The sequence below is a fragment of the Tachyglossus aculeatus genome, chromosome 11 (genome assembly GCF_015852505.1).
Source record: "Tachyglossus aculeatus isolate mTacAcu1 chromosome 11, mTacAcu1.pri, whole genome shotgun sequence".
NCBI lineage: Eukaryota > Metazoa > Chordata > Mammalia > Monotremata > Tachyglossidae > Tachyglossus > Tachyglossus aculeatus.
This window is the reverse complement of record NC_052076.1, coordinates 9,356,031-9,499,570: the sequence shown is the minus strand read 5'-3', so window position 1 is coordinate 9,499,570 and position 143,540 is coordinate 9,356,031. Positions and strand designations below refer to the sequence as shown.

At 48.4% G+C, this 143,540-nt stretch overlaps 1 protein-coding gene, 1 long non-coding RNA gene and 1 other non-coding gene across 3 annotated transcripts; 1 reads left to right on the top strand and 2 right to left on the bottom strand.

Annotated features, from left to right (window-relative positions):
• The first annotated feature begins 27,293 nt into the window (after window positions 1-27,293).
• Window positions 27,294-136,714, top strand: NKD1 (NKD inhibitor of WNT signaling pathway 1). The gene is made up of 10 exons (XM_038754153.1): window positions 27,294-27,378; window positions 27,719-27,751; window positions 28,817-28,950; window positions 93,028-93,073; window positions 123,456-123,562; window positions 125,184-125,279; window positions 129,689-129,836; window positions 130,913-130,997; window positions 133,560-133,687; window positions 135,401-136,714. Exons 1-10 carry the CDS (start codon window positions 27,354-27,356, stop codon window positions 135,970-135,972), a joined length of 1,374 nt encoding a protein of 457 aa, XP_038610081.1. The 5' UTR covers window positions 27,294-27,353; the 3' UTR covers window positions 135,973-136,714.
• LOC119934608 lies at window positions 90,746-118,183 on the bottom strand. Its single transcript, XR_005452982.1, has 3 exons — window positions 118,102-118,183; window positions 116,912-117,113; window positions 90,746-90,870 (listed from the first exon to the last, which is right to left on the bottom strand). It is a non-coding gene; the product is annotated as an uncharacterized LOC119934608 (long non-coding RNA).
• On the bottom strand, window positions 99,231-99,301 carry TRNAK-CUU. Its single transcript has one exon. It is a non-coding gene; the product is annotated as a tRNA-Lys (tRNA).
• Window positions 136,715-143,540: the final 6,826 nt, after the last annotated feature.

Below are 143,540 nucleotides of genomic sequence, written 5' to 3'. Positions count from 1 at the left end.
CTGTGTGTTCCCTGACTCCGTGGGTGAAGGAACGTTGAGAAACAGTTTAGCCTAGTGGAGAGAACGCTGGCCTGGGAAGGCAGAAGGAGCTGGCTTCTCATCCCAGCTCCACCACATGTCCACTGTGTGGCCTTGAGTAAGTCATTTCACTTCTCAGTGCCTCCGTTACCTCATTTGCAAAATGGGGATTCAGTATCCGTTCTCCCTCCTATTTAGATTGCCTCAGTTCCCTCATCTGTACTAAAAGAAGCAGCATGGCCTAGTAGCATGATCATGGGCTTGGGAGTCAGAGGATGTGGGTTCTAATCCCGGTTCCTCTACTTGTCTGCTGGGTGATCTTGGGCAAGTCACTTAACTTCTCTGTGCCTCAGTTACCTCAACTGTAAAATGGGGATTAAGACTGTGAGCCCCATGTGGGGCAGGGACCGTGTCCAACCTGATTACTTGTGTCTACCCCAGCGCTTAGGGAAGTGCCTGGCACATAGTAAGCACTTAACAAATGCCACAAAAAGAAAAAAAAATGCAGGAAAGGTTTGTCAACTGTATCCCCTCCTCCCCCTCCAGCCTTTTCTTTGTTGGAACCAGTGCCGTGAGGTTCGGAAGGCTCATCTCAGGGAGGAACCAGGAGTATTTGAAGTCCTTTGTGGTGGCTGTCTAATCTGGGAAAGAGGATTACTTTCTTTCTGCCAGAAGCGTGTGACAGTTCGGTAATTAACGCACATCATCAAATACTCTTTTTCTATTAGTTCCCCATTAGGAACGGAGGGCGGTTGTCATTTTGGACAAAACCATGCAGATTCTCGTTTTGCCCCGACATCAAAGGGGATCTCCCACTGTCTCAGGCTGAGTGCTCGAACTGTGTGTATGTCCATGGCGGGCGGCGGCCACAGCAGACTTGGTGCGGGAGGGACACGATACTTGGGTGTTGGGCCCCGGGTCAGCGGGGTTGCCGCTGTGCCCAGAGCCATGGATGGACCCTGGCCGGGGCTTTCATTCATTCAGTTTATTCAATTGTATTTATTGAGCACTTACTGTGTGCAAAGCCCTGTACTAAGCACTTGGGAGAGTACAATACAACAATAAACAGACACATTCTCTGCCTACAACGAGTTTACAGCCTAGAGATTTTCGGTGGTGGCCGTCCATTCTGGCACCGAACCTGGGGACCAAGCCCTGAGACCAACTGGAGCTTGACCTCACCATAATATAATTATAATAATAATAATATTAATGATAATATTTGTTAAGCACTTACTATGTACCCAGCACTGTTCTAAGTACTGTGGTAGATATAAGATAATTGGGTTGGACACAGTCTCTGTCCCACAAGAGGCTCATAGACTTAATCCCCATTTTACAGATGAGGGAACTGAGGCACAGAGTAGTTAACTGACTTGCCCAAGGTCACACATCAGACCTTGCAGAGCTCATATTAGAACCCAAATCCTTTGATTTCCAGGCCCATGCTCTTTCCACTAGGCCACGCTGCTTCCCAGTAGCACAATAATGATAATTATGGTACTTGTTCAGCACTTACCAAGTGCCAAGCACTGTGCTAAGCACCGGGGTAGAGACAATACAAGCAGATTGGACACAGGGCTCACAGTCTAGGAGAAATCTGAAGCCAAGTCCACAGTCCCTAGTTCCTGAGGGCTTTCTTTGCCTAGAAGAGCATTATCTGTTGTTGGGTTCATGGGCAGGCTTTCATTTCTCAAGTGACCTTTGCTCTCTGACATCTGGGGTTTGCCAGACAGGAGGGAGAGGAGAGGGGATGAGGAGGGGTTGGAAGCCCCCCAGGAGCAGGGGGAGGGGATTTTTTTGTTCACTGGTTTAAGACCAAGACCCGGGTGGTCAGCGGACGGACCGTGAGCTTTGTGGGCTGGCTGGTCTTTGCTGCTCTGCAGCTTGTACTTCTTTACTATTTCTCTGCTGCTGCTTCATTCATTCATTCATATTTATTGAGTACTTACTGTGTGCAGAGCACTATATTAAGCACTTGGAAAGTACAATTCGGCAACAAATAGAGACAATTGCTACCCAACAATGGGTTCACAGTGCAAATTAGACTGTAAACTCTAGACTGTCAGCTCCTTCTGGATAGAAGATTCATCTACCAACTCTATTGTACTCTCCCAAGCTCACAATAAGTGGTCGATAAATACCACTGATTGATTGATTGATTGGTGGGTGTAGTGGGTCAGTATTCTGACTCTTCAAGGGCAGGGGTGGCAGTGCCCTAGCCCCTTGGCTCCTACCCATCTCACCACTGCCACCCACTGCTCCTGCCCCACTTACCCTCTGAGGTGCCCACTTGCTTTTCCAGTTCAAGGAGCTTTTCTGGAGTTACAGCTGTCAGCTGTATTACGATTTGGGGAACATTCAGCACTCTGCTCATGGCAGACACTCAGGATATGCTGTGGATGGCGGGGATGACCATTCATTCATTCAGTTGTATTTATTGAGCGCTTACTGTGTGCAGAGCACTGTACTAAGCGCTTGGGAAGTACAAGTTGGTGACATATAGAGACGGTCCCTACCCAACAACGGGCTCACAGTCTAGAAGGGGGAGACGGACAACAAAGCAAAACATATGGACAGGTGTCAAGTCGTCACAATAAATAGAATTAAAGCTAAATGCATATCATTAACAAAATAAATAGAATAGTAAATATGTACAAGTAAAATAAATAGCATAATAAATTGGTACAAACATATATACAGGTGCTGTGGAGAGGGGAAGGAGGTAGGGCGGGGGGTGATGGGGAGGAGGAGAGGAAAAGGGGGGCTCAGTCTGGGAAGGCCTCTTAGGCATCATCCTAAGATTCCCTCCCAGATATCGTCCTGGGAAGGTCAATGGTGATGACAGGACTCAAAAATGGTCTTAAAGTGCAGAAATCATAATAATGATGGTGTTTAGTAAACCCTTACTATGTACCGAGCACTCTGCTAAGCGCTGGGGAAGATTCAATACAATCAGATAGGACCCAGTCCCTGTCCCGCATGAGACTCCCAGTCTAAGAAGGAGGAAAAAGAGATATTTTCTTCCCATTTTACTGATGAAGAAACTGAAGCCCAGAGAAGTGAAGTGACTTTTTCGAGGTCACCCAGCAGGCAAGTGGCGGAGATAGGATTAGAACCTAGATCTCTTGAATCCCATTTCTGTGCTCTTTTCACTAGGTCATAAGTCTGTTTTCATGAGGCATTTTGGAGACATCACTGTCAGAGAATTAGGGAAAGTTCTTTAATCAATAAGTGGAGTCTACCTGGATGGAACGTGACGGGGTTTTGCCATAAGTAGTAAGAGGCATTGGTCAAGGTCTCTTGAGAAGCAGTGTAGCCTAATGGAAAGAGCACCAACCTGGGAGTCAGAGGATCTGGGATCTACCTAATCCTGGCCCTCCACTTGTCTGCTCTGTGACCTTGGGCAATTAACTTCTGTGTGCTTCAGTGACCTCAACTGAAAAATGGGGATTAAAACTGTGACCCTGGTGTGGGACAGAGATTGTGTCCAACCTGATTTTCTTGTGTCTATTTCAGCTCTCAGTAATATGCCTAGCACAAAGTAAATACTTAACAAATACCATTAAAAAAATTAAATGAATAAAGGCTCATGCTATGAGACTGTGGGATTTGTCAGGAATGTAACCCCTGGGTTAAGGGAGTATTTACTGAGCAGCTTTTCTCACCAGAGCCAGGGGAGAGACTGAATCAAAATGGCAGCAGGGTGGATTTGGGTTAGACCCTAGGAAGAACTTCTTGGCTCTGGGGGCTGATAGCGTGGGTTGCCAAGGGAGATGGTGGAATCTGTTTCCCTGGAGCCTGTAAAGAGTAGGGGAGGCAGCCATCATTGTGGAATGGATTAGGTCCAGTCCTGCTTGGGCTGGGCTGGGCGGGGAGGGGTCAGACTGGGTTCAGTGGTACCCTGCCCTGCCCTGCCCTAGACCCTACTCTCCACTCCCACTCCAGATCCTGCCCCTGCCCTGCCCCTGACCCTACCCCCTCACCTCCAGACCCTGCCCCTGCCCCATCTCTATCCCCCATGCCCTTCCTCTGGCCCCTCAAACCCTGCCCCCACCCCAGACCCCACCCCAGGAATACTGCACACAGTTCGGCACTTACATCCATTTCCTTATACTTGCCCGCTTCCCTGATCTATAATTGATTTTAACGTCTGTCTCCCCTTCTAATCTGTAAATTCCTGGTGGGCAGGAATTGTGTCTACCAACTCTTGTGTTGTACTCTCTCAAGTGCTTAATACAATGCTTAGTATACAGAAAGCACTCAACAAATAATAATAATAATGACATTTATTAAGTGCTTACTATATGCAAAGCACTGTTCTAAGCGCTGGGGAGGTTACAAGGTGATCAGGTTGTCCCACGGGGGGCTCACAGTCTTAATCCCCATTTTACAGATGAGGTAACTGAGGCACAGAGAAGTGAAGTGACTTGCCCAAAGTCACACAGCTGACACTTGGCAGAGCTGGGATTTGAACCCCTGACCCCTGACTCCGTGCTCCGTGCTCTTTCCACTGAGCCACGCTGCTTCCCCAAATGCCATTGATTGATGGATTGATTGATTCTGGTCATCTTCTTATAAGAAGCAGCATGGCCTATTAGATACAGCACGGTCCCATGAGTCAGAAGGACCTGGATTCATGTGTCTGCTGTGTGATCTTGGGCAAGTCATTTAACTCCTCTATGCCTCAGGTACCTCATCTGTAAAATGGGGATTAAGACTGTGAGCCCCAGGTGGAACAGGGACAGTGTCCAGCCTGATTAGCTCGACTCTACTCCAGTGCTCAGTGCCTGGTATATAGTAATAGCTACATGAATATCAAAAAAAGAGAGAGAAAAAGAACACAGCTGAGGCGAAGGAGGGGCAGGTGTGTTTGCAGTTGAGGCAATGGGGCATGGAGACATCTCTTTGCAAGCAGAGAAGAAAGAGTCAGGATTCTTCAGACAGGAAAGGCATCAGCTGAGAGAACACATGAGTGATGTCCACAAAGCCTTGAAGGATGAGGACCAAGCAAACACAGAAATGTTGTTCCCCAAATTACACAGCAGCTGGAAACAGAGCAACCAATGAAGTTTAAGGGGTGGAGCTTCAAAACGAAGCATTTCTTTACCCAGCAGGTAAAGCAGGTAGAATTTGTTACCAAATTATGAAGACCAAAACAATCAGTAGGTTCCAGGGCAGTTTTGTGGGGGTGGTCCCCTCATAATGTGCTGTGAGAGAATGCAGAGGGGGCAAGCAAGGGGTGTTAGATGGTCTGACCCTAGCCATGAGGATTAGTGCCCAAGAGGGCAACTGAGGCAGGTTCCCTTGAGCTCCTCAGTTGGCACCGCGGAAGCTGAAGTCCAGGCTGGCTGGACCATGGGTCTGTCCTAGTGAAGAGGGAGTCTTCCACCACAAATGGCAGAGGGATGCTTTAGGCCCGAGAACCTGCCCCAAGAAACTGATTTTAGTGCTGGTGGTTTGCCACTCTCCTCCTCATCAGTCGTGTTTCCACTAGAGCAGAGGATGCCACAAGTGAGGTGGCAGGCAGGGGTGCAGTATATTGTCAAGTGCAGACAACATTTGGGACCAAACTGATGGGCAGGATGGGACCGACCCTGCATCCTAGAGCCCCAGCCAGTAGGAGGTGGCCACCTTGGTAGCCATTACAGTCTTAATAATAATAGCTGTGGTATTTGTTAAGTGCTTACTATGTGTCAGGCACTGTGCTAAGTCCTGGGATGGATACAAACAAATCAGGTTGTACCACACAGAGCTCACAGTCTTAATCCCCATTTTACAGATGAGGTCACTAAGGGACAGAGAAATTAAGTGACTTGCCCGAGGTCACAGAAGAGCTGGAATTAGAACCCAGGTTCTCTGGCTCCCAGGCCTGTGCTTTACACACCAAGTGTGCTTTGTCGTCATTTATTTGGATTGTCTGAAAGCCGTTTTGTCCAGCCCCTAAAGAAGAAAATTCTAGGCTGTGTTTTTTGTGTGATTGTGTGAGTTTTCTGATTCTCTAGGGGGACGAGCTATCAAAAAATCCTGCTGGGGCTCTGTGTGCTTTCCTCCTCCCTCAGCCTCCCAAAATGTCCACAATTTCCAGAGGATGGTCAGGGCCCAGAAGGATGGAGGCTGGAACTGTCAGTCAGTTGGACAAGCTCACAGCAGGGTTCTGTGGATTTATGCTGGAAGTGTGAGTCCTCTGTGTGTCCAACACTCTCAATTGATCAATCAATTGTTGGTATGTATTGATTACCTATTGAGTGTGAAGCTCAGTGCTAAGTGCTTGGAGGAGTGCAATAGAAATGTCACACCTTCCCTACTCTCAAGGAGCTCACACCCACTGCCACATCAAGCAGAGAATCCCCACCATTAACTTTGTCAGTCAATCAGTTCTATCCCTCCTATCTCTCCTCACACCTCTTCCACAACCCAGCCTGTACTCTTTGCTCCCCTAACCCTCATCTCCTCACTGTGACCCTCTGTCATCCCTATCACTGTCGACTCCTTGCTTACACCCTCCCTCTCTCCTGCCTGGAACACTTTCATTCATACAGTCGTATTTATTTAGTACTTACTGTGTGCAGAGCACTGTACTAAGAGCTTGGAAAGTACAATTTAGCAATAAAGAGAGACAATCCCTGCCCACACCGGACTTACAGCCAAGAAGCGGGGAGACAAACATCAAAACAAACAGGCATCAATATAAATAAATAGAATCATAGATATATACACTTCAAAACAAGAAAACAGGCATCAATATAAATAGAATTATAGATATATACATATCAAAACAAGCAAACAGGCAGTAATTATAAATAAATAGAATTATAGATATGTACACTAGTGCTGTGGGGTGGGGAGAGGAGGGTAGAGCAAAGGGAGAGAGTTGGGGTGAAACGGAGGGGAGGGGGAGCTGAGGAAAAGGGGGGCTTAGTCTGGGAAGGCCTCCTGGAGGAGGTGAGCCTCCAGTAGGGCTTTGAAGGCAAGCGTGATTGTTTGGAGGATTTGAGGATGGAGGGCGTTCCAGGACAGAGGTAGGACATGGGGTCAGGGGTCAATGGCAGGCTTCACATCTGTCAGATCAGTGCTCTCCCGGTTTTCAATGCCCTACTAAAATCATACTTCTTCCAGGCAGCCTTCTCTGACTAACCTCTCATCTCCCCACCCCTTCTGTGTCTGTATTCCCTAAGCACTTTGGTACTCACCTCTCCCATCCCCTTATCTTTACACTCTGTTTCTTCCTCTACCTGAACTTATTTTAACATCTCTCCTGCTAGATCAGAAGCTCCTGAGGGCATGGATCATGGCCACTTGCTCTATCACATTCTCCCAAGAGCTTAGAGCAGTGCTCTGAACACAGTAAGTACTTAATCAATACCATTGATGGATTAATAGGTTGATTAAGTGGGAGGCAGATAGACCGAAATTATTTGCCAAGAGTGAGTACAGGAACATATAGCACGAAGTAGTGCACCTGTTTTAGGATGCAAGAGAAGAATCAGTCATTGACTTTACAAATGAGGATTAAAAAAAATCTACACCTATGTTAGCTTGGTTCTCAATGTTTGGTTTGCCCTGTGTAAATTCAGGGCAGAAATTAGTATTTCCCTTGGAAAAGCCCTTGGAAAAATTCAATTGCCCTGGACAGATTTGAGTCCTATTCTCTCAGTGCCCAGTTTGTTCTGGGAAGCAGACAGGCTTCTTGCTTTATTTCCATTTAGCCCCCACACTGAAATGGTTGGAAAGCAGTGGATGAACTGGCTTTTCCTTCCCCTTTTACAGATGGCATCTCTCACTCTGCAGACAAGTCAGTTTCTGAATGAAGCAGGTTTTTCTTTAACAGCGCCGTTTAATCTCCTTTGAGCTGAAGCCGACTGACCAGGCAGCCCAGCTCACATTTTAAAAATAAAGTTAAACTTTTTTTCCCTTCCTGAAGGTCAGCCATTCATCCTTGAAATCTCTGACTAAGAGAAGGAATTGTAAGCTGCTTTTCTCCAAGAGCGGCTGGAATCAGCAGGATCTGTGGTAATGGAAATCGGGTGGCTTCAAAGATATTTTACGCTCCAAAAGCCGGGATGGGAATACGCGGACTCAGCACTCATTCCTTACTCCACGACACGTGTGATCACGTGAACAGGTGAATCTGATGGGTAATTCTTTCTGCCAGAGGGTGGATGGGTGGGCTTTACACGAAGAGTTGTGTGAACGCCCATGGTCCCATGCCTGAGAAGCGGTGTCGTCTAAAGGAAAGAGCATGGGCCTGGGAGCCAGAGGACCTGTGTTCTAATACTGGTTCTGCCACTTTGCTGTGTGGCCTTGGATAAGTCACTTAACTACTCTGGGCCTCAGTTACCTCATCTGCTAAATGGTGATTCAATACCTGTTCTCTCTCCTACTTAGACTGTGAGCCCCATGTGGGACCTGATTATCTTGTAGCTACCCCAGGGCTTAGTTCAGTGTGTGTCATAGTATTATTATTATTATTATAATCATCATCATTATTCCTGCTTCACTTCATTTTTCTGGGTCTCAGTTTCCTCATCTGTAAAATGGGGATTAAACACCTGCCATCCCTCCTGTTTAGATAGGGAAGGGAGTGTGTTGCACCTGATTATTTTCTCCCTACCTCAGTGCGCAGTACAGTGCTTGGTACATGGTAAGCACTTAACAAATACCTCACCTATTATTAGAGAAGTGCTGTGGCCTTATGGAAAGAGCATGGGCCTGGGCATCAGAGGACCTGGGTTCTAATCCCTCCCTCCCTTCCTTTCTTTGTTCCTTCGTTCCTTCCTTCCTCATTCACACATCCCACTATTTAAAATAAGGACATTTAATAATTTCATTTTGGGCAGAGAATGTGTCTGCTAATGCTGTTGTACTGTATTCTCCTAAGCCCTTAGTATGGTAGGAAACGCAGCTTGGCTCAGTGGAAAGAGCACAGGCTGGGGAGCCAGCGGTCGTGGGTTCTAATCCCAGCTCTGCCACTTGTCAGCTGTGTGACCTTGGGCAATTCACTTAACTTCTCTGGGCCTCAGTTCCCTCATCTGTAAAATGGGAATGAAGACTGTGAGCCCCAAGTGAGACAACCTGATTACCTTGTATCTACCCCAGCACTTAGAACAGTGCTTGGCACATAGTAAATGCTTAACAAATACCAACATTATTATTAGTAGTAGTATTCTGCACTTAGTAAGCACTCAATAAATACGATTGATTGATTGACTGTAAATACTTCTGAAAAGAGTCTTCCCTTCACTTCAGAATGGGAACAGTTCAGAAGGACACTGCTAGTGACTGTAGTGGATGCCAGTGTGTATGTATGACCCTGTTTCTACTCTCTTGGGTTTCTCTCCACTTGCCCGCATGCCTTAGACTGCTCATTTGACGAGCACTTCAGAATGCCAGCCAGCAGGCACCGAGGCTTTTGTTTTTTTTTTAAACCCATACTGTTTATTTAAATTCTTAGCCAGGAGAAAGAGCCAGACCCCTCCTGGATGACTTTTAAGAGCAGAAATTTCAAAGGAGACCTATGGAGAGACTTAGCAAAACCTTGTTTAAGTAGCTGGAGAACTCATGGCTCTCACTTTTAAAACAGGATGGTATTGCAGCCCCTCCTTCCCGCCTGTCTCCCTCTAACATGATGCCAGGCAGACTGGCCACTTTAGCTCCTGGTTGTCCTGGTCATCTGTGAATGGGGAGAGTGGGAGATCCGGGAATCTGAGGTATTCCTGAGGTCTGCCCAGAGAGGAGGTTGAGCTTTGAACTCTCCCAGTCTTGTCGAGGCAAGATATACCCTTGTTGGATAATTTTGGATCCTGATCTAGCCACCTAAGAGTCCCTGGATCCATTCAGAGGAGGAAGGCTTTTTTTTTAATGGCACTTGTTAAGCCCTTACTATGTGCCAGACACTGGACTAAGAACTGGGGTAGATTCAAGCTAATCAGGTTGGACACTGTCCATGTCCCCATGGGGCTCATGGATGTAATCTCCATTTTACAGATGAGAGAACTGAAGCCCAGAGAAGTGAAGTGACTTCCCCAAGGTCACACATCAGACAAACGGTGGAGGTGGGATTAGAACACAAGTCCTTATGCCCCCAGGCCTGTGCTCTATCCACTAGGCCACATAGCTTCTGGTTCAGCCTCAAGAAGGCTCAAGAACAGTGATCACCGCAGGGTGTTCTCGGGCCTGATATTGGAGCCGCGGGAATCCCTTGAAGCCAATGTTTTCTGTTATGCTTGGAATTGTTACATGATCTATTTCAGGCCTGGGGCCTGGCTGGTTTGGTGCAGGCATCTTTAGGGAAGGACCCAAAGACCCTGTCCTGAGAAGCAGCGGGTCCTAGTGGGAAAAACATGGGAATAGGAAGCAGAAGACCTGTGTTCTAATCCTGGCTCCACCACCTGCCCACTGTGACTTTGGGCAAGTCACTTACCTTCTCTGGGCCTCAGTTTTCTCATCTGTAAAATGGGTATAAAACACCTCTTTCCCTCCTCCTCAGACTGGAGCTCCATGTGAGACAGGACTCAGTGTGGCTCAGTGGAAAGAGCATGGACTTTGGAGTCAGAAGTCATGGGTTCAAATCCCGGCTCCGCCACTTGTCAGCTGTGTGACTTTGGGCAAGTCACTTAACTTCTCTGTGCCTCAGTTCCCTCATCTGTAAAATGGGGATTAAGACTGTGAGCCCCCCGCAGGACAACCTGATCACCTTGTAATCTCCCCAGTGCTTAGAACAGTGCTTTGCACACAGTAAGTGCTAAATAAATGCCATTATTTTTATTATTATTATTGTATCTGATCTGATTATTTTACCTCAGCACTTGGCACATAGTAGGCACTTAAAGCATATCATTATTATTATGACTTTTCACTTTAGTATATTACTGTGAGACTGTTCCGGCTTGATTCTGAACCTGACCACACCAATGAGGTAGCCCAGATCTTGGAAGGATGTGACCTTTTTGGGTGGGTGAATGTGGGGGTGTTGGGGGTGAGGGGAAAGACGAGGGCTTGGAAACCTTCATCTTTGGACAGATGGGGCCATCGTGCTGATACTCTGGACTGGAGGGAAAGGGAGCTAAACTTGGGTGGGGCTGGAGGGTCTCTGGCCTGAGGGGTCAGCAGACAACTCCCTCCTATAGAGAAAGCAGAGTTCGCTGACATCGCAATTCCAATTTCAGCTCCAATTCCGGTAGTAGCTCCACCTGTCCAACGGAACTCTTTCTTTAGTTTTAGCCAGAGCTTTGGAATCAGCAGATTCTCATCCCAGTTCTGCCTCTGGCCTTCTGTGTGACCTTGGGCAAGTACTTGAGAATGTGGGACTGAGACTGTGTCCAATGTGATTATTTGCATCTACCTCAGTGCTCCGCCCAGTGCTTGGCACCTAGAAAGGTTTTAATAAAGTAGCACAATTCATCACACCTTCGGCCCCACAATATTCATTCATTCAATCATTTTTATCGAGCACTTACTGTGTATAGAGCACTTTACTAAGCTCTTGGGAGATTAGCATATAATGATAAACAGACACATTCCCTGCCCACAATGATCTTACAGTCCTGAGGAGGTGGTTGATGTATATGTCTGTAATTAATTTTAATGCCTCTCACCCCTTCTAGACTGTAAACTCCTTTGGGGCAGGGGACATGTCCCCTGAGAAGCAGTATGGCTCATTGGAAAGAGCATGGGCTTTGGAGTCAGAGGTCATGAGTTCGAATCCCGGCTCCGCCACATATCTGTTGTGTGACCTTGGGCAAGTCACTTAACTTCTCTGAGCCTCAGTTCCCTCATCTGTAAAATGGGGATTAAGACTGTGAGCCCCACGTGGGACAACTTGATCACCTTGTATCCCCCCCCAGTGCTTAGAACAGTGCTCTGCACATAGTAAGCGCTTAACAAATGCCATCATTATTATTATTATTATGTCTACCAACTCTATTCTATTTTAATCTTCCAATCATGATGTGAAGTACTCTGCATAGAGTAAGTACTCAATACATGTGATTGATTGAGTGATTGATTGATTGAATTGCTAATACCACAAAGAAGTCAACAGAGGGACAAACCTCTCAGGGCTGAATCCCCTCTGGGCCAGATGGGAATCAGAAAAGTATTGGCACACTGGAAAGAGCTCCGGAAAAGTAGGGAAAATGATGGAAAGAGAATTTGGACCTATGAAAAGAAAGGCAAAGGTAGATAAGTAAACCACCAAAGGAGGAATTTTGGTCTCATCTAATCTTGGTGTACAGAAAGTGAGACTTCCGAGCAGATGGTCTGCCTTCTCTATTTTAATCAATCAACCAATAATATTTGTTGACTGCTTACAGTGTTCAGAGTTCTGTACTAAGCCCTTGGGAGAGTGCAGTAGATAGACACAATCCCTCCTTCAAGGACCTGACAGTCAAGCAGGGGAGGCAGATACTAAATAAATGACAGGCAGGGGAAGCCGCAGGGTATAAAGATATGTACAGAAGAGCTGTGGTGGAGCTGGTGGGGTGATTATCTAAGTGCTTAGAGGTGACTGACTTGGGTGGAAGCCACACAGGCACAGAAGAGTTTCCCAGTGGAAGCTGGTGGACGTATTTAGCTTTTGGGCTTTGAAGGGGAGACAGGGAGAGACAGTGGATGGGGGGAGAGAGGAGAGTTGTAGGCCACTTTGAGAGGTGAGCTCTGAGGGAGTTTGACGGCCTCAGGCTAGTGTTTCCAGGTCCAGACTGGGTCTTCACTCTGCTGCCCAAATCATTTTTCTACAAAAACATTCAGGACATGTTTCCCCACTCCTCAAAAATCTGTTTATATCTTCAATATTTATTTTGGAATTTATTATTAATCCATCAGGCATCTATTTCTGACTGGTTATCTGTTTTTCCGGATGAGGTGCACCAACTTGTTCTTATTTTGTGTTTTGCATATTTGTCCTTATCACTTATGCTATTTTAAGGTTCTAGTGTTTCATTGCTCCCGATGTGTCTGTCTCCCATCCTGTCCCCAACCTATATTCACAGACTGTGAGTCCTTCGAGCGATGGGGTCCATGTCTGATTACCATTCATTCATTCATTCATTCATTCATTCATTCGTATTTATTGAGAGCTTACCGTGTGCAGAGTACTATACTAAGCGCTTGGAAAGTACAGTTCAGCAATAGAGACAATCCCTACCCACAGTGGGCTCACAGTCTAGAAGGGGGGAGACAGACATCAAATCAAATAAACAGGCATCAATGGCATCAATATAAGTGAATAGAATTATAAATATATAACAAGTAAACAGGCACTAATACAAAAAAAATAGAATTATAGATATGTTCATATATACACAAGTGCTGTGCGGTGGGGAGGGGGAGTAGAGAAAAGGGAGTGAGTCAGGGCAGTGAGGACGGGACAGGGAGCTGAGGAAAAGGGGGACTTAGTCTGGGAAGACCTCCTGAAGGAGGTGAGCATTCAGTAGGGCTTTGAAGGGGAAGAGTGTGATTGCTTGGCGGATTTGAGGAGGGAGGGCATTCCAGGCCAGAGGTAGGACGTGGTCCAGGGGTGAATGGTGGGACAGGTGAGAACGAAGCACAGTGTGAAGGTTAGCACCAGAGGAGCGGAGTGCATGGGCTGGGATGTAGAAGGAGAGAAGGGAGGTGAGGTAGGAGGGAGCAAGGTGATGTATACTCTGTATACCCTTTCCCTGCGTTAAGTACAGTGCACTTCACGTAGTAAGCACTTAATAATTATGATTACTACTACTACTACTACTACTACTACTACTATCAATCAGTGTTATTTTTTGAATGCTCACTAAATGCAGACCACCTGGGAGAGTACAATGCAATGCAGTACAACAGAGACGGTGAACACGTTCCCTGCCCTCAATGAGAAGCAGCATGGCTTAGTGCAAAGAGTTTGGGCCTGGGAATCAGAGGACCTGGGTTGTAATCCCAGCTCTGCAACTTGTCTGCTGTGTGTTCTCGGGCAAGTCATTTAACTTCTCTGAACCTCAGTTACCTCATCTGCAAAATGTGGATTTAATACCTGTTCTCCCTCCTACTTAGACTGTGAGTCCCATATGAGACCTGATTATCTTGTGTCCACCCCAAAGCTTAGTACAGTGTTTGGCAGAGAGTAAGCGCTTAACAAATACCACAGTTATTATTATCATTATTATTAATAATAATAACAGTGAGTTTAAAGTCTAGAGAAGGAGACAAACATTAATAGAAATAAATCATTTATAGATATGTACATAAGTGCTGTGGGACTGAGGATGGGGTGAATACTAAATTCATGAAGGACACAGATCCAAATGCATAGACACACAGAAGGAAAAATAAGCAAAAACTCCTCACTCTCGGCTTCAAGGCTCTCCATTACCCTGCCCCCTCCTATCTCACCTCCCTTCTCTCCTTCTCCAGCCCAGTCCGCACCCTCCACTACTCTGCCACTAACCTCCTCACTGTACCTTGTTCTCTCCTGTCCTGCTGTCGACCCCCGGCCCACATCCTCTCCCTGGCCTGGAATGCCCTCCCTCCACACGTGCCAGGCTAGCTCTCTTCCTCCCTTCAAAGCCCTACTGAGAGCTCACCTCCTCCATGAGGCCTTCCCAGACTGAGCCCCCTTTTTCCTCTCCTCCTCCCCAACCCCCCCACCCTACCTCCTTCCTCTCTCCACAGCACCTGTATATATGTTTGTACAGATTTATTACTCTATTTATTTTACTTGTACATATTTACTATTCTATTTATTTTGTTAATGATGTGCATCTAGCTTTATTTCTATTTATTCTGATGACTTGACACCTGTCCACATGTTTTGCTTTGTTGTCTGTCTCCCTCTTCTAGACTTTGAGCCCATTGTTGGGTAGGGACCGTCTCTATATGTTGCCAACTTGTACTTCCCAAGTGCTTAGTACAGTGCTCTGCACACAGTAAGCGCTCAATAAATACGATTGAATGAATTGAATGAATGAATGAAAAGGAAGAGGGAGCTAAGGAAAAGTGGGCTACTACTCCTATATTCATCAATTTATGTCTCTTTTCTCCCTCATTATTTTATCAGCTCCTTGAGACAGGGAACCAGGCCCTTCTACTTCTTTTGATTAGTGCCCAGGACACTGCCTGCTGATGCCACTGATATAGATTCTCTGCTAACCTCTTTTTGTCTCTGGTTGCTAAACAGAGTCTTCATAATAATACCAACGGCGACATTTGTTAAGACCACGCTAGGTGCCAATCAGTGTGTTAAGTGCTGGGGTACATTTAAGATAATCATATCTAAAACAGCCCCTGTCCAAAGGGGTCTCACAGTCCAAGGGAAAGGGAGAACAGGTAATGAATCCCTATTTTACAGATGAGGGAACTGAGACAGAGAGACGCAGCATGACTCAGTGGAAAGAGCACAGGCTTTGGAGTCAGAGATCAGGGGTTCAAATCCCGTCTCCGCCAATTGTCAGCTGTGTGACTTTGGGCAAGTCACTTCACTTCTCTGTGTCTCAGCTCCCTCATCTGTAAAATGGGGATTAAGACTGTGAGCCCCCCATGGGACAACCTGATCACCTTGTAACCTCCCCAGCGCTTAGAACAGTGCTTTGCACATAGTAAGTGCTTAATAAATGCCATTATAAAAAAAATAAACTGGGATTAGATTCTAGGTTTCCTGACAACCAGTCCTGTGTACTTTTTACTAAGCCACTTTGCTTTGGGATTTATGAAGCATTTATTCTGTACCACCACAGTGCTAAGTATGAAATAGCATGGCCTGGGGGACAAAGCATGGGTCTAGGAGTCATAGGACATGGGTTCTAATTCCACTTGTCTACCGTGTGAACTTGGGCAAGTCACTTCACTTCTCTGTGCCTCAGGTCCATCACCTGCAAAATGAGGATTCAATCCCTCCTACTTAGACTGTGAACCCCATGTGGGTCCTGATTATCTTGTATCTACCAGAGCATTTAGTACAGTGTTTGATACTCAGTAAGTGCTTAACAAATTCCATAGGTAGTATTATTATTATTATCATTATTATTATTACTGGGGTAGATACATAACAGATCAGACTAAGCTCCTGTCCCACACGGGGCTTCACAGTCCAGGAGAAATGACTATGTTATACAGATAAGGAAACTGAGGCCCAGAGAGGTTAAGTGACTTGCCAATAGCTACAGAACAGATGATGGCAGAGCTGAGATAACAGCTTAGATGTCTTGAGTTCCAGTCCCGGTCTTTCTCCGCTAGGCAGTGCTGCCAGATTTACCACGCCTTCATACCTACACTGTAAACTTGAGAACTACTGGTCTCTCTCTCTCCCTTTCCCCACATGCCCACCCACAAACAACTGTTCTGTCTTTCCATGCCTGGGTTTTCCTTGGCAAGGAGTTTAAGGAAAGAAAGACTGTTGAAAGCGAACACCCTTCTCAACAGCCCTCACCTCCTCTGCACACCGAAGGCCATTTCTTCCCATCCCAGTTTGGCCTCTCCCAAATCTGGGCTGGCTCAGACTGTAAGGGACCAGGCCCCCATTAAAGCATAGTGCCAAGCTGGGGGCCACGCTTTGGCTGGCTTTGGCTCCCTGGCCACCATCTGCAGCTCTGAGAGTGCCCACCGAGGCCACCTGTCCAAATTCCCTCCTCAGGTCCCCAACCCCCTCGGCTCCCCTACAATGCAGCCTCTCCTCCCAGACTGAAGGGAGGCTTTGCTTATTTTCCCGGCCCTGATCCACCTGCATAGTCCAGCATGGAGAAGCCAGGCTGAGTTAAGGAATGATTCTAAGGAGTATGGTGACTTGAAAAAGAACACAAATTCTTTCCGCATCTGGGGAAGGTGGGGAAAATGGACTCACCCACTGATGGAAAAGACGTCATAGCCAAGTGAAGGCCTGGCAGGGTTTTCGGTGGGTTTTTTTTATGGGTTTTTTTAAGTGCTTTCTATGTGTCAAACACTTTCTAAGCACTGGGGTAGATGTGAGTGAATTACGTTGAACACCATCCCTGACCTGCAAGGGGCTCACAGTCTAAGTAGGAAGGAGCACTGAGGTACAGAGAAGTGAAAAGACTTGCCCAGATAATATAGCAAGCATCTGACAGAGCCAGGATTAGAACCCAGGTCCTTTGACTCCCAGGCCCGTGCTCATTCCACTAGGCCATACTGCTTCTCCAACTCCAAAGTTTAGCAGGTCTTGGGGGCTCTGCCCAGACAGCCTGAGGAAAGTGAAATTCAGGACTAAAGCCCCTCCTCTGTTGGTGAAGAAATGTGAATCTGAAGCCCCACTGGACACTGGGCTGATGGGAGGAAAGGGGAAATCTACCTTATGCCACTCTCAGTACTCTTACCCCCCATTTTCTCTGGTATTTGAGGCATCTGAGCTCTACACTCTGTTCCTCCACGTATCCGGGGAGCCCAGTCTGTGTGTGAAAGGCCACAGACTGGGATCTTGGATTAAGATCAAAAGTACTTTAAACTGGGTTTTGGGGTGGTATCAGGAGAGTGAGAGAGGGTGAGTGTGTGTGTGTTTTGTGGCCTAGTGGAAAGAGCACAGGGTGGGAGTCAGAGGACCTGGGTTCTAATCCTGGCTCCGCCATTCACCTTCCATGTGACCTTGGGCAAGTCACTTAGCTTCTCTGTGCCCTAGTTTTCTCATTTGTAAAATAGGGATTGGTCATTCATTCATTCAATTGTATTTATTGAGGACTTACTATGTGCAGAGCACTGAACTCCCTTCTTCTTCTAGTGGGCATGTCATGTGGGACAGGGACTGACTCCTACCCAATGATCTTGTATCTACCCCAACCGTTATTACAGTGTTTAGTTCAAGGAAAGTGCTTAATAAATACCACAGTTATTAGGAGGGGCTAAAACTCTCCTTCATCTCTCATGCAGTCACAAAGTTTCTGAATAATTGAAGACTCAAAATTCACTTGGTCCTGAATTATCTGGATATTTTAGGGCAAGAATTCCCTCTGCCTGAAATATCCCAACATCTGAGCCTAAAATATATAGTTTTTTATTGTTATTATTATTATTGTGTGTGTCAGGGAGTGACTTCAAATGATCTGTATAACTTGCATGTGTGGGCACAGCGTGGATATGTGTGAGCGAGCCGTGGAAGGATCTGAAAAGCCGTGAGAGCCTCTCAGGACTTCACAATAGCCCTATCCTGTTTCTGTTTTGAGACAGACCTCTGCCAGAAGGGGAGGGAGAGAGGGCGAGGGCACATTTCTAGCTCTCTCAAAGCATTTAGCCGTGCTTACTGCCGGCTGTCCGTGGCCATCTCCCGGACTTTGTATTTCTGGATACACTGTAACGATTCCAGGGCTCCTCCGAGGAGTGTGTTCTTTTCATTTCAGCCGCAACAGCCCTCCACAGAGGAGCCTGGGAGCATTGTTTTTGGACACAAACATACACAAGTTATTAGAACCCGAGATCAAAGGAGGTGTCCTACTGTCTTCCTTTCAATGCTCCCATTGTGTTTGTATGCTGAAGCCTGCTAGTGTGGGGGGGAGGGGGGTGGAAAAAAAGCCCTTTGTACAAAGATACTTGTCACTGAGAGAAGCCCATAAAAGATGATGTGAGAAGAGACACCAGGTGGAGTATAAACCACCTTATTGTTAAGAAATGCAAATAAAAATTCTAGGCTATATTAAAACTTTCCTAACTTGTCATTTCTGAGGTGCTAAAGGGAAAGCTGCTCTGATTACCTTCTCATTTGCTTCTTTGCACAGGGAGAGGATCCGTTGTGGGCTGAAGTTTATTTTTCCACTTTTTCAGCAGATTATAATGGGGAAGAGTGACTCTCCTTTCAGGAAGGAAGAAAAAACAAGGAATGGGAAGATAAATTCTGTCTTCAAGGCCTCCCCCTCTCTTCCTCCCAGTCCCAACGCCCCCTGGTAGCAACAACAACAACAACAACAACAATAATAATAATAATAATGTGTTTACCATGTGCCTACCATGGTGGTAACTACAATCAGTTCAGATACAATCCTTGTGCCACTTGGGGCTCACAGTTTAAGGGGTAAGCAGAACAGGTATTTAATCCCCATTTTACATATGAAGAAACTGAAGCCCAGAGAAGTTAAGAGACTTGTCCAAGCGCACACAACCGGCAAATGGTGGAGCTGGGATTAGAACCCAGGTCTCCAGACCCTCAGTCTGGTACTCCATCTACCGGGACACACAGCTTCTTTTCCCAGGTGTTCATCTACCTAGAGGCAGGGAGCTGATCCAGTTGGTTTCTTGAGGTCCTTTCCAGGAGTATGGTTCTAAAGCTCCATCTTGGTCCGCTCCCTCGGAGCTGAAGGATGGTTCAGGGGAAGCGGTCCAGGCCAATCAATTGCAGAATTTTTGGTCTGGGACAGCTACAGTCAGCTACATCAGGTTTAGGAATCAAATATTGCATGCTGCAATCCCAGCCCCACAGCATTTATGTACAGATCTGTAATTTATTTATATTAATGTCTGTCTCCTGCCCTCTAGATGTAAGCTCGTTGTGGGCAGAGAATGTGTCTGTTATATTGTTATATTGTACTCCCCCAAATGCTTAGTACAGTGCCCTGCACACAGTAAGCACTCAATAAATACAATTGACTGACTGACTGACAGTGTAGAGCTTCTCATGGTGGGGACCACAGCAGGGCCAGTTGACCCCAAAACTGCAGACCAGAGCATGCTTCAAGCCTTAGTTTCCTTTCCTGCCCGCCATTCTTCCATTTTTTTGATTGTAGTCCCAAAGACAAGGACTGTTATAAGAGTTCCTGTAGTCTGGAAACTCCTTTTGGGCAGAGATTGTGTCTACTAACTAATGCTAATAGAATTGTATGCCCTACCAACTCTATTGCATTGTACTCTCCCAAGTACTTGCGGCTTCCCAGCTCTGCCAATTGCCTGCTGTGTGACCTTGGGCAAGTCACTTAACTTCTCTGGGCCTCAGTTTCCTCGACTGCCAAATGGGCATCCATTCCTTGCTCTTCTTCCTACTTAAACTATGCTAAAACAAATATATATTATACTTACTGTCTCCCTCTCTAGACTGTAAGCTCACTGTGGGCAGGGAACATGTTTGCTAACTCTGTTGAACTGTACTCTCCCAAGCACTTAGTATAGTTCTCTACACATAGTGAGCACTCAATAAATAACATTGATTGATTGATTGATTGATTAGACTGTAAGCTCCATATGGGAGAGGGACTATGCCCAGTGTGATTAACTTGTGTCCACCCCAACATTTAAAATGTTGCTTGACACATAATAAAGACTTAATAAATCCCATCATTATTTTTCTTGGCCCCAAAGGGCACGTGGCCAGAATCCCTTCAGCTCCTCTCTGAAAAGGTAGTCCGAGCCTACATGTCTGAGCTGTAACACTCATCCTCTCCTCACATCTTAGATGCTGACTGACTTCTCAAAGGGTTTGAAACAATGCCAGCCCCTACCTGCCACTCCCAGAAGGGTGGGATTATCAATTTGGAAAAGTGTTGGCCCCTGCCCTCTCAGGAGACAGGGAACCACTCAGATTTTTAGCTCACAGCTCTTCTTTGATGGATTGGGATAAGAGGAGAAAAGGAATGGAGAAAAACTGACCTGAGGCCTGGAAAAAGTTTGACTAGGCCCAAAAGGCATGGGCATTGGGAATGAAAAAATCCAGCAGCTGCCCCTCCTTGCTTTGGATAGGATGTTTCCTGAGTTCAGAGGCCTCTCAGAGAGCATGACGGGAAAATCAGGGCAGCAATTTGCCAAACCAAAAATCCAGGTGGTTTACTGGGCGTTTGAAGTCTCCCCACAAAGCCACTCTAAGCTGCACTTGGAGGGAATGGGGTCTGCCCCCAAAGAGTCTTCTCTGAGCCAGGTGCTGGCTCTGCCCCAGTTTGGGTCCGAAAACCCGTGCTTGCTCAGGGTTTAGGGAAAGCAAAAGTCTTCCAGGGCAGGGGAGTTGCTGACATCTCCCTCCAGATGCTTCCCAGAAACATTAGGACTTCAAAGGCCTGGACTCCCCTACAAGTATCTTAAATGAAGGTCAAAACCTCTCCTGGCCAAACTATTTATTTTCTCCCTCCTCCTGCCCCGTTCTCCCCCCAGCCCCACAAACCAGGAAAATGCCAACTCTATTATTAAAGCAGATGCAGGGAGAGGAAAGGCTTGTGGTACCTGCTGGGAAAAACCTGCACAAAAGTGGCCTGGGGGAAGACAGGGAGGGTGAATGTCACACGGCAGCTGGAGAAAGGAACCTTGTGCCCAGAGAGGGTTGGCATCTGAAGGAGCTAGAAGAAAAGACCCACGCGGTGTGAAAGGAGATTCAGGGGATGGAGGGAAAAACCCAGATATGTCAGATGGCCAAATGTTTGTCAGACACCCAGTTGACAATGATGAGAGCAAAATGGAATCATCATTTTCATTAGCCTAATTCTATATCCGGCAGTTTTCTCTGAAATTAACTTTGGGAAATCTCAAGCCTTAAGGGGTGAATGTGAACTCTTAAATCTTTCTATTTTTCTTCTCTCCCCCTTTAGTCTATTCCTTTCCAAAAGAAGAGGGAACCTTCAAAAGAATAAATATCACTTTAAATACACAGCCCAGAAATGAGCCAGATAAATGGTAAAAGTCTTTTAAAGCAAAGTGGTCAGAGAGGAGGGATGCCCAATGGTTGGCTACCTGACAAACCCAAGCAGAACAGCAAGTGAGAAGAAAGAAGACTTTTTCTGAGAGCCCAGGAACAAGTTGACATTTTATTAAAGTAAACACCTCGTCCATTAATTACCTCTGCTTTAGACAGCCACTAGCTTTCCAAAGTAAGGGGTTCCCCTGCCTGAAGGTCCCATTTGGGTTAGGCAAGGACAGACTTTGCTAACAGTTTGATCTCTGGCATCTTGTGATCTTTGCCACAGAACGATGAATAATCTGCAGAGCCATTTTTTTTTTTAATTCCCCTGTCTGTACTTTTCTGTTTCCCTTTCAGAACAAACTTGTAAGTGTTTGGCTTGCATTTTCTCTTTTATCTCTCTTATCTGAACTGCAAAAATTTCCCAAGGGAAAAATGATTTTTTTTTTATAAAATAAAAAAAAGACCAGTTCAAGGAAGTAAGCAACTTGGTAGTTACTGTGAGAACTCTCTAAAGTTTCATGTTTTTTGATGTTCTCCCTTCCCATTTATAAAAACAAAATACCCAACTCCCAGACACCACTTAAAAAAAAAATGAAAGAAAATATTTCCTCAGAACGTGACTTTTCCCCTTTCCTTTTAGGTGAAGAGTTGAGGAGGTGCAGTTTGTATCATCTCTCTGTCTCTCATCCTGAAATGACCAACGAGATTCTTGATGGTGGTGTCACTGAACCTTTTAATTCCAAGTTCCTCTGAGTTTCCTGCAAGGTGAAGATATTCAGTATATATGAAGGTAAACAGGGTACACATGTGCAACTTGGGCAGTCAGGGGTACAGGTGGAAGGGTGGGATTGTTTAGGGGCCACCCAAAGTGCAGATGGGGGTTGCCAGGCCATCCACGAAATCCTCATTTTCTCAGTTGGGCAGATGTTTCTGGAAGCCCAGACCAGGGAGCATGGTTCAGTGGAAAGAGCACGGTCTTTGGAGTCAGAAGTCATGGGTTCAAATCCCAGCTTTGCCAATTGCCAGCTGTGTGACTTTGTGCAAGTCACTTAACTTCTCTGGGCCTCAGTTACCTCATCTGTAAAATGGGGATTAAGACTGGAAGCCCCCCGTGGGACAACCTGATCACCTTGTAACTTCCCCAGCGCTTAGAACAGTGCTTTGCACATAGTAAGTGTTTAATAAATGCCATTATTATTATTATTAAGGTGGGTGGTGGTACCCTGGGGATGGAAGTGCTTAGACCCCCACCCGGCTCTGAGGCTCACCTCCCGACGAAAGCATAGCCCAGTGGAAAGAACACAGACATCCTCTAGACTGTCAGCTCGTTATGCGCAAGGAACATTTCTGTTAATTCTGTTATACTCTCCCAAGCGCTTAGAACAGTGCTGTGCACATAGCAAGCACTCAATAAATACCATTATTTATTGGTGAAAATCAAAATGCTCAGTGGTTTCAGACCTAAGTGCATTGGCAACACAGAAGGGAGGGAGAATGGGGCAGGGGGTGGTGGTGAAGGCATAGCCAGGGAAGGCTTCCTGGAGGAGGTAAGCTTTGAGTAGGACTTTGAAATGGGAGTGTTCGGGGGTAATGGACTGTCAGATATGAAGGGGGAGGAAGTTTCAGGCCAGAGGGAGGACACAGACAAAGGGTTGGTAGTGAGAAAGAAGAGATTGAGGTACAGAGAGTAATAATAATAGTAATAATAATAATAATGGTATTTGTTAAGTGCTTACTCTGTGCCAAGCACTATTCTAAGCTTTGCGGGAGATACAAGGTTAACTGGTTGTCCCATGTGGGGCTTACAGTCTTAATCCCCATTTTACAGATAAGGTAACTGAGGCCCAGAGAAGTTAAGTGTCTTGTCCAAAGTCACACAGCTGACAAGCTGAAGAGCTGGTATTAAAACCCACACCTTTGACCCCTAAGTCCATACTCTTTCCGGTTGGCATTAGAGGAGTGAAGAGGGTGGATTGGGTTGTACTAGATCAGTGAGAGAAGGAAGCATGGGTAGATCTGATTGAGTGACTTAATAATAATAATAATAATGATGGCATTTGTTAAGCACTTACTATGTGCAAAGCACTGTTCTAAGTGTTGGGCACTGTTCTAGGATTTAAGTCACTTCACTTCTCTGTGCTTCAGTTTCCTCCTCTGAAAAATGTTCTCTCTCCTATTTAGATTTTGGGCCCCATAAAGGACAGGAATTGAATCTGACCTGATTATCTTGTATTTATTTATTTTCTTTTGTATTTGTTAAGCCCTTTTTATATGCCAGGCACTGTACTAAGCACTGGGGTAGATACAAACCAATCAGGTTGGGCACAGTCAATGTGAGCCCCCATGGGGCTCACAGTTTGAATCCCCATTTTACTGATTAGGTAACTGAGGCCCAGAGAAACTAAGTGACTTGCATAAGGTCATACAGTGGATAAGAGGCAGAACTGGGATTAGAACACAGATCCTTCTACCTTCCAGGCCCGTGCTCTTTCCACTAGGCCAAGCTGCTTCTCAACCCCAGTGCTTAGTACCACTATTCACATATATTAAGTGCATAACATCCAATCTGTCACCTAAACCTGCCAGTCTCACCATCACAACATTGCCAAGATCTGCCCTTTCCTCTCTGTTCAAGCCGCTACCTTGTTGGTTTCAATCTCTCATCATATCCTGACTGGATCACTGCATCAGCCTCCTTTCTGATCTCCCACCCTCCTCTCTCCTTGGTTCAGTCTATACTTCACTCTGCTGCCCGGATTATCTTTCTCCAGAAATGCTCTGGGCATGTCATCCCCCTCCTCAAAAATCTACAGTGGTTGCCTATCAAACTTCGCATGAAGCAAAATCTCCTATTGACTTCAAAGCTCTCCATCACCTTGCCCCCTCCAACCTCACCTCCCTTCTCTCCTTCTACAGCCCAGCCTGCACCCTCCGCTCCTCTGCCATTAACCTCCTCACTGTGCCTCATTCTCGCCTGTCCCACCTTCGTCCCCTGGCCCACATCCTACCTCTGGCCTGGAATACCCTCCCTCCTAACATCCACCAAACTAGCTCTCTTCCCCACTTCAAAGCCCTATTCCAGAGCTCACCTCCTCCAGGAGGCCTTCCCAGACTAAGACCCCCCTTTCCTCTGCTCCTCCTCCCCTCCCCCTCACCCCTACTCCCTCCCTCTGCTCTACCCCCTTCCCTGCCCCACAGCACTTGTGTATATTTGTACATATTTATTATTCTATTTATTTTATTAATGATGTGTATATATCTATAATTCTGTTTATCTATTTTGATGCTATTGATGCCCATCTACTTGTTTTATTTTGTTGTCTGTCTCCCCCTTCTAGACAGTGAGCCCATTTTTGGATAGGGATTGTCTCTGTTGCTGAATTGTACTTTCCAAGCACTTAGTACAGTGCTCTGCACACAGTAAATGCTCAATAAATACAATTGAATGAATGAATGAATTACAAATTAGTATTCTAATTATTACCAGTCCATCAGGGATGATAGAGAAGCAGAGGCTAAAACTGTGCTTTCCAAATTTGCCACCGGCCACAAAGCCATGTAGTGGATAAAGCATTGGCCCGGGAGTCAGAAGGTCATGGGTTCAAATCCCGCCTCCACCACTTGTCTGCTGTGTGACCTTGGGCAATCACTTCACTTCTCTGGGCCTCAGTGACCTCATCTGTAAAATGGGGATTGAGAACTGTGAGCCTCAAGTGGGACAAGGGACTATTTTCAAACCCAATTTGCTTGTATCCACTCCAGCACTTAGAATAGTGCCTGACACATAGTAAGCATTTAACAAATACCATTATTATTATTGTTATTATTATTAGTGTTGTGATTAACTCTGTTTCCCAAGTTTATGTGTCGGGCACTGGGTTTCCCATCATTGGTGGGTTCAGAACCCTCCTGGAAATGAACCCGGAGCCTGCCAGAGAGAGGAACATACAGAGTCCTGGAGGTGACCAGAAGGCTCAGGGCCAGAACTGGTTTCTCCAGTAGGGTGGAATGGCTTATGGTTCCTGTCATGCCTCTATGCCTCCTCATCTCTGCAGGATGGGGGCATCAAAGTCAGGGTCAATAGGTGAAATGAGAATCCGTGACAAGGAGGCAGTGTAGCCTAGTGGGAAGAGCATGGGCCTGAGAGTCCGAGGACCTGGGTTTTAATTCCACCTCCACCGTTTACCTGCTGTTGGACCTTGGGCCAATCCCTTAATTTCTCTATGCCTCAGTTAACCTCATCTGCAAAATGGAGATTCAGTGCCTTTTCTCCCTCTCAGACTATGAACCTCATGTGGAATATGATTATCTTGATTCTACCCCAGAACTTAGTGCAGTGCTTGGCACATAGTAAAGCACTTAAGGAATAGCCCAAAGGCTATTATTACTATTAGGGAAGCTCAGCTGTAGTTCTCCCTCCATTTAGAAGGCTTCACCTGCTAAGGGTGTGGTGGGATTAGATGTCACACATTAGGTGAGTGGGGGCTTTTGAGTGCTCGGTGGGGATTGAAATTTGGGCTTCCCCAGAGTTGAATTCATACGAACTTCAAACTAAATTGTAATAATTAATGGAAGCAATTATAAGGATTGGGCTCAAATATCCTAGGAAGGTCAGAGGCCTCCCTTCCCTGGATCACTGGCAACTGTGGGTGGGGTTGGGGGGGGTGTCAAAGAGCTCCAGCTCCCATGATGGGAGGGGACAGAGAAGGGTCCCCACTCGGAAGTCCCCGCTTAAAAGCAGCATGGCTTAATGGAAAGAGCACGGGCTTGGGAGTCAGAGGACGGGGGTTCTAATCCCGCTCCACCACTTGTCTGCTGTGTGACCTTGGGCAAGCCACATAACTTCTCTGTGCCTCAGTTCCCTCATCTGTAAAATGGGGATTAAGACTGTGAGCCCCACGTGGGACAACCTGATCACCTTGTATCTACCCCAGTGTTTAGAACAGTGCTCGGCACATAGTAAGTGCTTAACGAATACCATTATTGTTGTTGTTGTTGTTAAGGCTTGGGGGCAGGGTGGAGAGGGGCTGTGGGGGCGAGGTGGCCGTGGGGGGCAGGGGTGGGGGGTCTTGGGGGCAGGGCTTCTCTCTCCGACCCCGGGGCCGAGCACACGTGGCAGGGGAGGTTTTCAGGAGCGGGGGCACCTTGCTGTAACACTGTTCCGTTTTTCCCTCTCTGGGGTCTCCGCCTCGCCCCCTTCATCTTCTCTTCTCCCCTTTCCCCCTCCACCCCTTTCAGGCGCCGCCGCGGCCAAATGAAAGGAGAACAAAAAAGGGGGAGGAGGAGGGAGAGAGGAAGAGGAGGAGGGAGAGAGGAGGAGGAGGAGGAGGAGGAGGGGAGGAGGAGGAGGGGGAAGGGAAAAGGAAGAGGGAGGAAGGGAAGAGGAGGAGAGGGAGGGAGGAGGAAGAGGAGGGAGGAGAAAGAGAAGAGGAGGAGGAGGAAGGGAGGAGGAAGAGAGGAGGAGGAGGGAATGGGGAAGGGATAGAGGGCGGAGGAGGCCGAGGGAAAGGAGAAGGAGAAGGAGAGGGCAGGGAGGGAGGGAGTGGAGAGGGGGAGTCCGGCGGCTTCGCGCAAAGAGGTGTCAATCCGGGAGCGCGTCCTAACACCAACTCCGCCTCCAGGAGAGGGGCCGGGCCGGGGCGGGACAGGGGGCGGGGGGCGGACAGTCGGACGGACAGACAGGCAGACGGGCAGACAGACGGACGGACGGACAGCCGGGGCGCACATGGGCTAGCGAGCCGCCCGGACCGGCCGATGTCCTGACTGCAGCGCCATGGGGAAACTTCACTCCAAGCACGGTCAGTGTCCGCCCCGACGACCCCGGGCCCGGACCCTGGACTCCGACCACTCACCGGGACCCTTCCCCAAACACAGACCCCTTTACAACTCCGCCAAGACCCGCGCCCACACCCGTCCCCTGCCCCGTCCCCCATCCAGCCAGTCTCCTTTCCAACCCCGCTGCCAGCCCGGCTCTCAGCCCAGGAAACCCCCTGTCCAACCCGCCTCCCGGTCCCGATCGCTGCCCCCGGCCCCGGTCCGTACTAACTCTCCTCTCCCTTTCTTTCTTTTTCTTTCTTTCGTTCTTTCTCCCGTCTTTCCTTCCTTTGCTGCTGTTCCGGGCCGCCGGGGGTCTGTCAGCCGCCGTGTGTAAGCGCAGGGAGAGTCCGGAAGGTAGGTAGGGGGTTTGTCCCTCCTTGGGCCGGGGGAACTAGCCCTCTCGCCCTCCTGGCCCCTCGCCCTCCTGACCCCTCGCCTCTGCTCTCCGCCTCCCCGGGACCCCCCTGCTCCTCTGATCCTCTCCTGCCCCCCCCCCCCCGCCCCCGACCCCTCTCCCTCTCCGCTTCCCGGACTGTCCGACCCCCGACCCCATCCTCCCACACAATCCCCCATCTTCCCCCATCCCATCCCACCTCCCCAACTTCCCCACCACCCCATTTTCCCCCACCCCATCCCACCTCCCCAACTTCCCACTTCCCCATTTCCCCCCCACCCCATCCCACCTCCTCATCTCCCCCCACCCCATCTCCTCACCTCCCCCCACCTCATCCCACCTCCCCAACTTCCCCACCATCCCATCCCACCTCCCCATCTTCCCACCATCCCATCCCACCTCCTCATCTTCCCCAAACCCCCATCGCACCTCTCCATCTTCCCCCCACCCCCATCGCACCTCTCCATCTTCCCCCCACCCCCATCGCACCTTTCCATCTTCCCCCATCCCACCTCATCTCCCCCCCAAACCCATCCCACTTCCCCCATCTCATGTCTGCTCGCCCATCTTCCCCGGCTCCCGCTCCTTGTCCCTTCTCCCTCTCTCTACCTCTTTCATTTCCTCTTTCCCCTCCTCTCTCCCTCTTTCCTTTCTTCCCTCCCTCCCTGTCTGCCCCGCGCCTTCCTCCTCCCTGTCTCCCTCTCTCGTTTCTCTATCTCTATTGCTCCGTTGCCCTCCCCGCCGGACTCGGGGCTGCCCTTTCTTTCTCCCTCCCGGGCTCTCTGGGCCTGCCCAATTCTCTGTCCTTTCTTCTTCCTCTCCGCTAGCTCACCCTCTCGTGTTTTCCCCTCCCCTCCTCCCGACCCCCTCTCCCTTTTTCCCCATTCCTCCTGTCCCTTCTCTCCCCCTCCCGCCCCCGTCCCTTCTTTCCCCGGCCCCGGGAACTTTTTTTTTTTGGCGGGGGGACTGTGGCATTTCGGGGGTCCGGGTCCGGGGGGTCTCAGGCCGGCCGTGCTGCGTCCTAGGTGACAGCTTCGCCGTAAACGCCTCCTGGGCTCGTAAAGGGATCGAAGACTGGATCGGGAAGCAGCGCTACCCCGTGGGGACCTCGGGACTTCGTCAGCCTCAGGGTGGGGACAGTTTTTCCTGCGGTACCCAGGTACGAACCCCCTTCTCTCCCCCCACCAACTCTCTGAATTTGGCCACCCTCCCTGGCCCTCCTCTGCCCATCCATCCTGACCCTCTCCAGCACCTCCTGAGGACCCGGAGGATTTCTCCCCCACCTCAGCCCAGGGGGCTCCTCCTTTCCTGAGGCCCACCTCTCCCTTGTCTTTGGGCCGGGTGAAGGGGAATTTTATCTACATCTCACCCTGTGAGAAAGTTCATTTGATTTCATGTTTCCGTTAGAGTGCTTGGGGAACGGGGCAGCCCGTTGGCTGTGGGGCCCATGTTGCAGAAGTGACATTGGGAAGAACTAGGGAGCCTTTAGGTCAACTCTTCTACCCATGCCCCAGTGTGCCCACATCCCCGAGGGCTCACACCCCAATGTATCCACACACCTAAGTACCCACATACCTGAGTGCCCGCATCTCAATATGTCTTCACACCAGAGTAAACACACCCTTCAGTGCCCAAGTCCTCTGTCCAGGGAAAACTACCCTAGCAGGGTCCCAGCAGAGGGGTTTGCCTCCTGTCACTGAGCAGAGGAGTTCCCAGCTTTCTGCTCTGCCTCACCTTGATGAGATGTGCCGGGAGAGCTGGTGGGACTCTGGCATTTCCCTGTGGCTGTGGGTATCCTTGGAAGGGACCAGGGTGAAAGGGTGAGAGGTTAGCTTGGGGCCCACTGCCTGGAGGGCAGACGTGGCCACTGAGGGGGCCGATGCCCAGCCGGATTGGTGGGCACCCCAGTGTAGGAGCTTTGCTGCTTCAGGAGACCTGTAAAGCAGGTAGGACACCCAAAGTAATTTTATCCTTCTTAACTGGACTGGATAGTCCCCTGTCTTAGAGGGGCGGGCTCACCTACCCTCCTCCCTGTGCCCTCTCTTTCGCTGCGAGTTAAAATTGGTGAAAAACTGGGGGACTCTCTGAGAGGCATGGAGGGGAGGGTTATTTGTGTACCTAAAAAAAAAAAGGTTAAGGAAGCAAGGCCCTCCGGCAGAAAGCTTTTGGTTTGCTGAAGTGTTTGGGAGACAGATTCCCTGGTTTCCTGTTAAACATGGTGCTGGATGCATCAGGAAGCAGGTGCTTGGTTGAAAAACAAAGCTCCTGTCACCAGAAAAACACCTGGACCTCTTTCTGGGAAATTTGGCTCTGTCCCAGGCTATTGGGATTTGCTTGTTGTGGGCAGGGTTGTGCCTGTTATAATGTTATGTCGTACTCTCCCGAATACTTAGCCCAGTGCTCTGCACACAGTAAACACCACTGATTGATGGATATATTGGAAGCTCTGACCCTGGAGATCTTCCTTGAGTGAAAGGTCGATTGGATGAGGGTTTGGCTTTGTGGACAGAGTTCTGAGCCTTTTTGGTGCCACTGAACTTGGGGTTGTACCTCAAGAGGGTTGCTTGGGGTTGCTTGGAGATTTTTTAGATGTTTGGTGAAGGGGCCACAGTAAGAATCATTGGGTAACTCTCCTAGTGTCTGGCACTAGCCTGGATATTCTGTGATCCAGAATGGCAGTGACAAAAATGTCCCAAGGGCCAAAGAACTCTGTGAAAGGACTTTTTTTTTTCTACAAAGAGGAAATATCAAACTTGTATGTAGGATCTGTCCGACTCGTTGATTGAAAGGGGAATGCTGACTTTGGGGACATGTTCAAGAAGGTCTGGAAGGGCTGGTTTGCAGGCAGGAGGATTTGGTCTAAAGTCAGGTCTGTTGTGGAAGTGCCTGAAGCAAGTGTCATTTGGGAGGGAGAGAAATAGGAGGTGAGCAGAGGCTGGGGGGAGAAGGACATTTCAAGTAGGTGCTCTGTATGTGTGTGTGTGTGTGTGTGTGTGTGTGTGTAAGAGAGATGGTGTGAGTGTGGGTGTGTCGGTGTGTGACAGAAGTGCTTAGTGCAGTTCTTGGCACACAGAAACCTCTCAGTAAATATGATTGTGTGTGTGTGAGATGGGTGCATGTGCGTGGGGGTGTGTGATTGTGTGTGTGAGTGGATTATGTGTATGTGATGGTGGGTGCAAATGTGTGGGTGAGGGATGTCGGGGGTGAGCATTTGTGTGAGACAGCAGGTGTGAATGTGTGTGTATGTGAGAGAGAGTGAGAGATGGTGTGTGTGGATGAGTGGATGTGTGGTGGGTGTGAGTGTGTGTGTATGTGTGAGATGATGATTGTGAGTGTGTGTGCCACTTTAAGGTCTAGGAGGAGGGCTCTGATCTGGTTAAACCACTGACACACCTGCCCAGCAGGGGCCTCTGGTCTGAATGTTTTCATTAATCTATAGAAAGAGATGGAATCACAGCTTCCCTCATGTATCAAAGGAATAAAAGAACTTGTGGTGGCAGGGGGAATGGGAGTCTCAGTCTTTAAGGACACAGAAATATAACTTTTTTTCTTCTCTTCTGGAGTAGATGTTTTAGAAACCAAAACCCCCAAAACCCTAAAGACTGGTTGAAAATAACCCTATGAATGAATTTAGTTGTGTCTGGAAGCAGAAAAATATACATCTTAAAAAGTGTGTGAGCTCATCATGTTTATTTTTCTTGTTTATGTTTTGAAGAATTCTTGCAGACCACTGCTTATTCACTTTTATTTTGGCGGATAAGTAGCTTTTAAATGTCATTATTGCTCAATTCAGTTGATACTCATGATCAGAAGTCTTAAATGTTTCCAGAGTCTTTTTCTAACAGCTCTTCCTGATCATAAAGATGCTTATTTGGAGGGGATGGGGCGAGAGGAAGGGGAAAAAGAAAAGCATAGGTAGTGTGTTATTGTTGAATTGCCAACAAAGTGAATGTGGAAAGGGTCCATTTGGGGAAGGGGTTCACAGAGCCTTCTTGGGGCTGTCTGGCATTAGCTCCAGACCTCTATTCCCCCTGTGGCATTTGGGAAAGACACTTAAACTTTCCGGCCTGGTTTTCCCCATCTGTGGAACAGGGGCTGATAATACTTACCTCTCCCTTGGGAGCGTTGTGAGGAGTAATTAATGTTTGTTCAAAGCACTTTTGAAGATGAAAAGCACTAAGATATCAGTGCTAAGTGTTATTATAGAGGCTGCCCTCTCTGCACAGCTCCTACAGACATCAAAGGAAAGACAACAGCCAGTGGATATGGAGGGAGGAGGGGTCCCTTCTGGTCCTGGCAGCCAGGCCTCTGATGGGGTGGGGGGGAGGAGGGCAAGATTGGGGATGATTATGCCCCAGTCCCCTTCGGCTGGCCTGGCCCTCTCTACCTACTGCCTTTCATCCGCATCGAGATTTTAAAATTGAAACAAGTTTTTCAATTCATCACTGCTATCCAGACAGCTGGACATTTTAAAGTCTAGCAGAGTATAGCTGATTCCCAATTAATGATACAATAATAATAGTGATAATGTTTGTTAAGCATGTACTGTGTGTGCCAAGCACTGTGCTAAGCGCTGGAGTAGAGACGAGATAAATGGGGTCGGATACAGTCCCTATCCCACATGGGTGCTCACAGTCCAGGCGGGAGGGGAGAACAAGTGTTTTATTCCCATTTTACAGAGGGGAAAACTGAGGCACATAGAAATGAAGTGGCTTGCCCAAGGTCATGCAGCAGGTTCGTGATGGAGCTGGTCCTCTGACTCCCAGATCCATGAGCCCACTGTTGGGTAGGGACTGTCTCTATATGTTTCCAACTTGTACTTCCCAAGCTCTTAGTACAGTGCTCTGCACACAGTAAAGCGGTCAATAAATACGATTGATTGATTGATTGATTGATTAGGACACACTGCTTCTCATTCGTAACTAGTCATTTGTAACCAGCTGCAATATGTTTGATTTCTGTAGCGACACACTTGTGTTAAAACTCAATTCTATGTTGGTGTGGAAGATGCCTGAGGAGATTTTCCTTCTGTACACATAATAGCACATTATTTTGACTCAACAAACCACTGCAGAAATGAAGAAATATTGGTCAATAAATGTGCCCAGTAACAGTTTCTTCTAAAACAAAGTAAAACCTACCAACGCAAACCTAAAGGATTCTCTCAGATTTGTGGTAGTATATATCACTTGGATGTCAGGATGCTGTGCTGGGCACTAGGCATAATTAAACAAAGAAAGCCCTAGTCCTGCCCACTAGGAACTTACAATTTAGAAGACAAAAAAGGCAAGATAGTTATAGTAGATGAACACCCACAATCACAGTCAAATTCATGAATGTCTCCCCATTCAGCCCTCTGACACACACTTGGGTTCTATTTATTTCTTTTTGTTAAGGTGTTAATGAACAGCTAAATCCCAGTCAGAGGTAGGGCCCAAAAGAGAAATGTGTGAAGGGTCTGTTTCTGCAATTTCTCTATAATAATTAATGGTAATTAACATATTTGTTAAGCGCTTACTCTGTCAAAAACTGTTCTAAATGCTGGGGCTCAATGCACAAGTCAGTCAGGTCAGACAGTTCATGTCCCACAAGATGCTCGCATTCTAAGTTGGAGGGAGAACAAGATGTACATCACTGGCTTCTCTACAAAAAACCTGAAATATATAAATGAATAAATTCACATCTGAGCTGCTGTGGTCCTACCATCTGCCCTCTTGTCACCTGATCCTTTCTTATGGCTCCTCTCCTAGCAATCATGATCACCAAACAGCCAGCTCCTTTTCTCTGAATCCCCCTTCTCTTTTCTATCCCCTCCCTCATCTTCTATATCCTCTTCTTCCCTCTCTCTTTCCCAGAGCATCTGCAGGACCAGTGATCTTCCCCCACCAGATACTGAATCATGACTTCACCTGAGGGCTCTCACCTCTTCTGGCTTCCCCCAGGCTGGCTCAATCTGGGCTTTGTTTCACAGGTTTTATCCCCATTCAACCAATGGTATTTATGGAGCACTTACTGTGTGCAGAGTATTGTACTAAACACTTGGGAGAATGCAATACAACAGAGTTGGTAGGCATTTTCCCTGCCCACAAGAAGCTTACGGTCCTCCATTCCCTCAGGCCTGTAATTGAATTATAATTAGAAGCAGGGTGGTCTAGGGCTAGAATACAAGGATGGGAGTTAGAAGGACCTGGGTTCTAGTCCCAGTTCAGCTGTGTGACCTTGGGCAAGTCACTTCTCTGTGCCTGATGCATCACTTGTAAAATGGGGATTAAGACTGTGAGCCCCATACGGGACACGGACTGTGTTCAACATGATTAGCTTGTATCTACCCTAGTGTTTAGTACAGTGCCTGGCACATAGTAGACGCTTGACCAATGCCATTCAAATCCAAAAAAGACTCTTCCCATTAGAAGGTTAACCAACTCCCACTCAGGGATTAGCCCACAAAGTATACAGAGTCACATGACACAGTACACACAAACACACACATACTTTATGCTAGATCATTTTGATTTCATCCTTGCAGAGGATGCTAAGAAATGCACACTAGCTGAAAGGGGAACCCTGACTCTTTTGAGCTTCTGATGCCAGGAAATTAGGAATGGTTTAATTAGTAATGTTCTTAACCCATCCTGATAGCTCTGGTTTGAGAAGATTACAATGTGGGCATTTATTCATTCAATCGTATTAGCTGAGTGCTTACTGTGTGCAGAGTGCTGTACTAAGTGCTTGGGAGAGTACAGTACAAAAAGAAACAGACACATTCCCTGCCCACATGAGCTCAAACTGTCTAGTGTTGTTAGTACTATAGTCATGAGGCTAGCAAATTCTTTTTCTTAATAATAGTAATAATAGTTCATTATTCTTTTGGGGACATTGGTTATATACATTTACTGTGTGCCAAGCACTGTAGTAAGTACAGGTGTAGATACAAGATAATCAGCCTGGGCCCAGTCCCTGTCCCACAGATGGCATATCATCTAAGTAGGAGCGAGAACAGATACTGAATCCCCTTTTTACAGATTGATCAATCATATTTATTGAGTGCTTACCTTTTGCAGTGCACTGTACTAAGAGCTTGGTAGAGTACAACATAACAGAGTTGGTAGACATTTTTCCAGCTCACAATGAGCTTACAATCTTGAGGACACTGAGGCCCAGAGAGGTTAAGTGACCTGTCCCAAGTCATTCAGCAGGCCAGTGGTGGAGTCAGGATTAAAACCTAGGTTTCCTGATTTCCAATCCTGGGCTCTTTCAAATAGACCATGTTACTTCCAAAACAGCTGCTGCAGACAGCAGGATACTGGGGGAAACAACCTTGAATGAAATTGTTGGAGACAAGTAAGAGCCGCTGTGTAGTCACCATATGGAAAGTGTTGAATGCTCCAGCAGGGTTCTGAATGTGCTGGACATGAAGTAGATATTCGAGGAAAAGCACCAGTTAAACCTGCAGCTCCTCCCTAATGCATGTCTTCACAATGCATTTTGACTAGAAGATTTGGGCTGGGGAACACTCCGATAACGCAAGTCTGTTTGGGTTCAGTAATGCCACACTGTCAGATTAAACCATTTGTGTTTATGTGTAACTTGCTAGGCATGGTGAGGACTTCAACACTGCTCTCATGGAACCTGGGGATTTGTGAGAGTGCGAGTCAGTCAACCAATCAATTGTATTTACTGAGGACTTACTGTGTGGGAGAGTACAATATAACAGACTCCTGTGGTAGAGAAGAACTGAAAGGATTTGGTGGCATGGAATTGAAGGTTAATGTGCTGTGTGGCCTTGGGAAGGGGTGTGAAAGGAGCAGGAGGTGGGATGTGTGGCTGAATTCAATCAATCAATCAAGGGTATTTACTGAGTGCTTACTGTATGCAGAGCACTGTAATAAGTGCTTGGGAGAGTACAAAACAACAGAGTTATGGATATGATCCCTGCACACAAGGATCTCACAGTCCAAGGGGAAACAGGCAATAAAATAAATTACAGATAGAAGAAATAGTAGAGTTCAAGGAAATAAGGAATTCCTAGGGTTCATTGCTTCTTAGCCTGGGGTGCTGTCCTCAACGTATGGAAGCTTTTGAGGGCCAAGCATTTCAAAATGAATTCTTGGGGGAGGAAGGAGAGATGTGATTTTTTAAATGGTATTTGTTAAGTGCTTATTATGGACCAGGCACTGTTCTAAGCACTGAAGTAGATACAAACAAATCAGGTTGGACACAGTCCCTGTCCCAGATGGGACTCCGTCTTAATCCCCATTTTACAGATGAGGGAACTGAGGTCCAGAGAACTGAAGTGACTTGCCCAAGGTCTCACACTAGACAAGTGGCAGAGCAACTGCCAGTAGACAAGTGGATTAGAACACAGGTCCTTCTGAGTCCCAGGCCTGTGCGCTATCCAGTAAGCCATGCTGCTTTCCAATCTTCATGTTCAGGGGGCAGGTACCCAAGCCAATTCATTCATTCAATCATATTTATTGAGCGCGTACTGTGTGCAGAGCACTGTACCAAGCACTTGGGAAGTACAAGTCGACAACATATAGAGATGGTCCCTACCCAACAACAGGTTGGATATGAGCTTGGATATGAGCCTTGTATGATGTGAGTTTGGACAGTTGGGCAAACGGCACTTATAAGGGACTTACACTGATCCAAGATAATCAGATTGGAAACAGGCCCTGCCCCAAACAGGGCTCACGGTCCAAGAGGAAGGAAGAACAGATGTCATTCCCATTTTATAGATATGAACACAGAGGCACATAGAGGTTGAGTGACTTGCCCCAGGCCCCACAGCTGACCAGGGGCAGAACTGGGATTAGAACTCAGGTCTTCTGACATCTAGTTCCACACTCTTTCTCCGAGGCCACACTGCCTCCCCAAGCTTGTGCACATAAGTCTTCACTGTTGTTCTGAGGGGAAGTGGTTGAAGCAGCATGTCCTAATGGATAGATCATAGGCCTGGAAGTCAGAAGGACCTGGGTTCTAATCCTGGCTCTGCTAGTTGTCTGCTGTGTCACCTTGATCAAGTCACTTCACTTCTCTGGGCCTCAGTTACCTCATCTGTAAAATGGAAATTAAGACTGTGAGCCCTATATGGGACAGGGGCTGTGTCTCACCTGATTATCTTGTATTTACCCCAGGGCTTAAAACAGTGCCTGAGAAATACCATAATAATAATAATTATTATTATTACATGACAGATTTAAAAATGGTTTATTCTCTTTAAAGTGTGTGTGATCAGAAAGCCAGTATCTTTTCCTTTGGTGGATCAAATCTACACATCACCCCTTTCAAGTCGGGCTCCACCCTTTACTCAGCAACCAAGCCTGCCCTCTACCCCAGGGTCACAGGAATTCCAGCACACGCACAGAGACAAAGAGACATCTGGAACTTCTATTCCTGGATCAGACCCATGGTCACCCTGCCCCGTGGCCTGGCCCTGATGGTGGAGGATGGGCCAGTTAGGGCCACTTACCTTTCCCTCCCCATCTCCAACTTTCCCCCCAGGTAACCCATGTAGGGACTCTCATCCAACACTTTATCCATACTCTGGAACCACCCGGCTCATTGTTCATATATCCTGTGCCCCAGCTGACACACTTGATCCTCATCCCCTGGAGGCCCAAAATAAGCTGAGGGAAGAAGCATGGAAGGTGGTGGTGCGGTGTCGCTCAAACCTCGTCCAATCAGAGCCAGACTTCCTCCAGGTGGATCCCAGATCCTGGCTCCTGTCTGGGCAGGGTGCCCAGAAAAGGTGGTGCAGGACACCCCTTCCTCTCCAGAACTCAGCCAATCTCTTACTCTTGCCCTCCTCCGTGGGTCAGCACTGGGACCTTACCTATGATTTAAATGTGTTCCAGGGGAGCAAAGCTTCTCTGGACATCCCGTTCGCCCGTTGCTCTGAGCTCTGGCTCCTGTCCCACTCTTGGCAGGGGATAAGCTGGGATGAGGCTCTTGTCCTCTAGATTCATATGTCTTGCTGTTCTGGAGGTGATTGAAATGAGATCTGGGGAGCAGAAATGTTAAGGAGACCCATGCCGACTTGCCAGAGGCTGTCTTCTGAAAGAACGGCTTCACATTTGGGGGAGAGAAGGGAACTTGGCTATCTTGTGAAACTTCTTTTTTTACCTTTTTAAGGAACCAGCACTTCTGAGAAAGAAGTTGGTCTTTTCATCTCCTAAGCCACTGCTGACTAGGGGTGGATGGATTTGGGTACACAGTAGGACAGTCCAGGGAACCCCCAGGCAGGATACTGGTCACTCCTAGGGAAACAGAGAATGGGGCCATGTGAGTGAAGATCACACATCCTGATCATGCGTGCTGCTTGGCTCCTAGGCCCTGGGCAGGAGGTAGACCCTGGGTTGGATAGTGGTAATGATAATTGTGGTAGTTGTTAAGCACTGTACTAAGCACTGGGGTAGATGTAAGATAATTGGGTTGGATGCAGTCCATGTCCCTCATAGTGTTCACCGTCTTAATCCCCAGGATCTGGGAGCAATCTGGCATGTAGAGAGGGAGGGGATCAACTCAGAAGGGCAGAAGTATCACAAGTGTGTGTGTGTGTGTGTGTTTGTGTGTGTGTGTGCGCGCGTGTGTATGGGAGCCTTTGGGAAGCCTCTCTAGACTTTCGATCTGTGGATGCTGAGGAATGGAGAGGTGGCAAACAGGGATGGGGAGGGAAGATGTCAGAGCATGGTCTAGTGGATAGAGCACGAGCCTCGGAGTCAGAAGATCATGGGTCTAATCCCAGCTCTGCCACTTGTCTGCCATGTGGCCTTGGGCAAGTCACTTTACTTCTCTGTGCCTCAGTTACCTTATCTGTAAAATGGGAATTGAGAATGGGAGCCCCATGCTGGACAGAGACTGTGTCCACCCTGATTTACCTGTATCCACCCCAGAGTGGTGGATACAAGTACAGTGCCTGGCACACAGTAAGCACTTAACAAATGCCACAATTATTATTATAATTTTTATTAAGGGCAGCAAGGAGTTGTTGTGTGCTCTTGGTTCAAGGGTAAAAAAGGGTGGGCCTTGTTGTGTCTGCCCTGGGGTTGCTGAGGTCTGCCACTGGGTGAGTGAAGGAAACGGGGAATGAGGATGGCACCATGGCTGCACAGCTCTGGGGAACAATGAGCCCATGAGAATGGACTGTCTTGGGTGTTCTTAAGGGAGCTCTTGGTGGTGGGTGAGGGGCAGGGGGAGTTATGAAAGTCCTGCGTGATCTTAAAGGAACTCGGGGGTGGGGGGACCCTTAAGGTGGGCTTGGCTTGCCTAAAAGCTTCCGCTGTCACAAGTGTTTGTTATTTCTGATATAGGGCTTTGGCTTCTGCATTTTGTAACTTGGCAATCTATGCGTACACACACACAGTCATACGTACTCTCTCTCCCCCATCTCTCCTGTCTTTCTCCCTCTCTCTGTCATACTCTTAATCTCTTGTTCTGTATTGTCTCCCCCACCCCACTCTCTTTTCCCCTCCCACCCCAACTCAGTCTCTTTCCCTGTCTCTCTCCTCACCCCTTCTCTGTCTCTCTCCCTTTCTTTCCTCCCCCCACCTCCCTCTCTGCGTCTCTCTCCCTCCCTTCCTCCCTCCCTCTCGCTCTCTCCTAAGAAGGAAAACTTCAGATTCTCACAAACAGAATATCTGTCATTCCAACCCAGAGAGGACTGAGGCAGTAACCCAAAATACCCTGGAAGAAATTCTAAAAAGCATTGAAGAAATCAATCGTTTAATCTTCGAGGAAGGTCTTTGATGTCATCCTGTTAAGTTTATACTGGGAAGCTGCCTGTTCCTTTCTGGTCAGCGTCAGCCGCTCCGTATGAAAAGCGGATCAGATCTTTACAGAGGCCCCAAGTCTCGTTGATCATTTCCCAGAGCGTGCCCACAGGCCCCAGACTGGCTGGCAGTGGCTTCTAACCCCCTTCCTCCTCCACCCCCGCCCCCCCCGATCCTGTCGGGGAGGGGAACCCTTCAAAACAAGCGCTTCTAGAAACACTTCTCCCTGATCACTTCTCCTTTACGGTGGCGATCTGTTTATTCACACAGACTTGCTTTGTTTGGTTTTGAGGGCAAAGCTATAGGTGAGCTTGACTCAATCTACCCTCCTTCTCTTGAAACTGCAATTTGGATGGAGATGAGGCTACCAGCTGCCATTAAAAAAAAATCTGCTTCCCTGCAAGAAGTAGTGTGGCCTAATGGAAAGAGCACTGCACTGGACAGGGAGGCAGGGCTGCTGGGCTCTAATTCCAGTCCTGCAACTTGTCTCTGTGTGACCTTGGGCAAGTCACTAAACTTCTCTGTGCCTCAGAATATGGGGATTAAATTCCTGTTCTCCTTACCTCTTATAATGTGAGTACTGTGCGGGGCAAGGACCATATCTCATCTGATTATCCTGTATCTATTCCAGCTAGCACTTAGCAAATACCACGATTAATAATATCCTTATTATTTTATAGCTGTTTATCTTAAGAAAACTTTGGGAAACATCCTCAATTTAGGGTGCAGAGTTGGAAAAGAGTCCACACTCCATGGCTTTTTCCTACCTACTCAACTGTGAAGTCAGCTGTGTGACTTTGGGCAAGTCACTTCACTTCTCTGGGCCTTAGTTCCCTTATCTGGAAAATAGGGATGAAGGCTGTGAGCCCCACGTGGGACAACCTTGTATCCCCCCAGTGCTTAAAACAGTGCTTGGCACATGGTAAGCACTTAACAAATGCCATCTTTATTATTATTATGAAAATGGGAAAGAAAGAAGCTAAAGAGTTTATGCCCCAGGCACTTATCCAGGAGCATTCCATCTCTCAGGGCTGAGCTCCCCTCTGGGTTCTTTTCTCTTATTGAATGCTCTCCAGTGCCTGATGGAGTGCTCTCTCCGTGCTTGGTACATGGCTAGTGATTAACAAATACCACAGTGAACTACTGAATGAATCAATCAATCAGTGGTATTTGTTATGCACTTACCGTGTGCAGAAGTACTTGGGAAAGTACCAAACAGAGTTGGTAGACTTGATCCTTGCCCACAAAGAGTTTACAGTCTAGCATGACAATGAATGATGAATGGCTGAATGAATGAAAGTATCCATCTCCCATCAGCCACCCAAGACAGGGGAACCTGCATTCCTGAAACTTGAACGCCACTTTGATGCTCTCCCAGAACTCTCATTGTGGGGTACTCAATCCATCAATAGATCAACAATATTTACTAAATTCTTACTTTGTGTTGAGGACAGTACTTAGCGATTGGGAGAGTAGACTAGAGTAAGTAGAACTGATCCCTGCTTACGATTTAGTAGCCGGAGACGGACAGTAAAATAAGAGACAAGAAGGAGAAGCAACTGAGTACAAAAATATGTACATAAGTGCTGTGGGGGTCAGTGGGGTGAGTACCTAAGTGTTGAGAGGGTAAGGACTTGAGTGCCAAAGGGATGCAATAGGCAGGGAGACAGCACTTAGAACAGTTATTGGCACATAGTAAGCACTTAACTTTCATTCATTCATTCATTCAATTGTATTTATTGAGCACTTACTGTGTGCAGAGCACTGTACTAAGCGCTTGGGAAGTACAAGTTGGCAACATATAGAGACAGTCCCTACCCAACAGCGGGCTCACAGTCTGGAAGGGGGAGACAGACAACAAAACAAAACATATTAACAAAATAAAATAAATAGAATAAATATGTACAAGTAAAATAAATAAATAAATAGAGTAATAAATTTGTACAAACATATATACATATATACTATTAAAAAAAAGATCAGTGGTTAGTGAGGGAAGGCTTCCTGGAGGAGATTTTAGCAAGGCTTTGAAGACAGGGAGAGCTGTGGTTTGCCGGTGTTGTAAAGGTGGAGGGAGTTCCAACCAGGAGGGAGGGCGGGAGCTGAAAGTCAACGATGAGAGAGATGATAGTGAGGCACCATGAATAAGTCCGTGGTAGAGTAGTGAAGCATGCAGGCTGGGGGCAAGTAGGAGAGGAGCAAAGCTAGATAGGAGGGAGGGAGCCAATTCAAGTCAACGATGAAGAGGGTTGGGGTTCCTTAAAGACGGTCTCCCCAGAAGCGGCAGCCCCGGTCACCCCTGCTCAGCACCACGGCTCGGCTCGAGTGAACGTTGCTGGCTCAAGTTGTGGCCAACATATATATTGATCAGAGAGCCCGTGAAGAAACGTTCTAAGAATGAGAATGGAGTAAACTGGGAAAGAGAGAGTGGGAGGATCTGGAATCCAGGGCAGGGTAAGGGGATGGGAGAGGGAGTGGGGGCTGGGTATTCTAGCTCGCATGAGTGCCCCCTCTCCAATTCCAAGATGTTCTCAGGGAAGGAATCGGCCCCTTGGAAAGACTTAGGGGCTGGTGGGGTGCCAGAATATTTGGAGGCCGGCCGGGAGAAGGGAGAGGGTCAAGCCCAGAAAAGCACTTTGCTGGGAAGCCATGGGCTGCAGAAGCAGCTCTGCCTCTACCTCATTCCTGTGTGACCTTGGGCAAGTGACAGTCTGTGGCCTCCAGTTTTTCCATCAATAAAATGAGAACTATTCCCGCTCCTTCCCTTCATTACAGGGATAGTGGGAGCATTGTGGAGCATCAGTTATGGCAACGGGCACATGGGTCACCCCTCCAGTGCCTTGTGGCAGCTCTATTTTCCATGCCACCCATCCTGCCTGCCACCCCTAGTCCCAGTCCCCAGTCAGTGATTACTGAGCACTTACTCTGTGTGTGTACTAAGTGCAATATAACAGACATATTCCCTTCCCACAAGCTCACAGTCTACAATCAGTTGCCAGCTGTGCAGCGACAAAGAGAGAGGGAGACACTTCGGCATGGAGAAGGAATGCCATGGCTCCTTCCACAGGCCCTGTCCTTGCCCTCCAGGGTCACCTGTATTGCCACCCATCTGGGCAGTGGCCGTAAAAAAAATGGAAAGAGATGAGCCTCAGACCCAGAAAGCCCCTGGCCCGACTCAGGCTGTGTTGAGACAACAGAAAGTGGCAAGGAAAATAGGAAGAAAGGCGCTACTTGGATTTGATACTGTCCTACCATTTCCTTTGTTTTATGGTATTTAGTAAGTGCTTACTATGCATCAAGTGGGATTGGAAGGACAACCTGTGGACAGGCCGGAGGGTCGGTATGGTTCAGGGGTTAGGGAAGGTGGCTTGTTTCCTCACTGGCTCAAGTCTGGGGACTTTGACAGAAGCCAGTGTCCAGAGCCCAGCCTGCACCTTCCACTCCTCTGCCGCTAATCTCCTCACCGTGCCTCGTTCTCGCCTGTCCCGCCGTCGACCCCCGGCCCACGTCATCCCCCTGGCCTGGAATGCCCTCCCTCTGCACATCTGCCAAGCTAGCTCTCTCCCCCACTTCAAGGCCCTACTGAGAGCTCACCTCCTCCAGGAGGCCTTCCCAGACTGAGCCCCCTCCTTCCTCTCCCCCTCCTCCCCCTCTGCCTTACCTCCTTCCCTTCCCCACAGCACCTGTATATATGTATATATGTATATCTGTTTGTTCGTATTTATTACTCTGTTTATTCTACTTGTACATATCTATTCTATTTATTTTGTTTTGTTAATATGTTTTGTTTTGTTCTCTGTCTCCCCCTTCTAGACTGTGAGCCCACTGTTGGATAGGGACCATCTCTATATGTTGCCAACTTGTACTTCCCAAGCACTTAGTACAGTGCTCTGCACACAGTAAGCGCTCAATAAATACGATTGATTGATTGATCGATCAAGCACTGTTCTAAGTGCTGGGGTGGTACAAGTTAATCAGGTTGGACAGAGTACCAATCCCTCATAGGCCTCACAGTTTAAGTAGAAGGGGGAACAGGTATGGAGCCCCCATTTTCAGATGAGGTAACTGAGGCACAAAGCAGTGAAGTGACTTGCCCAAGGTCGCACAGCAGACAAGTGGCGGATCCAGGCTTAGATCCCATGCCCTCTGACTCCCAGGCCTGTGCTCTTTCCACTAGGCCACGATGCTTTAGCGGGTTTCCTTCCAGAGGGATCACCTGTAAATAGGGCGCGGGGTGGGGCTGGGGCAGAGGGAAACTGGCACACTCTTTCAATTAGACTCATTGATGAGTAGGCCTCCGGGCTGAGGCAGAATGCCCGCCCACAAAGTGCCAAGTACAACTTTCCTTAAATACCACTTGGCCGCCGAGGGATTAAGAAGGAAGAGCTGGTATGGGCTCCGATGTGGGAAGCTCCCTCTGCTGGCTCCGTGGTGGCAGAAACCTGCCATCAAAGACAGACTGGACTCGGGGGTTGGAGAGAGGTGGTCCCAGAAAAGGGGTGGGCCCACAGGAATGTCCCCTCTCACAAAGAAGCCCAGCTCCCATCACACCAGATCAGTTGGGAATGAACTCCCCCCTCTATACCCAGCTAACAGGAGAAACTGTGTGCCACAGTCAGCATGGCCCCTGGGTGGGCCACCTCAGCCCTGGAACCACCATGTTACCTGGATGTTTCTGGCCTGGAGACTCCACCCATCATGGCATAGCTAGGTAACGGAGGCCAGGGGGAATTGATGTTGGATTGCGTGATCCAGATAACTGCCATAGGCCTGGCTGATGCTCTCTTCCTCCAAGAGGCCTTCCCAGACTGAGCCCCCTCCTCCCTCTCCCCCTCGTCCCCCTCTCCATCCCCCAGTCTTACCTCCTTCCCTTTCCCACAGCACCTGTATATATGTTTGTACATATTTATTACTCTATTTTACTTGTACATATCTTTTCTATTTATTTTATTTTGTTAATATGTTTGGTTTTGTTCTCTGTCTCCCCCTTCTAGACTGTGAGCCCACTGTTGGGTAGGGACCATCTCTATATGTTGCCAACTTGTACTTCCCAAGCGCTTAGTACAGTGCTCTGCACACAGTAAGCGCTCAATAAATACGATTGATTGATTGATTGATTGGAGTGAAGGGAAGGTATTTTTAGGGTCTCGGCCCAGTCTTACCCTCAGGGAGCTCCTGGGCGGTGCCAGGGGCAGTACGCGTTTTTCAGGACTGAGGGGGTGGTGCTTAGGCAGCGCCTGCTCAATCCTGTCTGGCGTATTTGTGAAGGAGGTTGTAAATTTGGAGCTGGGCTCAACCAGAAGGGCCAACCCAAATTCTCAAGTCTCTCGTGCCCCCTGTCCTTTTCTTGGAGCTCCTTTTAGGGGTCCTGAGCCCCACTGGGATGTTAGGGAGGGGGCTCAAGAAAGGTAGGGGGATGCCGGCAGGGCTTTAGCTCGTGCTTTCTTGTGGGGGTAGGTAGGGTGGTCATGATTTGTGACTTATGACCCTTGGCGACTGTCACGGAGTTGGAGGCTGGTGGGCCCTGGGCCTGCCTTGACTGCACAGTTTGCAGCATCATTGGGTTCTGACTGAACCTTCCTGCCCTGGCTATGTGTCACTTGTGAGGGCAGCAGAGAGAGCTGAAATGAGAAACAGCTCCCTTTCCCTACGCTCTCTAGCATCGCATATAGCTCAGGGGGCTGGGGGGGGCGGGGAAGCATTGCCAGAGAGCTCGTGCTTTAGCAGATGAGGCACGGGCCTGAGAGTCTGAAGGACCTGTGTCCTAATCCCAGCTCTGCCCCTTGTCTGCTATGTGACCTTGGGCAATTCACTTCATTTCTCTGGGTCTCAATGACCTCATCTGTAAAATGGGGGGTTGAGATTGTGAGCTACACCGTGGGACAGGGACTGTGTTCAACCTGGTTTGCTTGTATCCATTCCAGCGCTTAGTACAATGCCTGGAACATAGTAAGTGCTTAACAATTACCTCAATTATCATTATTATTCTGACCCCGCAAGGAGTCCAGAACAGCCTTATGGATTGCTTTGGTAGGATCTGAAAGATTCTGAGGAGCCCACAGAGGATTAGGAAGGGCCTGTACAACTGCCCCAAAGCCTGGGAGGCCCCAGAGAGCTGTGTCAGGGTTGGAAGTTTACAAAGAACTGCCCCACTCTCTGGAGACGTTCCATAGTGAAATAGCTCATGAGAACTGGCACTGACCTGATACCAGGGTGAATGATATCATGGGTTCTTACTCACTGTTGTTTCACAGCTTGCCACACCTTGGGTTCCTTTTTCTTCACCTGTTCCCGGTTCTCACGTCAGATCATTTGTCTTGCCCTGCCCGACACCAGTCATGGAAGCAGCGTAATAAGTCCTCTTGGATAATAAAGGGTTGAAAGGCACCAGTCAAGGGACTCCTTTGGTCCAGTCAAGGCAAAGGGGAGAATCTGAGCATGTCTCTGTCTCAGTTAAATCTCATCGAACACCTTGTGAGACCCTTGGCATAAAGAAAATGCTAGGTCTCATCTAGTTGCTGACTGGGGGAAGAGTAGAGAGAACAGATTGGGCTGCCCAGCTTTGAATCATCATCTTTTTTTGCTCCCTGAAACATCAAAACCTGGTCTCTACAGAGTCTCTTCTTTCCTCTGGTCCTCATAATTTTATTTACATAGAGAGGACTCCAACATTTACACTTAAAAAGCCCTGCCAAACCTCCAAGGCCCCACTCCCAAACCTGGAGGAAGCATTACCAGAGCCTTTCCACTCTGCCCAGTTTAACCTGGTACCTCCACTAGGATTACGGGTAGCTGATGGTTGGCCATTTTGGTGGGAGGATTGAGGGCTGAGCATAAAAGATTGTTTTTGTCATTCTGGCCGTGGCTGGTCCCTGGGCTCGCTGTTGGGGTGGACCACGGAGTGTTGTTTAAAGGGCCCATGGCACCTCTGTGCCAACGTGCTGCGTCCGGAGGATGTTTTTCTAACTTCAGAGGGCTGTGGGGGCCTTCCTTGGGTCTGAAGTCTTGATGTCTCATGGCTTGCATTGTGTTCGAACTGCAAGTGATGTTTTCTTAAAGCCTCCCATTTCCACCGGAGCAGATGCTTCGGCAGGTCAGTGCCCTCACATCCTGGGGGCGGTCTCCACTCGAACCCAATTCCTTTTTTCCTTTTTCTCTCTCCTTTCCCAAACTGATCAGAATGAGACAGCCAAAGCCAAGGGTCATTTTGGAAAACTCCAAAAACTCCCCTTCTACCTCCTGCAAGAAAACCCCCGGATAATAATAATAATAATAATGATAATAGCGGTATTTGTTATGCGCTTACTATGTGCCAAGCACTGCTCTAAGCACTGGGGTAGATACAAGGTTATCAGGTTGTCCCACGTGGGACTCACAGTCTCAATCCCCATTTTACAGATGAGGTAACTGAGGCACAGAGAAGTTAAGTGACTTGCCCAAAGTCACACAGCTGACAAGTACCGGATCCGGGATTAGAGCCCATGACCTCTGACTCCGAAACCCGGGCTGTTTCCACTAAGCCACGCTGCTTCTCCCTGAAGTTTTGGTAATCACCCGTTCTGCGATCTTTCCCCTCTTTCCCACCTAGAAGTCCCACGATCAAGGAACGATTTCTTGTGAGGCCATCCCTAGTCCTTGGTCCCCTGGATTTGCCTCCGTGGTCTGGCGGGCTAGCAGGGAGGGGTGGATGCCGAGTCTGTCAAGGAAACATGGAAGCCACAGCTCCCACACCTGCTCTGGCTCTCTGGACATCATTGTGTACAAGGACAGGCTAGCCCAATTCTCACCTGAACACTGGGGCCTGTGAATCTGTGTGGTAGTGAGGAAGCCAGAAGCAGAGACTGGCATTCTCTGCATTATGGCACTAATAAACTAATTAACTGAAGTGTTCCTTTGCCCTCTCTGAGCCCTTAATTTACCACTAGGGATAGATTTGGGAGCTGATGGGATCAGAACCCAAGATTCATGTCTACTAATTTCACTACACTCTCCCAAGTATTTAGTACAGTGCTCTGTACTGAGTAAGCACTCAATAAATACTATTGATTGATTTACAAGCCCACAAGTTATTTTTTCCACCAGCATCCCTTTGTCCCAGCTTACTTTAGCACTCACCCAAGATAGTTCTGGGAATGGCTTTTTTTAAATGGTATTTATTAAGCACTCACTATGTGCCAGGCACTATACTAAATGCTGGGGTTGATACAAGCTAATCGGGTTGGACATAGTCAAAGTCCCACGTGGGGCTCACAGTCTTAATCCCTTTTTTACAGATGAGGTAACCAAGGCGTGGAGAAAAGGAGTAACTTGTCTAAGGTCATACAGCAAACAAGTTGCGGAATGGGGATTAGAACCCAGGACCATCTGATTCCCAGGCCCGTGGTCTATCCACTAGGCCATGCTACTAATAGTGATGGGGAGGGATACTGGCTGGGCTTCAGGGAATGTTCTGAAAATTTATCAATCAATTGTATTTATTGAGCGGTTCTTGTGTGCAGAGCACTGTAATAAACGCTTGGGGGAGTACAATATAACAGGGTTGGTAGACACATTCCTTGACCACAGCAATCTTACAGTCTAGAGGGAGTTAAATTTCCAAGTCAGACCCATAGAAAAGAGTCCTTTGGGAGCAGGTTCCTCCCTGAGGGTTGACCAGAAGAGGAGGAAGGAGGAGGAGACAGGGTCTGCGAATGGGGAACTGTGGGAAATCTGAGGGAATAGAGGCCAGGCTGGGAAACTCTTGGAGAATGTTGCTAGATCTCACTGGTGTGGATGGAGGTCATTCATTCATTCATTCATTCAATCATTTTTAGTGAGCACTTACTGCATGCAGATCACTGTACTAAATGCTTGGAAAGTACAATTCAGTAGTAAAGAGAGACAATCCCTACCCACAACAGGCTTACAGTCTGGAAGGGGGGAGAAAAACATCAAAACAAGTAAACAGGCGTCAATAGTATCAATATAAATAAATAGAATTGTAGATATATACACATCAAAACAAGTAAACAGGCATTAATATAAATAGAATTATAGATATGTACATATATAGTGACCTTGGGCAAGTCACTTCACTTCTCTGTGCCTCAGTTCCCTCATCTGTAAAATGGAGATTAAGACTGTGAGCCCCACATGGGACAACCTCATCTCCTTGTATTCCCCCCAGCACTTAGAACAGTGCTTTGCACATAGTAAGCGCTTAACACATACCAACATTATTATTATTATTATATGCACGAGTGCTGTGGGACTGGGGACGGGTAGTACAGAGGGAATGAGTAGGAGCGATGGGGAGGGGAAGGGGAGCTGTGGAAAATGGGGGCTTAGTCTGGGAAGGCCTCTTGGAGGATGTGAGCTTTCAATAGGGCTTTGAAGGGGGAAGTGTGATTGTTTAATGGATTTGAGGGGGTAGAGCATTCCAGGCCAGAGGTAGGACATGGGCCAGGGGTTGATGGCGGGACAGGCGAGAATGAGGCAAGATGAGAAGGTTAGCACCAGAGGAGCAGAGTGTGCAGGCTGGGATGTAGGATAGAAGGGAGATGAGGTAGGAGGAGGCAAGGTGATGGAGAGCTTTGAAGCCAGTAGTGAGGAGTTTTTGCTTGATATGGAGGTTGATAGGCAACCACTGGAGATTTTTGAGGAGGGGGTGACATTCCCAGAACATTTCTGTAGAAAGATAATCCAGGCAGCAGAGCAAAGTATAGACTGAAGTGGGGAGAAACAGGCGTTTGGGAGGTCAGAAAGGATACTGATGCAGAAGGTCAGGAAAGCTTGTGTGGGCAGAGAATGTGTTTACCATCTCTGTTGTATCATATGCTCCCAAGTGTTTAGTATAGTGCTGTGCACACAATAAGTGCTTAATAAATACTGATGATGATGATGGAATATCTCAAGGCCCCAGGAGAGGGAACTGAAGGATTGACTTCTCTCATAGATGATCCCTAGAGCCAAAAACCACGTCCCTAGAACCAAGACTGGGCCTTTGCAGTTATCCCACTCTGCAGGAGGAATCAGCTACCACAGCTACCCTAGTCTCTGTTGGAGGAAGCAGGTGTGGCTACAAGGCAGCTGGGGATGGGCAGGGTCATGGAGTGGACACTGCCCCCAAAGTGGGAGACATCACTGGACCAAGGTCGAATGATCAGTAAGGTTCCCCTCAAGATAACAAAATCAGAAAAATTGAGGAAAACCACTTACAAGGAGATGAGGAATGATTTGGACTCTGATCAGGTCTTCCTCAAGGCTGCATTCAGTGGTTGAATTCAGCCGGGACGAGTGTTGTTTTGTCTGTGAGGATTTGTTATTTGAAACTGATCACAGAAAGCAAATTTGCATTTTTCTGTTGGCGGGAACACTTTTTTTCACTGGTGGCTCCTGGGACGTAGCAAGCCTGGGCACTGGGCTCTTTATTCTTTGAGGAGCCTAATAAGGAGATGAGCTCATCTGCCCAGGCTCTTTGCTGTAGCTGAGGCTCTGAGGGGACCCTAATTGATCAATCGATTAGTGGTATTTATTTAGCGCTTACTGTGTGCAGAGCACTGTACTAAGCACTTGAGGGATTATGCTGCAACAGAGTTAGTAGACACGTTCCCTGCCCTCAGTGAGCTTACAGTCTAGAGGGGGAGACAGATGTAAATATAGATAAATAGCTTACAGTTATGTATGTGGGGTGCTGTGGGGCTAGGGGAGGGGTGAATAATAATAATAATAATAATGTTGGTATTTGTTAAGTGCTTACTATGTGCAGAGCACTGTTCTAAGCACTGGGGGGAATACAAGGAGATGAGGTTGTCCCACATGGGGCTCACAGTCTTAATCCCCATTTTACAGATGAGGGAACTGAGGCACAGAGAATACTAAATCCCAAACCTCAAACAGCAGAGGCAGTTTCAAGGTTCTTCGGTCTCAGGTCCCTTCCTGGGTTAACAGTGTTTGACACTGGATCATTGCTGGGATAAGGATGTACTGAATCTACTGCTCTCTGATTCTGGGGAAAGACGTGAGTCTTTAACTTGAGACTTGTGTGCACTATTGCAATTTGCTCTGCTTTCCCATTGGGTGAGTATGGGGTAGAAGAGACAGTAGGGGTTGAAATCCGCAGGATTCTGGGAAGACTGGATTATTACTTCCAGAATTCTGAGGGAACTGAATTTAGCATTTCCTGAGCATGCTCTAGTCTGAACATGAAAGTGGTGTGGCCTAGTGGAAAGGTCACGAGCCCAGAGGATCTGGGTTCTAATTCTGGCTCTGCCGCTTATCTTCCATTTGACCTTGGCAAATCACTTAGCTTCCCCTTGCCCACGTAATTTTATGACTTCAACTCACAGCCTTGCTGATCACAGATCCCTAACAATACCTGAGGTTTTTCAGTCAGGGCTGGGTTTTTCAGTAGTGGCATTCTAGCTCTTGGTCTCTGAAGCCCAACCTCATCCAATCCATCCATCCCTAAAATTCCCGCTCCCTGTCACCCCAAAAGTCATGGTGAAAAGTTGGCACCTCTGTCTGAGGGGGTTCTGCCCACTCTTCAGAGAGGTGAACTGAGCCCAGGGAGATTTGTGGGACTAATCTTTTACAGAGTATAGAACCAGTCCTTCATGAACCCAACTGGTTTCCTCAGCTTCCAGTCCTGGACTTTTCCCTCTAATTGACCTCTACTCACCAGGTAAGTGGTCACTTCATAGGTACTCTTCTGCTGGGGAAGGTGGATAAGAGGTTTATCTAAGACATACTCACGTGCAAATTGTTGCAGTTTATAGCTTCAACAAAGCCAAGAGACCTGCGGTTATTCCTTCCTTTCGGACCACCAGGAGAGAGAGTTCAACTCCTGACTTAGCCAGGCATCCAGTCAGTATTGGTGAACACAGTTATCGAGCAACTGAGAATCGTGGACTTAATTTTAAGCTTATTGTAGTGCCAGACCCCAGCAGAAAGAAGCCAGTGAATCATGGTGCTGGGAAGGGATGCCTGGATAGACATGACTTCATGGAGTTGTTATAAAGTCTATTCCTGCCATTTTTCACTTTCAAAGATTTTCAACTTTCAGAAAGGGGACTGCAGATAGAGTTATTAAGGTTTCCAGAAATATTTTTGTTGGGCAGAGGGTGGGTCTGTGATGTAGTTGGGAAAGGCAGCTGCTTCGAGAAGATCAAAGAGTTCTTTATCCATACATTTGGTGGGAGAAAATATTATTTTCTAACACTCATTCCTTATTGAAATGGTTGTTTTAGAAGTTATTCCCGGAGTTCCTGAGCTAAGGATGGGGAACACGGTTCTGTGGTCCAACTTGCTTGGGGGAGTGAGAGGAAAGGAAGCTACTGTTGGCTCCACTGTTGGCTTTGAGCAAGCCAAGTGGCCTAGCGGAAAGAGCACAGGCCTGAGAGTCAGAAGGACCTGGGTTCTAATCCTGACTCTGCTCTTTGTCTCCAGTATGATCATAGGCAAGTCACTTAATTTCTCTGTGCTTCAGTTACCGCATCTATGAAACAGGGGCTGTGGACTGTGTCCAACCTGAATAGCTTGTGTCTATCTCAGCACTTAGTATGGTACTTGGCACATAGTAAGCGCTTAACAAGTACCATTAAGAAAAAAGAAAAAAGCAAATTTCCAGAAAGGTTTTGATAGTCTTCCAGACCACAGTATTCTCTTTATTCCATTCACATGCCTTAGGTGGGTCAGGGCTGTGCTGCAGGTCAGATGGTCTCTGCCTTAGCTCCCTTGAGCTGGTTTTGGGATCCAGCATGGAGTGTTTCATCTGTTCTCAATGTCTTTAGCTGTCCTAGATCCCTAAGAACTCCCTCATTTTGGATTTTGAAGGCATCTTGAGAAGGAGCATGGCCTAGTGGAAAGAGCACGGGCCTGGAAGTCAGAGAACCTGGGCTCTAATCCTTTCTCTGCCACTTGTCTGCTCCGTGACCTTGGGCAAGTCACACCGTCTCTGTGCCTCAATTTCCTCATTGGTAGAGAAGCAGCGTGGCTCAGTGGAAAGAGCCCAGACTTTGGAGTCAGAGGTCACGGGTTCAAATCCCAGCTCTGCCAATTGTCAGCTGTGTGACTTTGGGCAAGTCAATTAACTTCTCTGTGCCTCAGTTAACTCATCTGTAAATTGAGGATGTGAGCCCCCTGTGGGACAACCTGATCACCTTGTAACCTCCCCAGCGCTTAGAACAGTGCTTTGCTCATAGTAAGCACTTAATAAATGCCATTATTATTATTATTATTATTAATAATAAAATGGGGAATAAGACTGTGAGTACCAAGTGGGACAGGGACTGTGTCCAACCTGATTAAATTGTTTTAACACCAATGCTTACTACAGTGCCTAGCACACAGTAAGCACTTAACAAATATCACAGTTATTATTCTTATTATCATTATTATCTTGCATCTCTCTCTTTTCTCTCCACTCGATCAGTAATATTTTTTGACTCTTCAATCAATCGATCAATCAATTTATTGAACACCTTCTGTGTACAGAGCACTGAACTGAACACTTGGGAGAATACAACGGAATAAGAAGCATGGTAAAGTCCTTATGACTTTAAGGAGCTCATAATCTAATGGGGGAGACTTACTCTTGCTTCACTCTCCCTCCCTCTCTCAATCAATCAGTCACTCAGTGGTATTTATTGAACTCTTACTGCGTGCAGAGCACTGTCCTAAGTACTTGGGAGAGCACAATAGGCAGAGTTGGTAGACATATTCCCTGCCCCAAACTCTCCTTTTCCCCCTTTTCCACTCCTTCCTCCTGGGGACATGCAGAATCTTTCTTTGAGCTATCCGGTTCAGCTCCAGAAGGGGAGAAAAGTCAATCAGTCATTCAATCCTATTCATTGAGCGCCTCCTCTAAACAGAGCACTGTACTTGGGAGGGTATGAGAGCATTAGACACCTGAGCCCTGCCCTCGTTTACAATCTAGTGGGGGAGAAAGACATTGAAATAAACTACAAGAAGGGGGAAAGCAACTGAGTTTAAAGGTATCTCCAGAAGCACTGAGGGAGGAGGAGTCTGACTGAGTACTTGACTGCTTCAGAGGGTAAAGACTCAAGTGCATAGGGGATGCAGTATGGGGGAAATAGGGTGGGAAGATGAGGGGTTGGTCAGGGAAGGCTTTCTGGGGGGCTTTGAAGATTCTGAGGGGGCATTTGGCTGGATGTGATGTGGAAGGGGTTCTTGGCAGGAGAGAGGTGTGAGCATGGTAGGGGGGAAGAGAGCAGGAGCAGTGTGTAGGTTGGCATTTCACACTGAAGAGCAGAGAGTTAAGATGGAATCTTTGTTCTCCAAGATTCTTCTGGAAATAAGCAAAATGCCATCTTGTCTGGGGCTAAGTATAATTGCTCTGACCTTTTGTAGGCCACGAGTTTGTTCTCTCTCCCTCACTTGCTTTTGACAAAAAGGGAATCTAATGTATGGATGCCAAAAGCATTGCTTGTGTCTGTTTGCAGAGAATCTGCCTGATAAGGACAAGTTATTATCATTGCATTGTTGCTTCCTCTGAAAACCCTTTTAAGTTTGAGCTTGGAGACGGTTGATTTATTTAGTATTTTTTTTTGAGGGAGGTCTATTTAGAGTGTGAATGATGCAAAGTTCATCTCATCCTTTGAGATCTATAGCATTAGCTTCAGATTGGGGTCCAAGTTTACAGATAAACATCTACAGGTCATTTCTGGTAAAAACTTTTGCAGAGTTGGATTACACTTGTATTCTGTTTGGCAGCATACCCCTCCAGTACTGAGGGGACTGGATTGTCTGGCGCTGCCTTTGTTTCCCAGACGGAACATCCTCTTACACCCTTGTGGACAGGGGATGTGCATACCAATTCTCTTGTATTGTACTCTCCCAAGCACTCAGGACAGTGCTCTGCACACAGTAAGCGCTCGATAAATGCCATTGATAATGATGATGCTGATGATGAGGTAAAGAGAAATATGCGCTGGTCTAAGTCTGGGCCTTTAGAGAGATTCTTGGTGAACTTGGTAGTGGTTGTACCCCCGCTAGAATGTAATTCCATAAGGGAAGGGCTTGTGTCTGCCAACTCTGTTGTATCGTACTTTCCCAAGTGCTTAGTACAATGATCTGCATTCAGTAAACACTCAATAAATAACATTGATTGATTGATTGGTTAGGTCCATTTCTAAGGTGCCACTATATTCACCACGGTTGAAATCACCCAATTGTTTCAATTTGTCCTTTGCCCCCAAGCACAGGTTTGGCATGGCAGAGGGTGTTTGTGTGTGTGACTGTGCGAGAGTGTGTGTGTGTGTGTGTGTGTGTGTGTGTGTGTGTGTGTGTGTGTGTGCGCGCCTATACATGTGTGTCTGTTCTTGTCTCCAGTAAGGACCACTAGCATCAGCATCATCTTTCCAAGCATTTAGGGGGTAGTGCTGAGAGCAGTGCCTGGCACATAGTAAATGCTTAATAAAGACCATAATTACTATTAGAGTGGGTTTCACAGAAGTTCCAAGGGCTCCACCCTACCCTTCAGGATCCCTCAATCTAAACAGAGGTGTTCCTTTTATTGAAAACATAATTCACAAATTCCAACTCACATTGCTACATTTGTTCCTAAACTTCAGGGCAATATTCACCACACAAAGTACATTTCCTCCTGGTTTCCCAAAGCTTCACTCATGCCTATATGAGGGACCCAGCACCCCATCTCTTAATGATCCATTTCTAAAGCTCAGCCCTAATCTCCCAAGAGCTGATAAAACCCTCTTCCATCCAAGTAGGTTGTCATGGAGATCTCCAGTTTACCTTAATTAATGGTTTGGCCTGTTAGAGTGTTGGCAAAGGGGGAAGGGTTAGGATATCATCTGTTGGGATGGTTGAAGCCCTTATCATTTTAACTCAGATGAGATTTTTAAAAACGTGAATCCCTCTGGGTTACTGGGTGGGCTTTTCTTTGCTTGGTGCCCTTTGGTCTATTGTCTTTCTGAGAATGTTCTTTCCTCCAACTGTTATCTCTATTGTTATTTGTCAAAGCCTGGCGTGCGGGCACCTTTAAAACAATTGGTTGGGACCACTCTGCTTCTGCTCACATGTAGCTGTTTCCACCCTCCCCTTCCCTATTCTTGACTCCGTTGCCTGTTCTGTTACTTCTTTCAGCTCCAAGAAGTCTGGACTGCTCATCCTTTCTGATCCAGACCTAGTTATGGGCTGCTCGGCCAAGTCCTTAGAAACAGGTTTGGACCCCAACCTTGGGGCAGTTGGATACCTGTCCGGGCCAAGCTCTGGGTAGGACACCAAAGGCAGTGACCCCCTGCTCATTCTCTATCTGACCATATGTCTCGACCCACAAATCCAGACCAAGGGGTGCCCCCACCCCAAAATGCCAACTAAAACGCGGACAATTCTTCCTGCTTCTGACCGACTCCATTCCTCTCTTCTGACCCCTCCATCCCTCACTTCTCCCTAACGCTCTGTTTCCAAACCCACCCCATAAATTTGGAGAAGGGGGGCAGACAGGCTTTTTGAATGTGGATTGTGTTTGGGAAAGCGGTGCTGGGGAGAAACATTTAGTTTCCTCAAAGCCTGATGTCTCCATGGGAGAACAATGAACCCAGCATTGGGAGGGGGCTGGGGTCAAATGAAGCCCCATGTTGGCAGTTGTAGGGATGGGAGGGGCTCCTTTCACCTCTATGGGCCTGTTGTCCCTCCCACCTGCCTTCCCAGTATCCTTGCTTCAGTCCAAGATCTAAAACATTCAGTTACTACTACTCCTGCAGCTTCTGCTGCTGAGCAGCAATGCATTCCAGTGGAAAGAGCCCAGGACTGGGAGTACTTTCCCAAGTCAGAAGTCAGAAGACTTGGGTTCTAATGCTGCCTTTACCACTTGCCTACTGTATGACAATGGCCAAGTCAATTGACTTTTCGGTTTCCTCATCTGTAAAATGGGGATTAAACACCTGTTCTTCTCCATTTTCCATAACTGAGCCCCACGTGGGACAGGAACCATGTCTGACTTGATTATCTTGTATCTACCGCAGTGCTTGGCTCAAATAAGTGCTTAATAAGTACCAGATTAGTATTATGCTGCTGCTGTTGCTTGCCCCAGCCTCTGTAGGACTTGGAAACCTAATTAATATTCTTCCAGGAGCAGTGAAGGTGGATGAGGGGTTGGGGTTAGATTTACTGTCCTTTGGGAAGTGATAGTGGGGGAGTGGGGGAGGCTTAGAGTCGGGGTTACACTTTGGAATCTGGGTTTTCCCTCCTGTGGCAGTCATCTTATAGCCTTTGGGGCCTAAATGGTTCTTGTCTGAGATCCTTAAGTGATGTGTTTGCATGCTTCTATGAGCATACATGTGCACACGTGTATGCCCCCGCTCCTCCCATCAGAGGGAGTCATTGAAACAGCCAGAGGGTAGAGACTACAACAAGAAGACAGGTTGGAAAAGCTGTAGGGATTTCTCTATCCCAATAACTCCCTCCCACCATGTGCCCCCCGCCACCCCCCCACCCCAATCCTTCTTTCTCAACCCTTCAAAAATAAAAAAAAAAGGTTAAAAAAAACTCTGAAGTTTGAATGGCAAAAGTACATACACCTAAAACCAATCTGTTTCCATGTGGAATGTGACTTAAGAAACAGAACACCCAAGTTTTAAACTTCCTCTCCTTAGAATTTATGGATGCCTTGGAAACTTTTTTTCTTTTCCCTTATATGCCAGGATCTGCTCAGGGCATTCTTTAAAAGCATAACCCCGGTGCTTTTCACAGCTTGATTTAATACAGCTTCCATGTGCCTTGAATACAATAATAACTTCTGAAACCAATATTTCTTCAGAGAGCAGTGAAGTTGTTTCTTCATGACACCAGTAAGTAGATTTTTTTGGGGGGGCCAAGAAGTATATTGTAAGATTTATTAGATTCTCCATGGCCCTCCCCCACGTAACCCAGATTTTAGCTTGAAGTCAAGCAAGCAGATTCAAAAAGTCCCTCTAACTAGAGTCAAAGCCTGGACTCAAAAGAAGCCCCAATCCTCTCAGGGGGTATGTTGAGCCTAAAAGATTTACAAGCCCTGGGGGAGATAACTTTTTAAACAGGCATTTCACAAGTATTTGTTTCATAAACTAGAACATGCTTTAGGCTTAGGTTTCTGGAGAATTTTAAAAGAAGAATTAAAGGAACGAATGCATTTTTTGGGCGGAAAAAGTAATCAATCTCTTGGCTTCACTGCAATGGGGTATTTTCTTTGTTAATGTGGAGTATTTTATTGGTTTGGCATTTGAGATCCTGAGTTCCGGAATTTAGAAAATTTATTCTAGATGTAAGCTCCTTTTGGGCAGGGAATATGTCTCTCAACTCTGCTATATTGTACTCTCCCAAGCACTGCTAGGGGCAATTCTTGCTCATAAAGTCAGAGAAGGTCTTTGGGCCTGGTATCGTGTCTTTACAAACTATGGGTTGTGGGTCCTGAACGGGAAAACTGGGTGAAATGAGAGAGTTTGATGACATACCTTTAGACTGTCAGCTCTTTGTTGGACTGTAAGCTACTTGAGGGCAGGGATCGTGACTATCAACTGTACTGTATTCTACCAAGCTCCTAGTACAGTTCTCTGCACACTGTAAGTGCTCAGAAATACCACTGATTGATTGATTGGCATGTAGTCCTGGAGTTTGGGTCAATCAGTGAGTTAAGAGTTTTTATTCCGCTTTTACAGGGTGTGCAGAACTGAAGTAGACTCCTGGGACCCATTGGAGGAGCTTATAAAGGAGGCCAGGCAGTCCTATGTTGAGAGACCAGCTATGGGCAGTGGGCAGAGCAGCATGTTGACGTCACCTGGATACCATTGTCACGGGTGTCCATCCAGTTCCACCGGAATCCATCTGTGCCTAAAGCGTTTCCCCGGGGTATCCTGACCCCCTCCATACCCAACTATTCCAGTGGCCATGGCAACCCCTCTCCCAGATCAGTGTCTAAAAGAAGTAGCGTGGCCTAGTGGATAAACCACGGGCCTGGGAGTCAAAAGGACCTGGGTTCTAATCCCAGCTCTATTTGTCTGCTATATGATCTTGGGCAGGTCAGTTAAATTATCTGTGCCTCAGTTTCCTCAACTGTGAAATGGGTGCTTAAGTAATAATAATACATATGGTATTTGTTAATCACTTACTTTGTGCAGGCACTGGGGTTGGATGCAAGCAAATCGGGGTGGAAACAGTCTCTGTCCCACATGGGGCTCACAGTCTAGATTGCCATTTTAAATACCTGTTATTCCTCCCCTTAGCCTGGGAACCTCATGTGGGACAGGGGCTGTGTCAGATCTGATTGTATCTACCCCAGTGCTTAGTGCAGTGCTTGGCAAATCACTAGCACTTCCCAAATATCCTTATTATTATTAAGTTTCTGGAATAATAAATATTGTCCTCTCGATTCTGGGAAATGTACATTGAACAAATGCACTGATATCTTTCATCATCTGGTTAACTCTTCTACAGTTTTGGGGACACCGTCTATGCTGTAGGAGGACTCGTTAATGGGTTTAGCTCCAGGATAAAACCCAAGTGTATGTTTCCATTCTGGGGTCCTCTAGACTATAAGCTCATTATGGGAAAGCAACATGCCTGCTTATTCTGTTGAAATGTACTCTCCCTAGCACTTGGTACAGTGCTCTGTACATAGTAAACACTCAAAAAGTGTCACTGATTGATTGATTGGGGTTCTTAAATTAGGCCTCAGACAAAAGGCTTCCCCATATAATTTGCTTTGGATGAGTCATCCATTTATAATAGGGAAGTCGGCAGCCTGTCTGAATTTAGATGTGGGTGGGATGGTAGGTTTATTGGAGAAGATGTATATATAGCAGTTCTATCCCTTGAGCATTTTGACTCCTTTAGCGTTTTGATATTCACCCCAGGCCCACAGTATTTATATCAATATTCTTATACTTTACTATTTCCCCTCTCCCTAATTTACCTTAATATCTTTCTCCCTCGGTAGACTGTAAACTCCTTGTGCACAGGGATCATGTCTACCAATTCTGTTGGCACTTTCCCAAGTGCTTAAGACAGTGCTCTGCACAGAGTAAGTGCTCCATAAATACCATTGGTCCATTACCTGAGGATAATTGCATAGGACAATTTATAAACAGAGAGGATGTGAATATCCCTCATATTCCCAATGCGTTTCTCCTCCTCTGTCCCCGCTTCTGCTTCCTCCCTGGATTGCTTTCGTCTCTATTTCTTCTTTTCAGGGTCATTGGAATTGGAAATTAAATTGAAAATGCCAAGGGGGAGAGATGTGTAGGGTGCAGCTACAACCCACCTCACAAGCTTCACTCTTCTAATTCCAACCTGCTCACTACCTCAGTCTCATGTATCTCACCTCCAACCACTGCCCTTGTCCTGCCTCTGTCCTGTAACTCCCTCCCTCTCTCTTATCCAGCAGATGACCGCTCTCTCCATCTTCAAAGCCTTCTTAAAAACACATTTCCTTCAAGAGGCCTTCCCTAAGCTGTCATTTCCTCATCTCCCACTCCCTTCTGCATCATCCTTGCAATGGGATTTGAACCCTTTATTCACCCCACCCTCAGCCCCACAGCACTTATGTACCTATCTGTAATTTCTTTATTTAGATTAATGTCAGTTTCCCACATCTATACTGTAAGTTCTTTTTGGACAGGAAATGTGTCTACCAACTCTGTTATATTGTACTCTCCCAAGCATCTCCTACAGTGTTCTGCTCTCAGTAAGTATGATTGATTGATTGATTACAAGGGGAGACAGATGCCATAGATTGATGCATTGATTCAGGAGCAGATATCAGGCAAAATCCCTGGATACTGAACTGTGAATAGGAAATATGCCAAGTACGGTGTAGATTGGCAGATTCGCGCAGCGTTAATATTATTACAGTTTGTAAAAATATATTAGCATCGGAGGAGCTGATTTAACGGGTGTTCCTGGGAGGTTTATTATTGGCTTTAATTACCTTGATATGTGGACATACATTTGAATAAGCTGTTAGTAGCATTACTTAGAACTCCCTTTGTTGCTATCTGCAGACGGTGTTTTCTACAAAGTTTATTTATTGCTCAACATAATTAAACACGAGGAACTTTTATGCCCAGACCTCATTACAATGAAGTGATGTGGCCTACTGACACCGAACCCAGATGATTGCTTTGATCTGGGGACGGCACCGGATCCCTTTGAGAAGACCTCAGCGGCACTCTGCTCGAAAAGATGTCTCAGCTAATTAGTCTATTAGAGCTTATGGGCCGTGGCTAGCGAGTTTGGAGCATCTGTTAATTAAGTTTTGAATGTGATTTTTGTTAAACTATTAAGTCCCAGTCCCAGGGCTGTCTCATTAAACAGATTCCTCAGTTCCCTCTTCAATCCTTTTGAGAAACGATTCAGTCTCTGTCCTGGGCGGAGTTCTAAGCCCCACAAACAGGGTCCAGGTGGGCTGAGAAGGTGCTGGGGTAGAAGCTGAATTTTGTGTCACTGGGACAGGATCCTGAGGTCAGAGGCGGACCTGTGCCAGCTGGGAATATCATGTGTGAGTCCATGAAGTTGCCTTAATGGGAGTAAGAGAGGGGAGACTTCACTCCTCTAATGCCAACCTTCTCACTGCGCCTCGATCTCGCTTATCTCACCACCAATCCCTAGTCCGCATCCTGCCTCTGGCCTGGAATGCCCTCCTTTCTTAAATCTGACAATTACTGTCCCTCTGCTTCAAAGTATTATTGAGAGCGCATCTCCACAAGTAAACTTCTGTGCTCAAGAGTCTGATGGTACATGTGGGGTGAAATCAAAGATTGTAGCATTCAAAACTAGCGTGTTCTCTACCAGAGGAAGTTGGAGAGCACCATTTAGCGTGTTCTCTACCAGAGGAAGTTGGAGGGCACCATTTAATACATCCTTTTGCCTCCAGGCAGAAGTTTACTTAAACTGTCTCTGAAAGGTAGCTGTCTTCATTTCCCCACTAAGCTCCCTGAGGGCAGAGATTACATCTGCCTACTCTGTTGTGTTTTACTCTCCCAAGCACTTAAAACAGTGCTCTGCCCACATTGAGAGCTCAATATGTACCACTGATTCATTGATGGATTCAATTCAGTCAAGATGAGGTCTGCCTTTGAAAGGGGTTTCACAGGGATTGTCTCTGTTGCTGAATTGTACTTCCCAAGCGCTTAGTATAGTGATCTGCACACAGTGAGTGCTCAATAAATACGATTGACTGACTGACTCCAAGAAGCCTTCCCAGACCAAGCCCCTCTTTTTTTCTCTTCTCTCATTCCCTTCTGCATTGCTCTGACTTGCTCCCTTTGTTCTTCCCTCATCCCAGCCCCACAGCTGTTATGTACAAGTCTGTAATTTATTTATTTGAATTGATGTCTGTCCCCCCCACCACCCAATTCTGACTCTAAGCTTGTTGTGGGTAGGGAATATGTCTATTGTTATATTGTACCCTCCCAAGTGCTTAGTACAGTGCTCTGCATATAGTAAGTGCTCAATAAATACCACTGATTAATTGATTCTAATTCTTATTCTGTGAGACCTGTGTGGGACAGGGACTTATTTTGTATCTGCCCCAGAGCTCAGTAGGATTCTTGGCACATAGTGAGAGCTGAACAAATACCACAGCTATTAGGTGGAGGAGCAGGAGTTCGGCAAGAGAAACCCGGACCCATTTTCTCACTGGGCAGGCTGAGACTCCTTGATTTTTCCAGTGGTTGTATCAGACATAAGACAACGGGGCCGGTTGTCAGCTGGGGGCAGGGTGACTCCCCTATGAGTTGTCCCCACCTGAGAAATGGTGATGGATTCAGGCAAAGCCTCTTGAAGAGCTGCTAACCCTTTTGGTAAAGAGCAGGGTCTCCTGACTCACTGCCTGTCCCTAGAGCACTGACAAGAACTGAAAAATAAGGTTCACGTGAAGCGGGGCTGTTCTCTGAGCGGCAGCCAAGCCCCAGGTGAGTTAGTGGTCTAGAGGCGGTTGATTGGTCAGCGTTCTTTTTGTGCTGTCTGCCCCGGGTCTCCTGGAAGCCTGTCATCTCTGGAGAGAAGTTGGCCAATGCATAGGACCTGGGCCATTTCCCCCTGCGTGCCAACCGATACCACTTTGATGGCCGAAAGTGGGAGCAGAGCACCTGTGTCTGGCATCGGCATAAAATTCCACCTGCCCAGCTGGAATAACATAGTTTTTTTTAATGGTATACAGTAAGTGCTTGCTATGTGCCAGTCACTGTTCTAAGCACTGGGGTGGATACAAGATAATCAGGTTGAACATAGTCCATGTCCCTCCTGGGGCTCAACATGTTAATCCCCATTTTACAGATGAGTTAACTGACACGCAGAGAAGTGAAGTGACTTGCCCAAGGTCACACAGCAGACAAATGGTAGAGCCAGGATTAGAACCCAGGTCCTTCCGACTCCCCGGCAGGTGCTCCGTCCATTAGGCCACGGCCGTGTGCCTGGCTTCTGCCTCCCCTCAATCCAGAAGTGGCTGTGGGTGGAAGTGAGTCAATCCCTTATATTCCAGCCTTTCTCCACTCCCTCCCCTTCCAGCTCCCTTTACTAATGATAAATAACTGCTACTTATGCATGATCAGCCAAAGAAGTTGGAAGAGAACCAGGAGAGGACCCTGTCAGAAAGAAAACAAAGTTAGACTGTGTTTCCAGGAAAAGGGTGTGATCCGTGGGGTCATAGGCAGCCTGGAGGTCGAGGAAGATTAGGACAGACTAGAATTTCTTAGGTTTTCCAAGAAGGAGGCTGTTGGTGACTTTGGAGAGAGTGGCCTCAGTTGAGTGAAGGGGTAGACGACCTGATTGTTAGTGGGTCAGAGAGGGGGCTGGAGGAGCGGAAGAGTCAGAGAGGGAGTTGGAGGAGTGGAAGTAACTAATAGCTATCAGCTAGAGGAAAGGGGATTTGAGAGGATGCCTTTGGCTTGTAAAAACAAAAACAAAAAGCCCTGTCCCATAATTCTGCATCTTACAATTTGTCAGCCTTGCAGATCCTAGAGGGCATTGAAAGAAACAGGAGCCCGGAAAACAGGGACCTGGCTTCTGAGAGTGGAGCCCCACCTGAGAAAAGTGGTGTTCGCCAACTCCTCAGGAGAAGAGGCGCGAGAGACTGGCACAATCATGAATTGGAGCATTTTATAGGCAATTCTTTCCCTGGACTGAACCTCTCTGAACCTTTCTGTCTTTGGCAACAGTTAATTAGACTTTCATTTCCTTCAAAAGTCTTGGCATCGGGCAGGGAAGGGAGAGCTTAAAATTGAGGATTCCCAGCTGAACTATTTGCTTTTCCCAGATGAGAGTCTGATCAGGGCCCTCAGATGAATCCCCCCACCCCTGACACCAACCCAGCTAACTGTCCGGGGTCTGGGCACAAGTTACTGTAATCTCCTTTTTTATGATATTTGTTAAGCACTTACTATGTGCTAGACACCGTACCAAGCACTGGGGGGAGATGCAAGCTAATCGGGTTGGACACAGTCCATGTCTCATGAGGTGCTCACAGTCTTTTAGCCGCCATTTTACAGACAAGGTAGCTGAGACACACAGAAGTTAAGTGACTTGCCCAAAGTCACACAGCAAAGTGAGAAGCAGCATGGCCCATTGGATTGAGCACAGGCCTGGGACTCAGAAGGACCGGGTTTCTAATTCCGGCTCCGCTACTTGTTTTCTGTGTGACCTTAGGCAAGTCATTTCACTTCTGTGTGCCTCTGTGCCTTATCATCTGTAAAATGGGGATTAGACTGTAAGTACACGTGGGACAGGGACTGCATCCAACTTGATTTGCTTGTATCTACCCCAGCAGTTAGTACAGTGCCTGGCACATAGTAAGTGCTTAACAAATACCACAATGATGATGATGATGAGATGATTATTTTCCCCCTAGTAACTCACTTCCTCCCCTCCTTCCTCGCTGCCGCTTCAACTATTGGGTGCCCAGGGCCATAAGCTCACCAGCCTGGGGTGGAATATCTTGCCCCCAGAAGCACTATTATTAATAATAAAATAATAATAATTGTGGCACTTAAGGGTTTACTATGTGCCAGGTACCATACTAAGCACCATGGTGGATACAAGCAAATAGGGTTGGACACAGTCCCTGCCCTGCACAGGGCTCATAGTCTTATTATTATTACTATTATTATTATAGTCTTATATTATTACCTTTCTGCCCCATTCATTTCCGGGGACAGAAGATAACCCATTCCCTTTGTTTCCTCTCCCCAAGTCCTCCATTTCCACAGGCTTCCTCCTGCCCCAACCCCTCTGGGCAACAGTATCTCCTGAGTTGAAACACTTGGGAAAGTACAACAGAAGGTTAATATTCACTCCCTGCCTTCAGGGTGCTTAAAGTTTAAAAGAAACAGTCCGTAATTATTTCAAAGGCTTGATTTGTACCCCTTATCCACCTCACCCTCAGCCCCACAGCACTTCTGGACATATCTGTAATTTATTTATATTAATGTCTGTCTCCCACTCTAAACTGGAAGCTCATTGTGGGCAGGTAATGTATTCATTCATTCATTCAATAGGATTTATTGAGCACTTACTGTGTGCCGAGCACTGTACTAAGCGCTTGGGAAGTACAAGTTGGCAACATTAATTGACTCTGTTATATTGTACTCTCCCAAGCACTTAGTCCAGTGCTCTGCACACTGTAAGAGCTTAATAAATACTATTGATTGATTGATTGATGGGAGAAAGAGCAAAGATACAGATGGTAGATCCTTTTCCCAGCAGCTTTTTTTAAGCTTTCAATTCAGAGCTAGCCCATTCTTCCCTTAAAGGCCTGCTCTCGCCTTTCTAAGGTTTAATTTGGGCTGTCTGTCCACATCTGTTCAAACACCATTTGATACTGCGCCGGAGGTTGGGGGAGGAAGCAGGGAGTGCTGGAGGAGCCTGCTTTATTCTTCGCCCCAACCCGGAGGACCCTGGATTTATTATTAGAGGACTGAGACTATCCGAGGTGCCTCAGTCTGGGGGAGGTGGGGTTATGTCATGAGAACAGGAAAGCTCAGGTAAGAAGAGATCCTTATTTTGCCCACTCGGGGTAGGGCCCCAGACTTTGCTGAAACCATGGTGGGGGTGACTCTAAGAGGGTTCTGGGGGGATGGGAGGCAGGATTTCTCTGAGAAGCTTCATGTTCCACCCCCAGTCCCTTGTGATGTGATGGCTTACAGGGCAGGAAAGTCAGTCAGTCAATCAATCACATTTGAGCACTTTCTGTGTGCAGAGCACTTTAGTAAACTCTTGGGAGAGAATGACATAACAGACACACTCCCTGCCCACAGTGAATTTACAGACTGGAGGGAATGATCACAAACGCGGGAGTCAGAGGACATGGGCTCTGATCTTGGCTTTGCCACTTGTCTGCTGTGTGACCTTGGGCAAATCACTTAACTTCTTTGTTCCTGAGTTGTTCTAAGCACTAGGGTAGATACAAGATAAGCAAGTTGGACACAGTCTGCATCCCATGTGGGGCTCACAGTCTTAATCTCCAATTTACAGATGAGGTAAATGAGGTACAGAGAATTCATTCATTCATTCAATCACATTTATTGAGTGCTTATTGTGTGCAGAGCACTGTACTAAGTGCTTGGGAAGTATAGAATAGAATAGAGCTCCCCTTGAGAAGTGAAGGGACTTGCCAGACACTTAAAAGACAAGACCTGTTCTCCCTCCTACTTAGCCTGTGAGTCCCATGTGGGACTTAAATAAACTTGTATCTGCCCTAGTGATTATTTAGTTCAGTGCTTGGCACATCTTGAGCGCTTAACAAATGCTACTGTTGTTGTTATTATTATTAAGCTAATAATAATAAAGACATGACTGCTCAGACAGTTGGCTTGGTGGCTCTGGGAGTTCCCGCAGCCAGGCCTCGAGTCTCTGGGTTTTTGATCCTGGCCCTGCAGCCCCCATCCCGAGAGCATGGTGACTGGGCGGGGGTCCTGGGAACACCAGGCCCATCCTGACCTTGGGGTACCCATCGCTCTGATCTGCAGTATCCCCCAAGCTCTGATGGAAACCCCCAATCCTGGAAGTTCAGGTCAGTGATTCCAGGTGAAAAGGCTGCCCTGGCCCTCATAATTCATAATACTTGGTATATGTAAGCACTTATTTTGTGCCGAGCACTGTACTTAGAGCTGGGGTGAATGGACACAAGATCAACAGGTCCCACGTGGGTCTCACAGTCTAAATAGGAGGGAGAAAACTATTAGATCCCCATTTTGCAGATGAGGGAACTGAGGCACAGAGGAGTTAAGTGAATTGACCTAGGTCACAGAGCAGGTTCATAGTGGAGCCTGGATTAGAACCCAAGTCCTCTGGCTCCAATGCCCAAGTCTTCCCACTAGGCCATCCTGCTTCTCTCTCTGCTTCTCTGCCTCCCTCAAATGAGAAGGATAGTTGCGACCCCTACATCCTCTGTAATTCGTTATAATGTCTGTCTCCCTTCAAAGACTATAAACTTGTGGGCAGGAATCACGTCAACCAACTCTATTCTATTGTACTTTACCAAGGGTTCAGTAAATACCACTGATGGATTGATTGATGGATGGAAGATGGTTTTCCTGGGATCAGCAATGAGAATCTTGCCGGCAGGGATACTTTCTTAAGGAGGAAATGGAAAACAATCCTGTAGATGAGACCTAAGGATGAAACAGCTAGAGGGGGTGGAATGGTTGGCGTCTCCCCAAGAAAGCCTCTTTTCAAAGCCTGTGGGCCTGATTTTCCAGGAGTACATTTCACCGGCACCTGCCCCCCTGGACTCGTCTTTCTGCAATCCTGCCGTTAATTAACTCAGCCCATTAAATGCAGAATGCACATGTGCCGTTGTCACTGGCTTTGGAAGGCTTAAACCGCCAGTTAAAAATAGGCCCCCACCACCCAATCTGCCTTTTGAAGACTGCGGGAGCCTTTTTGGCTTGAACCAGCTAAATATAGTCATCCTCTCTTTCTCACTGCCCTGCGGCTGGGGACGGGAGGGGCAGGTAGATGGGCATGGGGGGGACAACCAGAATTGGGGGCCATGGGGAACATTGGAGAGATGTGGGGGAGTGCTCTGTACAGAGCTCTGCACACAGTAAGCACTCCCTAAGTCAATCAATGGCATTTTGATTGATTGGGAGGGGAAGGGTTTGACAACGAATACCCATTTCTCCCATTACACGTATTTTCACTCCGTATCTTGGCCAGAGTGCTTTCTGGAATTCTGACACCATGTGTATATCTGGACAGAACACGGCCTGATGTCAAAAGAAACAACGGTGTCCACGCGCTCCAGGTGCCGGGTGAAGTGCACGTTCTAGACTGCGAGTTTTTCTTTAATACAAGATGCAACAGGAATTAAATCGCTCTCATTACGTGACAGCTGAGCATTCTCTTATCTCCGTGTCAGCCTGCACTGCTGCCTTCATTTCCCAAGCCCCGGATACTGCATTTCAAGATCACAGGCTCCTTGAGGGCAGGGACTGCATCTACCAATTCAATCGTATTGCACTCTCTCAAGTGTTTAGTTGTACATATCTATTCTATATATTTTATTTTGTTAGTATGTTTGGTTTTGCTCTCTGTCTCCCCCGTCTAGACTGTGAGCCCACTGTTGGGTAGGGACTGTCTCTATATGTTGCCAACTTGTACTTCCCAAGCACTTAGTACAGTGCTCTGCACACAGTAAACGCTCAATAAATACGATTGATTGATTGATTGATTGATTGCTCTGCACACAGTCAATGCTCAATAAATCCCATTGAATGACTGGGGCAGTGTAGTCAAGTGGAAAGTGCACGGGCCTAAGAGTCAGAGGACCTGGGTTCTAATCCCAGCTCTGCCACTTGTCGGCTGTGTGACCTTGGGCAAGTCACTTCACTTCTCTGTGCCTCAGTTTCCTCATCTGTAAAACGGGGATTGAGACTGTGAGCCCCAAGGGGGTCAGGGACTGTGTCCAACTGATTATCTTTTAACTACCCCAGCTCTTAGTACAGTGACTGGCACGCAGCAAGCACTTAAGAAATACCACAATTATTATTATTATTATTTTTATTTCCAGACAGTTTTGAGGGGCAGGCTTGTCCTCCGTGGCCTGATGGGGCAGATGGAAACTCAGAGAAGAGAGAGTGGAGTGAGTCTTTCAGTCATTCTCACCAGCCGGCCTGGCCCCCAGAGGTGGTGGGGTGAGGCTGGGGCAGAAGAAAGCTTCTCCTGTTGCGAAGAAAAACAGGGCAGAGAAGGCGGGCAGAGGACTGTGGTTTGGACTGGGCCCTTCTGGACTGATGCCAGGCTGTGGGTTTTCCAGGCTGGGCTAGGCCGAGCGGGTAGGTCAGGCCCTGGGGAGAGGCTGGCAGGAGCAGGGTATGACTGCCGTTGGAGGGACAGGGTGGGGCTGAATGTGTCTGTTAATTCTGTTGTATAGTACTCTCCTAAGTGCTTAGTACAATGGTATTTGTTTATGTGCCAGGTACTGTACTAAGCGCTGCTGTAAATACAAGATAAATTAGGTTGGACTCAGTCCCTGTCCCACATGGGGGCTCACAGTCTTGCTCCCCATTTTACAGATGAGGTAACCGAGACCTAGAGAAGTGAAGTGACTTGACCAAGATCACACAGCAGACAAGTGGTGGAGCTGGGATTAGAACTCAGGTCCTTCTGATTCCCAGGCCCTTGCTCTAGCTGCTAGGCCACAGAGTGAGTGCTCAGTAAATACCATTATTTATTGATTGAATGATTGATTCATTGATTGACGGGGCCCGGACAACCTTAGGGGAAAGGGGTGGGCGTTCCTTTGGACTGGAAATGAATGAGAAGAAATCAGCACTTGGTCTGTAAGCTCACTGTGGGGTGGGAATGTATCTGTTATACTGTTGTGTTGTACTCTCCCAAGCTGTTAGTATATTGTTCTGCATGCAGGAAGGACTCAGTAAATACAATTGACTGATTGATTGGCCTTCGAGTAGGTAGTGTGGACAGTTGTTGCCCAGGGTCTGCAATAGGTGGGAGCTGGATTTGCACCATTTATTCACTCCTCAGCCCCAGAGAACTTGAGTATTAATTCATTCACTCAATCATATTTATTGAGCACTTACTGTGTGCAGAGCACTGTACTAAGTGCTTGGGAAGTACAGGTCGGCAACAGAGACGGTCCCTACCCAACAACGGGCTCACAGTCTAGAAACTGTGAAGCAGTTTCTAGAAACTAGTCTTGTTATGTATGTACGTGTGTCCTCTTCTTCCTTCTGCTCCTTCCTACCCACTTACATTACCATAGTTCATTTACTTATATTAATGTCTGTCTCCCCTTCTAGACTGTAAGCTCAAAGTACTCAGGGAATGTGTCTACCAACTCCGTGATATTGTACTCTCCCAAGCGCTTAGCACAGTGCTTTGCATGCATTAAGTGCAAGTGACTGATTGATGGATAGTGGGTTACGGGGAAGAGAGATTGGCTGGTGATAAGAGTTAGAAGATGGACATGATAACTCATGGCTTCTTTGCTAGGCTTACTGAGCCAGCTAACTGCATCAGGTTTTTTGGGCCTCAGTTTACCCAGGTGGAAAATAGGGTCCCCCCAAGGGAAAGAGGAGAGAGAGCTTGCAGTTCTGGAGACCTGACTGTCCAGTTCTTGGGGTCCCTGCATCCTTCTGGATTTGTTTTTAAGGGGCTTCTGGGGCCTCACGAAGTCCAGCTTAAAACAGTGGGCCTGGGGAGATGTTCCTGGCTGTTCCCAGCCCTGTTCCTTCCTACATTCCCAAGAACTCCTTTATCAAGGGCTGGAAGTCTGACTTTGCAAACACCTTCTTGGCAACCAGCACTAGAGAGCCTCTCTCTTCCCCACATGAGTTTAACAGATCAGGTTTTCAGAAGTCGGTGGTCGAATCAGAGTTTGTTCTTCATTTTCTTCAAGTGGGGACTGTCCTGTCTGGGCAGGGTGCTTTAAAAATAAAGCTCAAAGACCCCATCCCTGCCCTGATAGACCTTTAGATAATGAGTCATCATCATAATGTCAGTACTCCTTATGTGCTTACTCTATGTCATGCACTGTACTGCACTATGCACTTTGTACTTAGAGAAGCAGCATGGCTCGGTGGAAAGAGCATGGGCTTGGGAATCAGAGATCACGAGTTCAAATCCTGACTCCGCTGCTTTTGAGCTGTGTGACTTTGGGCAAGTCACTTCAGTTCTCTGTGCCTCAGTTCCCTCATCTGTAAAATGGGGATGAAGACTGTGAGCCCCACGTAGGACAACTAAATCACTTTGTATCCTCCCCAGTGCTTAGAACAGTGCTTTGCACATAGTAAATGCTTAACAAATGCCATTATTATTATTATTATTTCTGCACTTTCCCTCAGTTTCCTCAAATGTAAAATGGGGATCAAGTACCCGTTCTCCCTCCTAGATTGTGAGCATCATGTGGGACAGGGACTATGTCCAACCTAATGAAGTTGTACCTACCCCAGAGCTTAGAACAGTGTAAGACCACACAATAAGTGCTTAACAAGTGCCGTAAAAAATAAGATTGTCTCCTGCAGATGGCCACTGATGGTCTCATCTCCCTTTTGGGGCCCAGTGCCCTTGCTGCGGGGGATCAGGTGTCTGACAGCCTCTCGATTGCTTCCTCCTCGCTGGGATTCTGGGCACAAGAGGCACGGGGCATGGGGAGAGGGGGTAGCCTTGCCACCTGCCACATTTGCATAGTGGGCCTCCTTGACAGGCAGATCTTGAGCCTCTCTGGCTGGGCAGCAGTGGCGGGTGTGGGGTGAGGGTATGGAGAGCGAGCCAGGCCTGGATGCCCAACTAGGCAGTGGGAGCCACTCCAGTCCCGGTTGGCCGTGGATCAAGGAAAGCTGTCAGTGAGGCACTGTAAATGGCTGGAATGTAGCTCCCATTCTACCCAGTTGCCCTGGGCATGGGGTCGCTGTGATTCCAGCCAAAGGACAGTTTCTACCCATCATCCAGCCTGCCTGGGTCTGGCTTATGATTTTTTCTCTCTGCTCCCCCACCTCTTCAATTCAGATCCAGTCTCTTCACCCCAGTTTGTTGCAACAACACAGAACTGGAGCTCTGTTGGGGAGGGGGAGGGAGAGGAGGGAAAGGGAGACAGAGAGGAAAGGGGAGGTGGCGAGGGAGAGAGGGAGAAGGAGGGAGGAAGAAGGAAGGGAAAAGAGAACAGAGAGGGAAGGGGAGGTGAAGAGGGAAAGGGTGGTGAGGAGGAAAGAGACGGGGAGGAAGAAAGATAAAGGAGGGAGAGAATTTTGTTTTAACTGGTACCTCTCTCATAGATTTCCCAGCTCTGTTAACTCTAAGAACTGAAGTCTGAACCGTCTGCCAAACTGGGTTACCAGAGATAAGAGTAAGACGGTGCTTTGAATCTCATATAGTCCTCAGCTGCAAAGGATCCCCTGTCTGTGATATACCTTCCCCTTCTGGGTTGAGTACCTTTTTTAAAAAAATATTTTTAATGGTATTTGTTAAGCGCTTACTATGTGTCGAGCACTGTTCTAAGCACTAGCGTAGTAGATACAAGTTTACCAGGTTGGGCGCAGTCCCTGCAGGAGATGATTACTACAGGTGAGGTAGATGGGAGCTTGGGGGCAGTATATATGTTTGTACAGATTTATTACTCTATTTATTTTACTGGTACATATTTACTATACTATTTATTTTATTAATGATGTGTATATAGCTATAATTCTATTTATTCTGATGGTATTGACACCTGTCTACTTGTTGTTGTTGTTGTGAGCCCATTGTTGGGTAGGGACTGTCTCTATATGTTGCCAACTTGTACTTTCCAAGCTCTTTGTAAAGTGCTCTGCACACAGTAAGCGCTCAATAAATATGATTGAATGAATGAATGTAAGCTCATGGTGGGCAGGGAATGTGTCCACCAAACTCTGCTGTATTCTCCCAAAAGCTTAGTACAGTGCTCTACACACAGCAAGTGCTCAATAAATACTATTGACTGATTGATAATCTCTGGGAAATCTGGATGCCCGCAGCGCAGGGCAGGAGGAAGTAGTGTTGTCTAGTGGATAGAGTACAGGCTTGGGAATCAGAAGGACCTGGGTTTCAATCTCGGCTCTGCCACTTATCTACTGTGTCACTGGTAGGACAAGTCACTTAATTTTTCGGTGCCTCAGTTACCTCATTCGTAAAATGGGGATTAGAACTGTGAGCCCCATGTGGGACATGGATTGTGTTCAACCTGATTAGCTTGTATCGACCTCAGTGCTTAGAACAGTGCCTGGCACACAGTAAGTGCTTAACAAATTCCATAAAAAGGAGGGGGTCTATTCTGCATTTAATATCATTGTCTAACATCAGGTCCTGTCCCAGATCCTCCCCTGCAATGGGGAGCTGTGGACACTGTTGGCTTCCTGGAATCAAATAGTCCGTTTGTCATCGTCTCTCACCTCTCACTTCACCTTCCCCGCCCTGAGCCATTTTGAGCTTGAGACTCCCAAAGTGGAGGGGAGAGGCCGAGCAGAAAAACACCTGTGGCCAGTCCAGATCCCAGTCTGTTCTGTGGGCTGAGCTGTGAAAAACATGGAGATCAGAGGACACTGTTCCTCAGACACGGATCTTTGGGACCTAAGCAGTGGAGGAGGGTGGGACCTTTCACTTATGTTTCAAATTTGCCACCTCCTCCTCCCCCCAAACCACAAACGACTCAAGAAGCAGCATGGCCTAGTGTATAGAGCCCAGGCCTGGAAGTCAGAAGGTCCTGTATTCTAATCCCGGCTCTGCCACATGTCTGCTGTGTGACCTGGGGCATGTTGCTTAACTTCTCTGTGCCTCAGTTACCTCATCTGTAAAATGGGGCCCTCCCCACAGCACCTGTATATGTGTATATATGTTTGTATACTCTATTTGTTTGTACATATTTATTCTATTTATTTTATTTTGTTAATATGTTTTGTTTTGTTGTCTGTCTCCCCCTTCTAGACTGTGAGCCTGCTGTTGGGTAGGGACCGTCTCTATATGTTGCCAACTTGTACTTCCCAAGTGCTTAGTGCAGTGCTTGGCACACAGTAAGCTCTCAATAAATACGATTGAATGAATGAATGAATGAAGACTGCGAGACCAGTTTGGGACATGGACTGTGTCCAACCTGATTAGCTTGTCTCTACCCCAACACATAGTACAGTGTCTCGCACATAGTAGGCGCTTAACAAATACCATAAAAATTCCCTTGTCAATCAATCAATTGTATTTATTGAACATTTTCTGTGAGTAGAGCACTGTACTGAGTGCTTAGGTAAGGACAGTAGTGTTAGTAGATGCGACCCCTGCCCTCGAGGGGCTTACAATTTAGTGGGGGAGAGAAACAATAAAATAAAGTATAAGAAGGGGAAGCAATTGAATATAAAGGCATCTACCTAAATTCTGAGAGGTAAGGGGGTGACATCTTATTATCAGTTCTGTTGTGCATTAACGTCTTCTTATTCTCCATGTCCCCCTTCTCTCTATCTGTACTGCTCCTTCCTCCCCTCTGGAATCTCCCCATCCCCACACTGGGTTGGGGTCCTTAACTGAAAGATGTTCCCTAAGGGAGCGAGGGAGTTAGCCAGAGGAGAAGGGCAGAGGGGGACTGGGTGGGAGCCTGCAAGCCTCCTCCTCCTCAGCCCTTATCACAGTTTCCCCTGATCACAGCTGCAGATGTGAGTTCCCTGCACAGAGCAGGGGAGGATGAGTTAATGGTGGGGACAGCTGGCTGGAATCTTCCTCGGATCGCTGATCAAAGCCCAGGCAAACTGCTTTGGGGTCCTCTGACTATCCCCTCCTTACCCCTGGCACATCCTCACTTTTGCCTTTGTGTGCTTCTTTTTGGCCTGAGGAAAGGGAGGATTTTAGCAGACCCACAGGTGGTGGGGAGCCAGAGTGGCTGGCAGTTAATAATAACAATAATAATAATAATAATAATAATAACAGTATTAAGCACTTGCTATGTGCCAATCACTGTACTATGTGCTGGAGGCAATACAAAATCATCTGGTCCTACACAGACGGTCACAGTTTAAGAAGGAAGGACAGGTATTGAAGCCCCATTTTTTCAGATAAGGGAACTGAGGCACAGAGAAATGAAGTGATTTGCCCAAGGACACACAACGGGTTTGTGGTGGAGTTGGGATTAGAACCTAGGTCCTCCGACTTGCAGGCCTGTCTTTACTCTTTCCACTTGGCCATGCTGCTTCACCAAACTTGCCCGTCACAGTCAACAATATGCCCACAATCCCAGTCAATCAAACCAATAACCATGGCTTTCTCTTTGACACCTGTCTCTTTTTCAATCATTCATTCTATCTCCAAATCAGGTAGGTTCATCCTTTACAATATTGTCAGAATCTACCTCTTCCTCTCCATCCAAACTGCCTCCACGCTTGTTGAGTCTCCCTTTATAACTCGGAATGACTGCACTTCATCAGCCTCCTCGCTGGTCTCCCTGCCTCCAGCCTCTCTCCTCCCCAGTCCATTCTATTCTCTGCTCTAAAACAGCCCTCTGCTGCCCACATCTCCTCAAAACCTCCAAGGTTTGTCCATTTCTCTCTCCATCAAGCAGAAAGTCCCATCCATTGGCTTTAGAGTACTCTGCTCTCTCCATTTTACTTATCCTCTCTTCTCTCACTATACCCCAGTTTTCAGGCTTTGTTCATCTTAAGCTAACCTACTCACTGTGCCTTACTCTCATCTCTCCTGCCGCTGACCTCTTGATCCCCCCATCCGCTACCGCGTAGAACTCCCTCCCCCTTCATGCCAGACTGACCTCTGTTCCGTGCTTCTTTGAAGTCCTTAGGAGATCATGTCTCCTCCAGGAGGTCTTCTCCATTTAGCTTATGTTCTCCACACCTTCAATCCACCTTCTGTGCCACCAAAGTTCTTGAGTATATACTCTCCCTGTAGCCCTTATGCACACATTTTTATATTCTATTAATCCCTCTTTTTTGTAAATCATTTTACTGTCTTCCCCACTAGACTGTAACCCCTTTAGGGCAGGACTGTGCCTGTTAATTCTAATTCACAAGAGCAAAGTGCAGCATTCTGCCTATGGTAGGTGCTCAGTAAATATTAGTGAATGACTGATTGATTCCAGACCAGGCCATGAACCTTCATTGAGAAACAGCATGGCCTAGTGGATAGAGCATGGGACTGGGACTCAAAAGGATCTGGGTTCTAATCCCTCCTCTGCCACTTGTCTGCTGTGTGATTTGGGGCGAGTGACTTAACTTTTCTGTGCGTCAGTTATCACACGTAAAATGGGGATTAAGACTGTGAGCCCTCTATGTCAAACCTGATTAACTTGTATCTACCCCAGTGCTTAGTACAGTGCCTGGCACATAGTAAGTACTTAACAAAAACCATGGAAAAAAATCCCTTCTTCCCAGGGGCTCCAGCAGAGAAGGTTTCTGGACTGGGGGGAGTCCAGCCCATGGCCACAGGGTGGGAGAGATGAGATTGTCTCTCCAGCGCTTAGAACAGTGCTTTGCACATAGTAAGCGCTTAATAAATGCCATCATTATTATTATTATTGTTACCCACCCCCCACCCCATTCACTCCTCTCTCCCCTCAACCAGGGATGGTCTATTTCTTTCAGCCACAGTGAGGAATTGAACTGCTGAGTTCTGGTAAAGAACCTGCGGAACCGATGGGGTGGGAAGAATCCCCAATGTTTTTCCCTTGTGAGGAGTTGAGAAGGTCATGCGACCCCATTTCAAAAAGTCTGAGTTGAGAGAGTTCCCAATCTGTCAAGAAAAGACTCAGTTGCTGCCCTCTTTGGGAGACTTTCCTTTACCTGCCCCTTGGGCAACTGACATTTTGACTGAGTGAGACGGATCCAATGAAGAGGATGGACCTCCTCTGGGGTCATTCTCCTTTTCCGAGGTCAATCAATCAGCGGCATTTGTGGAATGCTTACTATGTGCAGAGCTCCATACTGAGTGATCAACTCGTTCTGCAAATTTCACTCCTCTAACTCCAACCTAAGCTCTGTACTTAAGTTTCACCTATCCTGCCGCCATCCCCTTGCCCACGTCCTCCCCAGGCCTGAAACTTCAGTCTCCTTCCTATCTGACAGTCCACCATTCTTCCCATCTTAAAAAAAACACTCCTCAAATTAAATTTCCTCCAAGAGGCCTTCCCTGACTAAGCCGTCTTTCTCCCTTCCTCCCCTCTGTGTCACCTACGTACTTATGGATGGTGTACCCCTTAATAATAATAATGGTGGTATTTGTTAAGCACTTACTATGTGCCAGGCACTGTACTAAGCACTTTGATACTCACCTCATCTCCACAGGACTTATGTGTCTGTCCAAATACCCTTTCCCCTATCTATGATGTACTTTAAAGTTGGTCTCCCCCTACAGACTACAGGCTCCTTGTGGGCAGGGATCTTATCTACCAACTCTAGTATACTGTCTTTCCCAAATGCTTAGTACAGTCCTTTGCACACAGTAAGAGGTCAGTAAATACCATTGATTGATTGGGGGAGTACTGCCCAGCTCAGTGGAACTTCCAGTCTAGTGGAGGAGTTTACAATAAAGAGATTTTCAGGGATCAGGTAGTGTGCGTGCGTGTGCGCACGTGCGTGCACATGTGCGCGCACACACACACACACACAGAGAGAGAGAGAGAGAGAGAGAGAGAGAGAGAGAGAGAGAGAGAGAGAGAGAGAGAGTTTGGTGCTTTTCTGCTGCTTTCCTTACATTCAGATGTCTGCCCTCCCACATCCTAAGCCAGGATGTGACTTGAATCCAGCTGTTGGCCATTTCACTTTCCTCCAGGGCTGCAGGAATAAGGCTGCGGTGGCGATCTAGCTAAAATGTTGTTTAGTGAGGGCTCTTGGTCACATTTTCTCAGCACTCTCATCTGTCCTGGAAAGCTTTTCTTCTTCCTTCTTATTATCTTGTTTGTTTTCATTTTACAGGCCCAACTTTTCTTTTGCTTCCTCCTTTTATTTCGGAGGCCCGGCATTGATCCTGCCGGTGTCATTCCACCTCGCTGCCCACCTCTGGAACCCCTCCCGGCTCCAGCCGAGGCAAAATCGACCCCTCACAATTTCCTTCTGATAGGTCCGATGAGAGCAAACATTTCCAAAGAGCCAAGAGCCCAGAAATTCAATAAGCGGAAAACCTACTGTGTGGAAAAGATTTGCCGGGATTGCAGCCTCCCTGCTGGGTAGAATAGCAATCCGGTTACCATAAATCCTTAAGAAGGGAGTCATTTGGGTAAAAAAGAGAAACAAAAGCTGTTTTAGACAGGCTGATTGAAGTCAGGCATCGTGACTCCTTGGGGAAAACGGAGGCTGGGGCTTGGGCTGACTCGGTCCATTAACCAGAGCGGCCAGGCCCACTGTCTTCCTGGATGGTGGAGCCACAGGGGCTACCAAGCTGAGGGCCTTGCTGTATCCGACTGGAATGGTGGCTGTGTTTCCATTTCTGTCCTTGTCCAGTTTGTGTGTCTCTTTACAGGGCCTGGGAGTCAGAAGGCCATGGGTTCTAATGCCGGCTCTGCCATTTGTCTGCTGTATGACCTTGGGCAAATTATTTCACTTCTCTGGGCCTCAGTTGCCACATCTGTAAAATGGAGATTGAGGTTGTGAGCCCCACATGGGACAGGGACCGTGTCCAACCCAATTTGCTTGTATCCACTCCAGTGCTTAGTACAGGGCCTGGCACATAGTAAGTACTTAATAAATACCATTATCATTATTATTATGATTTGCTCTTTTACATGATCCTGTGTGTTGGTGTTCCTTTAGAGGGTGAGGGCCAGTGGATCAGGTAATCTTATCTTATCTCTCAATCAATCAGTGTATTTACTGAGTGCTCACTCTGTGTGTAGCAGTGTCCTCAATGCTGGGGAGAGTACAATACAATATAATATCACTTGTGCTGCTCAGCATCACCAAGAAGAGGCTCAGCAGGGGCTTGTTTGCTCAGACCTGCATGCCAGGAGCCTAAAGAAACTCCACTCGTCTCTCAGGAGACAAGGCTGCAGGAAGTGAAAGACTTGAAATGATTCCCTCTTCCACTTACCAGCCAGAAATTGGGTGAGGGGGTGATGCTGAGCTGCCCCCCTGAGACTTTTTCCCCAGCCATGGTTGGGGTCACAATTGTTCACCTTTCCTCACCTCTCCACACTTCCCGGCCTGCCCAGGTGGTGTTTCTACCCAGCCATGGGGTAAATGGGAGACCAGGAGGTCCATGATCCCACCTCCAAGCAACGTGGCATGGCTGTGGCCTGCTGGGACATCACCTTGTTTATTGTGGTATGCGTTAAATGCTTTCTATGTGCCAAGCACTGTAGATAGAGCAAATCAGATTGGACATAGTCCATGTCCCACATGGGGCTCTCAGTCTCGATCCTTGTTTTACTGATGAGGTAAATGAAGCACAGAGAAGCGAAGTGACTTGCCCAAGGTCACCCAGCAGATAAGTGGCAGAGCTGGGATTAGAACCCAAATCCTTCCGCCTGCCAGGCCCATGCTTTCTCCCTGCTGCCCTCAGTGATACTTGCTGGTTCTAGCCTTGCTAGAGATGCACTGATGATCCCAACGTGTTCTGAATCAGACTGTGGTATTTGTTTAGCACTCATGCTGTGCCAAGCACTGCACTAAGTGTCGGTGTAGATACCAGATAGGTTGGACTCAGTCTTTGTCCCACATGGGGCTTGTGGTGTAGGAGGGGGGGCAAGGATTGAATTCACATTTTGCAGATGAGGAAACTGAGGCCCCGAAAAACTGAATGATTTGTCCAAGGTCCCCTAGCAGGCTAGTGGCAGAGCTGGAGTCCAAGACTGAACTCCTTGTCTTCCCTCCCAAACCCTGTCCTCTCCCTGACTTTCCCATCTCTGTTGATGGCACTACCATCCTTTCCGTCTCACAAGCCCGCAACCTTGGTGTCATCCTCGACTTCGCTCTCTCGTTCACCCCTCACATCCAAGCCGTCACCAAAACCTGCCGGTCTCAGCTCCGCAACATTGCCAAGATCCACCCTTTCCTCTCCATCCATACCGCTACCCTGCTCATTCAAGCTCTCATCCTATCCCGTCTGGACTACTGCACCAGCCTTCTCTCTGATCTCCCATCCTTGTGTCTCTCCCCACTTCAATCCATACTTCATGCTGCTGCCCGGATTATCTTTGTCCAGAAACGCTCTGGGCATATTACTCCCCTCCTCAAAAATCTCCAGTGGCTACCAATCAATCTGCGCATCAGGCAGAAACTCCTCACCCTGGGCTTCAAGGCTGTCCATCACCTCGCCCCTCCTACCTCACCTCCCTTCTCTCCTTCTACAGCCCACCCCGCACCCTCCGCTCCTCTGCTGCTAATCTCCTCACCGTGCCTCGTTCTCACCTGTCCCGCCATCGACCCCCGGCCCACGTCATCCCCCGGGCCTGGAATACCCTCCCTCTGCCCATCCGCCAAGCTAGCTCTCTTCCTCCCTTCAAAGCCCTACTGAGAGCTCACCTCCTCCAGGAGGCCTTACCAGATTGAGCCCCCTTCCTTCCTCTCCCCCTCGTCCCCCTCTCCATCCCCCCCATCTTACCTCCTTCCCTTCCCCACAGCACCTGTATATATGTATATATGTTTGTACATATTTATTACTCTATTTATTTATTTATTTATTTTACTTGTACATATCTATTCTATTTATTTTATTTTGTTAGTATGTTTGGTTTTGTTCTCTGTCTCCCCCTTTTAGACTGTGAGCCCACTGTTGGGTAGGGACTGTATATGTTGCCAACTTGTACTTCCCAAGCACTTAGTACAGTGCTCTGCACACAGTAAGCGCTGAATAAATACGATTGATGATGATGATGATGATGATGATGATGACATTAGAACCCAGGTTGTTTGGCACTCAAGGCCAGGCTCTTTTACGCTTTTGTGTAAGCAGCAAGACGTAGTGGAAAGAGAAAAGGTCTGGGACTCAGAGGACCCTTGCTCTAATCCTGGCTCTGCCACTTGACTGCTGTGTGACCCTGGGCAAGTCACTGAGCCTCAACTTCTCTGGGCCTCAGTTCCCTCTCATCTGAAAAATGGGGATTCGATACCTGTTTTCCTTCCTATTAGACTGATTATCTTGTATCTACGCCAGTGCTTAATGCAGCAGTTGGCAACTAGAGAGTGTTTAACAAATACCGTTATTATTATGATGATGTCGCTGCACCTTTTTCTCCAATTACAGACACCCGCCCTCACCAAAGAGTTTATGTCCATCCCTAGGGATAACCAAGGAGGGGGCTACCCTGCCCCTAATCACTGAGCCCACTGACACTGCAATTGCCTGCGACAATCGCCATCCTTGCATCAGCGGCGGTCCCTGCAGAGGCTGAGATCCCTGGAGCAGGTGTGATTCCTGCAGCAGCTGTGGTCTCTGCTCCTTAGGGAGTCACAGCAAGTGCTACCCCCAGGTTCAGCACTTCTTTACTGCATCGATGCCCTGGTTGTCAGGTGGGCAGGGTGGGAGGTGTGGGGAAGGATCTGCTGCCACCAGAACTGGGACCTGCCCTAGTGAAGCTCCAGGACCAGGGAGCAACACAGGCCAAGAGGGATGAGCGGGGCCCAAACCCTTTCCCCACACTTTGGGGATACGAGTCACCCCTGATCTTTGTGTTTGCATTAGGTCTTTCAAACCTGGCCTAGCGGAGAAAGCCCGGGTTTGGCAGCCAGAGCCCTGGGTTTTAATCCTGCCTCTGCCATGTGCCTGCTAAGTAACCTTGGGCAAGTCACTTCTTTGTGCTTCCATTTCCTCTTCTGAAAACGGGAATTGAGCCTGTTGTTCAGTAGGGACCATCTCTATATGTTGCCAACTTGTACTTCCCAAGCACGTAGGGACCGTCTCTATATGTTGCCAACTTGTGCTTCCCAAGCACTTAGTACAGTGCTCTGCACACAGTAAGTGCTTAATAAATATGATTGAATGAACGAATGAAATACTCTTTCTCCCCCTCAGACTGTGAGCTCCATGTGGGACAGGGCCTGTGTCCAGTGTGGTTGTATCTAGCCCAGTGCTTAGTACTGTGTTCGGGACCTAGCAAGCACTTAACAAATGCCACAGTTTGGTTATCCATAAGAAGGGCAAACATCCTCCTCCTTCCCTCTCCTGGTCCCAAACCATCCTGTTTCTCTCCAATGCCCTTATAAACCTGGGTGCCCTTTCCAATCTGTGGGGCTTGGTGGCGGGGGATGAAAATGAGGGAGGCTGGACACTGAAATAAAAATAGGGGACATAAAGGTGTCCAGTACCGTATCCGTACCCACAGAGGAAGACTAACTGAAAATTGGACTGCCTGGTATCCAGCTGGATGCGTGGCAGAGGCCTCTGTGGGGAGGGGATGGAGAGATCTCAATAGAGTCCAGCCCACTGCTCCTGAGTTTCTAGCTTAAGTTCCGGGATCTTGAAGCATATTCAGATCGGTGTTGGCAACCGAGGAAAACGCATTTTGAGAGTGAAATCCCAGCCCAGCTGGTGTATGTTAGCCTGGCTCCGCCTCCCTCTTCCCTGCCCCCTCCCCACCCCCCCATCGCCTCAGCTTCATTTCCTCCCAGATAATTAGCCAGCGCTTGCACACCAGAAAGTGCAGTGCAGCTTAAGTCTTGGAGACTTCAGTCCGGGAGAGGGCTGGGGCCATACAGTGAGCCAACGTTGATTAGTGCTCTGGCAGATAAAAATAGTTGGGAGAAATCTAAGGAATTTTAATTGCCGCTAAATCCTCTTTGGAGGCCGGAGAGAAGGAGGCCTGTTGCGAGGAGGCTCTTGAAGGCAGCACTCGAAGGATGAATCGCCAAGACCAAGAGCATCTTTGTGTGTAACTTTTTCATCTCTTTTCCCTTTCAAATTCCAGTGGGAACCAACTTCAGTCTAAGCCAAGGGGAAAGTCTGGAAGATGCGTGATCTTTCTGAAATGCTGGGTTCACAGTTTTGGACGCATTCTTTCCCCCGGGTCATATATTCAGGGACCCAGATGTTCAACTCTGCAGCAGAAATCTTTTTTTAAAATAATTTGTTTTGTGCCCCAAATGGCCTGTTGTTTCAAGAGCTCAGAGGAGGCACTGTAGTTGCCTTCCACTCATCATTTTTTGTTGTTTTTTCCTGGGGTAGAAAGGGAGTTTTACCCTCAAACTGTCTCTTGAGTGGTACCTTACAATCCAGATTACTATGGCCATCCCCAGTTCAGAGTGAGCCCCCAAGCCATCACTGAGTCATGAAATCACTGTACTGTGAGATAATCAGGCTAGAGAACTAGCCTGTCCTTAGAGAAAAGGAAAAATAGAGAGGTTAAAAAACTGACTCAAGGTTCCCCCTGCAGTTAACTGTCAAACCTAAAAATCCAGTTTCCAGATTCTCTTTCATGGTGATGCCATGGAGACTACCTGTGGTCATGCGGTGGGAGGAGAAGGACAGTGCTTAGCACATAGTAAGTGCTTAAATATTACAATTGTTTATTATTATTATTATTATTATTATTCGATATGGGGGGGTGGAAGTTTATTTTTCTTGTGCTTTTTTCTCTTCCTCGCCCTCTATCATTTGGTGAACGTGAAACATCCCCAGCATCAGTGTGTGTTTCCTAATAATAATAATAATGGCATTTATTAAGAGTTTACAATGTGCAAAGCACTGTTCTAAGAGCTGGGGAGGTTACAAGGTGATCAAGTTGTCCCACAGGGGGCTTACAGTCTTAATCCCCATTTTACAGATGAGGTAACTGAGGCACAGAGAAGTTAAGTGACTTGCCCAAGGTCACACAGCTGACAAGAGGCAGAGTTGGGATTTGAACCTATGACCTCTGACTCCAAAGCCTGGGCTCTTTCCACTGAGCAAAGCTGCTTCTCATAGAACAGGAAAAGAAAACATGCAACAGGATACAGAATTTAATGGCAAGGAAATGATGAGAACTGTCTCTGTCTCTGTCTCTCTCTCACTCAATCCTCCCTCCTCTTCCACTCCCCGGTCCCCCAATTAGAGGATTGTTTGTGGCATCTCTACCTCTTGGCACCAGAAGGATTTTAGGTAGGAAAAGAATGGAAGAGTTTCAGGGTCAGATGCCTGTAGGTTGGGAAGGGAAATGTGAGTGGATATTGGTAGAAGCATGGTTGAAATGCAAAGGAAGTTGTCAAGTCCCAAGGGGCACCCCGAGCCAGTGACATGGAGGCCAAAGGAATTATGTGTGCACGCACACAAACATACACACACAAACACATACAAAACCACTGTATGTGTGTTGGGGTGACAGTGAAGGGAAGAGCAGTGGGCCACAGGTTGGGCTGCAAGAACAGGAGGAGGAAGAAAAGGAAGGGAATCAATCAATGATATTTATTGAGCCCTTACTTTGTGCAGAGGATTGTACTAAATATGTGGAAGAGTACAATATAATTGAATTGGTAGACAAGTTCCCTGCCCACAAGGAGTTTACAGCCTAGAGGGGGAAACAGACATGAAAATAAATTATGGAGATGTACATAAGTACTGGGGGGGGGGGGGGGGGGAAGGGTGACGAAGGTGCAGGGAATAAAGGGTATGAAGCCAAGTGGAGGAGGAGGAGGAAGAGGAGAGGAGGCAGGCATGGATGGGAAGACCAGAAGCCAGCTTGAGTGCTTAGGACTGTGCTGTGGGCTGTGCTGAGGCAGGAAATTCTTTCTTCCTTGGGAATCCTGCTTGACAAATAATTCCCACCCCTGCCCTGCAGGGAGTGTCCTGGCAGAATCCAGGCCTAAATTCCCCAGTGACACCTCCCTCTCCCCGCATTCCCAGCCCCCCTGGAGCCCTCTCCACCCCCAGACCAGAACTTGCAGATCTCCCACCTAGAGTCAGAGCTTAGGGCTGGATTCTGGGTAGCTTCTGCCAGTCTGACCTGCAACCTGTCGTTCCTGGTCTGCCTACTGGGCTGTGGCAGTGGGGACAGGGGCAGAGCAGCTTCACGTGTCTCCGTTGATTTTTCCCCCTGAAGGGGTGAGTGACCTCCACAGCCTCAGAGGCCTCATCTGGGCTTTAGCCAGAACACCATCAATCCCTTATAGGCCAGTGGTCAAGGGATGGCATCCCTGGCCTGCTGCTGCTCCCACCTTCCTTGGTTCCTGGCTAGGGGCATTGCCAGGTATTATGGGAGCTACTGAACTGCAAGAGGCAGACAAGGGAGAGAAAGGTAGTGGGCCCCCTGAAATGGTGGGAGGTCAATTGCTCGGCAGATAAAAACACTCCCCATCTGATGTCAGAAAGGGACGGGGCTGCAATAGCAAGTAAATTGGGAGCTGGAGAGGAGCACTGGCTGACAATGATAAGGATTCTGACTACTAATGGAGAGACAGATGAGGACCTTGAGAAGAGAGAGAGAGAGAGAGAACTCTGAATGAGGAGGATTCTGAGCCCTGGCTAAGAGAGAGAGATGAGGACTCCAAGAGCTGTCTGAGAAAAGAAGAAGATTCTGAGCAATGACTGAGAGAGACATGAGAGCACTGTCTGAGAGAAAGAGGAAGAATCTAAGCACTGGCTGAGAGAGAGATGAGGACTGAGCACTTGCTGAGAGAAAAAGAAAGATTCTGAGCACTGGGAGAGGAAGAGAGAGAGAAATTCCAAGCAAAGGCTGAGATAGAGCAGGTTTCCGAACACTGTTTGAGAGAGAGAGGAAAAAGGATCAAGAATTCCACAGGTCCAGCATCCTCAATGACCTTTGCCTTTCAGTCAATCAGTGGTATTTACTGAATATTTACTGAGTGTGCGTGTGGGACACTGTACAAAGCGCTTGGTGAGTACAAGAGAGTAGGTATAAGTGATTCCTGCTCTCAAGGAGCTCAGTCCTGAGAAGTGGAGTGTTTAGGGTGTCATGGGAGGGAAAGCTAGTTCAGAGGCTTGGGAGGGACTGAAGAAATCACCCCAAGGTGGGTGAGTGGGAACAAATTTTCCCTCTCCGGCACCATTGTGTCTGGCTTGGAGTTACCCGTGTAGGCTGAGATTTGACTGTGGCATCAGGGTGCCTTCACCTTTCACCTGCTGTAATCTTGCCAGGACTCTGGATGGTGGCCCCCCCTTGAAGGGGAGGCTGGTGGTCTTCAGAAGCTGGAGCCAGGAAGGATTCCTCAGGAGGACTAGAAACTGCCCAGGGACAACCAGGCAGAGCAAGAAAAATAACCTGGGGCAAGGGGTAGGCTGAAAAATGAAACCTGGGGGTGGGGGCAGCTGGGGCTTCCTTGTTTGTTTGTGTTAAATAAAGCCTGGGATCTGAGGCTGTGGGAGGTCCATTCTGTTTAGCCTGGATTATCTTGGAGGGGGGTGGCTATGGGGATGCGGACTGGGAGGGAATCTTCCCTAGGTAGGAGCTTTGCTTTGTTTCCTGACCCTGGTAATGTAGTAGTGACTCTCAGGCTTTCTGTATCTATGAGATCAGCCATGAACAGTCCCTCCATCATCATCCACCTGGGAGCCGGAGGACCTGGGTTCTCCTCCTGGCTCCCCAACTTACCTGCTATGTGACCTTTGGCAAGTCATTTAACTTTTCTGTGCCTCAGTTCCCTCATCTGCAAAATGGGGATTCAATAGCTGATCTCCCTCCCACTTAAACTATGAGCCTTATGTGGGACCTGATGATCCTGGGCTCCTTGGGGCGGTGGGGGCAGGGGGGGGTCCCACTCTGACTGCCACAGATCATTTAGACCCTCTGGGACCCTCTTCTCCCCTCTCTTGTTTTTCACCTTTGAAGGCTGAGATGGTAGTAGTAGTAGTTGTAAATAATAACAATAATGATAAATAATTATGGTATTTGTTAAGCGCTTACTATGTGCTAAGCACTGTACTAAACACTGGTGGAAATAAGAAAATCAGGTTGGATACAACCCCTGTCCCACATGGGGCTCGCAGGCTCAATTCCCATTTTACTGATGAGATAACTGAGGCACAGAGAAGTTGAGCGACTTGCCCACGGTCATCCTGCAGACAAGTGGCAGGCCCGGGAGTAGAACCCATGACCTTCTGACTCCCAGGATGACGCCCTATCCACTACGCCGTGCTGCTTTTCACAATAGTAAACTCACCTGTGCTGGGCAACAGCGGCATGGGAGAAAGTCGAGTGCGGAGACTCAGGTTTACTGCGCAGAAGGAGGCAATGGTAAACCGCTTCTGTATTTTTACCAAGAAAACTCTGGGGATACGCTAGCAAAACGATTGCAGATGGAGGTGGGGCGTTCTGGGAGGGATGTGTCCATGGTGTCGCTGTGGGTCGAACACGACTCGACAGCATAAGACAACAACAACAGTAGCAATAGTAGCAGTAATAGTATTAGGAAGAGGAGGAAGAATAGAAGTAGTAGCAGTAGCACTAGAAGTAGCAGGAGTAGTAATAGTAATAGTCCTTCAAGACTGTGAGCCCATTGTTGGGTAGGGTTCATTTCTATATGTTGCCAACTTGTACTTCCCGAGCGCTTAGTACAGTGCTCTGCACACAGTAAGTGCTCAATAAATACGATTGAATGAATGAATAGTAGGAGGATGAGGAGCAGTAACGGTAGTCAGTGGTATTTATTGAGTGCTTACTGTCTGCAAAGCACTCTACTAATCGCTTGGGAGAAAACCATATAATAGTACAACAGAAACATTCCTTGCCCGCAGTGGGCATTAGAGGTTGTCATAGTAGTAGTGGCATTTATTGAGCACCTACTTGATGCAGTGCACTGCACTAGATACTTGGGAAGTACAGAAACCTGGGGGGTGGGGGGCAGCTGGGACTTCCTTGTTTGTTTATGTTAAATAAAGCCTGGGATCTGAGGCATATTCCCTAACCACAAGGATCTCACGCTGTGATGAAGGGGACATATACAAATATTTACCATTAGAGTGGTCAAAATGAATAGTTGGAGGTAACTATATATCTAGAATGGCTGAAGGGATGCTTTGGTTCAGGGTGCTAGGAGGTGGGTCACGGAAGACTTGTTGAAGGACGGATTTTAATATGCAGTGTGGCCTATTGGAAAGAGCACAGGCCTGGGAGTCAGAAGGACCCGAGTTCTAATCTCAGCTCTGTCATTTGGCTGTATAACCTTGGACAAGTCGCTTCATTCCTCTGTGCCTCAGTTATCTCATCTGTAAAATGGGAAGTATGAATGTAAGCCCTATGAGGGATAGGGTCTGGATCCAACCTGACACCCTTGTCTCTACCCCAGTGCTTAGTAGAGTGCTGGCACATAGTAAGTGCCTAACAAATGCCGTTCAGTAAATTCTGGGGAGAACTGACCTGTCTCATGTCAGGAGAGAGTTCCGAGCTGAACTGAAGCAGGGGAATGGAGAGGAAGGTTCAGCTAGAAGGTTGGCTTGGGAAGAAGAAAGAGAGGAAGTTGGGAAATAGTGGATTAAGAAAATGGGTAGGTAAGGGGGGCCAGACGGTGGACAGCCTTGAAGCTGGTGATGAGGAGGCTTTGTAATAATAATAATAATGGTATTTGTTAAGCACTTAGTATTTGCTAGGCACTGTACTAAGTGCTGGGGTGGATACAAGCAAATCAGGTTGGATACGGTCTCTGTCCCACGTGGGGCTCAAAATCTCAAGTCTCATTTTACAGATGAGATAACTCAGGCCCAGAGAAGTGAAGTGACTTGCCCAAGAACCCACAGTAGACAAGTGGCCAAGCCGGAATTAGAACCCATGGCCTTCGGATTTCCAGGCCCGTGCTCTAGCCACTATGCCACACTGCTTCCCTTGTTCGTTGCAGGTTGTCACAGGAAGCCAGTGGAGGGTTTTGAGGAGAGGAGAGATGTGGGCTGAGGGATGTTTCTGGAAAGGAAAGGGTGGGGCTGTTTTGTGTCTAAATGCAATCTGAGCATCTAGGGGAAGAGTTGACTTTGCCCAGCTCCAGAGGAGCAGAACTCCAGGGGTGCCCCTCTGCCTGCTCTGCCACTGTGCAGGCACCGTGCTCTGGTAGAAAGAGCACGAGCCTGGGAGTTAGAAGACCTGGGTTCTAATCCTAGCTTCACCACCTGTCTGCTCTGTGACCTTGGGTGAGTCACTTAACGTCTCTGGGCCTCATTTCCCTCATTTGCAAAATGGGGATACAATTCCTATTCCCCCTCCTACTTGGACAGTGAGCCCTTTGTGGGACTTGATTACCTTGAATCTACTCCAGCACGTAGTACAGTGCTCGGCACATAGTAAGCATTTAAGAAATGCTAGAATTATTATTATTCTCATCCCTGGGAATTCTGAGGGCCTGTCCATTTGCCTCTGTGTTTGGGGAAGAACTCACCTGCTGAAGAATTCCCTGGGTCTTTGAAGACTGTTGTTTCCTCTTTAAAGGTGATTTGGCTGGCCCCTCCCCTCTCCCCCTCCCCCCCCCCAAACTCCTCCCTCCCCTTTCCTCGATTTACCACCCCGGTGTCTCCCCGAGAGGCAAACATTCCTGGAATACATTAGCTGCAGTGAGCTATGTAGGTCTCACCCATTTGCTTTGAAAGTCTGTGGCCCTCACATCTGTTAGCTCTTAGCCAGCAGAGTGACGGACCGAGAGCTGTCAGGGAGGTGGACGAGGATGGTGTCACGTTCGGGAGCAAGAAGTCTCAAAGACAGAAAAACAAAAACCCACAAACCCCCTGGATTTGCTTGCTTCAAGGTGGCCCCGGGAGTCTGTGTGAGGGAACGGGCCCAGGCCCCAGAGCCTCTGCAGTTGAAATAATTTTGTATTTGTTAAATGCTTACTATATGCCAAGCACTGTCCTGAGTGTGGGGTAGAGAAAAGCTAATCAGGTCCCACATGGAGTTCACAGTTTTAAGTAAGAGGTGAGAATGGGTATAGAGTCCCCATTTGGCACATGAGGTAACTGAGGCACAGAGAAATGAAATGATTTGTCCAGGTTGTCACAGCAGGCAAGTGGCGGAGTGGGGATTAGAACCCAGGTCCTCTGACTCTCAGGCCCGTGCTCTATCCACTAGGCTGTGCTGCTTCTCTCGTTCTCCCGATTGCTCACTCTCTCCTCTCATTCCAGGATCCTGAGCCTAACCCCAACTTAAAAGCCTTATTGAAGGCACATCTTCCTTGATTAGGCCCTCCTTTCCTCTTCTCCCATTCCCTTCTGCCTCACCCTGACTTGCTCCCTTTATTCAAACCCTCTCCCAGCTAAGCTCGTTGTGGGCAGGAAATGTGTCCGTTTATCGTGGTATTGTACCTCCCAAGCATGTAGTACAGTGCTCTGCACATAGTAATAATAATAATAATGATGATGATGGTATTTGTTAAGTGTTTACAGTGTGCCAAGCACTGCACTCAGTGGGGCCTGCTTGGGTTTCTTAGAAAGGATTCTGGCTTGTAGGACCTCTGAATCCCTCCGAGTCAGTCCTGGGTTCAATCAATCAATCAATCCATCAGTAGTATTTATTGAGTGCTTATCGTGTGCAGAGCACTGTACTAAATGCTTAGGAATCCTACTGCAAAGCACTTTCTGTTCAAAGAGCAGCATTTGCTAGAGGGGAAGAGAGAGAGAGAGAGAGAGAGAGAGAGAGAGAGAGAGAGAGAGAGAGAGAGAGAGAGAGAGAGAGAGAGAGAGAGAGAGGAAAAATAGAATGAGAATGCGTGTGGGGAGAGTTAGAGCAGTTTGGTTTCCTTCTCTGAAGATCTTTGAATAACGGGAGATTATTTATTTCTTCTTAAATGCATTGCCTGCACCTGTACCTCAGGATTGTCCGTCTTCCAGAGATAATACATGTCATAATCCCCCACCAAGAGCAGATTTAATTGGCAGCTGATGAGTCATCACTGTCTATATATCACAAAAAGGTAGGAATTGCTGTCAACAGCTTCCCAGCCAATTGTCAGTTCACAAGCCTTTAAGACAGGTATCCTAACCCCAAACCACCAACAAACACCCCCTCTCTTGGAAATAATTGGGGTGGAAGGGGGAAAGATCATTACTGAAGTGGCACATTGAGAGAGAAATCGAATTAACCTAATTTTAAGACAAGTAGGCAGAATGTTTCCCCCGACAAACAACTCATAGGAAAAGATGTAAAAGTCACGTTAATGGTTATTTTTTTCCAAAAAGGAAGAATAACAAAGAATAGTTGGATATTAATTTATGAAATATTAACCATTGGCTTTCTCTTTTTGAAAGTCTCTCTGGCCCACCTCCCCGCAGGTGATAGAGAAGCTGCTTGAAGGAAAACTTTTTGATCCATGCGGGCACTGGTTTGCTTTGATGTGAAGAAAGAAAAGTGTTATTTTTTGTCATTTTTTTTAAAGGAGAAACTTGGGAGGGTAAAAGGATCCAGTGTTTGGGACTTGGTTCTTTTCTTACTCTTCAGCCAGGGTAGAGAGGGAGTTATTGGGTGGAGAATTTTCCTGGACGTTAAGGCTGAGTCCTCCTTGTAGCCTGGGAGAGAGCTGGAGGGAGGGCAGTAAAATGTATTAAGCACTTACTATGGGCAAAACATGGGACAAAGCACTGGGAGAGAATGCCCCAGTAGGAATTAGATATGGTCCCAGCCCTCAGTGGGGTGGGAGTGAAGGGGGAGAGAACGATTCCTGCAGAAGACCCTCTGTACCACCGGGTTGGTTGTCAGCTCATTTGAAACATCATCCCAGAAGAACCCCTACTTTTCCTCATCTCCCACTCCCTTTCACCTCACCCTGACTTGCTCCCTTTTCTCCTCCCCCCCGTTCTTGCCCCACAACACTTAGGTATATATCTGTAATTTTATTTATTTGTATTGATGTTTGTTTACTTTGTGTTAATGTCTGCCCATCTGCCCCCCACCCCCAACCTCCCTTCACTCTAGAATGCGGGCTTGCTGTGGGCAGGAATTGCCTCTATTACCGTGTTGTACTTTCCCAAGTGCTTAGTTTAGTGTTCTGCACACAGTAAGTGCTCAATAAATATGACTGAATGAATAAACAAATTAATCAGTCATTCTTATTGAGCGCTTTCTGTGTGCAGAACACTGTACTAAGTGCTTGGAAGAGTACACTACAATAGAGTTGGTATACATGATTCCTGACCCAAAGGAGCTTAGAGTCTAGAAGAAACAGCTTAGCCTACTGGAAAGAGCACAAGCCTAGGAGTTCTACTCCTACCTCTGATGAGTGACCTTGGACAAGTCACATAACTTCTTGGTGCCTCTGTTTCCTCATCTGTTAAATCAATTAATCAATCAATCGTATTTATTGAGCACTTACTGTGTGCAGAACACTGTAGTAAGCGCTTGGGAAGTACAAGTTGGCAACATATAGAGACAGTCCCTACCCAACAGTGTTCTCACAGTCTAGAAGAGTGGGCTCACAGTCTGGGGATTCAGTGCTGGTTCTCCATCCTCCTTGGACTGTGAGCCCTATGTAGGATGGGGACTTCATCTGGCCTGATTATCTTGGATCTACTCCAGCACTTAGTACAGTGCTTGACACCCAGTAAACACTTACAAATACCACTAAATATTAATCATTAGTTGATTAATCCTTTCCTGAAATACTTTGGAGAGGAAAAATTTCCTCTGGATGGGGGCACCTTTTCTTTCCCAATTTACAGTACTGGTTGAGAGTGGGATTTTCCTGACAGAAGAGAAACCCATTGAAGGGATGAAGGGTAATTCACCCTATACAATAATTTGAATTCTAACTTTTTAAATCCTCTTCCTTAATCACATTAAACTCCTAAGTAGATATACTTGAGCGAGCTTTGCCCTCCTCTCCTCTGCCCTCTCCTCCTGCACACCCCTGTCATCTCCCCATTCTCCCTTTCTCCCCCTCCCTACCCCACTCTCTTCCCATTCTCCCCCTCTTTTTCCCTCTACATCCCACTCTGTTCTCATTCTCCTCTTTCTCCCTCCCCATCCCACTCGTCCCATTCTCTCCCTCTTTCTTCCTCTCCATCTCACTGTCTCCCCATTATCCCCTTCTTTCTCCCTCCTCATCCCACTTTCTTCCCTTCTTCCCCTTTTTCTCCAGCCCCCCACCCCATTGTCCGTGTCTCTCTCCCCTCCTCCTAGCCTTACTCCCCTTCGACCCACTCTCTCCCACCTCCCACCCTTTTACCCTCCCTCCTCCTCACTCTCTCCCCACTCTGCCTCTCTTTCTCCTTCCTGTACTCCCTCCCACCCTCCCCACTCTCTTCCAACCCTCTCCACCCCTCCCCACTCTCTTCCAACCCTCTCCACCCCTCCCCACTCTTCCATTCTGTCCCCCCTCCCCACCTTTACTCCCTCCCATCCTTTCAACTCCTCTCTCCTCACAGCCACTCTATTTCCCTCCCTCCACTTCACTTTCTCCCCACTCTCCCCCTCGATGTTCCTCTTCACACCCCACCCTCTCCTCGACACCCTCTCCCCTCTAGTCTACTTACCCACTCTCCAAATGACTAACTGAAAGAAATAGATGCACAGAACAAAAGTGATTTGGAATTTCCAGCAACACCTTTTAACCCCAGAAAACCCATTTTCTAATTAACTTTGGCAGCGCAATGTGTGTCTCATTAACATTTCAATATTCTGTGATTACCACCAGGCAAGCAGTAAAGATGTGCTTGTTTTTGCTTTGTTTTCCCTGCAGGATCCATCTGGCGAGGGTTACAGCGAGGATCATTTTCGCCTAGAAGGTACTTCCATGATAATGATTCCTTAACAAGTCCTTGGTCAGAGAGGAAGGTGGGGCCTACAGCACAAGGACAATTCCCACAGGAGATGAGGGTGAAGAGAGTTTTGGGAGGGAGCCCCCAAAGAATGTTGGGAGTGTTATTTTTTTTAATGGTTTTTATTAAGCGCTTACTACGTGGCAGGAACTATGCTAAGTGCTGAGGTAGATACATGATAATCAGATTGGACACAGTCCCTGTCCCACACGGAGCTCACAGTCTTAATTCCCATTTTACCGATGAGGTAATGAGGCAGGGAGAAGTTAAGTGACTTTCCCAAGGTCACACAGCAGATAAGTGGTGGGACTGGGATTTGAACCCAAGTCCTTCTGATTCCCAGGCCCACGCTTGTTCCCCTTGATCCCCTGGTGCATGGTGGTGGCTTCAGTATGGATATAAGCTGATTCCCACGGCCGATGAAACACTGTTACAGTGAATCACTCAGTTGATGCTGTCAACTCCCTTTCCATCCACATCACTTTCCAGTCTTGCTCTCTGGTCTGGGTCCGGCCATGGGGGAGAGACAGAACCTTTCCAGGAAGACATCCTCCCTCCTTAGAGTGGAAAAGGGCATTATCCAAATGAAGGCCCTTTGTCTTTAATGCTTCAGTGTTCAAAGCGGTCATTCTCTCCACAGCTTTCCTCTCTCACAGGGAAGTCAGGTGGCGAGAAGAGCATGGGAGCCAGGCTTGGGTTAAAAGTCAAGTGCATGGGCTCAAGCCTTATATGGGGCTTCCAGCTTCAATGAGAATGGTGTTCGAGTTAGAAAACCGGTGATTGTTTTTCCCCAATTGACTCTGTCAGAAATCATTTCACTGATGGACGGAGGAAACCGGTGTGTCCGAAGAAGTGAAGGAAGGTTTGGCCTGTGGGACCCTGCTCTGTGTTGATGAGGAGGTCAATATGCAGATGTCCCCCACCCCCACCCTTTTACATCCCCTTTCCCCTCCCCCATACCCTCTTTCCTTCTCTGGCTGATGCAGTGACTTATTTGTTCTCTGAATCCAGTTTAGCTCCCAGGCACCACTTCTAGGCCCTAGTTGGAAAACACTGTTCTGGGAGAAGCATGGTCTAGTGGATAGAGCTTGGGCTTGGGACTTAAGTGCTTGGTACAGTGCTCTGCATGCAGTAAGAGCTCAATAAATATGATTGAATGAATCAGAAGCAGCTGGCTTCTAATCCTGGCTCCACCGTTTGCCTGCTGTTCAATCATATTGACTGAGCACTTTATTGAGCACTTACTGTGTGTGGAGCACTGTAGTAAGCACTAGGGAGAGTCCAATACAATAATAGACACATTCCCTGCCCATGACAAGCTGGGTAACCTTGGGCAAGTCACTTAACCCCTCTGGGCCCCAGTTACCTCATTTGTAAAGTGGGGATGAAGACTGAGTCCCATGTAGGACAGGGATTGTGTTCAGTCTGATTAGCATATGTCTACCCCATTGCTTAATACGGTACCTGGCACATCCTAAGGGCTCAACAAATGCTATAAAAAAAAAATTCTGCCTCTCCTGGACTCTCCCAAGCAACTGGTACAGTTCTCTGCTCTGAGTAAGCAAGAGATTGATAGATACTATTGATTATAGATATCGATGGGGTGTATCATGAGGTGCCAGGAGGAGAGAGTGGGGAGGAGGGAAGGGGTGATGCAGAGATGCCTGGCAGAGGGGCCCAGGGTGTGGCCAGGCAGATGGGAAAACCAAAGACAGGGGAGTGGGTGGGTGGGTGGGGGGCATCCCCAGCTTGCCAGAGGCAGGTCTTTTGGGAGCCCCACGTGGACAGTGTGATCACCTTGTATTCATTCATTCAATTGTATTTATTGAGCACTTACTGTGTGCAGAGCACTGTACTAAGCACTTGGGAAGTACAAGTTGTACCCTCCCCAGTGCTTAGAACAGTGCTTTACACATAGTAAGTGCTTAACAAATGCCATTATTATTATTATTATTATTATTATTATTATTATATCAGACATAGTCCTTGGCCCATAAGTGGCTCACAGTCTGAATGATAGTGAGAGGAGACATTTGATCTCTGTTTTAAAGATGAGGAAACTGAGACCCATAGAGAGGTTAAGTGCTCACGCTGTACTGAGCACTTGGGAAGTACAAATTGGCAACATATTGAGACGGTCCTTACCCAACAATGGGCTTACAGTCTAGAAGGGGGAGACAGACAATAAAACAAAACAAGTAGACAGGTGTCAATGCCGTCAGAATAAATAGAGTTATAGCTATATACACATCATTAATAAAATAGAGTAAATATGTACAAATAAAATAGAGTAAAGTGATTTGTCTGAAGTCTCACAGCAGGCCAGTGGCAGAGCCAGGATTAGAACCCCGGGTGTACTGAATCCCAGATCCAGGTGCCCCCCACTAGGCCATGAGGCCTCCCCTCTGTGTCTCCCAGAATTCCCTGCATATCCCTAGAGGCTACACAGAGTAGGTTTAAGGGGTATGAGGGCTTTTGGACTCGCCTCGATTCTCTCCACCCTCAGCTAGGCACAGGTTGGTAGCAGTTAGTTTGAAAGGGGTGGACTGGGGTTGGGGGCAATAGATATTGAGGCAGATTCCCAGAGCTCAGCTGGGCTACAGGTTGAAGTAGGGGGATGCTGGGATGTTCTGATCATGCATCAACCTCTCTGATTTCAGCAAGAAAACAGATTTTCAAGTGGATTTTCAAACCTGTCAGGTAGTGGCCAGTGAGACGAGATCAGAGCATAGTGAGTAAGCTGGTCCTGGAGGAGTAAGGTGTGTGGGTTGGGCTGTAGTAGATCAGTGACATTATAGATAGATGGATAATATGAAATATATATTATAAATTATTTATTCATATTGATGTCTGTCTCCCCCTCTAGGCTGAAAGCATGTTGTAGGCGGGGAATGTTTCTGCCAACTCTGTTGGATTGCCCTCTCCCAAGCACTTAGTACAGTGCTCTGCACATAGTAAGTGCTCAATAAATAAGATTGATAATGACGATTGAAGAAGTGGCTTTGCCCTCCAGGAGCATAGAGTCTAATAGAGAAAGATGAACTTCCCACCCCAGATATTCACATAAACTGCAAGTCATAACTTCTTTGGGCCTCAGTTACCTCATCTGTAAAATGGGGATTAAAGTGTAAACCTCACGTGGGGCATGGACTGTGTCCAACCTGATTATCTTGCATCTGCCCCAGCGCTTAGTACAGTGCCTGGCGCATAGTATGCACTTAACAAATACAATTTAAAAAAGAAAAATAATTGATGGGTCCTAGGTTTCTGGGAGCCATGATTGAGGTCATCTTTTCACCATATGCAGTTGTGGTCCACTTTTTGGTAAGCTGTTTCCATTGATGTGATAGCCTGGTTTTCTGGACAAATTTTCTGGGCAACTTATGACGTTCCTCCCAGTGGCTCTTCTCCATTGACCTGAAAGAGGCCAGCGAAAGGGCAGTTCCATAAAGGGCAGTCCATACAGGGCACAGAGGAAAATGTGCAGTCTCTACCCCTAGATGGGCATCTAGCCTCGGGAGATGGGGCTGGATCTTCAACTCTCCTGATACATCCCCAAGCATTTAGGGCAGTTTGGGGCTTGCAATCAATCAATCAATCAATCAATCAATTGTATTTAATGAACGCTTACTTTTTTATGATGTTTGTTAAGCACTTACTGTGAGTCAGGCACTGTACTATGGCTCTGGAGGAGGTGGTAGATACAAGCTGTTCAGGTTGGGCAGAGTCCATGTCCCACTTGGAGCTCCCGATCATAATCCCCATTTTTCAGGTGAGGTAACTTGAGGACGGAGAAGCTAAGTGACTTGCCCAAAGTCACATAGCAGACAAATGGGAGCAGTGTTGCCTAGTGGATAGAGCATGGTCCTGGGAGTCAGAAGGACCTGCAATCTAATCCTAGCTCTGTTAGTTGTCATCTGTGTGACCTGGGGCAAGTCGCTTAACTTCTCTGCACCTCAGTTACCTCATGTATAAAATGGGGATTAAGACTGTGAGTCCCATGTGGGACAGGGATTGAGTCCAACCTGATTAGCTTGTATCTGCTCCAGTGTGCAGTACAGTGCCTGGCACATAGTCAGTGCTTAACAAATGCCATTAAAAAAATAATGGCAGACATGAGATTAAAGCTTCCTGGCCCAGGATCTATACATTAGGACATGCTGCTTGGCCTAAGTACTTGGAGAAGTCCAATAGAGTCAGTTGACCTGATCCCTACTTGTGGAGGAGGTTGGGTGCTTAGAAAAGTTGGGAAAAAGAGGTCATGGAGGGGCAAAGTGGAGTCGGGGTAGGGGGTGAAGATTGGAATAATGACTTGGCAGCTCAATCAATCAGTGGCATTTATTGAGCACTCACTGTGTACAGAGCACTGTACTAAGAGCTTGGGAGAGTACAATACAATAAAGTTGGTTGACCCAATCCTAGGGACATTGAAGTACCCCAGGGTCCAGGAACCCCACTCTGAAAATAGCCCTCTAATCCCACATCCACCTTGCTGCCATCTTCTGAGGGATGAGGCCTAAGGAAGACCAAGGCCTCCCCCTCCCCTCCCAGAGGCCTGGAAATTACAGGAAGAGAAATCATGAAATGCTGCTTTGGTTTTTCCATCTCCAAGTTCATTGCCTTTTCAGGACATGGCTTTGGGAAATAGGGTGGGAGCAGGGGTGACTTTTTTTATGAAAAGGACCTCTGAGCCATAAAGATAAAAAGAACTCTGAGCAGTCCAGAAAGGAGCTGGGGTGAACTCCTGTGTTGTTATGTAAAGCTTGATCAAATCCTCTGTCTTAACAGACTTAACTAGCCAAAAGCAAAAGGCTCTGGATTCTGGGATTAAGATTGTATTTGGTAAGAGGACTGAAGCATTAGTGCTTCCTTTTGAACTCCAGAAAGAACAAAGTAAACATCAAAAGCCTTAAGCCGCAGAGCGGATTGTTGACTCAGGGTTGAAGCATGAACCCTAGCTCCACCGACTCTGTTTACTGAGGCCCCCCAGTGCCGAGGAACAGTGGGAGTGGATTTGTCCCCAGAGGAAAGGTGGAAGTGGAATTGTCCATTTTAGGTCAGCACCTGGACTCCATCCTCCTCTCTCCCCTTCCCTCCAGGGCGGGGTTGGTTTGGGGGTCTCGCTGATGTGGCAGGTGAGCTCCTTCTGGAAGTAAAGGGTGGACTAGATAAAACTGGGGTTCCTCTTGCTCTCTCTCGCTCGTCAGCCGACCCATCAACTGTGTTTATTGAACTCTTATTGTGTGCAGAACACTGTACTGAGCAGCATGGCCTAGTGGCAAGAGCTCTGGCTTGGGAGTTAGAGGATGTGGGTTCTAATCCCATCTCCGCCACTTGTTTGTTGTGTGAGCTTGGGCAAGTCACTTAACTTCTCTATGCCCCAGTTATCTCATCTGTTAAATTGGGATTAAGACTGTGAGCCCCACGGGCCTTGTATCTACCCCAGAGCTTAGAACAGTGCTTGACACATAGTAAGTGCTTAACAAATATGATTATTATTATCATTATTATTATTAATAAGGTTCAAGAAGAGTTTGGATAAATTCACTTAGGACAGTCATAACAGTTATGATCTTTATATCGTATATATCTATACTTATGTGTAATACTTCTTGCAGTCACTTTACAGCCCTCTAGACTGTAAGCTCATTGTGGGCAGGGAATGTGTCTCATATTGTTATGTTGTGTTCTCTCAAGCACCTACTACAGTGCTCTGCACACAGTAAGCTCTCAATAAATTCAATGGATTGATGACAGGGTGAGAGGTGAGTGGTACTAAGGAAAAGCCAAGGTAAGTGGCTTGGTAGTCCATCCCTAACCATGAGACTGAGTGGCCATGGGGGCTATAATCTCACTGTCCTTCCAGCCCAACCACAGGTCTCCCCATCTTCAAAGTTCTCCAACAACCCCACCTCCTTCAGGAGATTTTCCTCAATTGCTTTTTCTTCTTCTGTCCTCCCAGCTACCTCCTCAGCATTTGTGTTCCCATAACCACCAGCTGCCCTTTTATACAGATGGATGGGCAGGCTCTGTTATTGAATAATAGTAATAATAATAATGATAATAATGGCATTTGTTAAGCGCTTATTATGTGCAAAGCACTGTTCGAAGCACTGGAAAGATGCACCCAACGTGGGGTTCGAACCCACGACCCTGAGCTTAAGAGTCTCATGCTCTACCGACTGAGCTAGTAGTAATAGTACTTACTGAGCACTTAGGGAATGTGTCTGTTTATTGTTATATAGTATTCTTCCAAGTGCTTAGTACAGTGCTTTGCAAACAGTAATTGGTCAATAAATATGAATGATTGAATGAATGAATACTGAGTGCAATACACAATATTAAGCGTTAGGAACAGAAGCACAGCACACACTCCCTGCCTATAAGGAGAACAGTGCTTGGCACATAGTTCTTAACAAATGCCATTATTATTATTATTATTATTATCATTATTATTATTATTATTATTATTATTACCCACTAAGCACCTTAGAGTGTAAGAAGCTTAGAGGGGGGACGATTGAGATAGAAGTATTTACAAGCAGTCAAATCAGAATAAATCCAACTGAATGCTCAATTGAAGAGTTATAAAAATCCACGTGCTGAGAATGGGCATGAATAAATAAGTGCCAAAGTACAAGCTGCGTGGCCTAGTAGAAAGAGCATGGGCCTGGGAGTCTGAGAACCTGAGGTTTAATCGCAGTTCCGTTACTTGTCTGCTGTGTGACCTTGGGCAAGTGACTTAACTTCTCGGTGCTTCAGTTACCTTATCAATTAAATGACGGTTAAAGCTGTGAGCTTTAAAGTGTGTGGAGTGGGTCCAACATGATTATTGTGTATCTACCCCAGCACTTGGTACAATGCCTGGCACATAGTAAGCGCTTAACAGATACCATCACATCACATCACTTAATACAGTGCTTGGCATATAACAAGCACTTAAATTCCATTAAAAAAAGTACAAGAGGTAGCTGAAGAGCTGTATTTACCTATCCACCTTCTCATTCTCTTTTTTATCCTAATCATAGATAATTTTGCATCAGTCTCTCCAGTTAGATTGTAAGCTCTGTGGGTAGAACAGAGAAGCAGCGTGGCCCAATGGATAAAGCATAGGCCTGGCAGTCAGAAAGACCTAGGTTCTAAGCTCAGCTTTGCCACTTGTCACCTGTGTGACCTTGAGCAAGTCACTTAACTTCTCCGTGTCTCAGTTACCTCACCTGTAAAATGGAGATTAAGACTTTGATTCCCATGTGGGACAGAGACTGTGTCCAACCTGATTAGATTGTACCTACCCCAGCAGTTAGAGTAGTGCTCGATACATAGTAAGTGCTTAACAAATACCATTATTATTAGGGAGTTATGTCTTTTTAGCTCTCCTGTACTCTCTCAAGTACTGTGTAGGAGTTCAATAAATCATCATCAAATGCCCTCGAGTTGTTTCTGACCCCTAGAAACCCCATGGACACACCCTCTCCCAACTCCTGTTATAAAGTTGTTCCGGTATATGTATCCACAAAGCCCAATAAATACCATGGATTAAATGGGATGCCTTTGAGTGCCATTTTCAGAGACAGAAAACTGAACTGAGTAGCTCATCGGTTGGATGATGTTAGCTTTGGTCTTCCGCTCTTGAAAGTGAGTTCCGCATCTGACAGCTGGTTAATGACCCATCCATGGACAAATCCGACTCCTGCTGTCCTGAACTTTTCAACCAGGATCTGGAAATCTTAGCTTTGGACCTCCTGAATCAGGCCCTGTGTCGGGTTGGTGAATATATCCCCAGAGATGGCCCACCCACACTTCCTTGGTGGGTGTGTGGAAAATTCACTCATTCAATCATATTTATTGAGCACTTACTGTGTGCAGAGCACTGTACTAAATGCTTGGAAAGTACAATTTAGCAACAGAGACAATCCCTGCCCACAACGGACTCACAGTCTAGATGCGGGGAGACAAGCATCAAAACAAGTAAACAGGCATCAGTCGCATCAACATCAATAAATAAAATTGTAGATATACACACATCATTTATATAAAAAATTAAATTATAAATATGTACATATGTACACAAGTGCTGTTGGGGGGAGGTGGGTAGAGCAAAGGGAGCGAGTCGGGGTGATGGGAAGGTGAAGGGGAGCTGAGGAAAAGGGGGGCTTAGTCTGGGAAGGCCTCCTGGAGGAGGTGAGCCTTTGGTAGGACTTTGAAGTGGGGGTGAGAATGAGACTAAACAAGGGACTGGAGTCCATCAGGGTTCTTACAGACCCATCCTTCTCTTCTTTTGGTAAGACACACAGCATTACATCCTCCTCCAACAGAGAACCAATGTCCTCAAGTAATTAGTAGCTGGGAAATCAATCAATCATTCAATTAATCCATAGTATGTATTGAGTGGTTACTGTGTGCTGAGTACTGTACTCAGTGCCTAAAAGAGTAGTGTAGACTTAGAGAACACGATTCCTGATGTGAAGCAGTTTGTAGTGTGGGGAGACAGACACAAAATTATTTGCAGGTAGAAGAGACAGGAAAAGCAGATGGTAGATGAGTCAGTGTTTAAATAGGAAAATAGCATGGTTAAATGGAACTGGTACAGGCCTGGGAGTCAGAGGACCTGAGTTCTAATCCCAGCTCCACCATGATCCTGCTGTGTGATCTTGGGCAAGTCACTTAACCTCTCTGTGTCTTAGTTTTCACATTTGTAAAATGGGGATTCAATACCTGTCCTCTCCCTTCCTTAGATTGTGAGCCGGGTATGGGACAGGGACTGGGTCCAATCTGATTATCTTGTATCTACTCCAGAACTTGGTATAGTGCTTGACACATAGTAGACACTTAACAAATACCACAATGTTATCATTATTAGTAGTAATTGTGGCATTAGTAGTAGTATTATTGTTAATAATAATAATAAATATCAGGGGATGTCAATTGACAAGGGAGGGTATCGGTGCCTGAGTGCGTAATTGGAGTAGAAGATTGCTAAAGTGGTACTTGAGGAGGTATAACCAGGGGAGAAGAAAAATTAATGGAGAAATATGATTTCAGAAGGACTTGGAAGATGAAGAATCGTGGTCTAGTGGATTTGGAGGGGAGGGAGTTGCAGGTGGGAGAAAGATGGAGGAGTGATTACCCCTTGTCCATTCGAGAAGCACCGTGGTCTATTGTATAGAGCAAGGGCCTGAAAGTCAGAAGGACCTGGGTTCTTATTCCGGCTCTGCTACTTGTCTGCTGTGTGACCTTGAACAGGTCCCTTCCCTTCCATAAGCCTAAATTACCCCATCTGCGGAGTGGGGATTGAGACTGTGAGCCCTACATGGGACAGGGACTGTGTTCAACTCGTTTGGCTTGTATCCACCCCAGCACTTAGTGCCTGGCACATTGTAAGCACTTAACAAATGCCATTATTATTATTATTCCTCTTGACCAAGAGATGGGAGAGACAGAGAAGGTGGTTATGATGGAATTATGAGTTGCCCAAAAGGTCAGGGTGGGTGCCTGGCTATTTTGCAGGGCCTGCCCCTGCCCCCCTGGCCCTGACCTGGACCGTCTGCCCCTACACTTGCCTCCCTGGCCCTGATCATCTGCCCCTGCCTCCCTGGCCCTGACCTTCTTCCCCTGCCCCTCTGCTGCCCTGGCCCTGACCGTTTTCCACTGCCTCTCTGCTGCCCTGGCCCTGACCGCCTTCCCCTGCCCCTGCCTCCCTGGCTCTGACGGTCTGCCCCTGCCCCTGCCTCCCAGGCCCTGACCGTCTGCCCCAGCCCCTGCCTCCCTGGCCCCGACAGCCTGCCTCTTCCCATGCCTCCCTGGCCCTGACCGTCTGCCCCTGCCTCCCTGGCCCTGACCGACTTCCCCTGCCCCTGCCTCCCTGGCCCTGACTGTCTGCCCTTGCCCCTACCTCCCTGGCCCTGACCGTCTGCCCCTGCCCCTCTGCCGCCCTGGCCCTGACCGTCTGCCCCGGCCCCTCTGCTGCCCTGGCCCTGACCGTCTGCCCCTGCCCCTGCCTCCCTGGCCCTGACGGTCTGCCCCTGCCTCTGCCTCCCTGGACATGACTGTCTGCCCCTTCCTCTGCCTCCCTGGATATGACTGTCTGCCCCTGCCTCTGCTTCCCTGGCCCTGACCATCTGCCCCTGCCCCTGCCCCCCTGGCCCTGACCGTCTGCCCCTGCCCCTCTGCTGCCCTGGCCCTGACCGTCTGCCCCTGCCCCTCTGCTGCCCTGGCCCTGACCGTCTGTCCCTGCGTCCCTGGCCCTGAACGTCTTCCCCTGCCTCTGCCTCCCTGGCCCTGACCGTCTGCCTCTGCCTCTCTGGCCCTGACAGTCTGCCCGTGCCCCTCAGCCCCCCCTGGCCCTGACCGCCTGCCCCTGCCTCTGCCTCCCTGGCCCTGACCGTCTTCCCCTGCCTCTGCCTCCCTGGCCCTGACCGTCTTCCCCTGCCTCTGCCACCCTGGCCCTGACCGTCTTCCCCTGCCTCTGCCTCCCTGGCCCTGACCGTCTTCCCCTGCCTCTGCCTCCCTGGCCCTGACCGTCTTCCCCTGCCCCTGCCTCCCTGGCCCTGACCATCTTCCCTTGCCTCTGCCTCCCTGGCCCTGACCGTCTGCCCCTGCCCCTGCCTCCCTGGCCCTGACCGTCTTGCCTCTGCCTCCCTGGCCCTGACCGTCTTCCCCTGCCCCTCACTCCCTGGCCCTGAACGTCTGCCCCCGCCCCTGCCTCCCTGCCCCTGCCTCCCTGGAGCTGACCGTCTGCCTCTGCCTCCCTGGCCCTGACTGTCTTCCCCTGCCTCTGCCTCCGTGGCCCTGACCGTCTTCCCCTGCCTCTGCCTCCCTGGCCCTGACCGTCTTCCCTTGCCTCTGCCTCCCTGGCCCTGACCATCTGCCCCTGCCCCTGCCTCCCTGGCCCTGACCGTCTTGCCTCTGCCTCCCTGGCCTTGACCGTCTTCCCCTGCCCCTGACTCCCTGGCCCTGACCGTCTGCCCCCGCCCCTGCCTCCCTGGCCCTGACCCCCTGCCCCTGCCTCCCTGGCCCTGACCGTCTGCCCCTGCCTCCCTGGCCCTGACCGTCTGCCCCTACCCCTGCCTCCTTGTCCCTGACCATCTGCCCCTGCCCTTCTGCCACCCTGGCCCTGACCGTCTGCCCCTGCCCCTGCCTCCCTGGCTCTGACCGTCTGCCCCTGCCTCCCTGGCCCTGACCGTCTGCCCCTGCCTCCCTGGCCTTGACCATCTTCCCCTGCCTCTGCCTCTCTGGCCCTGGCCGTCTTCCCTTGCCTCTGCCGCCCTGGCTGTGACCGTCTTCCCTGCCCCTCTGCTGTCCTGGCCCTGACCATCTGCCCCTGCCCCTGCCTCCATGGCCCTGACCGTCTGCCCCTGCCTCTGCCTCCCTGGCCCTGACCGTCTGCCCCTGCCCATGCCTCCCTGGCCCTGACCATCTGCCCCTGCCCCTCTGCCCCCCAGCCCTGACCGTCTGCCCCTGCCATAGCCTCCCTGACCCTAACCATCTGCCCCCGCCCCTGCCTCCCTGACCCTGACCGTCTGCCCCTGCCACTCTGGCCCTGACAGTCTGCCCGTGCCCCTCAGCTCCCCTGGCCCTGACCGCCTGCCTCTGCTCCTGCCTCCCTGGCCCTGACTGTCTTCCCCTGCGTCTGCCTCCCTGACCCTGACCATCTTCCCCTGCCTCTGCCTCCCTGGCCCTGACCGTCTTGCCTCTGCCTCCCTGGCCCTGACCGTCTTCCCCTGCCCCTGACTCCCTGGCCCTGACTGTCTGCCCCCTCCCCTGCCTCCCTGGCCCTGACCCTCTGCCCCTGCCTCCCTGGCCCTGACCGTCTGCCCCTGCCTCCCTGGCCTTGACCATCTTCCCCTGCCTCTGCCTCCCTGGCCCTGACCATCTGCCCCTGCCTCCTTGTCCCTGACCATCTGCCTCTGCCCCTCTGCCACCCTGGCCGTGACCGTCTACCCTGCCCCTCTGCTGTCCTGGACCTGACCATCTGCCCCTGCCTCCATGGCCCTGACCGTCTGCCCCTGCCCATGCCTCCCTGGCCCTGACCATCTGCCCCTGCCCATGCCTCCCTGGCCCTGACCATCTGCCCCTGCCCCTCTGCCCCCCGGCCCTGACCGTCTGCCCCTGCCATTGCCTCCCTGACCCTAACCATCTGCCCCTGCCCCTGCCTCCCTGACCCTGACCATCTGCCCCTGCCACTCTGGCCCTGACAGTCTGCCCGTGCCCCTCAGCTCCCCTGGCCCTGACCGCCTGCCTCTGCTCCTGCCTCCCTGGCCCTGACCGTCTTCCCCTGCCTCTGCCTCCCTGACCCTGACCGTCTTCTCCTGCCTCTGCCTCCCTGGCCCTGACCGTCTTGCCTCTGCCTCCCTGGCCCTGACCGTCTTCCCCTGCCCCTGACTCCCTGGCCCTGACTGTCTGCCCCCTCCCCTGCCTCCCTGGCCCTGACCCTCTGCCCCTGCCACTCTGGCCCTGACAGTCTGCCCGTGCCCCTCAGCTCCCCTGGCCCTGACCGCCTGCCTCTGCTCCTGCCTCCCTGGCCCTGATCGTCTTCCCCTGCGTCTGCCTCCCTGACCCTGACCGTCTTCCCCTGCCTCTGCCTCCCTGGCCCTGACCGTCTGCCCCTGCCTCCCTGGCCTTGACCATCTTCCCCTGCCTCTGCCTCCCTGGCCCTGACCATCTGCCCCTGCCTCCCTGTCCCTGACCATCTGCCTCTGCCTCTCTGCCACCCTGGCCGTGACCGTCTACCCTGCCCCTCTGCTGTCCTGGACCTGACCATCTGCCCCTGCCTCCATGGCCCTGACCGTCTTCCCCTGCCTCTGCCTCCCTGGCCCTGACCGTCTGCCCCTGCCCGTGCCTCCCTGGCCCTGACCATCTGCCCCTGCCCCTCTGCTCCCCGGCCCTGACCGTCTGCCCCTGGCATAGCCTCCCTGACCCTAACCATCTGCCCCCGCCCCTGCCTCCCTGACCCTGACCGTCTGCCCCTGCCACTCTGGCCCTGACAGTCTGCCCGTGCCCCTCAGCTCCCCTGACCCTGACCACCTGCCTCTGCTCCTGCTCCCTGGCCCTGACCGTCTTCCCCTGCGTCTGCCTCCCTGACCCTGACCATCTTCCCCTGCCTCTGCCTCCCTGGCCCTGACCGTCTTCCCCTGCCCCTGACTCCCTGGCCCTGACTGTCTGCCCCCTCCCCTGCCTCCCTGGCCCTGACCCTCTGCCCCTGCCTCCCTGGCCCTGACCGTCTGCCCCTGCCTCCCTGGCCTTGACCATCTTCCCCTGCCTCTGCCTCCCTGGCCCTGACCGTCTGCCCCTGCCTCCCTGTCCCTGACCATCTGCCCCTGCCCCTCTGCCGCCCTGGCCGTGACCGTCTTCCCTGCCCCTCTGCTGTCCTGGACCTGACCATCTGCCCCTGCCTCCATGGCCCTGACCGTCTGCCCCTGCCTCTGCCTCCCTGGCCATGACCGTCTGCCCCTGCCCGTGCCTCCCTGGCCCTGACCGTCTGCCCCTGCCCCTCTGCCCCCCGGCCCTGACCGTCTGCCCCTGCCATAGCCTCCCTGACCCTAACCATCTGCCCCCGTCCTTGCCTCCCTGACTGTCTGCCCCTGCCACTCTGGCCCTGACAGTCTGCTCGTGCCCCTCAGCTCCCCTGGCCCTGACCGCCTGCCTCTGCTCCTGCCTCCCTGACCCTGACCGTCTTCCCCTGTCTCTGCCTCCCTGGCCCTGACCGTCTTTCCTTGCCTCTGCCTCCCTGGCCCTGACCTTCTTGTCTCTGCCTCCCTGGCCCTGACCGTCTTCCCCTGCCTCTGCCTCCCTGGCCCTGACCGTCTTCCCTTGCCTCTGCCTCCCTGGCCCTGACCCTCTGCTCCTGCCCCTGCCTCCCTGGCCCTGACCGTCTGCCCCTGCCCCTGCCTCCCTGGCCCTGACCATCTGCCCCTGCCCCTGCCTCCCTGGCCTTGACCATCTTCCCCTGCCTCTGCCGCCCTGGCCCTGACCGTCTGCCCCTGCCTCCCTGGCCCTGACTGTCTGCCCCTACCCCTGCCTCCCTGTCCCTGACCTTCTGCCCCTGCCCCTCTGCCGCCCTGACCGTGACCGTCTTCCCTGCCCCTCTGCTGCCGTGGCCCTGACCATCTGCCCCTGCCCCTGCCTCCCTGGCCATGACCGTCTGCCCCTGCCCGTGCCTCCCTGGCCCTGACCGTCTGCCCCTGCCCGTGCCTCCCTGGCCCTGACCGTCTGCCCCTGCCCCTCTGCCCCCCTGGCCCTTACCGTCTGCCCCTGCCCCTCTGCCGCCCTGGCCCTGACCGTCTGCCCCTGCCTCCCTGGCCCTGACCGTCTACACCTGCCCCTCTGCCTCCCTGGCCCTGACCGTCTTCCCCTGCCCCTGCCTCTCTGGCCCTGACAGTCTGCCCCTATCCCTCAGCCCCCCTGGCCCTGACCATCTGCCCCTGCCCCCCTGGCCCTGACCATCTGCCCCTGCCTCCCTGGCCCTGACCATCTGCCCCTGCCTCTGCCTCCCTGGCCCTGACCATCTGCCCCTGCTGCTGCCTCCCTGGTCCTGACCATCTGCCCCTGCCCCTCTGCCGCCCTGGCCCTGACCGTCTGCCCCTGCCCCTGCCTCCCTGGCCCTGACCGTCTGCCCCTGCCTCTGCCTCCCTGGCCCTGACCGTCTGCCCCTGCTGCTGCCTCCCTGGCCCTGACCGTCTGCCCCTGCCTCCCTGGCCCTGACCGTCTGCCTCTGCTCCTGCCTCCCTGGCCCTGACCGTCTGCCCCTGCCCCTGCCTCCCTGGCCCTGACCATATTCCCCTGCCCCTGCCTCCCTGGCCCTGACCATCTGCCCCTGCCTCCCTGGCCCTGACCGTCTTCCCCTGCCTCCCTGGCCCTGACCATCTGTCCCTGCCCCTCTGCCTCCCTGGCCCTGACCATCTGCCCCTGCCCCTCTGCCTCCCTGGCCCTGACCATCTGCCCCTGCCCCTCTGCCCCCCTGGCCCTGACAGTCTGCCCCTGCCCCTGCCTCCCTGGCCCTGACCGTCTGTCCCTGCCCCTCTGCCTCCCTGGTCCTGACCATCTGCCCCTGCCCCTCTGCCTCCCTGGCCCTGACCGTCTGCCCCTGCCCCTCTGCTGCCATGGCCCTGACCGTCTGCCCCTGCCCCTCTGCTGCCCTGGTCCTGACCATCTTCCCCTGCCCCTGCCTCCCTGGCCCTGACCGTCTGCCCCCGCCTCTGTCTCCCTGGCCCTGTCCGTCTGCCCCTGCCCCTCTGCCGCCCTGGCCCTGACCGGCTGCCCCTGACCGTCTGCCCCTGCATCTGCCTCCCTGGCCCTGACCGTCTGCCCCTGCCTCTGCCTCCCTGGCCCTGACTGTCTTCCCCTGCCCCTGCCTCCCTAGCCCTGACCGTCTGTCCCTGCCCCTCTGCCTCCCTGGCCCTGACCATCTGCCCCTGCCCCTCTGCCTCCCTGGCCCTGACCGTCTGCCCCTGCCCCTCTGCCGCCATGGCCCTGACCGTCTGCCCCTGCCCCTCTGCTGCCCTGGTCCTGACCATCTTCCCCTGCCCCTGCCTCCCTGGCCCTGACCGTCTGCCCCCGCCTCTGTCTCCCTGGCCCTGTCCGTCTGCCCCTGCCCCTCTGCCGCCCTGGCCCTGACCGGCTGCCCCTGACCGTCTGCCCCTGCATCTGCCTCTCTGGCCCTGACCGTCTGCCCCTGCCTCTGCCTCCCTGGCCCTGACCGTCTTCCCCTGCCCCTGCCTCCATGGCCCTGACCGCCTGCCCCTGCCCTTGCCTCCCTGGCCCTGACTGTCTGCCCCTGCCCTTGCCTCCCTGGCCCTGAACATCTGCCCCTGACAGTCTGCCCCTGCCCCTGCCTCCCTGGCCCTGAACATCTGCCCCTGCCCTTGCCTCCCTGGCCCTGAACGTCTGACCCTGCCTCGCTGGCCCTGACCATCTTCTCCTGCCTCTGCTTCCCCTTCCCTGACCGTCTGCCGCTGCCCCTCTGGCCCTGACCGTCTTCCCCTGCCCCTGTCTCACTGGCCCTGACTGTCTTCCCCTACGTCCCTGGCCCTGACTGTCTGCCCTTACCTCCCTGGTCCTTTTAGACTGTGAGCCCACTATTGGGTAGGGACTGTCTCTATATGTTGCCAATTTGTACTTCCCAAGTGCTTAGTACAGTGCTCTGCACACAGTAAGCGCTCAATAAATACGATTGATGATGATGATGTGGACCAAATGGAATCAAATGGAATCAGGGCCCTATGCCACTTTTCTGGCATCTATGGGAAGCATGACCTAGTGGAAATAGCAAAGAACTAGGAGCCAGAGGACCTGAGTTTTAACCCCAGCTCCGCCATTTGTCCACTGTGTGACCTTGGGCAAGTCACTTCACTTCTTTGTGCCTCAGTTACCTCATCTGTAAAACAGGGATTAAGACTGCAAGTCCCATGTGGGCAGAGACTGTGTCCAACCTGATTACCTTGTATCTACCCCAGCATTTAGAACAGTGCTTGGCACATAGTAAGCGCTTAACAAATGCCATTATTATTACTAGTACAAGGGACAGGGACTGTGTCCAACCTGATTACCTGGTATCTACCCTAGTGCTCAGTACATTGCCTGGCACATAGAAAGCGCTTAACAAACACCCTTAAAAAATAGAGGGGTGACAATGGGAAGTAAATTAAATGGTTGCTGATTACCCAGGCTGGCAGCGTCTATTTCAGATCACCAGAAAATGAGTGAACAAATCGGTCAAAACCCTTAGCACCTGTGTCAAATTGTGCTGTGCCTGCCTAAATCCGAATTCCTTGGGGAAGGGGCCTAAAGGGACAGCTGAGAGTCTTCAGAGGGTCGAGGGGAGGCTACCCAGTTTCTGGGGTAGACTGTGCCCCACCGACAATGAGCCCTCTGTTGGGTAGGGACCATCTCTACATGTTGCCAACTTGTACTTCCCAAGCGCTTAGTACAGTACTCTGCACACAGTAAGCACTCAATAAATATGATTGAATGAATGACAATGGTCGTGGTGGACTTTATCAAACACTTACTATGTGCTAGGCGCTGGGGTAGATTTGGGATGATCAACTGGGAAATAGCTACCAGCCCACCCGGGCTTTACTGTCTAAGTGACAGGGACAGCAAGTATCATTCATTCAATCATATTTATTGAGCACTTACTGTGTGCAGTACACTGCACTAAGTACTTGGGAAAGCACAATATGACAATAAACAGTGACACTCCCTGCCCACGACGAGCTCACAGTCTAGAGGTGGGGGAATCTTTCCCCTATTCTACAGATGAGGAAACTGAGGTCCAGTGAGTTTGAAGCAGCATGGCTTAGTGGATAGAGCATGGGCCTGGGGATCAGAAGGTCATGGTCATGGTTGTCCCTCACAGAGATCTCCGCTCTCTGGACCCCACCCATCTTTCGGAACGCCTCACACCCCACCTCGCCGCCCTCTCCTCTCTACCCAGTCTTGATGATCAGGTTACTGCTCTCAACTCTACCCTTTCTACTCAGCTAGACTCGCTCGCTCCCCTTTCCCTTCGCCGCTCTCGCACCACTAACCCACAGCCCTGGATCACTGCCACTGTCCGCCTCCTTCGCTCTTATGCTCGAGCTGCCGAACGCTGCTGGCGAAAGTCTAAACACCATGCCAACCTCGTTCACTTCAAGTTTATCCTTTCCTGCCTTAACTCAGCCCTCTCTTCTGCCAGACAAAACTATTTCTCCTCCCTTATTGACACCCATGCCCATCACCCCCGCCAGCTCTTCCGTACATTCAACTCCCTTCTCAGGCCCCCGGTTCCTCCCCCCTCCTCCTTCCCTCACCCCCAACGATCTGGCCTCCTACTTCATTAACAAAATTAAATCCATCAGGTCCAACCTCCCCAAAGTCTCTTCCCCCCTTTCTCCAACCCCCCCAGCTCTCAACATTCTCTGCTACTCTCCCATCCTTCCCAGCAGTATCCTCAGAGGAACTCTCCTCCCTCCTCTCAAGTGCTACTCCGGCCACCTGTGCTTCTGACCCCATTCCCTCTCATCTTATGAAATCTCTCGCTCCATCCCTTCTCCCCTCCCTAACTTCCATCTTCAACCACTCACTCTCCACTGGTTCCTTCCCCTCTGCCTTCAAACATGCCCATGTCTCTCCCATCCTAAAAAAACCCTCTCTTGACCCCACCTCACCTTCTAGTTATCGTCCCATATCCCTCCTACCATTCCTTTCCAAACTCCTTGAACGAGTTGTCTACACGCGCTGCCTAGAATTCCTCAACAACAACTCTCTCCTCGACCCCCTCCAGTCTGGCTTCCGTCCCCTTCATTCCACGGAAACTGCGCTCTCAAAGGTCACCAATGACCTCCTGCTTGCCAAATCCAACGGCTCATACTCTGTCCTAATCCTCCTCGACCTCTCAGCTGCCTTTGACACTGTGGACCACCCCCTTCTCCTCAACACGTTATCTGACCTTGGCTTCACAGACTCCGTCCTCTCCTGGTTCTCCTCTTACCTCTCTGGTCGTTCTTTCTCAGTCTCTTTTGCAGGCTCCTCCTCCCCCTCCCATCCTCTTACTGTGGGAGTTCCCCAAGGTTCAGTGCTTGGTCCCCTTCTGTTCTCAATCTACACTCACTCCCTTGGTGACCTCATTCGCTCCCACGGCTTCAACTATCACCTCTACGCTGATGACACCCAGATCTACATCTCTGCCCCTGCTCTCTCCCCCCTCCCTCCAGGCTCGCATCTCCTCCTGCCTTCAGGACATCTCCATCTGGATGTCCGCCCGCCACCTAAAGCTCAACATGTCGAAGACTGAGCTCCTTGTCTTCCCTCCCAAACCTTGTCCTCTCCCTGACTTTCCCATCTCTGTTGACGGCACTACCATCCTTCCCGTCTCACAAGCCCGCAACCTTGGTGTCATCCTCGACTCCGCTCTCTCATTCACCCCTCACATCCAAGCCGTCACCAAAACCTGCCGGTCTCAGCTCCGCAACATTGCCAAGATCCGCCCTTTCCTCTCCATCCAAACCGCTACCCTGCTAATTCAAGCTCTCATCCTATCCCGTCTGGACTACTGCACTAGCCTTCTCTCTGATCTCCCATCCTCGTGTCTCTCTCCACTTCAATCCATACTTCATGCTGCTGCCCGGATTATCTTTGTCCAGAAACGCTCTGGACATATCACTCCCCTCCTCAAAAACCTCCAATGGCTACCGATCAATCTGCGCATCAGGCAGAAACTCCTCACCCTGGGCTTCAAGGCTCTCCATCACCTCGCCCCCTCCTACCTCACCTCCCTTCTCTCCTTCTACTGCCCAGCCCGCACCCTCCGCTCCTCCACCACTAATCTCCTCACTGTACCTCGCTCTCGCCTGTCCCGCCATCGACCCCCGGCCCACGTCATCCCCCGGGCCTGGAATGCCCTCCCTCTGCCCATCCGCCAAGCTAGCTCTCTTCCTCCCTTCAAGGCCCTGCTGAGAGCTCACCTCCTCCAGGAGGCCTTCCCAGACTGAGCCCCTTCTTTCCTCTCCCCCTCGTCCCCCTCTCCATCCCCGTCTTACCTCCTTCCCTTCCCCACAGCACCTGTATATATGTATATATGGTTGTACATATTTATTACTCTGTTTATTTATTTATTTATTTTACTTGTACATTTCTATCCTACTTATTTTATTTCGTTGGTATGTTTGGTTCTGTTCTCTGTCTCCCCCTTTTAGACTGTGAGCCCACTGTTGGGTAGGGACTGTCTCTATGTGATGCCAATTTGTACTTCCCAAGCGCTTAGTACAGTGCTCTGCACATAGTAAGCGCTCAATAAATACGATTGATTGATTGATTGATTGATATATTAAGCACTTATAATCCTGGCTCTGCCACATGTCTGCTGTTTGACTTTGGGCACTTCTCTCTGCCTCAGTTATCTCATCTGTAAAATGAGGATTAAGAGTGTGAGCAAGCCCTGTGTGGGACAGAGACCGTGTCCAATCTAACTTGAATTTACCCCAGTATTTGGCACATAGTAAGTGCTTAACAAATACCATCGTTATTATTATTCAGTGATAAGTAAGTGCTTAATAAATACCATCGTTATTATTATCACTGACTTATAATAACGATGGTATTTGTTAAACACTTACTATGTACCAAGCACTGTTCTAAGCGTTGGATGACTCGTTCAAAGTCACCCAGCAGGCCAGGGACAGCCTCCTTCCTCCCAGTCCCATGGAAATAGCCTCCATTGATACAGGTGAGCCCGCCACTCTGTGCCGCTCTGTGCCACAGCGGCATCCGGGCAGGGCAAAGCCCGATTGTTCAAGCCAGCTTGCCGTCCCACATTCAAAGTTTGCCTCCCCCAGGGGCGCCTTTGTTGGCTCCGACTCCACTTCGGCTGCAGTAGCTGCAGAAACCCAAAGTTTTCCCGCAGCAGCAGGAGCAACGGGCAGAACAAGAGCCCTTTGTTACCTAGGCAGCGTCTCTAAAGTCTGTCGTTCATAAAAGCTAAACTGGAAGAATGGAAATTCTGACTCGCCTCAGATAAGGAGGAGACTTTTATAGTTTCCAGTAGCTCAGGGGGGTTAGATTTGAAAAATTGAATTTCATCACATGTTTTAAGTTTGGCGTGAGTGGGGAGGGAGACACGATATTTTTAGAAGGTTAAGGGAAAAAAAAACCCTTCTTTCCCGGCTACCATCTCCCGCCCCCCTCAACAGATGTTTCATCTCAATCCTACCCAAACCTCAAAGTGAAGTGGTCGTCAACCTTATACTCTCACAGAGAAAAAAGGGATGAAATGCCAATTGTTTGGCAGGGTGCTTTTTTTCCCCCTTCCCTTCTCTACCCGTAACCACAACTAGTCTGTGAGGAAAAACTGCAATAGTAAAGCATGGAGCTGTGAGGGGGCAGTGGTGGGGATGGGGCTGGTTGGAGCGGGGAAGGGGGATGGCTGAGCCATAGAAAGCATTCTGTTCTGAAGTAGCTCCTGAAGCCCATCTGCTGGGACTCCTCAGAGGAACTCTCACTTCCTCCCTCTCTTCCTCGCTCCTTCTCTCTTTCCTCACTTCTTTTCCTCCTCATTCTCTTCCTTCTCCTTTTTGTTCTCTTCCTTCTCCTCTTCTAACTTCTGTCTCCTCTTTCTCCTCCTCCTTCCTTCCTTCTTCTCCTTTTCCTCTTCATTCTCCTCATTCTCCTCATCCTCCTGATGCTCCTTCTCTTCCTTCTTCCTTCCTCCTCCTCCTCTTCCTTCTTCTCTTCCTCTTCCTTCTCCTCCTTGGCCCTTTTCCTCCTCCTTCTTCTCCTCCTCTTTCTTCTCCTCCTCCTCCTCCTCTTCCTCCTTCCTTCCTCCTCCACCTCCTCTTCTCCTTCTCTTTCCCCTTCTCCCATTACTCTTCCTCCCTCCTTCTTTCTGTTCCTCTTCCTCCTTCCTTTCTTCTCCTCCTCTTCTTCCTCCTCCTCCTCTTTCTCCTCCTCCTCTCCTCATCCTTCTTCTCCTCCTCCTCCTTCCCCACTTCCTTTTCCTCATTCTCTTGTCATTCTCTTCTCCCTCCATCCTAGTTGGCAGAGAAGGGTCCTGTCAGTGGATTCATTCACTACACAATGTGATTGGGCCTCCAAGCAGCAGAAATTATGAGATGGAGAGCAGATAGCCACTCAGAGGAGGGGCATGAACAGTTCAGCACCCAGAGGAATCAACATCTCAGCAGGGTCCAGTCCAGGGCCCAGGGCAGTGCTGAGAAGATCGGATGGACTCATTGGATCCTGGGGCCACGCTGACAATGGAGCCACTCCGGGAAGACCTAAGCTCAGTGGTTACTACCCTTCCATGGAGCCCGGGAGCTGGGGGGCTTGGAACTCCAGGCTGAGTCACTCACCTGTGGGCTACATCTTAGTTTGCCCTTTTGAAAAATAGGTGCTTTGGCAAGCTTCTCAATCTAGGCCTTCAAGTTTGCACCCTCCTGCTCCTCGTTGCTCTTTAGACTCCAAAACCCCATTTGGCTGAGATAAGGTGAATTCCTTGGCTCCTTCTCTCAGAACACAGGGAAGGTAGAGCCACTATTGAAGATTTATAGAAGCATATATAGAGAAGAGAGAAGCAGCGTGGCTCAGTGGAAAGAGCATGGGCTTGGGAGTCAGAGGTCATGGGTTCTAATCCCTGCTCCACCACTTGTCAGCTGTGTGACTTTGGGCAAGTCACTTAATTTATCTGTGCTTCAGTTCCCTCATCTGTAAAATGGGGATTACGACTGTGAGCCCCACATGGGACAACCTGATCACTTTGTATTCTCCCCAGTGCTTAGAACAGTGCTTTATACATAGTAAGCATTTAACAAATGCCATTATTACTATTTATAGACCCCTAAACCCTGGTGGGCCTGGCACAGCCTCCCCTCAAATGTCTACTTTGGGTGGGTGGGGTTGGTGAGAGTCAGTCAATTATTTGATTATTTTTACCAAGCACTTATTATGTACAGAGTGCTGTACTAAGTGTTTGGGAGAATATAACAGAGTTGGTAGACACCATCCCTTCCTTGGAGGAGTTGACAATCTAATGATTGCTCTGCACTTAATAAGTGCTCAGCCGATATCAGTGATTGATTAATTGATTGATTGATTACAATAAGCAGATCCTTTTAGGCCTCATTCATAAAGAACAACCCAAGCTCCTTTCAGACCCGCTGTTATTATTATTACTACTAACAGCAACAATAATAACAGTGGTATTTGTTAAGCACTTAAAATGTGCCAGACACTGTTCTAAGGGCTGAAGTGGATACAAGCAAATAGGGTTGGGCACAGTCTCTATCCCACATGGGGCTCACAGTTTAAATCCCCATTTTACAGATAAGGTAATTGAGACATAGGGAAGTGAAATGACTTACCTAAGGTCATGCAGCAGACAAGTGGCCGAATCAGGATTAGGCCCAGGTCTTTCTGACTCCCAGACCTGTGCTCTAACTACTAGACCACAGTGCTCTAACCAGAAAGTGTTTGCAGAGTCATGGCAGATCTGGAAATCCAGGTTCTGTTTCACTTCCCGTTTGCCATTCTGAATGCTTTTCTCTCAAATAATAATAATAATAACAATAATAACAACAGTAATAATAATAATAATAGAGAAGCAGCATGACCTAGTGGAAAGAGCAAGGTCATGAGAGTCAGAGGAACTAGATTCTAATCCTGGCTCTGTCCACTGCCTGCTATGGTGACCTTGGACAAGTCACTTCTCTGTGCCTTAGTTTCCTCAACTGTAAAATTGGGATTAAATACCTATCTCACCTCCTACTTAGACTTTGAACCCCAGTTGGGACAGAGACTCCTTCCAACCAGATAAACTTGTAGCTGCCCCAGGACTAAATTAAGCTGTATCATATGTCCCACAATTAATAATAATTGTGGTATTTGTTAACCACTTATTAGGTGCCCAGCACTACATTAAACGCTGGGGTAGAAAAGGTATATGCAGATCGGATACATTCCTTTGTTCTAAACAGAGCTCACAGTCTAAATAGAAGGGAAAACAGGCATTGAGTCCCCATTTTGCAGATGAGGAAACATAGGCCCAAAGAAGTGAAATGAGTTGCCCAAGGTCACACAGCAGGCATGTGGTGGAGGTGAGATTAAAATTCAGGTCCTGTGACTCCTGGGCCCGGGCCCTTTCCAACAGGCTTCCATTTTTCAATGCTTTGTGGAGGGTGCCAGTTGTCAGCTGTTTCCAGATCATGTTGTCCTGGCTGCCATCTGGCTCTCAAGGCAGGGGCAGGGAATGCTATTAGTTGGGGTAAATGGTCCATATGAAAGTGACAGTTTTCACTAATGCTAGGCACTCTGAAATTAAACGATAATGCTCACCATAGCAGATTGCATCTTCATAATATGTCTTCTGAAATGTCCGATGATCAAAGTCAGAGCCTCTGCTCCTCCAGGTATCTGCCCAAACTCTCCCTAGACAGAGCTGGTGCCCATAATCTCTTCTCTCTCTTTCTTTCCTCCTCTTTCTTTAAAACTGGAGGAGTGCGGTGGTGGAAGGCGGGCTAGAGATCTTCTTTGATCTCTGAGGAGAGGAAAAAAAAAGTCTGTTCTGCTCGGGCTTTTGGCTAACACAACAAACAGTGTTTAAAATTTAACTTTGCTTAATTAATTAGTAATTCTGTTTAATGCCGTCTGATCTCCATCCAAAAGGTATTCTGAAGCTTGAGAGCCGAACATCAAAGTGTTCTGGGTGAGGATGGTCAAGTAATGCATTTAATCTGCCAGTTGCTGGGGGAGTCGCTGAACCAGATTGGGTGCTAATGGGAAGGATAAGCGGAAATCTGGTCAATGGGTAGCAGAAGGACTTTTTTCCGACCAGGGAGTGGGTAGAGATAAAGTTGTCTCCCCCTCTAGACTGTGAGCTCACTGTAGTCAGGAATGTGTCTGTTTGTTGTTATATTGTAATGATAATAATAATTGTGGTATTTGTTAAGCACTTGCTGTGTGCCAGGCACAGTACTAAGCCCTGGAGTGGATACAAACAAATTGGGTTGGTTACAGTCCCTATCCCACAGGGGCTCACAGTTTCAATCCCCGTTTTACAGATGAGGTAACTGATGCACAGAGAAGTGAAGGGATATACCCAAGGTCTCACAGCAGACAAGTGGTGGAGCTGGGATTAGAACCCTTGACCTCTGACTCATGATCTATCCACTACGCCATGCTGCTTCTTTAATTGTACTCTCCCAAGCACTTAGTACAGGGCTTTGCACACTGTAAGTGCTCAGTAAATACGATTGAATGAATTTTTCAGGTAGATGAATCTGTTGGCGGACAGCGGGTCAATCAACCAGTGGCATTTATTGAGCGCGTCCTATGTGCAGAGCGCTGGGCTAAGGACTTGGGAGAGCAGATGGATGGCAAACATCAGCATCACCTTCTGCGCCAATAATTTATCGAAAAAACGTACTTGCTTCTCACCCCCCTCCTGGTTCCTGTCCCCTATATCCACCCCAATTCTCTTGTGTAGAAAGGAGCGTCATTATCAATGGTATTTATTGAGTACTTACTATACTGTACTAGATGGGTAACCACGTTTGCTGATGGTAACAGGAAGGGATCGATCAGCTCCCACAAAGGCAGGGGGCCCTTAGGGCTGATGACATTGTCCCTGGCGAATCATTTGACAGGGATGGCACCACAGTGACTTCATCAATCAATTGATCAATCAGTGGTATGTATTAAGCACTGACTCCATGCAGTGCACTGTGCTAATGCTTGGGAGAACACAACAAAGTTGTTAGACAGGATCCCTGCCCACTACAGAACTTAGAATCCTTAGATTGTGAGCTCATATGGGACCTGATTATCTTTTATCTACCCCGGCGCTTAATTCATTCATCATTCATTCAATTGTATTTACTGAGCACTTACTGTGTGCAGAGCACTGTACTAAGCGCTTGGGAAGTGCAAGTTGGCAACGTATAGAGACGGTCCTTACCCAACAACAGGCTCACAGTCTAGAAGGGGGAGACAGACGACAAAACAAAACATGTGGACAGGTGTCAAGTCATCAGAACAGTGCTTGACACATCATAAGCACCTAACAAATACGACTGTTGTTATTATTATTGTTATTGTTATTATCATTATTATTATTTCTTAAACTAGGAAGAAAGATTAGCAACTAAGAATGTAAGTAAGTAGGATTAGAGAAACAGCATGGCTTAATGGAAAGAACATGGGCTTGGGAGTCAGAGGACATGAGTTCTAATCACAGCTCAGCCACTTTTATGCTGGGAGACCTTGGGCAAGCCACTTAACTTCTCTGTGCCTCAGTTACCTCATCTGGAAAATGGGGATTGAGACTGTGAGCCCCATGTGGGACAATCTGATTGCCTAGTATCCACCCCAGAGCTTAGAAAAGTGCTTGGCACATAGTAAGCAGTTAACAAATGCCATAGTAATTATTAGTAGTAGTAGTAATTTTTGTTAAGTCTAGCACTGCCTGAACCCTTGACACCATTACCTTGTGGCTGATGGAAGGTGATTAATTTGGAGTTCAGGACAGTGGAAATTGGGGGCTATGGAGGGAGAGAGAGAGTACAATTGGTTTGTGGGATTTGGGGGAGAAAATTGGCTCCTGCCTTTTCCCTGGATACTATCTGATAAATGTAGATAAAATATCAGTTCTCCCTTCGGCATATACTGTGATACCCAGTGCTCAACCCCACAGCACTTAGTATACATATCTTTAAATCATATACCATAAATTATTTATTTACTTAAATGTCTGTCTCCCCCTCTACACTGTAAGGTCACTGTGGGCAAGGAATGTGTCTGCGTACTCTGCTGTATTGTACTCTCCCAAGCACTGAGTACAGTGTTCTGCACATAGTAAGGCACCCAATAAATACCTGTTGTTGATGATGATGATGATCTACTTACATTGTATCTATCCCAGCACTTAGCACAGTGCTTGGAACATAGCATGTACTTAAGTATTGTTATTATTATTATTATTATTACTACTATTACCGCCTGACTTCATTTCTTCCTACTCCTCTTGTTTCGAAGGTAGGTGAGCTCTCCCCCATGGATCAATAAAACCAATAACAATCCAGGACTATGGACATTTCTAATATTAGTCAGATCCATGGTCCATCCACCCCACATTCTACCTCCAGCAGTGGCATGGGAGACTTGGAGGAAGTGTTTGTTTCACCCCTAATCACCCTGCAAGAGCTTCCTGGTTTTCTTTCTTTTGGGCCCTTCCTGTCAGGTGAGTTAAACCCAGCACCATTCTGGGTACATTTCCAATTTGGGCTTCCCATCGGGTGGCCCCTGATGGCCCCCCTCCAGCAAAACCCATCAAGGAGACGCATGTGATGTCACACGAGTCCCACCTGGAGGGTGGTGTGATGTGATGAAATCATGGGCACCATTTTGCAGAACTGTGCAGTTTTCCCCTAATCCTAGAGTATTTCTTCAGTAGGGGGGGTCCCTGAGGCTCGGACTTGGTTCAGGTTCTTCATGTGCCCCTTCCTGATCAGTGTGCAGACTGGGGGAGAGTCTGTACCACAGCACTCAGTGGTCGGGGCACTTTAAGGCATTCATCAGCTCTCCCCCATCTATTAATCCTCACTTCTCTCCCATTACAATTCAGCCCTCAGTCTTCTGACACCACCATGCTTGTTGTGGCAAGCTCTCATCTCTCTTGCCGTCAATTCCTGTGTCCTCCCTCCTGTACAGAGCTCTCTCCTCCTTCACATGCAGAAGACTACTGCTCCTCCCATTTTCCCTTCTGAAATCTCTAACCTTTCTGAAATCTCCTCCAGGAGGCCTTCCTTAACTAATCTCACACTTCCCTGCCCCGTCCTATTTTTCCTCCCTACTACATTTCCCAAGTATTTGAGACCATTTCCCTAAATACTAGGTATTTACCTCACCCTTGTCCCCTCACAATACTTATGTACACATTTTCCCAGTCAGCTGATTCCTCTACCTATAGTTTAGTTTAATGTCGGTCTCCCCCAACAGATTGTCATTTCCTTGAGGACAGGGATCAAATCTATTTTTTGGTGAGCTCTCCCGAATGTTTAGTACAGTACTCCGCCACAGTAAGCACTCAGTAAATCCTATTGATTGATTGAGCCATGGCGAAAGGGTCCTGAACACCAAAAATAAGTAACTAGATCTAGAAGCTTCTGATTTCTTGGTGACAGGCTGGCTGAAAACCAGACTGACTGGTGCAGAATGGAAAACTGGCCACCTCTTGCAATGCTGCCATGAGAAGTAGCATGGCACAGTAGATACAGCACAGACCTGGGAGTCAGATCAATCAATCAATCAATCGTATTTATTGAGCGCTTACTATGTGCAGAGCACTGTACTAAGCGCTTGGGAAGTACAAATTGGCATCACATAGAGACAGTCCCTACCCAACAGTGGGCTCACAGTCTAAAAGGGGGAGACAGAGAACAGAACCAAACATACCAACAAAATAAAATAAGTAGGATAGAAATGTACAAGTAAAATAAATAAATAAATAAATAAATAAATAGAGTAATAAATATGTACAACCATATATACATATATACAGGTGCTGTGGGGAAGGGAAGGAGGTAAGACGGGGGGATGGAGAGGGGGACGAGGGGGAGAGGAAAGAAGGGGCTCAGTCTGGGAAGGCCTCCTGGAGGAGGTGAGCTCTCAGCAGGGCCTTGAAGGGAGGAAGAGAGCTAGCTTGGCGGATGGGCAGAGGGAGGGCATTCCAGGCCCGGGGGATGACGTGGGCCGGGGGTCGATGGCGGGACAGGCGAGAGCGAGGTACACTGAGGAGATTAGTGGTGGAGGAGCGGAGGGTGCGGGCTGGGCAGTAGAAGGAGAGAAGGGACGTGAGGTAGGAGGGGGCGAGGTGATGGACAGCCTTGAAGCCCAGGGTGAGGAGTTTCTGCCTGATGCGCAGATTGATCGGTAGCCATTGGAGGTTTTTGAGGAGGGGAGTAATATGTCCAGAGCGTTTCTGGACAAAGATAATCCGGGCAGCAGCATGAAGTATGGATTGAAGTGGAGAGAGACACGAGGATGGGAGATCAGAGAGAAGGCTGGTGCAGTAGTCCAGACGGGATAGGATGAGAGCTTGAATGAGCAGGGTAGCGGTTGGGATGGAGAGGAAAGGGCGGATCTTGGCAATGTTGCGGAGCTGAGACCGGCAGGTTTTGGTGACGGCTTGGATGTGAGGGGTGAATGAGAGAGCGGAGTCGAGGATGACACCAAGGTTGCGGGCTTGTGAGACGGGAAGGATGGTAGTGCCGTCAACAGAGATGGGAAAGTCAGGGAGAGGACAAGGTTTGGGAGGGAAGACAAGGAGCTCAGTCTTCGACATGTTGAGCTTTAGGTGGCGGGCGGACATCCAGATGGAGATGTCCTGAAGGCAGGAGGAGATGCGAGCCTGGAGGGAGGGGGAGAGAGCAGGGGCAGAGATGTAGATCTGGGTGTCATCAGCGTAGAGATGATAGTTGAAGCCGTGGGATGGTCTTGGGTTCTAATTCCGGCTCCTCTGCTTGTCTGTTGTGTGACCTTGGGCAAGTCACTTCAGTTCTCTGGGCCTCAGTTACCTCATCCGTAAAATGAGGATTGAGACTGCAAGCTCCACATGAGACAGAGTCTGTGTTCAACTTGATTTGCTTGTATCCACCCCAGCACTTAGTATAGTGCCTGGCATATAGTAAGTGCTTAACAAATACCATCATTATTATTATTATTATTATTATCAGCTTCAGCTTCCAGCAGAGAAAAATAGCCAGCTCCCCATTTTGGCCCGGGGCCCGGGTGAGTGTGAACCTCAGGAGTTTGTCTAGAGAAAAGTGAAGCCTGGAGGGACTTGGATCCAGCTCAGCTTCGAGACCCGCCGTTGGGACAGGGACACTAGGACAGCTGGCCACGGTGGCTCCCCTGGCCCCACTTGGGCCAAAGTGGCTTTCAAAGGGAAGCCGCGCTCCGGCAATGGTGAGGGGCAGTCCCAGCCCACTTTATCAAGTGAAACTTGAATGCCGACTTCCGGGAACTGAAGGTAGTCTGCTGATAACTTGTCTTTGAAATATGGGTTTGATTTAGATAAGCCCGGATACCTTCCTGTCCAGTCTTTCCTGAAGCAGGCAGATCAATGAAGCCCCTTTTTGGAGAGAAAGGGGAGGGTTCGCAGACCTACGTGGGAGTGGCTGCCAGGACTTGATCACTCTTGGTCCTCAGCCTTCAAGGGCACAAAGAAGGATCTGAGACTTCCTGATGTAGGGACAATGAAACCAAAGCTTTTCTGACCCCAGGGGAACCTGCAAGGTTATCCCCTGAGGTGGGATTTTTTTTTTAATGGTATTTGTTGAGTGCTTACTATCTGCCAGGCACTGTACTTAGTGCTGGAGAAGTTACAAGGTAATCAGGCTGGACCAAGTCCCTGTCCCACAAGGAGCTCACAATCTTAATCCCCATTTTACAATGAAGTAACTGAAGTACAGAGAAATCAAGTGACTTGCCCAAGGCCCGTGGTGGAGCTGGGACTAGAACCCAGGTCCTTCTGATTCCCTGGCCCTTGCTCTATCCAGGAGGCCACACAGTGCTTTGTACACAGCAAGCACTAAATAAATACTGTTACTAGTACTGACTCACTGCAGGTGTCCAGCCAGTTTTGAGTGATTCCCAACAGGGCTGAAAAGATCATAAATCAGGGCTTTTTGGTCCGTGATTCATGGATGTCTGTCTGCTTCTCTCAAGCCCCGCCTCACTTGCCCCATCTCCTCAAAACCCTTTTTGCCCTCGCTCTCAAAATGCTGAGCCCTCCATCTGTCCAGTGCAGGGAAAACAAATAACTCAGGACTCTGCCGCTCTCCTTGTTCATTTCTTTCCTCCTTTAAATATGTCTCAACAGTCGCTTTGCCCCCAGAAAAGGCTGACGTACCTGGGAGTGGAGAGGAGAAGAAAAGGGAGATGGAGAGTGAAGCTGGCTCGGGTCCCAAGAAGCAGCTGAAGTTTGAAGTAAGTGTAAACTTTGAATCCCTCATCATCACAAACTGATCATTCAGTGGTATTGACTGAGTGCCTGCTGAGTGCGGAGCACTGTACTAAGCCCTTGGGAGAGCCAGCCAGACACATTCCCTGCTTTCAATAGAATAGAGAAGACTGAGAGACAAAAATGATTTCCAGCAGAATCAGGAGGAACAAAGAAATAATGGGTGGTAATGCAAATCTAAATACTAAAAAAATGACATAGCTGATTAGTAGTAGTAATGGTACTTGTTTAGTGCTCACTATGTGCCAAGCACTGTTTTAAACACTTGGGTAGATTGAAGTTCATCAAGTTGGACACAGTCCCTGTCCCACATGGGGATCACAGTCTTAATTCCCATTTTACAGGTGAGGTAACTGAGGCACAGAGAAGTAAAGAAGGGAAGCAGCGTGGCTCAGTGAAAAGAGCCCGGGCTTTGGAGTCAGAGGTCATGGGTTCAAATCCCAGCTCTTCCACTTGTCAGCTATCTGACTTGGGGCAAGTCACTTAACGTCTCTGTGCCTCAGTTACCTCATCTGTAAAATGGGGTTGAAGACTGTGAGCACCCCCGTGGGACAACCTGATCACCTTGTAACCTCTCCAGTGTTTAGAACAGTGCTTTGCACATAGCACTTAATAAATGCCATCATCATTATTATTATTAAAGTGACTTGTTCAAGGTCACACAGCAGACGTGGCAGAGTCGGAATTAGAACCTATGAACTTCTGACTCCCAGGCCTATGCTCTATCCACTGAGCCACACTGCTTCTCTAACTACAGGACAATTGTGTCATCTTCGAGAAGTGCCTGGATTAACCTAGCAAAATCTGGGGCTGAATCACTTTTCCCTGAAGAGAACTGGCATTTATAGGGCTCCTGGGGGTTGGTGCAGGAGGCTAAGACCAAGTGTGAAGGGAGCTACATTTTTTGCCCACTGTCAAACTCCTCATTCTTCAAATCAAAGCTTTCTAACCACATAAACTGAAGGCTAGGAAATAGAAAAGCTTTCATTTCACAACCAGATATAAAGGAATGTGCCAGTAGGCTGGACGGAGGAGAGCTCTCCACCTGAGAAGGACGTGATTGAGCTTTTAGAAGCATCGTGTGTGTTTGTGTAATGGAAACTGCGTCTCTGCTGAGGAACTGAACTGTTTGGTGGTTATCAGATGGGCTCATTACAGCCCGGAGAAGCTGCCTTTGAACTCAGTGTGAGATGAGGTGGGGCACTGGCTAATCGCTGTCGGAACCGGTTTCAAGTCGACAGATGAACTGGGTATCGGGCCACTCTGAGGTGATTTGAGGCTGCTGATTTCTCTTGGGAATGGGGACCCCATCAGTGGTTTGCCATGTGCCCGTGGTGACCCTCGGAGCTGATGCTCCACAGAACCCCAAGTTAGAGCCACTCTGGCTTCACACTCTTCCTATCCTTCCACAACAAGTAAGGATTCGTCCAGCGGAGACTCAGGCATTGTGTCTACCAACTCTATCACATTTTCCTCTCCCAAGTGCTCTGCACTCAGTAAACACTCAATCGATGCCATTAGCTGATTCATCGACTGATTGGGCCATCCCCTTATAAACCAACACCGTGTTCTCTGCCCTCTCTTTAGGAGTTGCAGTGTGACGTGTCAGTGGAGGAGGGTAACAGACAAGAGTGGACCTTCACGCTCTATGACTTTGACAACAATGGCAAAGTCACAAGGGAGGTAAGGCCAGCCCGGCTGACCGAGACCGGCCAGCCCGCCAACTCAAACACCGGTTTCCTCAGGGCCTTCGCCTCCAACAAGCAGCCCACCTAACAAGGTTGGGTTTGCAGCATTTCAGCCTGACTCCTGAACAGTGAGCAACATGTTACCCGAGAGAGATCTAGAGCAAGAAAGAAAAGCGGGGGTGGTGGGCATTCATCCCAGCATTTCAGAGAAGCAGCATGGCTCAGTGGAAAGAGCACGGGCTTTGGAGTCAGAGATCATAGGTTCAAATCCCGGCTCCACCAATTGTCAGCTGTGTGACTTTGGGCAAATCACTTAACTTCTCTGTGCCTCAGTTCCCTCATCTGTAAAATGGGGATGAAGACTGTGAGCCCCCCGTGGGGCAACCTGATCACCTTGTAACCTCCCCAGCACTTAGAACAGTGTTTTACATATAGTAAGCACTTAATAAATGCCATAATAATTATAATTATTATTATTTCAAGGAGTTTTGGAGACCGCAGCTTCTTCCAGCAACTGGCTGGCGTGACTTGTGGCTGTATTTTGTCTGGGTTCTTCCCGTGGCGACTCCAGCTGAGTTAACCAAATAAGCACAGAACTTTCCGACATTCTTTTCTGAGGAGTATTTATTTATTGAGCACAGTTAAAGGGCAATGCACTGTGCTAACTGCTTGGCAGAGTACACCTGAAATATAAGAAACGTTTCCTCCCCATGAGGAGTTTACAGTCTAATGGGGGAGATGGACACAGAACGTTTTACCCATAGTAGAACCAGAATAAGTCATTGAAAGTAAAAGTTACTATACATATAATGGAAACAACGGGGCCTTCCAGGAAGAGCACAGGCCTAGGAATCAGGAGACCTGGGTTCCAATTCCAAATCTGCTACTACTCTGCTTGGGTCTTAGTTTCCTTATCTGTGAAATGGGGATAACATAGTGAGTTCTGAGAGGGACAGAGCACCTAGCACACAGGAAGCACTAAATCAATGTCATTATTATTATTGTTGTTATTTTTGATATTTTTATTATTAGGTGCTCGCAAGTTCTGAGTTCTGGCCCATCCTGCCAGAGTCCTGAGCTCCAAGGTAGCTCCATGGGGCTCACATGGGGCTCACAGCCTTAATCCCCATTTTACAGATGAGGGAACTGAGGCCCAGAGTACTTAGAGACTTCTCCAAGATCACACAGCAGACAAATGGAGTAATCAGGATTAGAACCCTGGTCCTTCTGACTCCCAAGCCCAAGCTGTATCCACAAGGCCACATGAGCACTGGGATTTTTATTTTTTATTTTTAAAGAAAAAAACCCTCTCAAAGACATACATGGAGTTGCCCAGAGAATGAGAAGGGAGTGTTACCCAAGGGAGGGGGCAGAAAAGCATCCAAATGCAAAGGGTTTACCTTTCCAACTGGAGAGGGGTAGCAGGAATGGTGGGTAGAGAGGAAAGAGCACTGATCCATCTATTTTTGGCCCTGGCCTGGCACCTCAGAGATGGTTATAAATACCCAGCTTCCCTCCCTGCACTTTGGCCATTCTCCACCCCATTCTGCCATGAGGGAAGGGTCGGCAGTTGGGGTTGAGGGGCTGGTGCCTCAGCTGTTCCCTTCACCAAGTCTCCTATCCAGGCTTCAGACAAGTGTTGGGCTCAATTCTGATTCGGGGAAAATGCCACTCCTCTTGAGCTGGAATGGCATAGGGGATAGAGCACAGGCCTAGGAGTCAGAAGGCCATGGGGTCTAATCGGAGCTGTGCCACTTGTCAGCTGTGTGGCCTTGGGAAGTCACTTCACTTCTCTGTGCCTCAGTTACCTCATGTGTAAAATGGGGATTAAGACCGTGAGCCCCTTGTGGGACAGGGACTGCGTCCAACCTGATTTGCTTGTATCCACCCCAGCGCTTAGTACAGTGCCTGGCACACAGTAAGCGCTTAACAAATGCCACAATTATTATTATTATTTTGTCTTCATCCTGGGTTCTGAATTCTTAATAGTGGCTAACTATCATGTGTTGGTGGTGTAATGGAAGGAGCCCCTATAGGGGGCACGCTAATGAAAGAGCCATCACCCCTTTCCCCCTCCTGCACATCCTGGAGACTATATACCACTGAGGCATCGACTTTGGATTTTTTTTGTTGATTTATTTATTTTTGGTCTTTGTTGCCCCGGGCTCAGTGCTCCATTTCCTTCAGCAGCAGGAAACCACAGCTTCCTGTTGGAGATCCGTGATTGAGCTCCTGGCCTGGCAACGCAACAGGCAGAACTGAGATTTCTTCTGGGTTAAGAAATTCCAGGGTTCCATTCCTCCCAGGTGGATTCCTATAAATTCCAGAGCCTTAAGGCGAACAGGAAGGGTCCTAGAAGCCAGAAACAACGGCGAGCTTTCCTGGCTGTTTTTTCGCTCTTCACTGTGGATCCAAATCTGAGGATTCTGGGGATGGAGTTTAGAATGGGAGAGATTTTGCAGATTAGTACTCTGAGGAAGGAATATTGCCACCTGGGTTTCTGTAGTCAGTGTTTCAGCAGCATGGCGTAGTGGGTAGACCAGGGGCCTGGGAACCAGAAGGGCATGGGTTCTAACCCCAGCTCTGCCACTTGTCTGTTCTGTGATCTTGGGCAAGTTACTTCACTTATCTGGGCCTCATTTATCTTTCTGTAAAATGGGAATTAAGACTGTGAGCCCCATGAGGGACAGGGAATAATAATAATAATAATAATAATGGCATTTATTAAGTGCTTTCTATGTTCAAAACACTGTTCTAAGCACTGGGAAGGTTACAAGGTGATCAGGTTGTCCCACAGGGGGCTCACAGTCTTAATCCCCATTTTACAGATGAGGTAACTGAAGCCCAGAGAAGTTAAGTGACTTGCCCAAAGTCACACAGCTGACAATTGGCGGAGTTGGGATTTGAACCCATGACCTCTGACTCCAAAGCCTGTGTTCTTTCCACTGAGCCATGCTGCTTCTCTCAGCATGTCCAGCCTGATTTCCTTGTATCTATCCCAACATTAAGTATAGTGTCTGGCACATGGTAAGTGCTTAACAAATACCATTATTATGATTATTGTTATTATTATTATCTAGTCTTCCCAACAGGGTAATCTGTAGGGAAAATCCCTACCCCATAAACGATAACACCTCTTCGTATGGTGTAGTAATGATACCAGGAGGACCTTTCATGATGTGTTTTGGCTTGAATGCAATGGCAGAACTGGGCAATTTCTTCCAACAGTGCATGACAGTTTGTTTAGAACAGGAAAAAAATCTGGAAGAAGATGGGGTTGGGCGTGGGCAGGGAGTGTTGGACAAGGGATGAGTCCTCCAGTGTGAGTTTTCCTTAATGTGGAATTCCACAGCTACAGTGCTTGAGCTTAGTGTATAGCGCTTTTTTTTAAAAGGCATTTGTTAATTACTTAATTCATTCAATTCATTCATATTTATTGAGCGCATACTGTGTGCAGGGCACTGTACTAAGTTCCTAGGAGAGAGTAATATAATAATAAACAGATACATTCCCTGCCCACAGTGAGCTTACAGTCTAGAGGGGGAGACTGACATTAATATAAATAAATACATTTCAGATATAATAAGAGCTTACTATGTGCCAGGCACTGTTCTAAGTGCTGAGGTAGATCCAAGCTAATCGAGTTGGTCACAGTCCATGTCCCGCATGGGACTCGTAGTGTTAATCCCCAATTTATAGATAAGGTAACTGAGGCCCAGAGAAGTGAAGGAACTTGTCCAAAGTCACACAGCAGACAAGTGGAGGAGCAGGGTTTAGAACCTAGGTCATTTTGACTTCAGGCCCATGCTCTGTTCACTAGGCCATTCTGATTCTCTTAGCATGTAGTGCTTACCACATAGCAAACCTTACCACATAGCCAACTTTTAAGACAAATACCATTATGATTGTTAATAAGATGGAATAAGCCTTGTCACCCTACTGTTAAACTCCAAACAGTGCTTGGCAGATAGTAAGCACTTAACAAATACCATTATTATCATTATTGTTATTATTATTCAATCAGTCAGTTGTTTTTATTGAACAATTACTGTGCAGACCACTGTACTATGCACTTGGGAGGGTGCAGTATAACAATATAACAGACAGCACTCTCTGCCCACAATGAGCTTACAGTCTAGAGGGGGAATCCCTGGGGTTTCATTAATACATTAATGAACATTAATACAACTAAATAAATTACGGATATGTATGTAAGTGCTGTGGGGCAGTGAGGTTGGGAGATGAATAAAGGGAGCAAATCAGGGTGATGCAGAAGGGAGGGGGAGAAAGAGGAATTGAGGGCTTAGTCAGGAAAGGCCTCTTGGTCTAAAACTCCGTTTTTTTTCAACACACACATTTATGATGGAAACCAAAGGCTGATTCTTGCCTCAATCCCAACCCCAGGATATCACCAGCTTGCTCCATACCATCTACGAGGTAGTCGACTCCTCAGTCAACCACTCCCCCAGCTCCAGTAAGACTCTGCGCGTGAAGCTCACGGTGGCTCCGGATGGCAGTCAGAAGAAAAAGAGCTTTTTGCTGAACCCCAGCGGTAAGAGAGAGGTCCCAAAATCGAACGGGTTTCTCCTCTGTCTCTTTCATGGGACAGATCAAACTTGCATCGGCGCGGTCAGGCCTATCAGTCAGTTGGATCCAGAAGCACTGTACCAAGTGCCTGGAGAATGCTACAGAATCGAGACCCCTACTTCCTGACCTCAAGGTGCTTACAATCTAATGAATCATTTGAGAGGAAGCTGCCACCAGCCATATGCCGTTTAGCCTCCCTGTTTTACCAGAGAGGGAAAAGAAGGGGATTTGTGGCTTCATTTTCTGTAGCCTTATCTGCATTTAGTCTCAAGTCATGTAAGGGATAAATTCATTCAGTCGTATTAATTGAGTGCTTACTGTATGCAGAACACTGTACTAATTGCTTGGGAGAGTAGACTATAACAATAAACAGACACATTCCCTGTCTACAGTGAGCTTACAGTCTGCAGTCATCTGTAATTTGTTAATTTATATCAATGTCAGTCTGCCCTCATCTAGACTGTAAGCTCATAATGGGCAGGGAATATGTCTGTTTATTGTATTGTACTCTCCCAAGCACTTAGTACAGTGCTCTGCACACAGTAGCGCACAATAAATATGACTGAATGGAAACAACGAGCTACGGAGGCGTCCTCAGCCGAGGAATGGCTTCTGCAGATAGGTATTTTGAGCGTCTTTCAGACCAGCTAGTGACACTGCCCAATGCCTTGCTGTGACATTGTCAGGCCCAGCCCAAATCCTTGATAACTTCTCCCTTCCGTGGCACAACCCCACTGGGGGCTTAAGTTATTCAGGGAAGCGGCTTCCAGGGACAGACAATTCCTGGTCGAAAGCCTGCACACTGTGTGATGGATGTTGTCTCCTGTCAGCGTGGTTTCAGTCCAGCCCGAGGTGTCCTCCCCTAGCCCTATGCCCCCCCCGCCCCACCCCCAAGCCCTGAGCAGGTCTCAGGGATACAGATGCAGGGGGTTAACGGTACCTAGCTGGTGCCACCCAAGGAGAGGCTTGTTTCGAAGATCTGGCCCTGAGCCTTGGGGGATTAAATGCAGAGAAGACTGTTTTCCTGTTTTCGCGGGACAGATTTACAGAGTGCCAGGCACCGGACGGAGAGCAGAGCCAACAAAGAGCCGAGGAGCGGTGAAAAGAAGCAGCGGGCTTCCCTTCGGTATGGAAATCACCCCCAAGGGCCAGTAGGAATGAGCGGTCCTGGTCAGTGGGGCCGGGGAAGGGACTGGATTTCTTTCAACTCTCCCAAGGGCTGATTGACTGTGGAAAATTGGGCCACGTAGACCTGGGAGAGTGGGCTGGAGGCCAGCCCAGCTGTTCCTTCTTCGAAGAGCACTGGAAGAGAGTGTAGAGCTGGTAATTCTTGGGAAAGGGTGTTGGGTCAGACAGTCAGTCGATTGTATTTATTGAGCACTTACTGTGTGCAGAGCACTGTACTAAGCACTCGGGAGAGAGCAATAGAACAATATTACGGACACATTTCCTGTTTCCAATGCGCTTCCAGTCTAGAAGGGGAGACAGACATTAATAGGTAGATATTAATTAATAGGGGCTGGAAGGAAAGGATGAATAAAGGGAGCAAGTCAGGGAGACTCAGAAGGAAGCTGAAGGTAAGGATAAGAGGGCTTAGTCAGGGAAGACCTTCTGGAAGAGATGTGCCTTCAATAAGACTTTGAAGTGGGGATATGAGGGAGGGTGTCGGATATGTCAGATGAGGGAGGGTATTCCAGGACAGAGGCAGGACATGGGTGCAAGATAGGATGTTGGGTGTGGTGAGAGTTCAGCAGCAGCCCCCAGCCTGGGTCGGTTCAGAGTAGAAGATAGCTAGCCTTACCTTTCACCAGGTTCTCGGCTCGGGCTCACAGTCTAGAAGTGGGGATAGACAACAAAACAAAACAAAACAAGTAGACAGGCAGGGTGAATGAGGTGTGGTGTTTTAGGAAACGATTCTTTACCCACTCAAGGCACCAATCAAGGCTAAAGTGTGAGTTCTTGTGAGCGTGGAGTTCTTCAGGAACACAATGCCCACATTACGGCTGAACGGATGGTAGTTTCAAAGCGGGAGGTGATAAATCGCTGGAGGATAGGCCCAAGGCGGATTATTAGAGGGAAAGGTTAGGAGTGGTCCAGATGGCTCATTGTGGCTCAGGGGAAATAGCATGGGCTTTGGAGTCAGAGGTCATGGGTTCAAATCCCGGCTCTGCCAACTGTCAGCTGTGTGACTTTGGGCAAGTCACTTAACTTCTCTGTGCCTCAGTTACCTCATCTATAAAATGGGGATTAAAACTGTGAGCCCCCCTGGGACAACCTGATCACCTTGTAACCTCCCCAGCTCTTAGAACAGTTCTTTGCACATAGTAAGCACTTAACAAATACCATTATTACTATTATTATTACTATTATTATCTCTAACCCTGAAGATAGGTGCCCAGAAAAGCCCTCTTTTCCTCTGCTCCTCCTCCCCTCCCCATCACCCTGACTCCCTCCCTCTGCTCTACCCCCCTCCCCGCCCCACAGCACTTGTATATGTATATACATATTTATTATTCTATTTATTTTTATTAATTATGTGTATATATCTATAATTCTATTTGTTTATATTGATGCCTGTTTACTTGTACTTGTTTTGTTTTGTTGTCTGTCTCCCCAACTTCTAGTCTGTGAGCCCGTTGTTGGGTAGGGATTTTCTCTATTTGTTGCTGAATTGTACTTTCCAAGCGCTTAGTACAGTGCTCTACACACAGTAAGAGCTCAAAGAATATGACAGACTGACTGAATGAATGGGATGGTCACATGGTTCCTTAGAGCTTCACTTGGCACCATTTTTGGGGACAGAGCAATTTGCTGAAGGAATTGTTGTTCTGACCCAGGATGGCACTACCCAAGGCACCAATCAATATATTCTGTTGTTTTCAACTTGTCAGTGCACCCTAAGGGGGCATGATGGAATACACCATCATTGTTCATTAAATAAACAACAGTATATCCCCCAGGAAAGAGCCTTAGCCTGGAAGAGCGGACTATAAAGATTAGTCTCAGCTCTGACTCACTGTGTGTCCTCAGACAGGTCAACCACCTTGCTGGTCTTCAGTCAAGCAATCATATTTATTAGGATGTACAGTGTGCAGAGCGCTGTTCTAAGCACTTGGGAGAATACAATAGAGTTAGTAGATATGATCCCCTCAATTAAGCAATTGATCAATCAATGATATTTATTGAGTACTTACTGTGTTCAGAGTACAATGCTAAGCTCTTGGGACAGTACAGGTGAGCAATTCCTGCCCTCGAGAAGCTTACAATCTAGTAAGGCATATAGGAGGAAGCTTGAGAGTGTAAGTATATGCATATAGGTGATACAGGTGGTGGGTGGGGAGAATGAATTGCCCAGTTGTTTAGGAGATGAATGGGGTAATGCTGAAGAAGTATTTGAAGAAGACGGGCTACAGGGTGGATGATGAGAGGTTAACTAGGGAAGGCCTCCTGGAGAAGATGGGATTCAATTTTCTCCTTTGAACAATGGGGAGACTCATCCCTTGTCTCAGAGTTATGATTCTGGATTTGGAGATAAGGTCCACTTAGGAAAGGTGGTATGTGATTCATTTTTCATTGGGTCACACGGCCTGATTTCTGCTAAGACTTGGGGGTGTGGGGCAGTGTCGTTTTTCACAGCCGGTTTGTCCAGGCTTTGGTCTCGTTCCCATTTCCATTCTCCCTCTCCCAGGGCCCAAGGGGACAGCCACCTCGAGACGTCTGATTGCAACCGCCATTGTGTCGACGAGAACATTGAGAGGAGAAACCACTACCTAGATCTGGCGGGGATCGAGAACTACACGTCAAAGTTTGGGCCAGGTGGGGCAGCGTGGTGGTCCTTCTGGTTCTAGGATTTGTTCCATTGGTGGTATTTATCGAGCTCTTACTCTGTGCAGTGTGCTGTACTCGCTGCTTGGGAGAGTACAATTGAGTAAGTAGATGCCATCTCTACCCTCAAAAGCTGACAATTTTTTTACGGTATTTGTTTAGCACTTACTCTGTGCCAGACACTGTACTAAGCACTGGGGAAGAAGATTCAAGACAATTGGGTTGGACCCAGTTCATGTCCCACACAGGGCTCACAGATTTAATCTCTATTTTCCAGATGAGATAACTGAGGCACAGAGAAGTGAAGTGACTTGCCCAAGGTCACCCAGAAGACAAGTGGCAGAGCCAGGATTAGAACTGAGGTCCTCTGACTTGGAGGCCCACACTCTTTCCACAAGGCCACACTGCTTCTCAAGTTTAAGAGGGTTTCCCTGAGATAAGCAGAAGCAGACAGTGTTGGCTGGGCATCAGGTCTTTTATGCTCTAGAGAAACAGGATGTGTAGTGGAAGGAACACAGGACTCTCCCATTTGCCTGCTAGGTGACCTTGGGAAAGTCACTTTAAGTTCTCTGTTCCTCTGTTTCCTTATCTGTAAAATGGGGATTGAATGCCTGATCTCCCTCCAACTCGACAGTTACTCTCCTCTCCTTCAAAGCTTTATTGAAGGCACATCTCATTCACTCTAAACCCCCCTTTCCTCGTCTCCCACTCCCTTTGGCATCGCCCTGACCTGCTCCCTTTGTTCTTCCTCCCACCCAGACCCACAACACTTATGTACGCATTTGTAATTTATCTATTTGTGTTGAAGTCTGTCTCCCCCTCTCTAGACCGTAAGCTCATTGTGGGCAGGGAATGTCCCTGTTTATTGTTGTTCTGTACTCTCCCGAGTTCTTAGTACAGTGCTCGGCACACAGTAAGAGCTCAATAAATATGATCGAATGAGTAAATCAATACTTAGCTGGTGAGCTCCGTGTGGAACAGGGACCTGTGTCTGACCAAATTATCTTATAGCTACCACAGTGCTTTGTACAGTGTTTTGTACAGCATTTAACAAATACCACTTTTTTAAAATTATACTTATAGATTTTCGTCTCCTGGGCCCCATATTCATGGATAATTGGGAATCAGGCCAGACTGGTTGAAAATATCAGAAGTCTTATAAATTCACAAATAAATAAATTCATGGCTGACCATCCATACGAGGTTATTAGAGGGCAAGTTGGGGATGTGAGCAGGCCCAGTCTGAACCCCAGGGTGGTTGTCCAGGTGGGTAACAATCTTTGGTTGTTCCAAACCGCCTTTGGCCACTCTGAGAGACAGACCATTGAGCCAGATAGTTCAGAGGTCCAATGGCCAGATGAATAATGAGAAGGTGGCCTCGTGGCAGAGCCTGAGCCTTTGCTGTCTGAAGAAAGTGGCTGTTTGAGCCACACAGCCCTTGGCTGTGGGATCCGTCCCTCTTGGGGGCTGATGGCCCAGTCAATCAATCAATCAGTGGTATTTATTGAGCTCCTACTGTATGCAGAGTGCTGTACTAAGCACTTGGGAGAGCCCAGTGTAACAGAGTTGGTAGACACGTTTCCTGCACACAGCGAGCTTACAACTTACAGAAGACATCCCTCCCAGGAAGCCCTCCCACCCCAGCCCTGGCCTTCCTATGCGGGCCAGTCTCCCTGGGGACTGACCCTTCCTGTTGTTCCTTAGGACCCCCGCTGGTGGCCCCAAAGTGTGACCCTCCCAGCAGAGGCTGCCTCCCGACCAGATCCCGCTCCCAGGAACCCGAAGCCCTCTACGGCCCGCATCGGCAATCCCAGGGCCCGGAGCCTGGCCTCTTCCACCTCCTCGATGCCTCGTACGCCAAGATCGCCGAAGTCCATCAGCGCCTCTGGAGCAACCAGGAAGCCGTCAAGCACTTTGGGAGGTCTCCCAAGGTCCAGGGTAAAACGGTGGGCTCGGGCCCGCCCGGGAGGGTCGCGAGGAGCAAGCAGTCCCCAGGGGTGGCCGTGCCTGCGGCTTCCCCCTCGGCTCGCCTGGCCCCGGCCCCGGCCTACCTCCCCAACCTGGCTCCCAAGAAGCACAAGCAGAGAGGGAAGGAGAGCCAGCAGATGTGCAGATCCTTCCAGCCCCCGCGGGGGCCGCTGGCCGAGAAGGAGCACGCCAGGGACTTGGCTACGGTCCTTCTCTACGAGGGCCAGGTGGGCCAGATGGTTCAAAGACATGAACATCACCACCACCACGACCACCACCACCACTACCACCACTTTTACCAGACCTGAATCCACTCCCCTTTCCCCCCCGCCGCTCCCTAATTGAAGGAATCCCCCATCCTCCCTCCCCGCCGCCCGGTCCTACTCCTAAGCCATTATTCTAAGAATTATCATTGTTTTTATCGTTACTCCACTAATACTCATCTAGCCTCTTTTTAGAAATTATGTGGAACCGTGGAAACTCTTCTTATTTATATGTCGTGGAAACAGCCCAACCGAATGGCTGGTGGGCTTTAAGTGGCTCAGGAGAGAAAGAGCAGAGGTAGGCTAAGAGGGTTTGGAGTTGCGGTTTGAATGCAGGTCATGAAAGCACTTCCCAGACCAAGCTAGCCTCCGTTGGGTGTTCGGAAAAGATCCTGCCATGGACATTTAGCTTTCTTTTCTTCTGTAAGCCAGCCTCTGCCGGAACAGCAACGTTTCAAGGTCTGACCTCCAGAGGTCCTCAGAATTACCGAAAATTCCAACAGCTGCTACCTCTAGTGTTACCAGATTTTTGTTTGTTTTTTCTCCTGACTGTAATGTGCTCCTAGGGACTTCTGGATTCAGTAGCCCTAACCATTGAGTACTTTCGCTTCCCTTAATACGAACTTAATCATGACCCCGAAACATGGGCTGCCACACCCAACAGCCTTTCCATCTTTCCTCTGGACTCTGATTTCTCTCCTGGAACCAGTACAGTACGTTGTGCATTGGAAACTCTTAATCACCCCTTCCCTCCTCTCTCCTTCAATCAATCAACCAATCAGTTCATCAGTGGTATGTTTTGAGTGCTTACTGTGTGCGGAGCACTGCGCTAAGCACTCGGGAAAGCCCAAAAGAGCAGGTAGATACGATTCCTGCCCTCAAGGACCTGACCATCTAGTGTTTGTTCCTGTTTGTGTTTGTTCCTCGCTTCTTGTTTGGAAAAACCACTGCAGAAGGAAAAACCTTTTGGAAAGGAGATGGTTTTTCAGGCTGGTTGCCACTAAGAATCGGAGCTATTCCCTGTATTTATACAATGGCGGTTTCTCCTTCTGAATCTGTTGTTTTGACTGAGAATGTGGACATCCTTCCTTTTAAATGTTGCTAAATATAGATTATATAATATAAAAATATAAGTAAAGAAATCTATGTATATGGATAGCAGCTGGCCTATCTATATGTGTTTATATAAATATACACCCTCTCAGGTAAATTTTTTGTGTTGAGAAATCTGTGGTTTGCTTATCATTCTAGGTCTGTGTGAGAAGGACGACTTTGGTGTAGAGTGACGTGGGCTGGCGAATGGTGGGTCTCAGCTTCCTCCCTATCTTCTTGCCAGCAGCTGTTGCTCTCAGTTGGGCCCTCCCAAATCACTCCCAGGCTCCTGGCTTCTGTGAGGAGCAATGTGGTCTAGTGGAGAAAACACGGGCCTGGATGTCACAGGGCCTGGATTCCAATCCTGGCTCTGCCGCTTGCCTCCTGCAAGTCCATGAGCAAGTCACTTGGCTTCTCCCTGCCGCAGTTTCCTTATCTGTAAAACGGCGATAAAATGACTGTTCTCCCTTCTACACAGACTGGGAGCTTCATGGGGGACAGGGACAGTGTCTTATCTGATTATCTTGTGTCTACCCCGGCACTTACTGCAGTGCTCGGCACCTAGTAAATGTTTACAAGTACCACAATTATTGTTATTGTTAACACAGCAGTCCCCAGGTTGTCTGGAGACCCTGGGGAATGGGAGGTGTTTTGATGATCTGTTGGAAATTTGGAAAGGTCAAGAGGTCAAGTAGGGCAAGCGGCAGAGGAGGCGGAAGCCCTCAGAATTCGTGTGTTCTGCAGAACCCTCGGGAGCATGGGTGTGGGAGGATGAGGGACCTTGCGGAGGGGAGGAGGAGAAACAGGAGGAGGAGAGGACCCCACTCTGCTGACAAGAAGGAGCTGGAGCTTAGGCCCCTCCACCTCAGTACCTGGTCCCTCCCCAAACTCCCTTGGGCTGTTGTAGTTTGGGCCGTGGCCCTGACTGAATCCCTGCTAGGTCTCATTTTCTCCCCCTTCTTCATCAAGGGGGTGACCATTCGTGATGTCCCCCTGCAGCTAGTGAGAGGGACAAGGGCGGTCACCTTGGTTTCTGTAGCCCGGTGTGAGTCAAAGGTCAGAGTGTCCAGCCAGGACCTCGGTGGGATCTGCTCAGCTGGGCCGGGTTCTGGCTGGACACCCGGGAGGGCCTGTAGGCCGGCTGGGTCCTCCAACTTGCTGATGGGACTCAGACAGAATCTGAGAATCTGGGAATCTGGCTTCTGAGGAACCAGGTGAGAAATGTTCCGTGGTCTTGTTCTTAAACTGAGGTGCTTTTGTGACAACCGAGGCTCAGCTCACCGTGATGTTTCTCACATCATTCAAGAAAACACAGTAGATTTTTGGGGGGGATTCCCAAGTACCTTCACTGTCCTCCCTCCTCCCATGCGTCGAGATATTTATATGCAGAATTTTCCATTTAAAATGGTCCTCAATGTGGGTGTCTCCATGGAGCTGAACCCATAGACACCTAATTGGCTGCTAGTAGATCACTCGTTTTTGATGTATATATAATGATGGAAGGCCTAGGAAGAAAATAGCATTTCCACGTCAAGTAGAAGGAATAAGCTTATTTATATTCTAGTGTTAACGAACTCTGATGTATTCAAGTGAGTCCGCATGCAAACAGACGGGTGTACATTTCGCCTGACAGGGAGTCTGTCATGCTGTTTTTCCTGGAGATGGACTGGGAAGGCTTTTCCCATTTCTGCAGCGCAATTGCCAATTAGGATTTGGGGGGGGAGAAGTGCAGCCCACTAACCGCCCCCCCACAACTGCCCTCACCTCCTATGGTGCTGTTGCCGCCTCCACCACCGCTGCCTCCGTTCTGTCATTTTCATCCTAAATCACCAATCCTTTCAGGGTGCAAAGCCCAAACCAAAAAGAATAATTTGGAAATGCCAATCTAGGTGTTTCTATCTTCCGGGCAGGAGAGAAGCCAATAAGGAAAATATTTAAAGCTCTAAAAACCTAGAGAGATCTCACCAGAGACGCTACCGAGAATGGCGATTGGAGCTCTTCGGTCTCCCCTCTGAATCTCAGCCCCAGTCAGAGTGAGGGAAGGCTAATGAAGGTGGACTCCTGGAAGGTAGCTTCACGGGAAAGCGGACCTTTTGAGGTTCCTTCTTTTCCTGATCCAGAAGATTGAATGGGACTGTCTTTGGAAAAGGATCCCGCGTCATCGCCAGCTTCTGCAAACACTCAGAATCGAATTCCTGTGGATCCCGGCCCGAGCTTCCACCTTCTCCACACGGACATCTCTCGGCTGGCATGGGATGTGTGTTTAGACTTCCTTCCTGTTCTCTGCCTCTGTTGCCATATCCTCACTAATGTTTGCTTTTCCATATTTTGTATAGACAATAGAGATGAGTTTGACTAAATGCTTTTATTTATTTAATAGCAGAACTGTGCCAAGGGAGATGCCTGTAAATTAAAGTTTTACTAGTTCAGCAAAACTCCCTCTCTCTCTCTCTCTTTTCCTCTTTCAGGGTGGATTTCACCGATGGCATGGATTCTTTCCTGACTAGCCCCTGCCCACTGCGTCTCTAATCCCTGGGCCTCGAAGTCAGTTTCCTTCAATTCCCTTCCCATCATCATCTTTTTCATCAGCTTTGTCAGTACTAATTGAGCGCCTGCTGCATGCAGAGCATTGTACTAGTCAATTGTGTTTATTGAGCGCTTACTATGTGCAGAGCGCTGTACTAGGAACTTGGGAGAGTGTATTATAACAGAGTTAGTATTCATGTTCCCTGCCCAAAAGGAGAAGAAGAATAAGTTATAGTCCCTGTCCTCAAGGATCTTAGCCTCTAAGAGGGAAGACAAGTCAAAATGAATTTACAAATATGTGATAAGAAATAGAATGGTCACAGAAGCAATGAGGCCTCGAGGAAGGAACGAGGACCTGGGAGTCAGAGGACAGGGGTGCTAGTCCTAGCTCTGCCACTTGCCTGCTGTGTGACCTTGTCCAAGTCACTTCCCTTGTCTGGGCCTCAGTTTCCTCATCTGTAGAATGGAGATAAGATACCTATTCTCCCTCCTACGAAGACTTTGAGGCCCATGTGGGATGGGGACGGTGTCTGGCCTGTTTATCCTGTATTTACCCCAGTGTTTAGTAGAGTGCTTGGCTTAACAAACGCCATTAATATTATTGCTGTTGTATGCATTTCAGTTGTCAGAGAGATTCCACAGTGAGGCCTTTACTTCACTGGAAGTCAAATGAAAGTCGACCCTGGTGGCTCTGCCTGGAGTTCACATAACCCCCTTCTCTTCAAGCCCGGCCTCTCCCACTCCATCTTCTGCCCTCTTTAAACTTTCTCCAACTTCCGCACTCCCAACCCCCTCATGGCTTTTCAAATTGTCTCCCTAATTCCCCATCTTGCTCTCTCACTGCCCCTGCCCTTGGAGTTAGTGCCACAGAGAAGGCTGGCATTGTAAAGTCAAAAGCTAGAACAGGGTGTCAGTTTTAAAGCAACAAGAGGGCCCTTTGCTGTACTTTGAAACTTCTTAAGTCAAGGGCAGCTGTCACTCTGGGTTGAAGGTTGTGTGTGCGGTAAATTATTCTTTTCCACAGATTAAGCTGAGTCTCCTCTGTGATCTGTGATTGGTTCCTAAAGCTGATCGCCCCAAGGGGGACTCAGGCTAGCTGAGGTCTCTGATGTCCTTAACCTCTCAGTGGCTTGTTTGTGCTGCTGAGCTGTTGACATGTGACTCAAGAGCCACTTAAACCTGTTAGCAGCCCAGCCTTGTCATAGAAAACTGAAGAACGAGGGATGGAGAGCTGCCATTTTGGTGGGAGTTGTTTGGTTGCCTTAAGTTGCTTTGGATGAACCCGGTGGGGGCAGGGGAGGAGGGTGTCCCAGATACCAGGACCTGGACTGTGCTGATAGCCAACCAATCTTGCAACCAATCAATCCATTGTATTTATTGCATGCTTACTGTGTGCAGAGTACAATACTCAGCTCTTGAGAGAGTGTAATTCAACAAAGTTGGTAGACACATTCCCTGCCCTCAATGAGTTTACAGTCTAGAAAGGGAGGCAGACATTGACATAAATAAATAGATAAAATTATGGATATATTCCTAAGTGCTCTGGGCTGAGGGAGGGGTGACTATAGGATGCAAATCCAAGTGCAACAAAGAAGGGAGTGGGAGAAGAGGAAATGAGGGCTTAGTTGGGGAAGGTCTCTTGAAGAAGATCTGCTTTTAATCACAGGTTGGGAGAGCGAAGTTCTGTCGGATATGAAGAGGGAGGGAGGATCAGGCCAGAGGCCAGATGTGGGCAAGAGGTCAGAGACGGGATAGATGAGATTGAATTAGAGTGAGTAGTTTGGTATTAGAGGAGCAAAGTATAAGGGCTGGATTGTAGTAGAAAACTAGCAAGGTGAGGTAGGTGGGGGCAAGGTGATTGAGTGCTTTAAAGCAAATGGTAAGGAGTTTCTGTTTGATGCAGAAGTGGATAGGCAACCCCTGGAGGTTCTCGTGGAGTGGGGAAACATCGACTGAATGGTTTTGCAGAAAAATGATCCAGTTAACAGAATGAAGTATGGACTGAATTGGGAAGACACAGGAGACAGGTCAGCAAGGAGGCTGATGCAGTAACCAAGGTGGGATAGGTTAAGGGTTTGAATTAACATGATAACAGTTTGGATGGAGAAAAAAGTGTGGATTTTAGAGATATTTTTGAAGGTTGAACTGGTAGGATTTGGTGACAAATTGATATGTAGATTGAATGAGACAGATGAGTCGAGGATAACAGTTAGGTTACGGGCTCCTGAGCAAACACCAGATAAACTGAGTTCAAGGGAAAGGCCGACTTATACCTCCCAATTCTTTTTTTTATTTTCAGGAAAGAGCTGAGAAACAGGAAAATTTACCTGTAGGGGTGTGGGAGAGAACTGGGAAATTATCCCTAATTTGAGACGTGTGTGTGTGTGCGTGTGTGTGTGTGCCACCTCACTCTAATACCCACCAGCCTCCTGCAATGTCTCTCTCAGAAAGCCCCTTGTCCCTTCATCAGCAATCACACAATTAGTGGCATAGGAATTGATACGCACAGTCACCCAAATTTGAAATCTTGGTTCACCAAGATTTTGACAAACTCATCAGAAGCAGCGTGGCTCAGTGGAAAGAGCACGGGCTTTGGAGTCAGAGGTCATGGGTTCAAACCTAGGCTCCGCCAATTGTCAGCTGTGTGACTTTGGGCAAGTCACTTAACTTCTCTGGGCCTCAGTTACCTCATCTGTAAAATGGGGATTAAGACTGTGAGCCCCCTATGGGACAACCTGATCACCTTGTAACCTCCCCAGCGCTTAGAACAGTGCTTTGCACATAGTAAGTGCTTAATAAATGCCATTATTATTATTATTATCACCACACCCCAAACTTAACCCTTAACTTTACCCCTCCCTCTAAACCACCTCAGCCTTGATTCAGACTTAGCCTTAATCCTTATCCTTGGTGGAACCCCAGGATCATCACCAACCTACCCCTGAAACTTGTTGTCCAGAAGGATAATGTCTCAATGCCCCTGTGTCTGGGGCTCCCCTCCAGAGAGCAAGGGTAGGTACTGGGGGGAATGTGCAGGGGTTGTCATTGACTCTGAATGGATACCAAGATCATCCAGCCCTCTTTCTCAAAAGCTGTAGACATGTCCACCTAATGGAAAGAGCATGGGCTTGGGAGTCAGAGGTTAATTCCGCCTTTGTCACTCATCTGCTGTGTGACCTTGAGCAAGTCACTTAACTTCTTGGTACCTCAGTTACCTCATCTGGAAAATGGGGATTAATAATAATAATAATAATAATAATAATAATAATAATGGTATTTGTTAAGTGCTTACTATGTGCAAAGCACTGTTCTAAGCACTGGGGAGGTTACAAGGTGATCAGGTTGTCCCACGGGGGGCTCACAGTTTTAATCCTCATTTTACAGATCAGGTAACTGAGGCCCAGAGAAGTTAAGTGACTTGCCCAAAGTCACACAGCTGACAGTTGGCAGAGCCGGGATTTGAACTCATGACCTCTGACTCCAAAGCCCGGGCTCTTTCCACGGAGCCACGCTGCTTCTGTAAGGCCCACTAGGGGCAAGCTGATTACCTTACATATACCCTAGTGTTCAGAACAGTGCTTGGCACATAGTAATCGCTTAACAAATACCATCTTTGTTATTATCTGATTAATGAAAGGTGACCAAAAGTGAACTCAGTGCTCAGACCCTCCCTCCAGCTAGGAATTCCCTCCCTCTTCACATCCAGGATTCCACCCTTTTGAAATCATATCCCCCCCAGGAGGCCTTCCCTGATTAATCTCTCATTTCCCCTATTTTCCCCTCCTGCCACTTTAACACTTGCGCATCACCTAAAGTCTTGATCCTTCCCAAGTAACACCAATCAATGGTATTTAGTCATTCATTCATTCAGTCGTATTTACTGAGTGCTTGCTGTGTGCAGAGCACTGTACTAAGTGCTTGGAAAGTACAATTCAGGAAACTAAAGTAAATTAAATAAATTGATATTTATTGAGCACTTATGAGCAGAGTACTGT

Bases quoted from the DNA above. Each gene is read 5' to 3' on its own strand.
- NKD1 (XM_038754153.1), top strand. From the start codon at position 27,354: ATGGGGAAACTTCACTCCAAGCACG. The intron at 27,379-27,718 runs GTCAGTGTCCGC...GGGGTCTGTCAG, and splicing joins GAAACTTCACTCCAAGCACG to CCGCCGTGTGTAAGCGCAGG. The intron at 123,563-125,183 runs GTAAGTGTAAAC...CCCTCTCTTTAG, and splicing joins AGAAGCAGCTGAAGTTTGAA to GAGTTGCAGTGTGACGTGTC.